Source organism: Phalacrocorax aristotelis, chromosome 2 (genome assembly GCF_949628215.1).
Source record: "Phalacrocorax aristotelis chromosome 2, bGulAri2.1, whole genome shotgun sequence".
In the NCBI taxonomy this organism is placed as follows: domain Eukaryota; kingdom Metazoa; phylum Chordata; class Aves; order Suliformes; family Phalacrocoracidae; genus Phalacrocorax; species Phalacrocorax aristotelis.
In genome coordinates, this window is record NC_134277.1 from 160,724,887 (window position 1) to 160,869,065 (window position 144,179).

The 144,179-nt window shown below is 39.7% G+C and overlaps 1 protein-coding gene and 1 long non-coding RNA gene across 5 annotated transcripts; one reads left to right on the top strand and one right to left on the bottom strand.

Moving 5' to 3' along the window:
* Positions 1–1,452: 1,452 nt before the first annotated feature.
* On the bottom strand, positions 1,453–17,242 carry LOC142053782 (uncharacterized). 2 transcript variants are annotated; one of them, XR_012659319.1, is made up of 5 exons: positions 17,152–17,242; positions 14,373–14,433; positions 10,604–10,694; positions 3,289–8,971; positions 1,453–2,861 (listed from the first exon to the last, which is right to left on the bottom strand). It is a non-coding gene; the product is annotated as an uncharacterized LOC142053782 (long non-coding RNA). The 2 variants fall into 2 exon arrangements; XR_012659320.1 differs by having other exon boundaries at positions 7,777–8,971; positions 17,152–17,223.
* Positions 17,243–17,372: 130 nt separating this feature from the next.
* Positions 17,373–120,015, top strand: KHDRBS3 (KH RNA binding domain containing, signal transduction associated 3). 3 transcript variants are annotated; one of them, XM_075085885.1, is made up of 10 exons: positions 17,373–17,884; positions 50,732–50,850; positions 63,963–64,079; positions 68,988–69,134; positions 74,982–75,121; positions 87,945–88,052; positions 89,443–89,635; positions 100,743–100,825; positions 116,034–116,092; positions 119,407–120,015. In XM_075085885.1, exons 1-10 carry the CDS (start codon positions 17,797–17,799, stop codon positions 119,496–119,498), a joined length of 1,146 nt encoding a protein of 381 aa, XP_074941986.1. In that variant the 5' UTR covers positions 17,373–17,796; the 3' UTR covers positions 119,499–120,015. The 3 variants fall into 3 exon arrangements, with proteins under 3 accessions (XP_074941986.1, XP_074941985.1, XP_074941987.1); XM_075085884.1 differs by having other exon boundaries at positions 17,374–17,884; positions 87,942–88,052; XM_075085886.1 differs by lacking the exon at positions 87,945–88,052 and having other exon boundaries at positions 17,374–17,884.
* Positions 120,016–144,179: the final 24,164 nt, after the last annotated feature.

The window sequence follows — 144,179 nt, forward strand, 5'->3', positions numbered from 1 at the left end:
AATATCCTGTACGATGTTATGACCTGGTATAAGGTCTTTCATATATAATTAATTATACTTCTCATTTTGGATAGATTTTATTTTAGAAATAGGAATGACAGTATTTGTCTGTTTAACTGCTAACATTAGTCTAATCTCATTCATAGTGAATTTTTGTTTCTGATTTCCACAGTGGAAAAAAAAATCAGATGCATGTGCTGGCTTTGGCTGGGATAGAGTTAGTTTTCTTCATAGTAGCTTGAATAGTGCTGTGTTTTGGATCTGTGAAAGAAACAGTGTTGATAACATGGGGATGTTTTTATTATTGCTGAGCAGGGCTTACACAGAGCCAAGGCCTTTTCTGCTCCTCACCCCACCCCACCAGCGAGTGGGCTGGGGGTGCACAAGAAGCTGGGAGGGGGCACAGCCGGGACAGCTGACCCCAACTGACCAAAGGGACGTTCCATACCATATGACGTCATGCTCAGTATATAAAGCTGGGGGAAGAAGAAGGAAGAGGGGGACGTTTGGAGTGATGGCGTTTGTCTTCCCAAGTAACCATTTATGCATGATGGAGCCCTGCTTTCCTGGAGACAGCTGAGCACCTGCCTGCCCATGGGAAGTGGTGAATGAATTCCTTGTTTTGCTTTGCTTGCGTGCACAGCTTTTGCTTTACCTACTAAACTGCCTTTATCTCAACCCATGAGTTTTCTTGTTTCCACTTTTCCAATTCTCTCCCCAACCCACCGGGGGGAGCGAGTGAGTAGCTGTGTGGGGCTGAGTTGCCAGCTGGGGTTACACCACGACAGGCAGAATTTCTGAAAATTACCTTAAAGCTAACTAAACATGTGCATGCTTTTACCGAGGTACAGAAATAAAATTTTTTCCATATAAAAATGAGAAAATATGCACTTACTTACCTTTACTGTCTGGAAGTTATTGTCCATTTCTTCCATGTTGATAATGCAGTAGCTGTAGAGCTAAAAGATAGGCTCGGGGAACATTTCTTTTAAAATTTACTCTTTGGGGCGTTATTGGATTTATATGCTTTTTTAATCAAAAATTTCAAAACAAAATGGTGAAAATTAGAATGCATAACTAGACTGTGTACCTAGTTATGTCCTATAAATCACACAGATGAGCATTTTTAAGTGGGGAAAAGCAACACAAGAACAATGAGGAAATGCAGCTGTTTCTAAACCCTAATGTGATGATATTCTGTTGTTCTAGAGACACTAGAAATGCGCATGTACACAGAGGCTTATAAAGCTTTGCTTACTTCTCAAAGGGAATTGATAAATGGGGGAAGGCATCCCAAGGGGTTCCCTTAGTTTAACAAAAACAAAAGTACTTTTCAGCACATTGCTTTTTCCTTACATCTTCCCTCAAATAAAATGAATTATGCACACAGATTGTTTATTGTCAGTTTGCGTGCTGTGGAATTTCTGTTGTAATAACCAGGGCTCTGCGGACTTGTCTGTAAATGCTTTTCCTGTTTATTTATGTGGTTTTTATCAATACAGATGCTTATCTCAGCCCCAACATTTTAACTCTCCCCCCAAAATAAAAACAAAAAAACAAAAACCAAAAACCAACACATTATTAGTTTGGGCAGAGCAAATGGTATAGGAAAGTTTAAATTCCTGCAGGACAAATGTGCCAAAATGCACTTGTAGCTTCTTTATAGAAACCCAGCTGCAGCAGGATCTATCATGATAGCAGCCCAGTAGTTGCAATATTTACCCAGAAACTGTTGAGAACTAGCTTGTATGCTTTGGGAAGATTCTCCCCTCCCAAGAAGCTGCTCTAGTCAGTTAGCAGTTCACTCTTCCACATCCTTTGTCCCCTTGCCCTATGAATCCTTCCTCCTTTTCAACACAGGGGAATGCTCTGAATGTACCTACAGGCTACCATGTTTTGCATTCTGCAGTCAATGGATTTAAAAAAGAAATAACCTTGAGGGTAAGTCAAGACTCCAGGACTCCATGCTCTTAAGTCAAGGCATTAGGCCCCAGTGTAAAACCGTTTCTGAGTAAGTGTTAAACCCAGTAGGTTATTTTGTACAATGAGGGCATCGCGATGTTTTTAGCATAAGGTTTTTCCATTCATTCAGATTTGGCATCTTCCCTCATGAACCTTTTGACTCTGGACTGAGGAGGCTGTGTAGCATCTCCCTTGCAGAACAGACTGTGGTGCCTGAATTGCAGCGAGGACACAAAAATTGGACTTCTCCCATGCTCAGGCTTTTCCACTGGTAACTGCTGAGGCCCTAGAAATTCCTTAATGAATCTGAGGGACCCTGGATTGTCTCCCCAAGTTCTTCCCACAGCAGTGCAGGGAAAGCACATGGTGGGCTTTGGCTTCTTCCAGTCACCTAAAAAAACAACCATTACAAAAAATCACTGCAGTTCTTTGTCCATCTCTTTAGTGGTGGCGTGACGCAATTTTACTCTAAGTTGCTGGTAGTGGAGGAGTCCTACTTCACTAAAGTATTGCCATCAAAAACAGCTAGGCAGAGAAGCTGTTCTTGGAGGATACCTTTGCTCACTGAAGCAGATTATAGGACTCCACAGGCTTACACAATCTTGAAAAAGTAAGAAGATGCAGAAAGCTTATTTTTGGCTGAGGTTTCTGTGGCTCCCTGTCCCTGTTATAAATGTGCTCGTTAGAGCCCATCATAAGAGGTCTTCATTTATGTTTGAAGTTAGACACCTGCACAACCTTTGGCACAATGGGGTCATAACTATTACCTGTTATACCGGTAGTTGTTTTCACCTGCTGTCATGCTGGTTTGTTTTCTATATTTTAAAGAGGTTACCAAAGCACCGTAATGTCGTTAATTATTGTCAGGACATGAAAAGCTTGGAGAAGAACTTCAATTCCTGCAGGAAAAAAAGAGAAACACTAAGCAAAAACTGTATCAAGCCTTTGTATGAATATCAAAATAATTTAAGAAAAATCAGGATTTTGACAACTACAAAAAAACTTGTCGTAACAGATTTCAACAGATGATTTATTGCCTGTTGCTCACAGACCCTATTACGAAGCAAATAATGAAACCCAAACCAAACTGTCCTACGTTATTCTCATAAAAAGCATCTGGTTTCTTTACTGAAAGAAATCAAAACACAGGCTCTAAAACCACCAGATAACCTAGACCAAAGGTAGCACACAGAAGGTTACGGACCCCTGTTACACCCTAATGTTCCCCTGCCAGGGCCACGTTGTCTTTAACTATAAGATACAGCTTTGTCAAACACTACCAGCTCTTCACCCCCTTTTCCCAGTGTGTTAATAAGGTTTAGTTACCAAAAGAATCGCTTGCAGTAGAACTACATTTCCCAGACTGTGTTGCAAAGCAGTTATCTTTCAATAGCTCTCAAGGCCCATATAGCAGGAAACCTCCTTCTTGAACCTCTGTCAGGGACCGGGTGATAAGACCCAGTTGAATCAGCCACACATCTGGTACTGTAGAGCTGTTCCCAACTCAGGGTTTGCAGGTATTTGTAAACAAAGACAAGAGGTTAATTTTTTATAGGGAGTTTATCTTTTCTCAATTTACTATACTGTCACATCTGAATGCTGTTGTGTGTTATAATGAATTTCCTTATAACAAAATTTGAAGGGGGAACAAAATTTTCTAAGAATTTCCTCACCACAAGAAGTGATAAATTACATGTAGCACAGGAAACAACTAGGACTATACCGAGAGCTTCAATTTTGGAGGCCTTAAAAAACCTTAAAAACCACAAAGGACTTGGTAATATGAGATAATATGCTTTTTCACTTTTTTTAATCCTTGTTAACTTTTGTTTGTTTCAAGTTTTCTAATATTAGAGCCAATCACCTTTTTGGTGAGTTGGTTCTAAAGCTCTGGAGGATCAGAAATGGATTAAAAATTCCAGGGCTGCTTCTCTCTCCATGTGGATTAAGAAACATGTTACAAATATCACTAGCTGTGTGTGAGCCTTTAGGGTTTTGTGGTTTTTAAGGTGGAGGTTGGAGGCTTTTTAAAAATCAGGTTAGAAATTACTCCAGTAAAGACTCCTGCTGTATCAGCAGATCTGGATGAAAGTAATTAGTATAAAATGGCGTATGGGTTTCTTTCATTAAAAAAAAACCAAAAAAGCAAAAACAAAACAAAAAACCCTGAAAGAAAACAAAAGTTGAGAGCTTGGTGTACGTAAGGAAAAACTAGTTGCAATAAAGATTATATAAACATTAAATTAGCTTAGAATCTAGTCTTTTTTCTTCCTGTGTCTCATATGCTTTCGAAATGACATATTCAATATATTTTTATGTCTTTGAAATGAATATGCGGAATAAATTTTCTTATTTTTATTAACAATAACTTATATAGTTGAATATTTTTCTTCTTCTGAAGGACACAAATATTAGTCCTTTCAAGCTCAGGACAGTCACAGCAATGAAATGCCATAATCTGGATCTTTTTAGCTCCTTGACATGGATGAACCATCCTGTAAAATTAGGGCCACAAATAGTCAATAGACTTTGATTTAATTTTTTAAGAAGAAAACAATTTACTTGTTTCTCAAATTACAGTGTTTTTCTCATCTAATATCAAATTCTTTTGTAAGTTTACAATAGAAAAATTAGACAAACACACCTTTGACTTCCTTTCTTTTTTTTTAGCGAATGAAGATCTTTTGTCTTACCACTACTGTAGTAATAACACTATCCATGTCTATTTTGCGAGCCCTTTCGTTTGGAACAATTTTTAGACTGAATATTGTTTTCTGAGCCTCACCCATCCTATAGTGCAGGGCAAAGCAATCTAACAAAAATGACTGAAGCATTAACATATTAATTATAAAGATTTTATTCAGAATTTATTCTTCAAAAGTCCATAACTTTCATGTTAACCTTTCACAAGTGTCTTCCTCTGGCCTTTACATTTAGTGAGACACAGAAGACCATTAGTCTGTAGCAATTTTATTGCAGTAGGTTTTAAATAAAGAAGTCGACTAATCATTAACCTTTTCAGCTAAAAAGGGGTTAATTGGGAGATAGTATTGCTAGCATTATTTTAATAACTGTTGAGGACTGAAACATGCTCGAAGAGCTGTGTGGAAAAAAAGGTGGATGCTTTCACATGCAATTTACTCATTCCACATGTAAATAGACACGGTGGTGTCAATTCAGCCTCTTCTATGAGCCCTGAATTAACTTGAAAAAGAATTCATACTGGGAAATAGCATAGTAGGGGTTAAAGTTAGGTTTTTGTCTTATGTCTATTATAAGAAAGGCTAACTAAGCACTTGTGAAGAGACTTAGATTTTAAAAGCATACCATAATTATTCACATTCTTGAGGGCGGGTGAATATTAACAAACAAGATGCAGGATGTGTAAGAGCAACCTGCAGAACCTGAACAAGTGGGATAAACATTACACACATTGTCTTACAATTTTAGGGCAAAAGCTCAAGTGCTACAGTGAGCTCTGTCCTGGTGCACTTGCATATAACGCTTTATATCAAAGGAGATGTCTGTAGGTATAAGAAAAGGTCCTTATTGGGGGCATTGTATCCAATTTTCTGGCAAGGTAGTTCAGCAGATATTAGTGTCCCCCGGACTCTTTCCTTGGGCAAACTGTTGGATTAGATGACCTTGTGGAGTCTCTTCCACTCTGTTTTTCTTTGGTTCTGTATCATGCAGCTCACTGTAAGACTGCCATTGAGAAAGAAAAATCCATGCTGATTTTTTCCTGCCTGTAGAGGACAACAGCATCTGCCAAAGCAATTGTTTCTAAAGCTACAGCTGACCACTGGCCCGTTGTGTTAAGGAAATGTGAATATTTGTATTTTCTTCCATATAAAGAAACAGCAAGACTTTAACACTGCCATAGCTAAATACCATAAATCTTGAAATGAAAGCATATGTTTCTTTCACACATTCCCACTTTTATGCTTTAATTTGTCCCAGCCTACCTGAAGTGTTTTTACTCAGATTAGATCTGTTACTAGTATAAAATTATAGCTGTTCTATTTATGTGATATAAAAAATGAAATAGAAATGTATCTGGCTATACTTAGGATGGGGTATTTTTAGGATTGCTTCCTAACTGCTGTGGAAATGTAATGCAATACAGAACATAAGAGATGACGTTATTATCCTTATAGATAAAATACAGGCCATTGTGAAGAAAAAAAAAAAAGAATACAATAATGAATATTAAAATCTAATTATTTGTGTCATTTAGAACATTGTATATGTTTTATAATACAACCAAGAATACGGCACATTTGTGTAACATATTCTGTTTATTGAAAAACAAATACCAAATGAGATAATTTTAACTGCATATTGTACCATGTGAACAAAAGATCTGTGGCAAAACACTAGGAAAAAAATAATCACAGTAATGAATGAAAAAATCAGTAGCTGAGAAACTTACAGCTAGGGACCCATTTGTTCTTTGGGATTGTTATGCTAATTTTCAGGACTTGCTGCCACAGCAAAATTGAGATTTAGGATGGATGCATCAATTACCGACTACTAATGCTATAAAAATATCCTCAGCTTCTCAAGGTAATTTAAAAGACCCATTCATATCCAGTTTGTCAAGCATTGCACTTTCGCTTGAACTCCATGAGAGGTAAACTCTTCAAAAGTCAAAAAAACTTCACAGTTTCCTTAATAAAACAGAAGTGGTTTCCTTGGGAAGTGGTAGGATCTAATTCTCCACTAATTAAAAAAAAAAAAAAAAGTCTGCCTGGAGGCCTGTGAATAAGAGCCAGAATTGAGGTTTCAGCCCATTGATGTATTATTCTTATAGAAATGTGTGCTCGGATATATTTTAAGCCTTACTATGCATTTCTTACCCAAGCTTACATTCATGGCTGTTCACTGCCAAAATAAGACAGCGCATCAATAAAATTCAAACCCTTGGTTTTTAGTAAGTTTTTTGACAAAAATATGTTTCTCTGTTTAAGTCACAGAACTGCATTAAGTCGGTATCCCAAATTATTAAGGAAAATGATTGGGTGAGGGAGGGAAACTACATTTCATTAATTTCTTCTAGCAGGAAAGCAAAGGCATATTTTTATCGTAACATTTCACTTCATACACTGTTCTATAATGAAGTGGTCCTGCTTCTTACTTTCCCTCATTTTGCTACAACTTAATACGTGGACAGAAGTGCTGTGATATTTGTGAACATATGGCCAGGACTATTGTTTCCCAATTGAGTTCTAAATTAAAAATCTGAAATCAGGTCATTCTCACCCACAGAATTCTTAGGCATACTTTGTAGAAACAGGTTATTTTTTTCTTCCCAGTGACTTCTCTTTCTCTTTCACAGCCACATTTCCTTTACCACTCCCCAAAGCAACAGCTCTCTCAACTCTTATATTGCTCTATTCTGTGTGTTCTGTCTTGTTTCCAAAACACATTTAGGACTCACAAATCCGGGACAGCCTCTAGAATTACTCTTTAAGTCTCAAAAGCCAATCTCCTAATATGTAACTGCCAGGCAGTATTCCCAGAGCGCTTTCCCCTGGGTTTTATTAGTACCCAGATATTTTTTTAAATGTAACTAGATTTGATACTTTAGATTTTTTTTCTTGCTACACCATAAAAATTCCAACACACTGTTCACAATTATAACCTCTCCTTCTGGAGTTTTTTTGTTGTTAACAGGGCAGGTAAAACTGATTTTCATCTCTTAAGGTGAAATTTTGAAATTACCTACCTTCTTCAAACACTCCTAAAACTGCATGCAGTAACGGCCGCTGTAAGACAACTGACGAGATACCACCTTATAACTGTAAAACTTACATGAGGGGTTGTGACAGCTGTTGTAATAACTCTCTCTCCCCGTATCTCCATGTAATGATACCTGATGCTGTGTCCACTCAGCATTTAAACAACACATGATACAAATATTTTTTTCCTCCTACAGTGAGACAATTAATGGGAAGATGAATCCTGATAAACAATTTGAATTGATACTTCCACCCAGACTACTTTATCTCAAGTAATAAATAAATAGATGGCTGTATATTTAATATAATCACTACAAAATATATAATTATTACCAAGAACTCAAGATTACTATTCTAATGCAGTACCATATTGCAGAGCAGGCACTTTAAATTTCAGATCATGTCTGATATAAAAGATAACCTGAAAATGAAATCAGACTGTTACTGAAGTGGAAATTACCTTGTCTATTTACTGTCTAAAGCAAGAAATGCTAAACTTACAGATAACTCAGATTGCTTATTGCAAAAAATGAGAGAAAGTTAAGTAAGGAAACATTTTATTTCAAAGTATAAGACCAGAACACAATGACTAGAAGGTCCATTAGAAATGAATTTACACTTATGTGACAGATTTAAATGGTGATTTTCTTGTGGAACAAAATTCATAAATGTAGCATCGGGCACAACTGTGCCTTGCCACCACAGGTACTCTCTTTTTCTATTACTAATAATTATTGATATATACACAGCTGAATTTTTTTTTCAAAACAATTGTTTTGCACATATTGGCTACCTGCTTTGTGATATTACAAAATTAAGCAATGAGATACATATGTAACACATCAACATTCAGTGTGGAGCTGGTATTGATCGGTGGTTTGAAAGGTTGGCTTTAGAAAACAGAACCATTTTGTGTTAAAAGTGCAAATGACATTATTTGGAGCTAGACATAAAAACATGCTAGCCTTTACAGCGATTGCTGTAAAGTGGAGCAAATCTCTGATGGCAACTGTTTGATGATTCTGCTTCTGTCCCTTATCTCTCTGCATCACAAAAGAACATAGGATACTGAGACCAGTTTGCACTGCTTGATCCTTCCGTTGTAGGACACTTGCCTGGCAGAGTGAGAGCACTTACAAAATCCACATTTCACATACCGATTTGCCTGTATACTTCGAGCAGGAGCTGAGTCTTGCTGTCTTTCACAGTGAGTTCATCCTCTTTCTTCTGTTACTTGTAAAAGGTGCAGAAGGAGCATGCTCCCATTCCTAAACAGGAAAAGAATGGGTTAGAGTGCTTTATGGTCTTTTTGTTGATGGTCCCCCACCCCACCCCAGTTTCTTTGGGGCTCTCCTACAGCTGCTGCTTTGCTTCGTAATCTCACTTCACATATGCAGACTCTTGAAGGTCACTTAAAAGTGTCATTGTTTTTGTGTGTACTTTGGTCTCATCATAGTCTGCAAAGTTTTCTTGAAGTGTGTTCTGGCTCATTCTTGTAGAAGTAGCTGGTGCAGGTGAGCACCTGGACTAAACCCCCCCATCTTCCAGCATTTTAAGTATTTTTTTTTCCCAAAAGAAAAATGGACATTTTACTGTTGTCCATCGTCCCCCTTAAGAGAAGCTGAAGGACTGCTTTTTATAAGACAGCTTCATGATTCTTCTGAGTTAACTCTGTTTAAAATCAAATGCAATAAACTACTATCACCAAATGGCCTCTATTATATAATAACTTTAGTTTACCCTAGCTTTTTGAGGATCTGAGCAGTCTGAACAATGATATTTGCTGATATATTATGAGAAAAAAAGGAACTATCTACAGTTTTCATGCAGAATAATGAAAGAAATGGACCATGGTTTAGATCAGAAAAGAAGTATTGCAGAAAATAGTGGTATACAGAAGATATTAATGCAGCAGATTTCTTTCAGGGTTGGAGCAGATAATGTTCTTCACCCTGAATAGCTATTTGTTCCACTAGGTAACAAGGAAAAAGGCAGGGGTATTTTCAAAGCTCAGGTATCCAGTAAACTCATACAAGCAGACAGGAAAACACAGATTATCATTCTGAATTGAGTTCTGTTTCTTTTTAAAGAAAACATCACCATACAAAGATAAATGTTGTGAGACACATCAAGGTCTTACTAAGACAACTGATAAGTTATGGCTGATGAGGCCTTGGTAGTTAAGAAAGACAGTCAGTGAAAGACAGGCTTTGAATGGGATTGAATATAAGAGAAAAAAATAGCAACAAACATTTTCGCACAGGAAAAAGCTGTCGTAGGAACAAAAGAGAACATTCATTAGCACACAACACAATGTGCTAAAAGAGGTGCAACCGGGAAGAAGACAGGTATAACAAAGATGAGAGTGCAGTGGATTTGGCATCACCCACGTTCCGAGCAATAAAAGAGGTATGTGGGAGGACCAGATGCATCGAGGTTTGTAATCCATTTGACTGTCCAGCACTAGAGAAGACAGTCACAGAGTGCACAAAGCAATCCACTTTTATAAGCATAGTACACAGGGAAACGGGAAAGTAAAGAGCACACAAATTTGCAAAAGCTCCTAGCAGAGGATTTTAGCAATAGTAGAACAGATTATCAGTACAGGATCAAGAAAGGGGTAGTAAGGAAGTATTTAAATCTAAATATGACACAAGAGAAAAAGAATATACAAAAAAATTTTTTTCACCATGATAATGTTGATATCTTTTGCATCATTAGAAGGACATTGAGTATTAGCAAGTATATACAGGAAAATGTCAAAATCTAGATTTTTAATAAATACATGTGCAAAGCCAATACTGGGCCAGAGAGCTGTAAAATCATTGCACCTTATTTAAAACAAAATTAGAAAAGACTCTTTTAATTCTACAAAATACTTCAGAGAAAATAAAGTTCACCATGATGCCTACAGGCACATCGTATGATCAATGTATATGTGCATGCAGTTCCAGGACTGTGCGTTGTTACAACTGCCATTAGCAATAATGCCTAAAGGAAAGAAAAAAGCCCTTTGGATCACGGCATATATGAATGTAATGAAAAAGGTGGTGAACTCGCTGCAACGAATTGCCTGAATTGCTGCACTAGAAACTGGAGAGGCTGTTCTAATACAGTGTGTTAGCTTTTAAGACCTAAAAAGAACAATAAGGTGGAAGCCAAAATTTACTGCTACGGATGATGCAGGTTTTTTTGCTCTCCAAGCCTCGTACATTCTACGTACTACGTGTTCAACCTGGGTACCAGGAGTTCAGGCCAGGCAGAGTGTAGCAACCCACTTTTCAGCTCTCTGGAAGATGGCAGTTCAAGAAAATGCTTTTTATCATGACTGTTGCATATGAGATTTTTAAGGAAGGTGCAATGATATACTAGAAGGACTGTTTGGAATTAGCCATTATTGATACTATACTGAAACAACAACAACAAAAGATTATGACAAAATCCTCATGTCACAGGCAACAGATACAAGGAGATGCAATCTAAAATTCAATTACAATTGATGGAAAACTGGCATTAATCATTTTGGTTATGTCTAGGAATAGAGACGGATTTAACTCTCCAGAGTTAGTGCTTAAAGCAAATAAAAATATTTTCTTCTTAAGAGAGCTGAAGACCATAATGAAGATGATGACTGAGACTGGCAGAAATCTAGAGCAATTGGGGAGGGAAGGATGAAAACGGTATTGGGCTCACAGTCTGAATGATTTCACAGATGATGTTTTCCGTAACATGAAAGATTAAGTCATTTACTTGTTCTACCGTAGTATCTTAGCTCATTCAAGAAAACACACTGTGGGCCAATACATAACGAGGAGAATTTAAGAGTAGCCCTTCATTAATGTAAAATTACGGTTATCAGAATAGCAGTTACTTGTGGATACTCTACATATTCTTTTTCATCACACTTATGGGTACACAGGAACAGTAGAAACTACAAAAACCAGTTCAGATCCAAGAAAAGGCTTGATAAACTTTTGGCTATTTCAGTACTGACTCTATAACATAATATAAAAAATACAAATGTACAACTTGAATGAGGCATATAATTGTTAAAAAAAAATATTTTTGGCCAATTTTTTGTACAACACAAAATACGGTCCGACCCCGTTTCTCCAGCAGGGCTGCCTAGAGCCAGTTGCCCAGGACTGCATCCAGATGGCTTTTGAACATCTCTGAGGGAGACTCCACAGCCACCCTGGGCAACCTGTGCCAGCGCCTGGTCATCCTCACAGTAAAAAAGTGCTTTCTGATGTTCAGAGGGAACCTCCAGTGTTTCAGTTTGTACCCATTGCCTCTGGTCCTCCCTGGGCACCGCCAAAAAGAGCTTGCCTCCACCCTTTTTGCACCCTCCCTTCAGGTATTTATATACATCAACAAGATCCCCCTGAGCCTTCTCTTCTCCAGGCTGAACAGTCCCAGCTCTCGCAGCCTTTCCTCATTGGAGAGATCACCAGACCCTTCATCATCATCATGGCCCTTCGTTGAACTCTATGCAGTATGTCCATGTCTGTCTTGTATTGGGGAGCCCAGAACTGGATACAGCTCTCCGGATGTGGCCTCACCAATATGAAGCAGGGGATAAGGATCACCTCCCGCAAGCTGAGAGCAACACTTCTACTGCAGCCCAGGACACCATTAGCCCTCTTTGCAGCAAGGGCACATCGCTGGCTCATGTTCAACTTGGTGTCCACCAAGACCACCGGGTCCTTTTCATCCAAGCTGCTTTTCTGCTCAGTGGCCCGCAGCATGTATTGCTGCCTGGGGTTATTCTTACCCAGGTGCAGGACTTTCCACTTCCCCTTACTGAACTTCATGAGGTTCCTGTCAGCCCATTTCTGATCTTTAAGACCATAAAAGAAGGTATTAAAAAAAATGGAAGACTGGCATGAAGAGGTGCATGTTTGCAGGAAGAAAGTATCTTGTGTTGAGTGTTGATCTGCTTAAGGGTAGGAAGGCTCTACAGAAGGATCTGGACAGGCTGGATTGATGGGCCAAGGCCAGTCATAAGAGATTCAACAAGGCCAAGTGCCGGGTCCTGCACTTGGCTCATGACAACCCCATGCAACGCTGCAGGCTTGGGGAAGAGTGGCTGGAGAGCTGCCCAGAGGAAAAGGACTTGGGGATGTTGGTTGACAACTGGCTGAACATGAGCCAGCCGTGTGCCCAGGTGGCCAAGAAGGCCAACAGCATCCTGGCTGGTATCAGGAATAGTGTGGGCAGTAGGAGCAGGGCAGTGATGGTGCCCCTGTGCTCAGCACTGGTGAGGTTGTATGTCAAATACTGTATTTATTTTTGGGTCCCTCAGTACAGGAAGGACATTGATTTGCTGGAGAATGTCCAGAGAAGGGCAACGAAGCTGGTGAAGGGTCTGGAGCACAAGTCTTCTGAGGAGCAGCTGAGGGAGCTCGGGTTGTTTAGCCTGGAGAAGCGGAGGCTGAAGGGAGACCTTATCACTCTTTACAACTACCTGAAAGGAGGTTGTCGTGAGGTGGGTGTTGGTCTCTTCTCCCAAGCAGCTTGTGATAGGACAAGAGGAGATGGCCTCAAGTTGTGCCGGGGGAGGTTTAGGTTGGATATTAGGAAAAATTTATTCACTGAAAGAGTGGTCAGGCACTGGCACAGGCTGCCCAGAGAGGTGGTGGAGTCACCATCCCTGGGGGTGTTCAAAAAATGTGTAGACATGGCACTTCAGAGCACGGTTTAGGATGCCTGGGGGCATTGGGTTCATGGTTGGACTTGAAGATCGTAGAGGTCCTTCCCAACCTTAATGATTCTATGAGCCTATGTTAGTAAAAAAAAGGCTTTCAGGCATGTAAGTTCTGTGCCACCATATTTTCAGTCACTATATGAAAACAATATAACAAGTTTTTGAAAGAAACAACCTTAACATAGTTGACATTGAAATAAATTTCAATACGGATGAAAATAGGCTAACCATTGAACTATGGGGCAAAAGGTATGAAAAGGAAAGCAATGAATTTTTAGCAGAAAGCATCCAGAGCTTTTGAAAATGCTTCATGATGGATGTCTTGACATGACAGTATACTCTTGTCTATTTTTTCGTACTGTAGCCCATATGCAAGTATAACAAAAAAAAAAAGAAATGGCCACAGGAATATTGGAAAAAGGAGTGCAATGGTAATTTCCATGTGCCTAATAGAAATTGGCAAGTGATATATTGGAATACTAAGGAAGCCAGCACCTACTTAGCAACATGCTAATCAGAACTGTGGTGAGTCACATCAAGGACATATTCACTAGATGTGGTATTTGTGACAAACCATTTCCCAAAATAGACCCTGCTTCTATAGGTCTTCAGCTGTGTGCATTTTAATGAGCTGAAGTCTCAAATAAATAATGGTTTCGTAACAGTCTGTTGTGGTCTGAACTTTAAATCAGGAACCCAGAGGTAAATCAGAGGTGAGAACTACATTAGAGCCATGAAAAGTCTACCATAATCAGTGGCAGCTTGATATGATTATTAAATAAATGGAGTAACACTAGTCACACAAAATCAAAATATGAGTGAACAGTAATTTAGGCAAAATTACAAATATTTAGGTGTGCTTACAATATTAGGAACAAAGACTTAAATGATGAAAATATTGCTTATGTTTACCAGCAAATACAGAAAATGTGACTGCAATAATTTCTTCAGAACCTACATACCAGAGAGACGATGCAGCTCACTTTCTGCCTCTTCACACATAGTCCTCAGACGCCCCATCAGCTGCATCAAAAGGTACAAGAAGTAAGAAAGTGAATCTCACCCCTGAGAGTGAAGGTACGAACATGTCCTAATGCTTCTATGACATCTGAATATTAATTTTGGCATCTACAATTTTTGCTTAGAAATAGGCAGGCTCACTGTCCAGTCAGACAACCGGCGCTTTAAGAGAAGTAATGGACACTACTCTGACACTGGCTCTTGACTGATGTACACCCACCAGACTAACTTCCTGAGACTACCACCAGCATATAAGCAGCAGAGCAGGCACGTGTCAAAAACCGTTCAGCTTACTGGTGGAGAGTAGGGATAAGCACATTTAAATCGTGAATCTTAGGAGTTTGGACTAAAGACTTCTAAACATTTGTGAATACTAAAGCTAATACTGACTGGGCAGCTCCTTGATCAAGCTGCTTTTCAGGCTTTGTATAGATTTCAGTAGCAAGAAAGCAATCAATCCTTAAGAAGTTGGTGTTTCCTGCCATTCCTGGAGTGTAAGAATTACGCTCAGCAGGCTTTTCCCAGCTAACCACATCTTAGGCTGCTTTCTGTGGCCTGAGGCTCATAATTTCCCATCCTTTCTGTCCTCCTCGTTTTATTACATCCTAGTGAATTTCATTGGAGAAAACAATATATACTGCACTTGCTAGGTGCAGGTTTGAGTTTGAACAATAGGGTAAAATGTGGGTAATTTTATAATTCCTATATTATTACAGACCTGGTGAGAAACAAGTCTTCAGACATCCATTAAGTCTTTCTGCATTGTAAGCCAGTGGGAATTGGTATAATTTGGGAAGAAATACTGTGGTTTCTTGAAACACCAAATGTTTATTTAATCAGTTACCAGGGCAAATATGACTCTTACCAAGAAAGGTTCACTGTGCTTTACACCATTTGTAATAAAATAGCTGCCTTTCTGTCTGAGGTCCTGTATGCTGTAGAGGGACTTCAAATACATTTTCAGCTCTACTGGCAAAGATAGGGATTATTTTGCTCCAGGTCATTCAATAAAGATTACACTCCTACATATTGTTCTGTGTCAAAGTTGTATGTGTCTGCCTGTTTCACAACAGATGGCTGCATTTCAGTAGTGTTTTATAAAAGATGTATATGGAAGGTTGAAATAAAACATTCATTGTAATCCAACTTCTTCCAGTTGCTTGAATGTTTTAGTCCTATCCGTCAGGCTCGATGTCATGCAGGAAAACTTTTAAATTATTACTTTGTAAATTTGTTCCTGTAGTCCTGGGTCAAGATTTATTTGGAATGGTTTTAGAGAGATTATAAATCAAGTATATTTCATATTGTAACGCGTCAGACATTGTTTTATGAAATATTCCAGTCTGTAAAATGCAACAAGAAATGATACCTTAATATATGGTCCTTCTGTTTTAAGGGTGAAAGAGCACATGTAATTCTGAGAAGGGAGCCTTAACCTCTGCTTCCAAGCTTTGAGTGAGTGATTTCTCATGCTAGCCTGTTTTTCAGAGCTTTTTTTCTCCCTATCTTGCAAGGATATCCCTATCTTTGCAAAGATACATTGCAAACCTTTTTTTTTTTTTTCATGAAATAAAAAGTAAATGCATGATTTTTCCATTCACAGAAATAAGAATATTTTCAGTGGTCTTTTAACTGTTGCTTATCATTTAATTTCCTATCGGCTTTTCCAGTAAACGTTAGTTGAAAATCGACAGAGAGAGAGGAAAACATTACTTTAGCATTAAGATTCTGGCTTCAGTGATTTAGTAACTTTCCTGTTTTGCCCTTGTGCTCTCTGTCTCGCTTCCTTTGGGCTTTTGTCAGCAAAGACTCATTGATGAAACACCTAAGGTCTAATGAGGAGGCTATGTAAAGCCTCAAAGCTAAAGATCAAAGTGAATAATGATCTAATATACCAAGTGTATCCACTGAAAAAACTAGAACAGGCTTGAGCAAGGGTCCTTAAAACTTTGCTTCTCTCTCCTGTAAAACAGGCTGCTGCTGAATCATAAGCCTGCTCACCATGGCCCATCGGTGTAATTCAGCCGAAGTAAGATTTTCTGGCTAGTATTTATGAAGTGCTTTGTATTACTAAAGGCGTAAGTACAAAATGCTGGATAAACACACAGTACCGCTGTTTGAGGGAGGAAAAAGACGTTAAAATAGCGTTTTTACTCCTCCTTTTAAGAACAAATCTTGCCTTTCTTCGTTCCCCCTCCCCTTGGGACGGGAAAGGCAGGGTCAGGACGCTGCCCGGGCTCCCCCGAGCCCCTCTCGCAGCCCCTCTTGCCCGGGGGAGCGGGCGCGGAGGAGCGCGGCCGGCAGGAGGCGGGGCGCGGCGGGGCCCCCCTCCCCTCTCCCAGCTGCCGCTCTCCGTTCGGGCGCTCCCGCAGGCCGGGCGCCCGCACAGCCGCCGGCGCCGCCGGGGCGCGCTCGGGTCCCTGGAGCGAACAGCAGCAGCTCCCCGCTCCGCGGAGTGTCCGCTGTCGTTTCTAACGGAACCCCGCGCTCCCCGGCCGCCACCCCTCAGCGCCGCCCAGCCCCGCTCCGCTCCCCACCGCCCCTCAGCACCGCCCCGCCCTCCCCGCCGTCCCGCAGCGCGGCCCAGCCCCGCTCCGCTCCGCTCCCCGCCACCCCTCAGCGCCGCCCGTCCCCGCTCCGCTCCCCGCGCGGCGCCGCTGACGGGGGCGTTCCCTCAGCGTCCCACCGGCGGGGCGCAGCAGGACAAGGGCAGCCACCAACTCGGAGCTGCGGCCCGTCCCTGACTGACAAGCACACCACCCAATAGAAGTCGTCACTTGAGTAGGCGGGGCGACAATGAAGGGGGCTCTGCTATCCCCGCCCGTTGGGAGGAGCCGGGGAGCGGGGCTGTGGCACGGGGCGGGGCTCGGAGGACAGGGGGCGCGGCTGAGGGACGGTTGGGGGCGGGGCCTCGGCAGGGGTATTTAAACCTGGCGCGGTGGGGCTCGCCCGCTCAGTCGGCGCGGCGCCGCTGGACGTGCGGGCGGGGTGCGGGGTCGCCTCGGCCGCCTCACGTTCTCCCTTTTCTTCTTCCCGCGCGTGTGCCGGGGGCTGCGGCGGCTCCCGGGGCGCCCCCCTTCCCACCGCCCCGCGCGCCTCCTCAGAGGGATTTCTCGCCGCCCCTTGTCCGGTGCGGGGGGGCGCCCCCCGGCCCGCGCCCCTTCCCGCCTCGCTCCCGGCCGGGCGCTCGCGGCGCTTCCCTCTGGATGCGCCCCCGCAGCCCCGGGCGGGAGGCGGCCGGGGGGAAGCGCTGCCTCCGAGGATTTACCGCCGCCTGGGACTCGGACCCGCGCCGCCTCCGCCACCGCCCCCTTCCCCGCGGGGGCACCCGGCGCTCCGCCGCCGCCGCTCCAGGCCGCCGCTGCCATGGACGAGAAGTACCTGCCCGAGCTGATGGCGGAGAAGGACTCGCTGGACCCGTCCTTCACCCACGCCCTGCGGCTGGTCAACCAAGGTGAGGGCGGAGCGGGGCCGCTTCGTCCCGCCGTGGGGACGAGCCGGAGTTCGCGGGGGATGCCGAGCGAGGGGTTTGCTCTTAGCTTCGCACGCTGGGTGGGTGTTTTCGGGTTTTCTTTTTTGTGTTGAGGCTGTCGGTGTTCGCCGGTTCCTGCCTGCTCCCGGAGCCCGCTGCTGGCTCGGCCCGGGTCCGGCGGCGCTGCCCCGCCTCCAGCCCCGCCGCCGGCCGGGCTCCCCGCGCCGCTCTCCCGCGGCTCCGCAGCCGCACCGGGCGCCCGCTGCGCTCCCGGAGCGCTCCGCTTTCGGAGGTGTGGGTTTTTGTTTTGCAATAGCGAATCGCTCACTGCCCGAGTTACAGACTATTCCAAGATGAATTGCGTAGAGCAGCGTGGGTCTTCTGCGCCCTGGGCTCCAGGGCGGTTAAAACCCCCAAAGGTGCTCTTCTCCTACCCTGCTCCGAACAGTAAGTAGCTTATTGTATATATGTGAGCCTTTTCAAATCGGAGCCTACAACCTATGGCCTTTCCTAAGACCTCTCGGATCGGGAACTAAAATATTAAGGAACCAACAATACGTTTTGGTGATTTTCTTAAAAACCCCAAAGCATATTTTATTATATGACTCCAAATAACAAGTGATTCCTACCCTTTCTGCATCTGACATGTTAGATATGGTTTAAAGTGCTGGCTCTTTGCTTCAGTGATACCGTACTCAATAGGGAATTCTATGTGGTTTACAATGTGACTTAATGCAAATTTGGAAGTATTGTATAATTGGCCAGTGATTTTCAAGTACAGCTCTGGAGAGACGAACCCTTGATAGGGTGCTTGGGATGGTCAAGTGAAACAAGTTACAAACTGATCTTCCAATATAACTTAATGACAGTCAAAATGATTTTGGTTTCAGCTGAAGTGATTACAAAGCTGTACTAGTGTACTTTCCTGTAACAGGAATAGGTTGAAATCAGTATTGCTGCTTTTAATGATTTGTTGTCGTTTTTGATGTGTAATGGATTGCGAATGCTCATCTCTAAATCAGGAGGAGAATCAACTATTGTCTGAAATACGCCGGAGTTAGGAGCAGCTGTCACAGTTTCAGCTGTGGAATGCATATGCCATGTGAGTTGTAGCTGCGTGTCCTTGGATGGTTGGTGTTTTGCATGTTTTCCCTAATTTTATAAAAATACCACTGTTGATAGTGGAAGGAGAATTATACTAGTATATATTTGTATTGTTTGCTGTAAATAAACTTGCTAGTTAGCTTGATGGGTGAGAATTTAAGGCTGCAAATTAGTGAAAGAAGATTTTTTGCATATGTAAATTATTTGAGGAAGTTACAGAAGTATGTGACTTACTGTTTTACAGACAGTGCTTATGGAAGTAGATATGACTGAGTGGCTGTTACCAAAATTGTGACTTTTTGGGACTATGATAGGTTTTTGAGGTTCTCTTGAAATGAGAAATTAGAGGACAAACTTCTGCCTGCTTTTATTATGTAACACTTGGTATCTGCATACATACTTTCGGCTCCAAAAATAAAAGATATTGTCAGTGGAAAAAATTAATATAGATGGACGTGGATCTAACTTCCTTATTCTAGCACGTCTCCAGATTTTTTTGCTTGCTTTGAAAGTGATGTCTTACACTAAATCTGAAGTATTTCACGTTAGAGATGGGTAAAAAGATTAAGGAGCGTGACTATCAACTGGTTAACTAGTTTAAAATGCAAATTTGTATAGTATCTATGTAAAATCGATAATTTAGGCAGTTGTACAGACACCAAAGAACCAAATACACAGTCATTTCACCTTAATACAAGTGGGAAATGCAAGAGGAGATGTTTTACAAACCCATCCTGTTGTGGTGCAACTTTATCAGTGACTCTTTTTTCTTGTCAATTTCAACAATTCTGTGCAGTTAAATGAAGGCAAATATGTATGGAAATGTATATGTAATAGTTCTGGCTTGTGCTTCATATGTCAGGTCCACTGGGTTCTTTCTATGCTAGTTCAGTGAACAGGCAAATGAAATGGCTTGTTTAATGTTTTCAAACTGGGTTTGTTTACCTTTTTGATTTAGAATGAAACCTGTTTCTCAGTTTGGGTTCTTCCAGGTATGTGCAAGAAAGTCTCAGCAAAGGGTTTAAGTGCTTAAAATAACCAGCTTAATTATGTAATAGCATTTTGCTGTCTTAATACTATTACATTTACTATCTGTACTGTAGAATAGCCAACTTTCTTCAGAAACTCAGGACTGATTTCTAAGAATTGTGTGGTTGAATTAGTAAATCCCTCTAAAATGCTGAAGGAATTGAAGTGTGTGTACTGTGTAGACAAAGGAGCCAAATCACTAACAAATTTCTAATAGTGTTGAAAATTGGTGTCTAGGGAAAAGTCCTGTGCTGAGACTTCCAAAATCTGTTAATTATAGGTCTGGAATAGAAGTGGACACATTTGCATATTATGCTTATAATTACAGATTATAATTTGGGTATGCACAAATTACATAATTCTAAGTGATACAGGAAAAAAGTGGAGCTTGACATGCTTTCGGAGTTCTAGGGTAGCCTTTTGTCTGAAAAAGAACAATGTGGCAATAACTAGGATGCTGCAAGAATCCTTTCCTGGGCAGTATTATTAATCTGTGTTTCGGAATTGGGAGATGACGGCATCTCCTCTTGCCCTAACAAAACCTTGTTTTAAGCATTTCAAAAACATTGAAATCAAAGATCAATATCCTTCATTGTTCCTGCAAAGTATATGGAAGTGGTGATTTTTCTTGTTGAAAACTCTGCTCAAGTATTTGATGACTTGTCTCTTGGGACACAAATACAAGACCTATTGTTAAATTTTCCTTTAAACAGTCATTGAAACATTCAGCTGCTGCTTAAATTTTAGAACAGTAGGAATCTCTTGCAGGAGACTAGACTATAATGTTTGCTCTAAGATGATATACTGTATGCTTGAACAGTATGTCTTCCTCAAAAAGGGGGTATCGTTACCTGTAAACCTTTAAATTGGAAGTAGAGTTACTTTGCGTGGGTCTAAGGTGACCCTGCTAATAGGATTAATTAGCAGCTGGTACCAGACAGTGGCAACTAGAAGGTTATGTCCAATTATTATTTTATAATTAAGTTCTGTAATTGATGTACCTTGGGAAAGATGAGGTTCTGTGAAGAAGCAAGAGTTTAGGACATGTGTACTTGTATTTTTCCTGTTTAAAACTCCCAGGTGTGTGTCTTTATGCAAAATCTGAAAAGCACTTTTGTATGTGAAAGTGATGCTTGTTCCTTGTGTTTATTGTTGCGAGGCACTGAGTAGCTTTACTTTTTAAGCCTTTTTTGGAGACTTTTTGAAGACTGATTTTGTTTGCATTTGGTGTTGTATGTAAATATTAGTAAATGTCCAGGTGTAATGTTGATTGTCATAACTTAGTTCATGAGCGATGCTATAAAAATATTGAAAGCTCTGCAAGAGAAGAGTTACTTTATCTTTGTCTCACATTTAAGTATAGTATTGATTTATGACAGTATTTTGTGAATGTTGGGTAAAGTATGAAATTGCAGATGGAAGAAGCGAACTGTAAATAAAACATGTTACAAAACAGCTCTGGTATCAACAGGGGAGATATTAAGACGGATGCCTGGCGCTTTTTTGATTTGTGTGATGTTAAATGTGTAGGTGGAGAGGACTCTGATCAGTTAGGGCAGCTGAAATCCTTATGAGTCCTGGTGCCTTTGCTGGAAGACAGCTATTACTTCTCTGTAGATGGTACCTGTGGAATTCTTCCGTACAAGCTCATTTTAGCTACTCTGAGGTCTGAGGTAATGTCTTAAATTGGCGAGGCTTCCTTTAAATTGTCAATGAGATGGTGTACAGCAATAACAAGCTTTCCTATCAGTAGATGGCTGTATGTGCTAGCTGTATATTGAATGATTTTACTGAGTGATGTGACTAGTACTGATCAGTAGAGGCTTGCTGGTCTTGTGTCAAATTTTGTGTAGGAGTTCAATAATTAGACCAATATGTCCCTGAATATCAGGGAGACTGGAGTGTGAGGAAAAGTGTACAGACTTTCTCCATTCGTAAACAACATTAACTGTCTGATTTTTAGCAGGTAAGGGATAATTTTGTAAAAATGTTTGAAGCAGGAACTTGTAAATTGAGGTTACAGAGATATTTATTTTGAACAAATCTGTCTTCCTATGCAAGGGCTTCTAGGTCTTAGCCAGGGTTTCCTTTAATATTTCAAGAATACGATTTTAATTTTCCACAATTCTAAAAGAATTATATGTAAAGAAATGACATGTCATAATATAAATAACCAGTTTGCTGCTGAATCATCCACTTTCCTCTGAAGGCAGACGTTTCATGGCATGGAACAGACGTGTGGTGCTGCTCGTTCCCAGCCCCTAATGGCGTTACATGTACTCTGTTCCTGTATAACCTCAAGCTCTCATTGTAGTCTCAGTTGTACGAGCCACACTTGTTTCAAGTGTCCTGCTCTTGGAGTTTGGCAAAACACTTTGTGAATGTCATAAGCATTTTCTAAAGCAAATATAGATGAAGAAATCTGGGTTTTAGGATTACTCCGAGCATCCCACTAATTTGAATAAGATAGTTTTGTGATTTGCTCTTCAGACAAACATTTTTTTAGACAGCAAGTCCCTAAGTTGTCTGTCTTAGAGGTTAACTAGAAGAAAATCTTCTGTCTCCTGGTAACCAGACTTCAACAATTTATTAAAATGTGCAGGGGGAATTGATTATTTGGCAGGCTCAGTGTGATAAGAAACTTATTGACAGTAACAGGAATGGATGTGGGGTGATGGTAGCACCACAAAGCCAGGGAAGGCTGGTTCTAGTTTTAGTTTCTTAAAAGAGCATGAAAAGTAATAAGGTTTGAAGTAAATAAGAGATTCCAGAGATTGTCCCTCATGTCTCAGCCTGCCTTGTGAAGTTCTGAAGTGTTACTGAGCACTTTTTGTAATGGTTGCCTCTTTGCTTTTACTGCAGTGAAACTGTATTGGGAAAGTCATAGGACTTATTAACAATTAGATTCCAGTCTTGGTCTCAAAGGGCTGGGCATGTGACTTATCAGCTATTCCAGTCATGTTAACAGGGCTGCTGCAAAATGCAGCTGAAGATAACCATACATACCTCACCCTAGGCTCATCATGCTCTGAAGCATGACCCTAGCCTGCAGCCACTCACCGATGATCACATTTAGTCTAAAGCTGACTTCTAATTCACTTGCACACTTACTTTGGCAGTCAATGAGAGAGCTCGAATTTAAAGGGTTCAGATTTAAACTGACATGGTTTGTCACTTTCAATCCTTTTCGACACCAGCCATGCAAATTAAAACTGTAACCTTCTGAGTACTTATTTACTGGAGAAATCCGAAAGAAGGTCACAGCCGTGCATGGCTGCTTTTCTGGCTTGTTTGACTTGACTTGCATGTACTTAATGTGTGTGTCACTTAATGTGACCTTTCTGCCCTCTGAGTTTTTCCACACACCCCCAACTTCAAGTGTAATTAAGAAACAAAATGATTTAGGATGTGCTTTGATTGAAAGAATGGGGTATCAAAGTTCAGAGCTGAGTAGCCTTTCTAAAGTATTCAGTGTGGTACTGTGTGACTTAATCAGTATTTAGTAGTTTCAGTAAAAAGCATGTTTAAATGGATTAACTGGTAACTGACACACCTAATATTTTATGGTGAATTAACTGACTGTTCTTAGCTGAGCTCTGCAGGAATCTTGCAAGCTTAATGTTTACATTATTAATGCTGTTTTTCAAATATAAAATGATAAATGACAGGATGCTTGTACTAGGCCAGTGGAGTATCTTGATCAAGTGGGGTTATCTGTCCTGAGACCTGGGAAGGCAAGTCTCACCTGTGCAATGGGAGCTGCATGGTAGGGGTTGTAGTAGTTCTGGGAATTACTTTAGAGCCACATATTGTTAGCAAACTGACTTCCAAGTACAGCACTAGCTGGAAAATTAATATCTTTATGGCCTTAAGCTAAGGCCATAAGGGCATATGGGCTAGGGAATGTAATTTTCTTGTGACACTCTAGGTACAGAAGTCCATGTGTCTTCATCTTTGAAGTTCATGGGAAGAATACAATGCTTTGCAAGCTTGAAGGTCTGTAGGCCTCTTGCTAGTCTGATTGGTTTGTGAAAATGATGGTTAACCTGTGGTTTGAGTGCCTTACTAACCTCACAGAGGTAAAAAAGGTGCTAAGAGGCCCTTTAAACTGGTGATGAAATGTCTGGCCAAAAAGTGCAAATGAAAAAATAAAGCACAGTGCCTTAGCAATGGATGATTAGCTCCTAAATCAGATGTAAGAACTGGTAGATTTTGCATCTTGACATCTTCAATTAAAAAATGTTTCTGGACACCTGATAAAACTGTTAAGCTTTTCACTGAACTGTCAGTGTCTTGGGATATACAGTAGATGTAGGCTGGCTACTTATGACAAGAGCAAATTAAAAGTAGCAACTGGAGAGGTGGGATGAAGAAACATTGTTAAGCTGAAAAAGCTGTATCTTGCGTGTCTCAACAGCTGAGCAGTGCATGTGTTATTCTTTGTTTATCCTATCTTAATGTTCCTTTGCTTGAACTCAACTTTGTCATATTTATCACTTATTGTTCTTTTGTGTTTTTCATTCTCTTACCTTATTGTCAAGGTAAAATTAATAAGAACCTGTAAAGTTAAATGATTTCCTTCCTTCCTATTCTCCATTTCTAGTTGCTGTTCTGCTGGCTGCCTTCCATATCTTATTTTGATGTGTTTATCAGGCTTTTGGCTTCAGCTAGCAGCTCAACAGGAACCAAGTTGCAAGGCAGCAATCGAATGTCAGTTTAATTCTTGTAGTTGGTAAATCTTTCACTTTTTTGGCCTATATAGGTGTTATTTTGTAGGTCTTCATTTTCTAGGAAGAATTTCTTGACAAAATAATTGGAAACCTAAAAGATTAGAAATCATCTCAGTAAACCTATTCTTGCACTTAATCCAAAAGAAAATTTGTTAAAAATGCTGTGCTGATCTTGGTATAATGCAGTGACAGTGAAAATCTGAAGTTGCAAATCCTTTGAGGATTTACTGATTTTCTTCAGCTTTATTAATCCACTTGGGTTGTACAACAGGAATAGTAGGGGAAGATGCCCACAAAAAGGTAAGACAATCTAGGAAGAAACCAAATTACTGCTGTTGCTCTGACACTGAATACTGCTGCATTTACTGAATGCTTGGAGAGTAAATGTGCCCATAGTATCTTACTGCCTCTGGTTATTCAGTAACAATACTCTGGAAAGCAGATGTGTCTGAAAGCACAATTTTATTTTCCTGCTGCTTTGGGTTAATAAGAATGTTTTTAAAAGATGTAGAAATAGAAGGACTGCTTTTAGTGCAGTCATTCTTCCTTTCATGCACCTCCTTTTCTGTTAACTGATAAGGGGTGAAAATTTTTGTCCCTGGTTCCTTTTGATCTGTCTCCTAATTAACTAGAGAAGGTCAACTAGAAGTGGTGGTGAAGCACCAATCCTGATGTGTCTCTGGTCAGCAGCCTGGTTTCTGCTCCCTGAGCTCCCTAACACTCGGATACTGAGGATCTGATATTTTAATGTTGTCTTTATCCTGCTACCAGGAAGAAATGATAGGCTGCGTACACAGATTTGAGTGATACAGCTCTATGGTGTAAACCAGTGAAGTACAAAAAACCCTTTTCTCTTTTGTTCACCTCCAAAATAATGTAAAATTTCACTTTTGCAAAAAATGAAAAGCACTAAGGTCCATCGTATCTGTTTCATGTTTTATGTTTAACTACACCCTATAAGCCTCCCTGAATTTGAAGGAAAACAGATTGTATATTCTAGACTTGCCTTCACACAGCTTGAGTACAATGTTCTTGATCTATTTGTACAGACATGGAAGTTCAGAAACCTAGAGCGGTTTGTCACTTTATGAATTATCTGTTTCATGACTGTTTCCAGCCTGCCTGTTTTTAGGATCAAGAAGCCCTAATTTCAAGGAAGAAGGGTGTGTTAGTGCTGAGTCTTTGCCTTCCTTACAGGGGTTCCCCAAAACTTTTATAGTTAGTGGGGGAGTTTCTCAAGGTGAAACAGTTTCTTACTAATGATTTGACTGTTTCTCCATTTAAATTCTGGCTGTGTGTGGAGGGGCTAATCTGCTTTACTTTCTGCTTCACAGCAGGTAGGTGCAGTGACACCTCCAGCTCTAGTTAACTCTTGCTGCTTTTCTAGAGATCCTAATGATATCCTAGGCTGAGTAGACAGTCTGCAAGGTGAAATGTGGCACCTTAGCCCTAGATTTTAAGACTGTAAAGGACTACTGTGGTCCAGTTTGTCTTATGAACACAAATTGGTCTTAAATATTCTTTTCACTTATATACCCTTGACCTTTTTGTTACACCATGTATCCATGGTCTGGAAAAACAATTGGGTATTTATTGGTCTACTGTATGAAAGCATACAACAGAAGATTTATGTCTTTAAAGTTTACTGTATGTATTTTTCAGACATTTTTTTCTGCAGACGCTTGAAGTCTTCACAGAAGCCTGTTAATATAATGTGAAGAGACTGTTCTGAATGACAGAAGTACAGCTATATAAAATGCTTGTGGGAATTATGACCTGTTAAGATTTCTTCCAGCCTTATTTTCTTCTGTGAATTTGGCTATCTTGGGCAATCATTAAGTATTAGTATGAGCACATATTGGAAGGAGGAGTGTTCCACAGTGGATTTTCCTGTAGGATACCTATAGAGTATCTTAAATATAGTGATGCTGAAATTTTGATGGTGTAACTTACCCAGGAAGGTTTTTGGATGCTAACTGTGTCAGGAAGCTCCAGTGTATGAGCAGTAGGTCTCTAAGTATTAGAGAAATCACCATGCTGTTTTTAACTGTGGAGCTTTTCCTGAAAGGTGTCTATAGATGGTTTTATGGAATTATTTAAAAGGCAAGGCTCCCTGCATTTCCAGCTGGGCAGCACTGTCCCGGTGCTCAGCTGAGCCAGCCCTGCCGGAGCTCCCTGGGGAAGTGGCATGTTTCTGCTTGGCCATCTCATAGGTATTTGTCTTTACTGCTCATACCTTGATCACAAGCTTAGGCTCACATACCGAGTGAAGGCTGTGGCTGTAATAGAACTACCTTATCTTTGGACACAGGGTTTCCAAATACAATAGAGATATGAATAGCACCTGAAATAATAGCTTTGGCCTGTGCTGTTCTCTTGGTATATGCTCTAACTAGTAAGACTGTTGTCAGTCCAATTTGATAAGTGTTGAATGAAGTTTTAAAGGAAATAGTTTGCCAGACTTTTAAACTTTAAGCTCTTTGAATACCACACTATTATCAGCTGATTAAACAGAGCACAGGGAAACTACCATAATGTTATTTATAAATCATTTGTTCATAGACATATTTACAGAATTTTCAAGTAACTTGAAATAACAGTTCTTGTTTGGAACACTAAGTAATAGTTCACAGTTCAATATAAGGTTAATTAAAAATGCTGATATGTGTTCCATTATCACATAAGTGGCAAGTAGCTGGCTGTGAGATCAGCTCTATGAAGATCTCTAGACAAATTAGCCTTTCTAAATTAATGCTCCTGATAGAATAAAAAGGATGTGATTTGCTTTCTTAACCAGTGGTTTCTTTAGACTTCAGCGGTATGCTGAGCATTATGCTAACATAATGTATTTTCAGCTTCTGAGTAGCTTGAAGGTCCTCAAGGCACTGATCCCTTATTGTCAGCATGCGCAAAGCGATGACCGAAGCTTTCAATGGCTGGTTGTCTAGGCTAGAAGGCTACCTGTTAGGATGGCTTGGCATGAAGGTGATGCTGAGAAGTTAGCTGCTCTGGGCACCAAGTGCTTAGCTTGCTGGATGGCTTCCTGCTTGGTCTTTCTGCTGTGGAAAACAGTGAGATGGATAGGAAAAAATGAATCAAATACTTTTCCCACTTGGATGAGCTAGGATGTAAAACCGTTTCATTCTGTACAGTCCTTTCAGATTCCTTTGCTTAACTTGATGCTGTTGTATTGGAGTAATATCTGGCTAGAGCTCAAGCCTGTAGTTTGTAGTGAGTAAATTTTTAGGGTAACTATTCATTATTTATAAGTTTGCAAATGGTGCTAATCATGTATGTATGTCTTGTTCAGCATTTGTATGAGGTATTTTTGGGCACCTCATTTGGAAGGCTTTTGTGCTGTTATCAAAGGAGGTACTTGAAGCTTTTCTGCAGAGTCATCTGAAAAGAGCTGAGTGCAGAGAATACAGAAAGCAAACAGTCCTTTTATTCAGATTCGGCACCTTAAAGCATGGCTGTGCATACTTGTAAGGGATGCCAAGCTGTGTTGTAATAAAACAAATGTTAAAGAATTATTTGCCCTTCATTTTATTGATGACTAATTATCTAGTTGAGCTGTATCAATTATAGTCAATCAGCTTTTGGTAATAACCCTTCTAACCTTACAGTATTTCATCTTCAAGACAGCTATCCTGACATGGGAGAAATTTTTGCATGTAACTAATTGAAATCCTAACAGAATAGTGAATGCAATTTCAAGCTAAGCCGTGAAATCAAGAAATAAGAGCAGATGGCCCTGTCAGAAGAATAGATTAAAGAGAATAGATGCTCCTGGACAGCTATGTAGTTAATCCCTTGCTTCTTGTCAAGAAGTACTGCCAATAGATAGTTACTATGCAAGGGTAAAATAAAAGCTGTATGAATTTAATGAAAAAGCTTTTTCTCATTCCCAGCTTTTTCTGATAATTTAGTGTTATGTTCGTCTTTTTAAGATACAGCTATAGTAAATTGGAATAGTAACATGCTAAATTAGCTGTGCGTTGCTTCAGAAAGGGATACTAAAAGAAGCAGTCCCGGGAAGGTAGTTTCATTTATATTCAGTGAAGATTCATTCTAGCACTTCTGTTTTTTTTCTTGCTCTGTGAAACACTGAGTCTTTAAACTCTTGTCAAATTCAGTAGACATATTTGTGCCTCTATTTCTCCTGATGGCATGAAGAGGAGTTTAACTTTTCCCTTGTTAAATGTTCTAACTTTACTAGTGGATAGTCAGATCTTTTTCACCTTTATTTCTTGAGTTTATGCGAAGTAGTGTATTCTAGCATTTTAGGTGGTTATTCTGTTTGTAACTAGGTAAGTGGTTCCTGCACTTCCTCTAAAATCAATGAATCAAGAAGGGGAAGTGAGATTTGAAACTTAATATACACATGAACCATTCCTTAGGAAGACTTATTCATGGGACTGTAAGTACCCACTATGACCATTTTGGTCTTCTGTTCTTCCCAAATGCACTTGTATGCTTTGCTTCTCTCTAGTGGCAAGGAGTGATAGAACAATTGACCGTACTAAGTGGTTATTGCTGTCTCAGCTGTCCTTCATCCTTTGGGCACCCAGACCCTGAATTTCTTGGGTAGCTGCATTTTTATAAAGGCATCCCCTTTTTCCTCTGCCACATCTAGAAGGTAACTTGATGCTATACTTTTGAAAACTGGATCATCAAAATTTCCTTTCCCATGTAGAAGAAATTTAAACATCACCAAACCAAGAAGTAATGGTACCTCAGGTTCTTGGCTTTTGCACTTTTCTTACTGTTTCTTGGCAGAAGGAAGTGATGAAAGAGCAGAAACTTGAGAATATGGGATTATGAAGGCAGGTGGGGACAGGCAGGGCATGTCTGTGGTTAGTAGCAGCGTCTGCATTTTCCCAGTGCTACTTGTATCTCAATGTGACCAGTTCAGCTTTGGTGTGTGCACATGAACGCACATGTACTTCCCTGGCTGTGAATTGTTCCACTGCGCTTAGATGTTAGCTGCCTTGCGCATGTGACACTTCCTAGTAGCTGATCATTCTGTGCAAAATTAGTAGGAATGTACTGAAATCAGTTATTTCAACTAGTAAATATAGGAATTACTACCACAAGAAAATTCATAATACACACAATCCTCATTGGGAAAAATTTGTAGTGTTCAGTGAAGGCTGGGATTTTGACATTAGATTGATTAAAACTAAAACAGTAACATTTCTAAAATTCATCATACAACTACATGAGATAATGGGGCTTCTGAAACTGCAGTAAAACTGAGGCATCACCTTTTCCACTTCCCCATAAGCACATAAACCATCTTCAAAACAAATTTGTAAAACAACTGAATCTTCAATATCCTGACTGCTGAGTAGTAGCTCAGAACATCACGCAGGTATTCTGCTTCACAGCTATAACAACTAGGTCTATTGGAAAGAAACTTGACCTTGGGTTTTCAAAAAATTTTTACTGAAGAGGCTTTTCATAGATTTACTAACCTGAAATATGACTTCTTCAGAAGGATCTGTTTAGTTTTACTTAAGATAAACATGAAGCCACTTTCAAGAAAAAACTTTAATTCAGAGCTGTTCCTATGGCAAGTAGAATCATACCATAAATGCTACTAAAACTGTAGTATATTAATTTTCTTCACAAGGTATATTTCACCAAAAGCTTACTGGCATAAGTTGGTAGTTATTTCAGATTTATGTAGGTATAAACTACAAAGGTCTTTCTTGAATCTGGAAAATTGAGTAATATTCTATTAAGTGAATGTTAGAACTACTAGTTTAAGAAAAAAACTGTCAGATGCTGTAAGTTAGAAGATAGCTTTCCTCAGTGAGGGTGCTAGGTGGTTAAGCACATGGTCCTACAGAGAATAGGCTTATTGCAGACTTAGATCTCACTTTCCTGGAGAAACTGGTCTGTTGGCTGAGATGTTAATTCCTTCCCTTGTGATTTGCAGCTGTAATGAGTCCAGGAGCTGGACTTGCAAGTCTTATCACACTTATAGGGAGGTCTGATCTTGGTCTAAAATTCTGTGAAGTGATTCTGCTGATTTTTGAGAATAAGTTTAATAGAATATTTGGAAACAACTGAATGTGGCAGCAGCCTGCTTAATTGTGATATGTATCTTTGTACACAGAAAACATGTTTGGATTCACCTGTTATTGAGCGTGTGGAAGGGATAGTAATTAATGTTATCCTTCTGCCAGTTAATTTTTAACTTGGATGCTAAGTTTTTAAACGTTCAATTTATGTCAAAGTTCATACATAAAATTTCCACATGAATTTTTTTAAGCTGCACTTTCCCATAGGGCAGTAGACATACAAGCTGCCTTTGTTTTTCCTGCCAAGCTATGTTACTGCAGCCAAGGACTGTAATGGATGACAAATAAAAGTACTGCCTACAATAATTGTATCAAAAGCAGTGTTTTGCCTCTTTTTGTCTGCTCGCAGTGGCAGTAGTGGCCTTCTGAAGGATGAGGTGTGTTAAAGTAATCCAGAGTGGCATGCTGGAAATTAGTCCCCTTCTGCATACATCAACTGACCTCCATAGGTTTGTTTCATACATCTGTGGACCAGAATATACAAATGCTTTAGGATCTTTGGGTTGTTACCTCTTTTCCTTAAGTATTCTGAAGGCATTTTTCAAATTCTTGAGCTGTTTGTTTTATGCATTGAAATACAACCCAACCACAATATTAAATTCCTTCACATTCACCTGTGGCTTCATGTTTTCTGTATAAGTTTACCTTTTCACACCTCTTGGATATCAGTAGTTCATGCTTCAATAAAGTTGCAGACATGAAGTCTCAGGAATCTCAGATCAAATTACATCAAATGACCAGGAAACTCGTTAGAATCAACAAGCTGAGAAACTTAATTAGCTGAGTCAACACAGGTCTGTGTGAAGGTTACTCCAGCACATACTGGTTTCAGTAGTTGATGGCTTACAGGCACCTAAGTAGTGGTAGCATTCACTTGACCAGTGCAGTGTCACAGAATTTATAGATGTTCTCAGTTGCTGTAGTAAAAATGAGGTTACACTTGTTGGTGATGGTTATGTTGGATCCAGTGGGTATGAGTTCTCTAAGTACTAAGTGTCTGGTGCTAGCTCTGAGTTCTAGTGAACTCACTGCAAGAATTTAGGGGCATTACAATTACTTGTGATAGCCTCATCTCTGTTCCTTTTCCTAACAATGTGAAATATGAACAAAAGCTTTTATTGGACAGCAATCTATTTTAGACAGCATGTTCTGGAAAGCAGTGGGAAGAGATGTGTAACTTAGAAAGAATGTGTACGCTGCCAGCCATGCAGAGCAGAGTAGTGGTGGTGCTGTGGAGAGGGAGACAATGGAGTGCTGTACACCAGATCTGAATCTGGTACTCTGGTCTGACCACATGTAATCCTATGATGCAATATGAATTTCTAGCATGCTTTCAGGTAATAAGTCATGGCTTCTGGGCTATGGTATTTAATGAGAAATAAATCTTAGGGTGGGGATGGAATTCACTAGAACTGATACTCTTTGAAAACAGCAAAGATAGAACAAATTTTTCCTTTAAAAAATATTTTCAAAACTCTTCTGCAAAACAGCAGAAATAAAACAAGTAGCATGTGAAAACTTGTGCCAGTGTTGAGTAGAGAGGAAGGATCACCACCTTCAAAGTGCTGGCAATCACAGAATGGTAGGGGTTGGAAGGGGCCTCTGGAGATCATCTTGTCCAACCCCCTGCTTGAGCAGGCACACCCAGAGCAGGGGGCACAGGAACGCGTCCAGGTGGGGTTTGAATGTCTCCAGGGAAGGGACTCCACATCCTCCCTGGGCAGCCTGTGCCACTGCTCTGGCACCCGCACAGGGAAGGGGTTTTCCCTCATACGTGGGTAGAACTTTGTGTTCCAACATGTGCCCATTGCCCCTTGGCCTGCTGTTGGGCATTATTGAAAAGAGTCCAGTTCCATCCTCTTGACACCCACCTCCAGATATTTAAGTATTGATAAGATTCCTCCAGGCTGAACAAACCCAGGTCTCTCAGCCTTTCCTCATAAGGGAGATGTTCCAGTCCCCTGATCATCTTGGTAGCTCTCCGCTGGACTTGCTCAATCAGTTCCCTGTTTCTGAACTGGGGGGCCCAAAACTGGACACAGTACTCCAAATGGGGTCTCTCTTTGGCAGAGTAGAGGGAGAGGATAACCTCCCTCGATCTGCTGGCCACACTCCTTTTAATGCACCCCAGGACACCATTGGCCTTCTTGCCCACAAGGGCACATTACTGCCTCAGGGTCACCTCGCTGCCCACCAGCACTCCCAGGTCCTTCTCAGCAGAGCTGCTTTCCAGCAGGTCAGCCCCCAGCCTGTACTGGTGCCTGGGGTTGTTCTCCCCAGGTCCAGGACCTTGCACTTGCTCTTGTTGCATTTCATGAGGTTCCCCTTGGCCCAGTTCTCCAGCCTGTCCAGGTCTCGTTGGATGGCAGCACAGCCATCTGGCATGCTGGCAGTGCTGTCCTAGTGCAGCCTGGGATGATGGTGGCCTTCAAGCATACATTCCTGGCTAGTGTTAAGCTTGTCTGGACTCCCAGGTCCTCTTCTGCAAAGCACTTTCTAGCTGTTTTGTTGCCAGTCTGTTCTGGTGCATGGGGTTAATTCTCCACTGACTTTGCAGTTCCGTTTGAACTAAATGACATTCCCATTTGCCCATTTCTCCAGCTTGTCAATGTACCCTGAGTGTCATTGCAATCCTCTGGTGTTTGAACCGCTTCTCCCAGTTATCTATTACCTGTAAACTTGCTGAAGCTGCACTCTGTCCCATCATCCAGGTCACTGATGAAGATGTTAAATAGTATTGACCCTTGGAGCACAGTACTAGTGTCTGGCCCCCAGCTGGACTGGTTGTGATGCCACTAATCACAACCCTTTGATCCAGTGTTGTGGTTTAACCCCAGCTGGCAACTAAGTACTGCACAGCTGTTTGTTCACTGCCTCCCCTTGCTGCCCTGATGAGATGGGGGAGAGAATTGAGGAAGAGAAGTTAAATGTGGGTTGAGATAAAGACAGTTTAATAGGACAGCAAAGGATGAGAAAAATAAGGATAAAAGAATATACAAAACAAGTGATGTACAATAGAACTGCTCACCACCTGCTGACCGATGCCCAGCCCAAACCTGATTGCTGTCCTCAGTTAAGTCCCCCCAGTTTCTATACTGAGCATGACATCATATGGTATGGAATATCCTTTTGGCCAGTCTGGGTCAGCTCTCCTGGCTGTGCCCCCTCCCAGCTTCTTGTTCCCCTGGCAGAGCATGGGATATTAAAGTGCTTGTCTTAGTTGTTGCTAAGTAGTGCTTATACTAAAATGTCAGTGTCTTGTCAACATTCTCATGCTACATCCAAAACAAGCTACCAGGAAGAAAATTAGCTCTGTCCCAGCTGAAACCAGGATGGTATCCACCCCTTATTCTTTACTGTCTGTCATGCCCAGGTCCTATGCTTTCCAATACATTCTAATTAATCACCACTACTTTCCTGGCTTTTGATATTCTCACACGGATATCATTCCCTTGGTCTATGGGCCATCCCTCTAAAATGTCTCTTGAGTTCCTTCTGCCCATGACTTTGGGTTCCATCTGTCATAAGTCTTTCAGAATGGGGAGATGTGTGGTGTAGGATTGTTGCATGCTAAAGTCAGTTGTAGTTCCATTACTGCTGTACTTTGCTCAGTTTTATCGAAGTTCATTCTTCATTAATCTACATGATTCTTACTGTAGTACCATGATATGGCATAAAACTGTAGCAGTGATGACATATGGTATTATATAGCAATTAACATCATAAAGTTCAAATCATTGGTTATTCTCACCTAAAATCAAATCCTCTTGGTATACATCACAATTCCCCATCCTTTCACATCTACCAAGTGCACCCAGGCCCTTGAGCAAAATAAATCCCACAAATTGGGTTCTTCCTGGCTTGGAGAAAGGAAAACCAGACCGTTTTCCCCAGCATATGTATGTGCACTACAGGGACTTTATCCCCCTCCACAGCACATAACAGTGCTGATTCAGCAGGGCCACCTCGATTGGCAGATTCCCTATTTTTGACTAACCAGGTGGCTTTTGCTAAATGTGTATCCCAGTGTTTAAATGTTCCACCCCGCATTGCTCTCAGTGCAGTCTTTAACAGTCCGTTGTATCGTTCAGTTTCCCAGAGGCTGGTGCGTGATAGGGGATGTGATACACCCACTCAATGCCATGCTCTTTGGCCCAGGTGTCTATAAGGTTGTTTAGGAAATGAGTCCCGTTGTCTGACTCAACTCTCTCTGGGTTCCATGCGTCCATAGGATTTCCTTTTCAAGACCCAGGATAGTGTTCCGGGCAGTGGCATGGGGCACATGGCGCTTGACTTGGCAGGTTTGTGGGAGTGTAATATAGTCAATTTGCCAGGCCTCCCCATATTTATATTTCAACCATCATCCCCCATACCACAGAGGCTTTACCTGCTTTGCTTGCTTGATTGCAGCACACGTTTCACATTCGTGCATAACTTGTGTGATGGCGTCCATGGTCAAGTCCACCCCTTGATCACGAGCCCACCTGTATGTTGCATCTGTCCCTTGATGGCCTGAGGTGTCATGGGCCCACCGAGCTAGAAATAGTTCACCCTTATGTTGCCAGTCCAGATCCACCTCAGCCACTTAAATCTTGGCAGCCTGATCTACCTGCTGGTTGTTTTGATGTTCTTCAGTGGCCCGACTCTTGGGGACATGAGCGTCCACATGATGTACCTTTATAACCAGGTTCTCTACCCGGGCAGCAATATCTTGCCACAATGTGGCAGCCCAGATGGGTTTGTCCCTGCGCTGCCAGTTGCTTTGCTTCCACTGCTGCAGCCAGCCCCACAGGGCATTTGCCGCCAACCAGGAGTCAGTATAAAGATAGAGCACTGGCCACTTTTCCTGTTCAGCGATGTCTAAGGCCAGCTGGATGGCCTTTACGTCTGCAAACTGGCTTGATTCACCTTCTCCTTCAGCAGTTTCTGCTACTTGTTGTGTAGGACTCCATACAGCAGCCTTCCATCTCCGGTGCTTTCCCACAAGGCAACAGGACCCATCAGTGAACAGGGCATATTGCTTCTTATCTTCTGGCAGTTTGTTATACAGTGGGGCTTCTTCAGCACATGTCACCTCCTCCTCTGGTGATATTCCAAACTTTTTGCCTTCTGGCCAGTCCATGATCACTTCCAGGATTCCTGGGCGACTGGGGTTTCCTACTCGAGCCCGCTGGGTGATCAGTGCAACCCGTTTACTCCATGTAGCATCAGTTGCATGGTGTGTAGAGGGGATGTTTCCTTGGAACATCCAGCCCAGCACTGGCAGTCGGGGTGCCAGGAGCAACTGTGCTTCAGTACCAGCCACTTCTGAAGCAACTGGAACTCCTTCATATGCTGCCAATATCCCTTGTTTTCATTTGGTGTGTAGTGGATCTTGGACCCTCTGTATCCCCAACTCCAAAACCCTAGGGGTCGACCCTGGGTCTTCCCATGTGCTTTCTGCCAGAGTCTCCATGTAGGACCATCCTCCCCAGCTGTGGGGTAGAGCACATTTTTTACACCTTTTCCTGCCCGGACTGGCCCAAGGGCCACTGCATGAACTCTCCTGTGTAATCTGTTCAAAGGCTTGTCATTGCTCAGGGCCCCATTTTGAAATCATTCTTCTGTGTCACTTGATAATCTGATTAACTCTCTCTGTAATTTGGCATATGCATTCTCCAAAAAACACAACACCTAAAAAAGCTTCCTTTTTGCTAGTTGGTGGAGACATGGCTGCTATTTTGTTGATCATATCCATTGGGATCTGACGATGTCCATATTGCTATTTCATTCCCCAAAAACCGGATCTCCTTGATGGACCTTTGTTTTATGGCAAAACAAGCTTTCAGAAAATTTGGCTGTTCTTCCCATCTCTTCGCCTGTGTTGCCCCACATGATATCATCAGTGTATTGAAGGTGTTCTGGAGCTCCACCCTGTAACAGTGCAGACTGGATCAGTCCATGACAAATGCTAGGGCTGTGCTTCCACCCCTGGGGCAGTTGATTCCAGGTGTACTGAACACCCCTCCAATTGAAGGCAAACTGTAGCCTGCACTCTGCTGCCACAGGGATTGAGAAAAACACATTAGTGATATCAACTGTGGCATACTGCTTGGCTGCCTTTGACTCTGCCTTTGAGTTCTAGCATGTCTGGCACAGCAGCACTTCGTTCAGGCCACGATAGTCTACTGTTAGCCTCCACTCTCCATTAGATTTCTGCGCTGGCCATATGGGACTGTTAAAGGGTGTGTGGGTCTTACTGATGACTCCTTGGCTCTCCAGTTGGTGAATGAGTTCATGGATGGGAATCAGGGAGTCTCGGTTGGTGTGATATTGCTGCCAGTGCACTGTTGGGTGCCAATTGCCACTACGTTAACCACCAGCAACCCCACAACAGAAGGGTCCTTTGAGAGGCCAGACAAGGTAGACAACTGTTTTATTTCTTCCATCTCCAAGGCAGCTACACCGAAAGCCCACCTGTACCCTTTTGGGTCCTTGAAGTACCCTCTCCTGAGGCAGTCTATGCCAAGGATGCACGGAGCCTCTGGGCCAGGCACGATGGGGTGCTTTTGCCACTCATTCCCAGTTAGGCTCACTTTGGCCTCCAATACAGTTAGCTCTTGGGATCCCCCTGTCACTCCAGCAATGCTGATGGGTTCTGCCCCTATGTAGTTTGATGGCATTAGGGTGCTCTGTGCAGCAGTGTCCACTAGAGCTTTATACCCCTGTGGGTTGGATGTGCTGGACCATTGAATCCATACAGTCCAATAAACCTGTTGTCCTTTTTCTCCACCTGGCTGGAGGCAGGGCCCCTCTAGCCCTGATTGTATTTGCTACTCACTTCTTGTAAGTGTGAATCAAAAGTCCCTGTACTATGATCAGAAGTAAAATCAGTGCTTCTACTCCTCTTTGGACCTGTTCCCTAAAAATTGGGGCAGCAGTTTTCCTGGAAGAGGTCACCTGAATGATTTTTTTTTTTTCCCTGCAGCTTGCATACCTGTGCTTCTAGGGTTGAGGTAGGTTTTCCATCCCACTTCCTCATGCCCTCTCCGTGGTCATGCAGGTAGAACCAGAGAGTGGCCTGTGGTATATATCTTCTCTTGAGCAGGGGAATGCTTGTTTGTAAAAGTTGAAGTGCTGGTCTGTACAGGTGGGAAGAAGGACATATAATCTTTGAATTGCTGGAACTCCTGGGACAGTTTCTTGGCTAGCATGTCTGGCAGTTTCTCCATAGCTGAGATACAGCCCCCTAGAGAGGAAGAGACATTTCCTTCATATTGCTGGAGTTGACCAGCCAATTCATCCACCTTTTTGTCCTTCTCAGTCTTACTGCCAATGAGTTGGCGTATAATGTGCCCTGTACAAACTTCTGCCACATGGATCACATGGTCTTGACTTCATCTGCATCTTTGGATAACTGCTTGTTGTCCAGGTCATCATAAATCACCTGTGTTATGGCTCTCTCCAGGTACTGGACACCTCTCTCCCTGGTGGCCCACTTGCCTGGATGACATATAACATCCTACTTTGAAGGGATACTTTTCTTTCATGCTTGACAGGAGTCACTTCCAGAGGCTGAGGGCACACTGTGCCCCTTTTCCAATCACTTTGTCAGTGCCCCCTTCCCTAGAAAGGGGTCTCAGCTGCTTGGCTTCTCTACCCTCTAATTTCAGGCTACTGTCCCTGTTATCCCAGCATCGGTGCAGCCAGGTGACAATGTGTTTGCCTGGATGATGGCTGAAATCCTTTTGCCTATCTCACAGCTCACTTGGGGATAGAGTTCAGGTGGTTACTGTCTTGGTTATGAGTTCCTCTTCTCTGAGGAAGAGGTGGAACCCTCCTGCCAAGTTCTTCCTTAGGAGGAGGGAGAAGAATTCCCCACTTCCGTTCTCATGATGACCCTACTTTAGAGTAGCCTGCCTCCTTGCTGGTGGGGGCAGTGTGCTTCTTCCTCCTCCCTCTTACAAGAAGAGTCTTCATCCCATACTAAGTGAGCTAACTTTTTCATCCAAGATTTCTTGTGTATGGAGGTGTACTGGCACGGGTTGGTTCTCTGGTTCAGACGCAGTGCCTGTCGCAGGGCTTGGAGGAGTAGCCACAGTATTCTTGTAGTTGTTTAATTCTAAGCAAGACCTGACACGTGTTCAGGAGACATAGCAATAGGAACATGCTGGTTTGAACATCCCAAGGATATTCAAAATTCTGAAAAGCTATCGAAATTAGCCTGGAGGAGAAGGGTAAGATGGAGGGAGGTGACTCCTCGTAGGTTGGCTGTCTGAGGAGAAAAAGTTAAAGTGTAATTATTAATATTTTCCAGTAGATGGCTCCCAAAGTACAGCGGTGATGTCAATGCTGACAGCAAATACCAGATTGATCTCAAAACCAGTAATAAGCCAGTGTTACACAGTACAGCAAAGCGATAACCTTGATCTACCTCTCAAAGGTGATAAACAGCACATAAATACTACTAAACAGTATATATGGCAAGTATTGACATTGTAACCAATGACTACTAAACTAATATAATGAATGCTTATAACAATTTGCTTTAATATGGTCTGGTTAGATCTGTCCTCAACCTTTCCTGCCCCATGTTGGGTGCGAAAAAACTGTTGTGACTTAACCCTAGTTGGCAACTAAGCACCACACAACCCTTGCTCACTATCCTCTAGTGGGATAGGGGAGAGAATCAGAGTTAAAAGGGTAAAAGTGAGAGTCATGGGTTGAGATAAAGACAGTTTACTAGGACAGCAAAGAGAAAATAATAAAAGAATTTATACCACCCACTGCCTGATGCCCAGCCAGGCCCTGAGCAGTGATTGTGGGCCCCCAGTCAACTCCTCCCACTTTATACACTGAGCATGATTTCATATAATATGGAATATCCCTTTGGCCAGTTTGGATCAGCTGTCTTCGCTGTGCCCCCTCCCAGCTTCTTGTTCCCCTGGCAGTGTGGGAAGCTGGAAAGTCCTTGACTTAGTATAAAAGCTGTTTAGTAACAGCTAAAACACTAGTGAGTTATCAACATTATTCTCATGCTAAATCTGAAACACAGGACTGTGCCAGCTACTAGGAAGAAAATTAACTCTATCCCAGCTGAAACCAGGACAGCCAGCCAGGTAGGTCAGTTTTCAGTCCACCTCGCTGTCCACTTCTCTAGCCTTTACCTTATCAGTTTACATGAAGATGGTATGGGAGACAGTCTCAAGAGCCTTGCTACAGATGAGATGGACAACATCAGCTGCTTTTGTCTCATCTGTGGATGTACTCATATTGCCGAAGGCTTAGTTTGGTATGGTGTGACTTCCCTGTCATAGATCCATGCAGACTACTCAATAGGATGTGACACATTACTGAATTAAGGGTTGCCAGAGTGGGAGGCTGTACCCTGACCTTCTGTCAGTTGGGATGGAGAATGCTGGCAAAGCTCTAGAGTTGCTGAAAGATTTTTAGAGAAGTAGGGCAAGATAACACTACTTTATCTTGCTGATGGCTACATAAATCTTGCATAATGGTAGGTAAACAGTTGTACCCTTGTGTAACTATCAATTTCACAAAATATGGGGATGGAAGATACCTATACTACCAAAACACACTTAGTAGGATATCTTCCAGTGTTACATGTGGTTTGTTTGAATCACTTGGCAGATTTTTAGACTGCAGTGTCTCTTCTAGTGCTCTAAAAAGCTTTAAATGTGGTCTTTAATAGTGCAGTGCTCAAGTCTGTCTCCTTTAGGGTTCAATAACTGGATGTGCTATGGCTAGTGCTTCAACTTGGCAGTAGTTTAAAATGTGATACATATGCATGTTAAGAGCTGCAGGTCATATCCATTTTTCAAATGAGATCTGAATTATGCTTTTCCTTCTTGTGAAAGTTGTTAAAGGAATCACAAAGTTTATTGAGCAGTGCTATGTACATACTAAGAAAGGATGGACCTTTCTTGATGACTCACCAAGATGACAAGTAAAAGCTTGTGTAAGGGTTACTTGATCATGTTCATACATATAAATGAAGAAGATGGAACAGCTTTTGTAAGGGCTTCTGATAGAAAATATTACCTTCATTTTTGTCTCAAGCCCTATGCCCCAAGTACTGAAGATGATCTGTACGATGGATCCCCTTCTGAAATAAAAAGTCATGGATTTACATTTGAAATTTGCATCCAGAGTAGCTTTATATCTGTACTGCCAGTTGTCACGTTTGCACATGCTGCTTTTTGTGATAACTACTTAATACTAACTCCTCCATCTTGTTCCTACCATACCATCTAAATAGTTTAGAGAGCTTCCAGAGCTTTGCCTTTGGGTCTTGGGGTCTACTTGTGCTGTCATATGGAAGCACAAAAAAGTCTTTGCAGAAAGAGAATAGTATTATCTATATGCTGTTGCTTTGTAGATACAGTAGGTAAACACAAGACAGCATGGGTCCCTTTTTGGACACCTTCTCCTTACAGGAAGAATCACAGGATGCCTGAGGCTTTAAGAAACCTCTGAAGGTCCAGCCTCCTGCTCAAAGCAGGGCAAAAGCCAATGCCTTTCCCAATATTTAGGTAGCAAAGTTAAGTGTTTCTGAAGGAGGGAGACACAGGGAAGTCAAACGTTTTCATCCCTATAGGATACAGCGTCCAAGTTTGAAGGACATTGGGTACTGTTTTTCTGCATATATATGTATATGTTGCCTTTAGAATTTTTTTATTTTTAAGTTATGGAACAAATGAGTTGACATTTTTGCATTTGTTTGACCATGTTCGTGTACAAGCATTCATGTTTAAAGAACATTGTCAACAGTGGGTAAATCATACAGGAAATTTTAGCACTTCATTATAAGTTCAGAAGCTCTCTTCACAATGAGATGAATAGTAATTTCCAGTGGAGAAGGGTGGGTATATGAGACTGAAGTCTGTGTTTACATCTTGGGGTTTTTTCCTAAGCAAGACCGACTGAACATCTGTTAATACCTTAGATGTTACTTTTGACAGTTTCTACTGTGGTACTTTCTACTTTATTGCTATATTAATCAGTATGAACAGATCTTAGTGTAGTCATTTTTTATGTGAAGGTAATAGGTGTTCAATTAGTTCTGAATTGCTTAAATGAAAAGGCCTATTCAAAATATTTGTCATATTGGTGACTGAAATGTATTTTCAGATCAGTGCAGACAGTAGTACTTAAACTGTAAAAGAGAACTTACAATGCCTGTGTATGCAATTTAAATAAAGATAGGTTTAAGTCCTTCAACAGGGATATTATTATTTGAGTATGCTGAATGTTGTAGACATTCTAGCATGAACTCCTTTTATTGTAAATTCAAATTAGATTGTCAGTTGCTTCTACAAAATTAAGGTGGCATATGAAAGGCAGTTATTCTGAATTCAAGTATTTTAATAACATGCATTTGTTGAAACAAATTCCTTTGTTTCTCATGCACAGTTCATGCTCTTAATGTGTTACTTTTTATGCCAGTTCGGAATTTGGACCTACTGTGGAGGCTAAATTTGTGACTTTTAAAAAGGCTTTTTAAAGTATCAGAATAATGGCTGAGGAAGATAGGTGGAGTTTTCTGAAGTTCATAGAGGAATGGGGGTGGGTGCAGTAATGGAGCAGCTGAAATAACTGAAGATTTTATTGCACTTCTGATCTGAGTCTTTTAGACCCATTCAGGCTGTATCTAGATGTAACCATTCCACATATATTTAACTCCCTTATTTTAAAATTTGGAGGCTTTTTAAATTTTATTTGCTTTATTACTTTAGTTCTCTAATTTGACTTTTTTCATTAAGATATACTAACCAGTATTTGCCTTGGAAAAATCTTGTGGGTGGAAAAAGGGGTATTTGCTTACACCAGAAATTTACTTGTATCAAAATGTTTAGTTGCTGTCTTAATTGTGTGGGTTTTTCTGTGGGATCGGGATGCTACGTACAGTGCAAACTGAGGAATTCTGCATCTCTTGTGAATATGCACACAGAGAAACTGCTTCAAAGCTAATCAGGCTATGCTAGACGTGTTCTGGGATACTCAAAAGCAGGAGGCTAAGTTTACCTCTTTAGTGCAAAAAGTAGGGGGGTGATCTGACTTCAGACTGATCAAGAGACGGGGAGTGAGTAGTAGGTCTCTTAGAGGCTGCCTTCAGGAAATCTGTAGGGTTTATTTCAAACTCTTTTAAAATGTACTAAAGCTGTAGTGTGTTGATTATAATTCAAGTTCCTGTTGCACGGGCCTATTCAGCTGAATGGCAATACTTGTTGGAGAGGTACTGTTTCAGATAACTTTTGCCCCATTAGTGGGGGAGGAAATAAAGGAGTCTAAGACATGTATAATCTGAAGCACAGTTGTGACAGTTTTATTATGACAATGAGATTAAGCTGCCATCAATGTAATCAAAATTAGAACTGTTGGGTTCGTCATCCTGTCTTACTGCACTCTGGATTTAGCAGAACAAGTCATGGAAGGACTGAGCATTAAATCAGCATCAGCATAGCAGGCTTTCTATGACTTGGCTTCACTGCAAAAGTTCTAACTGCCAGTATTTTCAGAATAGGTGTGCTTAAAATGTGCCTTCTGAGGTACAAGTAGGGATTTTGCCACAGTGAAAACTCTCAAATAAGAAACTTCTTAAAGAAATAGTGTAAACGCTGGAGAATTTGACACATGGTATAAAAGTAATGTTTTTAATCCCAAAGACTGTTTCAGAAGTAGTTACTGATACTCTGAAGTGGAAGGACTGTAGAAAATTTTGAGGACACTGAACTGATATTGTCCATGTCTTCCTCCATTAAGGAAAAACTATTTTGTTATGAATTCTGCTGCAGCTGACCTGGAGCCCCCCTCGTCCTCTGCAGTTGTGTCCCCTATCAAAGCTTGGTTATATTCCTTAAAGGTGATCTTCATAAAGTACAAACTAACAAGCTCAAGTTGGTTTTTGTAGTACTATCATTTTGTTTTTTTCTGATGTGAACCGTAAGGAATCGTACTGTCAGACCAGATATCCATCTAGCTCAGTGTTGTACCTCCAGCAACGGTGAAGAGCAGAGAGTCTTTTCAAGAAGCAAAAGGACAGGGAAAGTATATAAGGATACTTCCACAGCCTTCAATTTAACTGAAGAGCTTTCTGAACTGGAGATAGGGGGGAAAAAAAAAAATCACACTAAGTCAGCCATGAAGACTTGAGAATTTACTGAGAAATACTATTATTATTGGGACATGCTTCAGTAGTTGTATAACAGCCTTGTTTGGTTGACTTAGTCTAAATTTTAATGCTGCTTTTTCATATCTACAAGCTAAAAAAATGGAACTGTCCAAATAAAGCAGAATATACTGCTGCTGTTATATAGTGTTAGTAATTTCCCAAACCTCCTCAGTGTATTTCAATCAAAGCATTATTTAGGAGTATTTATAAAGGATAATGTTTCTCTTACAATATTTTCATTTTCAAACTTAATGTGAAAACTATTTCTAGTGAAATGGATGTGCAGTTCCATTAACCCCTGTCTTTTCTGAAGCCACAATCATTTGGATGTCCTAGAACTTGAGCCTGAGATTCTTTGCTTGTTCTTCCATTTGAAGTAGAAAAAATTAGTATGAAATGATTTACATTTAATAGGGTGTGTGATAAGACTTCCTAATCTAAGGAAAAATAGAATGTTTAAGGATTTGCAGACAAATTTACATGGCTCCTGTTTCTCCTGATCTTGTGTTTTGGAAACATTGTATAAGGACAAATGCAGTAAACATTTGCTTACTTTGTGTTTGGCATTTGATCTTACATTGATTGTATTGATTTACTACAGGCAAATACAGAGCATCACTTCGTTCTATATTAAACTCAAGTATTTATATTGGCTTAGCAGAGTGAGCTAGAATCCTGGTTTGTAGTTCTGCTGCAGGAAGATTAATTCTACCTAAAGATTAACGTGGAACAATTCTACTTTGTCATTATCTGATATATCTAGCAACTTGATTCAGTGAATTAAGCGAGGAGTAATCATTGCTTAGATCCCTCTGGTAAGATTAAATGTAAAGAAAAAAAACCCCATGCAGTTATTACTTTATCCAGTTAAGTTCTGGGACTGTTGCATTAGCTGCATCCTTGGTCTCTGAGAACAAGGGATTTTAATCTCTAGAATTATGGGAAGCTTTAATCATGTTTGTTTACTATTTGTGATCTAGGAAATGTCAGTTTCATAGTGAAGCAGTACAGGATGTAATCTAAGGATTAGGAAAAGGCAAATCTTCCTCTCCATTTGACCTTGAAAATCTGATTGGATTTCTTATGTGATCTGGCATGTTTTTTCCCTAATTATCTAAAGCTTGATGTACGTGATACCAAATGAGCTGTGCTGATATGGGTAAAATTCTAATGTTTAACTTTAATTCATATTCATCTTAGATTTGAGTGCAAGGGAATTACAAGAACCAGAAAAATCTGAGAGAAGATGTGGTTTCAGTGTAAGATAAATGTGCAGCACTTCAGTGGCCTTGACATTGTTTGTTCAGAATGAGTCTTATGATAGCAGTGGGTGAATATGCATAAAGTCTTAAGTCCGTTTGATTAACTTGGGACCACAACAGGAGAAAAACTTTCATTTTGTAGTGCTCTGGCAATGGGTTTGGCTGTTCATTACACAAAATAAGTAATTTGACTTTAAAACAAATGGAGAAAGTTGTGATCCATTTTGCTAAGTTAATTGACAGCATCTTATGGGTTTCAGTAGCTTCAAACAAATGGAAAGTTGATTAAACTGTGGAAGTTAGGATAAATAAAGAAATGGCTGTTAAAATGGTTGTAAAAAGTATGTAGCTATTTGGGGTAGGAAAACTGATCTTCAGAGTAATGAATGCATTTCTTTTAATATTTACTTGGGCCATTTCAAGTCGAGTGATTACTAGAGCAAGAATATTCTTTCTATGACCTTAATTTTTAAGTAAATCAAAATACTATAGAATCATGAGTGTATCAAGCATTAATCAAGTTGTTGTAGTCAAGTCCTTCAAATAATAAATTCAAGTAACTTACATAACCTAAAATATTTGGGAAATACAAATAAATGTATTGATTTAGGGTATTCATGCAGCTGACTCATCTGAGGAATGTTACTGAGATATTGGTAGAACTCTGCTCAACTCTTCAGATACTTTATAACCTTGAAGAGTCCATTTGAGACACCTGAATATTCCTGAAACAAAGCTCACCTTTAGGTGTAATATTTCTTGGCAATTTCTAAGAAGGGCCTTAAACCGCTCTTTATGAATCAACTTGTGGTTCTAATTTAAACTTCCTTACTAATTCTAGAAGTGCACTTCTAATGAAACTTAATTTTCAGGTGGACAGGGGGATTGCAGTGTATGTAATACTCTGCAGTTGTGTACAGTAATATGACTCAACGGGAGAAAACAAATTTTTAAATTTACCAGTTTATGAAAACATGGTGGGATTTGATATTACAGGTACTCTTGTAAGTTTAGACCACTTCAGGAAAAAATCCTTTACTGTAACAGTAATTATAGTTACTGAAAACTTCAAGAGATCTTGTATCAGTCGAACTACCAGGAGTCTTTGCACTACCTATTCCAAAATACTACTGCACAGTTGTGTTACTTTAGTTTTTATTCTTGAAAAGAGTTGAACTGTGCTTTTCTGATTTTCTGAATACAATTTAGTACCAACATTTAAAGTCACGATTAAATGAAGTCATATTAAATTTTGTTGTAACTGTATTTGCTTCAGTCACGCCAAAGTGGAGATATTTCTAATAAAATGTTAATATTTGGTGTAAAATATTGTTAAAGAACAGCATGCTTCAGGTCAGTTTTGAGCTTTGAGTACTTATACTGTTGGTAGTGTATACAAACTGCAGCATTAAAAATTAGTGTCATGTCTGTTTTCTACTTGTAAAACATACAAACCTCTAGTCTTGTTTTCCAAGAGAAATCAAAGAGCTTTATCATGACGGCCCTTATGAGGAAGCAAGGGTGTTAAAGTGGCTTATTTACACTCGAGTGCTGTAATAGTACTACACTGTTATCTCTGAATGTGGTATTTAGAAACTTGGACATGTAAATAATAGGTCACCTGCTGAGTGGGAACATGCTGTATAAAATTTCAGTCTTAATTTCATCTGGAAATGAATTTCCATATAACTCTGCATCTATTTGCCTGTGATTACCTAGTCTAGAAAGTAGCATCTACGAAGAACATGGGAATTCCATTTTACCTGGATTCAGCTGCTAAAATATGTTCCTCAGTAGTTGTCATCCTGTAGGCTGAGGGGATTGGAGTTTTTTCCGAGCATGCTGCAACATAAAGGACACTTCAGGGGAAGGTTGCTTTGATAGGGCTCCTACAGAATGTTTGCATTACTAGGATCCATATGAATCAAACTTCATAGACTTGCTGAGATTTGAAAGTGTAGCTGGGGAAGGCTTTTCTTAGAATCATAGAATTGTAAGGTTGGAAAAGACCCTTAAGATCAGAGTCCAACTGCTAACCTCTCACTGCCAAGTCCACCACTAAACCATATCCTCAAGCACCACATCTACCCTTTTAAATACCTCCAGGGATGGAGACTCCACCACCTCCCTGGGCAGCCTGTTCCAATGTCTGACAACCCTTTTGGTGAAGAATTTTTTCCTAATATCCAACCTAAACCTCCCCTGGCACAGCTTGAGGCCATTTCCTCTCATCCTATTGCTTGTTACTAGGGAGAAGAGACCGACCCCTGCCTTGCTACAACCTCCTTTCAGGTAGTTGTAGAGAGCAATAATGTCTCACCTCAGCCTCCTCTTCTCCAGGCTAAATAACCCCAGCTCCCTCAGCCACTCCTCAAGACTTGCTCTTCAGACCCTTCACCAAGTTAGTTGCCCTTCTTTGAACACGCTCCAGCAACTCGATGTCCTTGTAGTGAGGGGCTCAAAACTGAACACAGCATTCGAGGTGTGGCCTCACCAGTGCCGAGTACAGGGGCACAATCACTGCCCTGCTCCTGCTGGCCACACTATTGCTGATACAAGCCAGGATGCTGTTGGCCTTCTTGGCCACCTGGGCACACTGCTGGCTCATGCTCAGCCGGCTGTCAACCAACACCCCCAGGTCCTTTTCCTCCAGGCAGATCTCCAGCCACTCCTCCCCAAGCCTGTAGCGTTGCATGGGGTTGTTGTGACCCAAGTGCAGGACCAGGCACTTGGCCTTGTTGAATCTCATACCATTGGCTCCAGCCCAACGATCCACCCTGTCCAGGTCCCTCTGCAGAGCCTTCCTGCCCTCCACCAGATTGACGCTTCCACCCAGCTTGGTGTCATCTGCATACTTATTGACAGTGCACTCAATCCCCTCATCCAGATCATCAATGAAGATACTAAACAGAACTGGGCCCAACACTGAGCCCTGGGGAACACCACTTGTGACTGGCCATCAGCTGGATTTGACTCCATTCACCACCACTCTCTGGGCTCGGCCGTCCAGCCAGTTTTTAACCCAGTGCAGGGTGCACTTGTCCTAGCCATGAGCAGCCAGCTTCTCCAGGAGAATGCTGTGGGAGACAGCGTCAAAGGCCTTACTGAAGTCCAAGCAGACAATGGCCACAGCCTTCCCCTCATCCACTAAGCAGGTCACCTTGTCATAGATGGAGACCAGGTTAGTGAGGCAGGACCTCCCTTTCATAAAAACATGCTAGCTGAGCCCCATCCCCTGGTTGTCCCCCATGTACCACATAATGGTATTCAAGATGATCTGCTCCATGACCTTTCCCGGCACCAAGGACAGGCTGACAAGCCTTTAGTTCCCCAGATCCTCCTTCTGACCCTTCTTGTAGAGGGGTGTCACATTCGCTACTTTCCAGTCATCTGGGACCTCCCCGGTTGACCAGGACTGCTGGTAAATGATGGACAGTGGCTTGGCGAGCTCCTCTGCCAGCTCCCTCAGTATCCTTGGGTGGATCCGATCCGGCCCCATGGACTTGTGAACATCCAGGTGAAGGAGCAGGTCAGTGACTGCCACCTCTTCAACCACTGGGACTTCATTCTGCTTATTAGCTCCATCTGCCAGCACAGGGGCCTGACAACCCTGAGGATGACCAGTCTGACTATTAAAGGCTGAGGCAAAGAAAGCATTAAGTACCTCAGCCATCTCCTCATCTTTCATGGCAAAGTTACCTTCCACATCCAACAAAGGAGGGAGATTCTCCCTGGCCCTCCTTTTGTCACTGATGCATTTATAAAAACATCTTTTGTTATCTTTAATGGCGGCAGCCAGTTTAAGTTCCAGCTGGGCTTTCACCTTCCTAATCTTTTCCCTGCATAACCTCACAACATCCTTGTAGTCCTCCCGAATCAACTGCCCCTTCTTCCGAAGGCGGTAAGCTCTCCTTTTTTCTTGAGTTCCAGCCAAAGCTCCCTATTCACCAAGCCGGTCTTCTCCCCCTCCTGCTTGAGTTACGGCACATGGGGACGGCCTGCTCCTGTGCCTTTGAGACTTCCTTCTTTAATAACATCCAGCCTTCCTGGACTCCTTTGCCCTTCAGGACTGCCTCCCAGGGGACTCTGTTAGAACCTTTCAGGTAGTTTGGCTTTTAGTTCTTCAGTCACTGAATATTAACTTGAATAAATACAATTGTATTTCCTGTTCTGTGCTAGTGTGGTGAAAACTTGTATGGAAGACTGGAGTTTCAGTTATTGGGAAAGATGTTGGCTTCATTTCTATGGTGGTGAACGGGAATGGACTGGTATTCATTAAACAAAGCTGCTAATGTGTGGGTTTTTTCAGTAGTAAGAAATGTGCTGGCTTACTTTGTTTTTCATCGGAAGTACTTTCAAACTAAATTGTCTTTTAAAGTGTACTTAAAGGATGCTTTCTCTTTCTATACTTTTAATAGATTTCTTTGTATGCAAAAGTTGTTGTTACTGTCTCCTGTTGGTGTAAGACCACGTTCCCACTAAAGAAACTTCAGGGTCTTGATAAAAGTCATTAACTTCTACTGGTCAAGTAGAGTAGAAGGGTGTTTTGTATAGAAAAACCAACAAGATATTTGAAGATTTCAGAGGACAAATGCTAGAAGTCCACAGAAAAACTTTCGTCACACTGCTAGAGTTGGTTGGATTTTGGTATGTTCTGTGCCTAACATGTTTAATGCTGCAACTTACAGTGTGGTGGGCTCCAGTCCAGCAAAGATTTCAGGCAGTACTTAATTTTCAGTCTCCTTTTATGCTTGTGTTTCCTCACCAGTGAAATGAAATCTGCAATTTTTCATTAGCACACTGGAAAGTCAATATTCGGAGAGAATTATAAGTAAGAATCAGTTTTGTATGTGGCTCTGGCATTAGTAGACTCATGCAGCCTGGGTTTGAACTTCTAAATCTCATTCCTAATTCTGTCATTGGTATAACAGTAATCTCAAATTTTTGGGTATGATCGATGTGCCTCAATTACATTCTTGACATTTTGAAAGATTGATTTGACATTTGCTCATAAATGCATGGTAGGCAACCACCATTAAAACTCTATACTTTGTTTATAGTATAGAGGGATAAAATAGTCAAGTATTAAACTATGCTGTAAGTTTTTTAATTTACAATTGAATTAAGGCATCTAAGAATAGCTTCTTCTGCTTCAGCCATACAAAAGGTAAATGTATCCTAAGTATTAAGCTAAAAGTTAGCATTTAAAATGCTTGCAATGCTAATTCAAGGTGCTGATATGAACATGAGTATTAAAAACGCCTGAAACAACAAAACATGTTTTACCCCCTTGACCTATGTAATTATGTGTATTAATTACACATTATGCCATATGTATTGTGCCACGCAGTATTAGTTTTGGTTTTTAATTTATACTGCTTTTGAAGATTCTTGTCTCTTAGACTGTTGTTTTAAACTCAAAGTAACTACCCTTTTTCTTTTAACAGAAATTGAAAAATTCCAGAAAGGGGAAGGAAAGGAAGAAGAAAAGTATATTGATGTAGTCATCAATAAAAATATGAAGTTGGGACAGAAAGTTTTGATTCCAGTAAAACAATTCCCTAAGGTAAGCCCAACTTTCATACTCATAAAAGCTAAGTGCTTATAAGAGATCCCACTAATATCTTAAATTTTTTTAACTGTTAGATTTTAATGCAGTATTAACAGTCTGTACTATTGCTGTTCTGCAGTGTGTTCTATAGAAGTTCTAAGGTAGGGATGGTTCTTGCTGCAATAAATGTGCAGGAAAGTGGTGCTGGTCACACAAAAAAAGTACATTGAGAACAAATGATAAATGAATCGTATTTTCAGAATAGCAGGATCCTCCTCTTCAGAATAGCAAAAAATGAAATATATTTGACTCTGATGCCAGGCTTTGAACCTTTCTTATTGTAGGTAGAAGGGCAGCTTAGTTAAAGGGAGCCATGGTAAACTTTTTCTTATCCTCTTAAGTTTCAGCCATTATTAGTCTTGAATTAGTTAAATGTGCACTACTAAATTATACAGCCTATTCTGGAGGCGTGCGGACTGTTTTGTTAATGTCTTTGACCACCATGAATTCTTAACACTTCTTTAGTGCCAAGTATTATCTTGCACTGAAATATTGCTACCTGGAAGCATTTATTCAACGTTCAAGAGGCTGTTGAGCTTTATTCTTTTGCTTTTTAAATTTTAAGGTTAATGTTATGAAAATCAGATTAGCATTTTTTCCACTTCTTTGAAATGGCTTTTTCTTCCTGCTAGAAATTTCCAGACTGCTTCTATTTCTGCACATGGAGGAAAGGAATGCCTTAATTCCTTCCTCCATTTTTTTAGGAAGACTTTTTCTAATTTGTTTCCCCACACTTTCTTCAGACTATGCTGGGTAACTTGCAGGGGTTGCTTTACTGCAGTTCAAAGTTTCATGAAATACTGCTTCAGTGATTTCAAGATTACATACAGTGTATATGTGAGCACCTCTTTGGAGCTCTGATTTGTCATCTTTATGACTGGCAAGAGCTATATACAAACATACAGAAACATGAAGATGGGAAGGTTAAGGATAGGGGAAGCTTACATGGTCAGTGTAATACGGATGTTTTTCTTCTAGATGTTGAGGTATAGATGCTTGAGTTCAAGGGGAAGAAAGGCAAAATAGATATTAAAAGGGAAACAGTGCCTTTTGAAAGAGGCTTCTACTTTACATAGTCAATTTTCTTTAAAGGACTAAATGCTGAAATTTTTATTTAGGATAGCTAGTAGGAAAGCCCTTGCCATCTTCTGAATCAGCAAGTGTGCTGTGCTGTGTGCTCAGTAGTTCTGGTCCATGGAGAGTCTTTGAGCTGGGATAAAGCCTTGTATGTGGTAAGGAAAGAAACCTGTATTTATATCCAGATAGAGCTTTGATGTTATCCTCTATGTGCCTGTTTGGACCACTAGGAGCCAGAGTACAACTGCTGTGCAGAATAGACATGCCATTTGAGTTCCTGTGTCTCCACTAGGACTTTCTCCACAGAAAGCAGAATCCTGGTACCTCTACTTACACAAGTCTCCCTTCTGCAAGAGCAAATAATATCCTAGGTATTCTCTATTTAAGAATATTTTTAGTCCAATACAGGGGGGCTTAAATATCTATCTATATGTAATAAGATAGAAATTTTGAAGAAAAATTATTTCAAAGCTTACTCATCAAAGATTCTGTACAGTCAAAAGGAATTACAATTTTTCACTGTAGAGTAGTCTGGGAGGTAAGTATGAATTTGGATTTATGACAGGTTCTCTTGAACTACTCTGAAAAGCACCCACCTTAAACAACAAGCAGACACTGCAGTTTAGTATCACTTGTTTACTAGGACCAGGCTTGTGGTTTTGTTTTTGAGATCTAATAAATCTAAATACATTTTAGGAGGTGACATAGGTTCAGTGTGGCAAACAGCCTTATCCTGGCATACTATAGTCTGCAGTGAATGACATGGGTTTTGAGTGCCTGTACACAGAGGAACAAAGTCTTTTTGCATCCTAATGTTTGCTCTAAAGACTAATCCTCTTCCTGTTAAGTGTGTTCAGGGGAGGGCTCAGAAATTAGGGATGCTTTATCAAGTCTTTTGGGATGGATACAAAATTATTCCAGTCATCTTGGTTTTCACTGAGCTGTATTTAGAGTGCGTGCATTGTATAATCAGATTCTGCAGAACTTAAACAGAAGATATTATGTGATTCTTATAAAACCTGAAGTGATGCTTCACATAAATGCTTTATACCTCTACGCTGTTCTATACACGTATGCATTTTTCTAGACCATTTTGCCTACAAGAGGTGTTAGTATTGGTGCAAATGTGTCATTTGTAGAAGGTGCCAAGTGATAGTTCCTTAGAAAAATGGTTTAAAGATTTGGTTCTGACCTATGAAGAATTTTCTTCCTCCTGAGCAGGGTTGGTGATAAATGCTTCATAAGAATGAAACTTAAGGCTTATATGGACGAAATCTGCAAAAATCTCTTCTGCATGTGAATATTGAACTTAGGGCAGTTCTCCTAGCAAGCTGGCATCTGTTTCTGTATGCCTGCAGTCCACAGTAATGCTGTTGTGCAAGATCCTGAAAAAGATACCTCCAGTCTTTCAGGAGGTGTAGGCTTTTTGGTGTTAGAGAACTGAGAATCTGCTCTTTGAAGCTGACCAAGTCACTACAGCGGTTGATAAATCTGAACTAGCATTGGGGTACCAGTTTGGATGGAATCTGGCAAACTTGGGTATCCAGAAAGTGGTGAGGAAAAACTAAGTTTGTTTCAACTTTACAAATAGAATACTGCTTCCCCAAATAAATGATTCTGCTTTTAAACAGAATAAAAAAAATTGAAATATTCAATCCTTAATGGGGTTTAATATCTGAAAATGAAACTAACTAGAAGTATAAGTGAGTTTTCCAGCAGAAACTATTCCTTTGTTTATATTTATCAGTGATGACTCTGGCAAGCAAAGATGCCTCTGCTGTTCAGGTATATTGATAGGAGTAATGAAATATCAATCATAATTTTTGTGGTAAATGAGGTCTCTGGACTAAAACTGCCCCTGTTCAGAGGACTTACTAGATCTAACACAGGGTTAACTAAGTTTCCTTTAAGTATTTCATTGCCCTTTCCCTCTTCAAAATTCTTCTCTAACTATGACTCCTTGAATAAATCATATTGGCCTCAACATGGGTCAGGCAGTCCTAGCTCTGATCTGATCAACCTGGCATTGTAATGCCTGCTCACATTACCTATCCGGTCAGATATATTTTCACGGCCTCATAGCTGGGTCCTGTGCAAATTCAACCTCATTACCTCTGACAGCGCTGGAAGGTGACAGGTTAACTGCAGCAGAAAGCTCTTCAACTGAAGTTCAGAGCAGCTGGGTTCCTGTTGAAAAGAATCTGGTAGACTTCACATTCAAAAGTAGGTATTCCACTTTTTTGGGCATCTTCGCTCTCCCAGAAAAACCTTATGAGTTTCTGGTCTTCTGCTTAGTGCGCAAACAGTTGAGTGTCTGATATCCTTAACTTGCCTCCTACCTAACAGCTCTTCATTGCTTCTGTGGGTCTATATAAATATATACTTCAGCTGGGACCTTTCGTCTTGCTTAAATCTTGGCAATGTTAACAGGCCTAATATGCTAGTTGGCCTAAATGTTTTTTTCATGACTGGACCTTGATGGAAGGTGATAGAATAACCAAGACAGCCTGAATTTGTCTGCTTTATGAAATAATTTGTCAACATAGTCCCAGGAGTTATGTTCAGTTTCTGCTTGAGGGTGGTGTTGTGGTTTTACCCCAGCTGGCAACCAGGTAGCACACAGCTGCTTGCTCACCCTCCCTGCTGCCTCCCCAGTGGGATGGGGAGAGAACTGGAAAAGTAAGGAAACTCATGGGTTGAGATAAGAACAGTTTAATAATTGAAATAAAATAATTGAAATCAAAATGAAAACAGGAGAGGAACAAAACTGAAGAAAAACAAGTGATGTAACTGCTCACCACCTGCTGATTGACACCTGGCCTGTCCCTGAGCAGTGATCACTGCCCCCTGGACAACTCCCCCAGTTCATATGCTGAGCATGATTTCATAGAATATGGAATATCCCTTTGGCCAGTTTGGGTCAGCTGTCCTAGCTGTGCCCCCCTCCCAGCTTCTTGTGCACCTCCTCGCTGACGGAGCATGGGAAGCTGGAAAGTCCTTGACTTAGTTGTTGCTAAACAGTTTTTGTACTAAAACACTAGTGTGTTATCAACATTATTGTCATGCTAAATCTGAAACACAGCAGTGTTGCCAGGCACTAGGAGGGAAGCTAGCTCAATCCCAGCTGAAGCCAGGACAGCTGGTTGTGCATTTGAATTAATTTAATTTCTTCTTTCCCGTACACATTAAAAAGCAACTGAATTAATATGTCTTGATAGGGTGACAGATAGTCTTACTTGGTAAGACAAAACCTTGCAGAAACTCTTCTATAGATCGCAGGTCCAGTAGTCTTGTCAAACTGATTGTATACAACCTTGTTATGAGTTTTTCAGGTTGGTCCAGCAATATAGTCCTCTGAGAAGTCTGAATCACTGATATGGAAGCTAATCTGAGGTTTTTAGGTGAGGCTTGAATATGCTTTGGTAATGCTGTGTAATCCTTGTTTGTAGCACCTAAGATAGTAGAGAGGTTAGGGCTTTTATGCAACCTTGTAGGAAAAGGGCCAACTTTTTGAGGTAGGATTCTGTTCTAAATCAAGTTACCTGTATGTAGGAGTACATGTGGATGCTGGATGTCTAAACTGCAGTTAGTGGGATGAGATCTTGTCATCTTAGGCAGTGGAGTTCAGGGTCATTTAATACACCTTGCTATTTGATTAGCCGAGTAACTCAACTGACTCTAGGTCAAGTGTGAAAAATGTGACCTTTAAACCTGCACACATGCCTGAAAATAATCTTCAGACTTGCACAGACTTAAAGATAAAGGCAGAAGTGAGCTTGCTTGCCATGGAAGGTCACCATGTTGTTTTCTTGGAGAGACTCTCTGGATCTCTCCTAACACTGCTATGAAATGCCAGTGTGTGTAAGGTGTTTCATAGCTTAGGTATGTACAAATGAGGCAGGAGGGAGTTATCCCCCTCCCACGCATTCAATGAATATGCGTCATGGAGTAGTTTAGTCTGAGAAATCTGATTTTTGCTTTGACAGTTCAGTGAACTCAAGTGTTCTGAATTGGGAGGAAAAAATACCTTCCATGGATGGTAAATGTAATGATGATGGCTTTCCATGAGATGGATCAAAACTATGGGAACAATTATTTCTGTTTTGTGACAGGCTACCATTTAAAAAATTGCTCATAGATCTACACTTAAATACTGGGTAAATCTCAAAGTTGGTAAGAAATGGTCTGTGTTGTTCCCTGAAGTGATAGTTTAAATATATATTCTCAGAAGTTACCGACTTGCGGAACTGATATCAGTTTAAGCCTTTTATTTCAACATTTAAAGTGAAAATATCTATTTTAAAATGTCATTGTCATATAAAATATATCTGCAGTTGTTACTTGAAGTCATGGAGAGATTGCTATTTTAGTCACACGACTAGTTAGACAACAACTTTTTGTAATACCTGAGCTCTAAGGATTTCTTAGAGTAGGAATGAGAAGATGTGGCTGTATAACTAAGTAACATGGAAGAACAAGTATCAAATGTAGTAGGGGTAACTTTTGAGCAACTTTATAGTAATTGACCAAGCTTTCTGTTGTGAATAAATGTTTAGAGAGCTATTACTGCATTGTGTGAAGGAGAGAGTAGTTTCATGTGGTATAACATACATGCTTGAAGTATTTACCTTTCTCCAGAAACATTATTTTCAGAAAATGAGTAAGAAAAATCTTGATTTCCTGGTTTCAGGTCATTGTAAGAAAGTGTTCTGAATCTTAATTTAACTATTTTTATTCTAGTGACTTTATCACAGAGGAACCATTGCAGAAAACTAATATGCTAAGAAAGCTTTCTATGGCTTTAATGACAATGGCTTGCTTGAGCTTTACAGCAAAGCATTTGGTCAAGTGCTTATTTCCACTAAGTATTTTAAGCTGGATGAACCATTCTCAGCAGGTTTCTCTTGGTGGGGATAAACAAGGATTACTTTTTCTATTATATCCCTCTTTCTGTAATATATACATTTAAAAATGCTGTAGCACTGGCATTAATTCCTTTTTCACTAAGTTCATATAGTAGGTCAAACGCTTATGAAGAGAGTGCCTCATTTGTATACTCTTTGTAGCTGTGTTCTCTAGAACTGTTTTCAGGGAATAGTTTCAAGCAGAGATCTGGTAAGGAAATAAATCTCTGGATATCTGCTAAGGTCATATCTTGATTTGGGGATTCTGAAGAAATGGGTGTTAGGCAGTGATGTCCATAATCTCCATTGAACTACATCTGCAAAAAATGCTTCTTAAAATGAGGATTTATGAATTACCTAGAGAAGAAATATTTTTGAAGCAAAAACCTGATTATTGATTTTTTCCTCTATTTCTATAATTTTTTACTATTAGTGTGTTTTAAGTTGGAGATCTCGTAGTTATACAGCAGTTTAAGATAATCGGAGAAAGGGAAACAAATACATGCTTTTCAGTATAGATAACCAGTATCTGCTGGCAGCGGTGTCTGTTAGCCCAGGGATGGAATCCCATGTCTGAGGAATTTGAGAAGGGGCTGTTGCACTTCATGGTGTCTCTTTAACCACAAATTAAACCAGAGGTGTAGGTATGGGGGGGATGTGCTTTCAGTAATCAGAGGCCTTAGGAAATAGGACCACTTCAGTCTTGCCTCCTCTTGCTCAAACTAATGTACATCTGATGATACTTTGTAATGGTGTAAGACTACAGAGGGTACCATTTATCACTACTGGAGTGTTACTTGGCTTGACCTGTAGCCGGTGTAACAATTTTTCCCATCTTCAGTTGTCTACTCTCAGGTCTGTTAATCTGAATCATGATACTGTTTTTGCAAAGATGCTTTAAATGTTTTGCTATAACTTTTTTGAGGTGCCATATTTTACATATCCTTCAGAGCTGGTCTAGAACCCGATTCAGGTTGGGCACTTCATCTTCTGTTTTATACACCATCTTACATAAGATCCTGGTTCTTACCCAAGACATTGGAAGCTGCCTTAATGTATAGACAAGCCTTGGTTTAACATAAATGATTCATCCAGTGTAGAGTAACAGTCATGGCTGGCCCCTCAGAGTTCAGCTGTCCTGTAGAACTGTGGATACGGAAAAGCTTCCAAACCAGCTCGCATTGCAAAGTAGTGCAACTACTTTAATACGATGACAAGCTGAAGCTAGTGAACTTGAGGACAATTTTAGGTATTTATGGCAGTTCAGATATGGTCATGCTCTACTAGAAAGAAGAGTGAGTGAAGAGGGGAGTCTGGCATGTCTAATTCCGAGCCAGAACTAGTGAATGTGACTGATCTGACTTTTATAGATGTCTGTTACTATCAAGTGCCTCTAATTCAGAGATAGTGTATATGCTTGAGTTCCATACTAGACCTGAATTTGTTTTTGCTCTTGTACTCTTAGCCAAATAAACTCTAGGAATGTGAGGCAGGGGAAGTGCTCGTGAAACTTGTTTGTGAGCCTTCTTGTGCAAGAGCTAACTAGGATCTGCCAGGCTTACTTCCTTCTGTTTCACCATCAGATAGGCTGGATTTGTTAATTTTGTAAAAAAACTTGTCTGTGTGGTGGTTTTGTATGTTCAGGTTTGAGCCCTTTTTACTCCTTGACTGCTGGGCATAGTGTATAAATAATGATATAATGATAAGCTACTAAACTTAGTGGCTGATATGTTTGAGTGTTTCTACATCTCTATGAAATATTTCAAAGTAAACTTTTGCTGATCAGATGTTTCCATTTTGATGTAAAAGGGAGATAAAGCAATAGTTTGAACAAAATCCAGTACCTGTGCAAAGTAAATAATCTGATTTCTACTGAAAGGATTCATTCAATATAATAAATGGGTTTCACTTATGGAATAATGAACTGAAATGTTCAAAGCTTTTTAGCTTTGCGAGTGGGAGCAAAAAGGCTTTGGGACTGTGCTGTAAGCCATTTTTTTAGTAACCTTCAGTGTTTGTCATGTTTTTAAGCTACATCTAGAGGTACTGTGCTCTCAAATCAGCAGAATTTCAGACTTGCAGCACAGGTTTCTCATGCTTCAGACTTGTCAAATCTAATATTTGGAGCCTTAATGCACAGGGAAGAATGGTTCAGTGGATCTCAGGATACAGCTAATACATTTTCATGTTCATTAAAAATGTTGTCTAGAACGTGTCATCTGTGCAGCTACAGCTTTTTGTATAGCTGCCATAAACTCTCTCTATATATAAATATATATATAAAAATATATCAACAGATTTTTTTGTTTTGAAAAGATGACAACTTTTGGTGATATTAAAATTTTGTAGGTCAAGTTTTAGATATACACAATATATTAAACTATTTGGCTTTAAAATATACAATACAGGTGGACTAAAATGTGCCTTGGAACCCCCAAGTCTCCTCTGAGCACTGAAGCCTTTTAGTTACTTTGATTACACACAAATAGGATTTCACTTTTCTTGCAGGTAGGCAATTCCATTTGTTATGATTTGTAGTTTGTATTTTAATTGTCAGGGAGTTGTTTGTTGCAGTTAGAAAGTGATATTCAGGGCTATGCACTGCATAGTTAAATACATGCTTGTCTATTCATAAATTGCAGTCAAAAATTGAGTAAAATTTCATCTGAATATTTTAACTAAGATTACTGCTAGAAATTTAGACTGTATCAGACGGCAGGTACTCAACATTCTGAAATAATTCAGCATATTTTACTGTAAATGGAAAATATCTCATATTAAATGTATGCAGTGTTTATTTTTGTTCCTAATAACTTACAAGGCTATTTTAAAGTAAACATAAGTAATCTTAAGTAATCCTTGAAAAATTGATGTAGCATTCCATTATATGAAAGCTTTCATTTGAGCTTAACTATGAACTCCCCGTTCATTAATAATGACCCTTTATTTAAGGAAGCTGTTGACAAGGAATTACTTCTAGAAGTTCAGACCTGTTAGGAATTGTTTCAATTTGTTTGCTTTCCTTGCAGTTATACCGCCAGAAATAATAAAATCAGGAGTCTATGTTGGAAGGGACCTCTAGAATATCTGGTCCAACCTTCTGTTGAAATCATGGCTGTAAAGTAGATTACACAGGGCCCAGTCAGTGGCCCTGAGTCCTGAATTTTCTCAGCAAGGGAGATTTCTACCATTTTGTTGGGTAATCTATTTCTGATGAATGCTTTCCTTGACTGTATCTTAGGACCTATAAGAAAATAAATTAAATATACCAAATAAAACTTAAAGAAATTGCCTGAGGATTTCTTGAGATTTGACCTGATAATTTCAGAAAAGACTAGTTCATGCAAGGCCCTAACTCTAATAGCTTCTGTGGTCTATAGTCATCCATAAGCAATTTGCTCAATGTATCTTGGTTCTAACTCAGTTCTACATTGGGAATTGAACTTGCAGGTACTAAGGGGAATAAAATTAACTTTCATATTTAGTAGCTTTTAATGCTTGCATTTCTTTGTCTGAAGCTGAAGTAGGTGAACTGGAGCTGTAGACTTTCTGCATTGTAGGGTGACTGCAGCTGGGCCTTCTTTTATTAGCACTTCCAATGTAGCAAAGGATTTTGAGGTCCTACTACCCCATTGTGAAGTGTTTGCAAATTCCTCCAGAGGAATAGGGAGATCAAAGAAGCCCATCTTGGTCCTTTAGTGACAGTTGTAGAGGAACAGTCAAAGAATTTAAACTGATTTATAAATTTGAGGCCACAAAGTAGTAGTTTAAGCCTGTTTGTTCTTTAGCATCACTATCTTGTGCCTAAAACTTTTTTGTTAATGTAATTGTGTCACTTTAGATTCCAACAGTGAATATCCTGGTTTTAGAGTTTCATTGGAGATCGTAAATATTTCTGAACAGTAGCTTCTTGATAAGCAATCTGTATTGCAGTATTTTGACAGCAATTGTGGTGGGTTGACCTTTTCTGGCTGCCAGGTGCCCACCAAGCTGCTGTATCACTTCCCCTGTGTAGGATGTAGGAAGATGAAAAGCTTGTGGGTCGAGATAAGGACAAGATCACTCACCAATTAGTCACAGGCAAAACAGACTTGGGGAAGATGAATATATTGCCAATTAATTGTAACAGGATAGTGAGAAAGAAAACAAAACTAAACCCACCTTTCCTGCATGTCCCACTTCTTTCCAGGCTGAGCTTCACTCCTGACTCTTCCACCTCCTTCTCCAAGGTGGCACAGGGAGTGGTGGTTGTGGTCAGCTCATAACGCTTCATCCCTGCTCCTTCCTCCTCATGCCCTTCCCATGCATGGGGTTCCACCCACAGGATACAGTTGTTAAAACTCCTCCATTGTGGGTCCTTCCCATGGGCTCAGTTCAATAACTGTTCCAGTGTGGGTCCCTTCCTGAAGGACTGCACCATGTGGAACAGACTGTTCCAGAGTGGGTCCCCCACAGGATCACAGGTCCTGCCAGAACGTCTGTTCCTGCGTGGGCTCCTCTCCACAGGCACAGCTCCTGCCATGAGCCTGTTCCTGTGGGGGCTCTCCACAGGCTGCAGCTTCCTACAGGGCATATCCACCTGCTCTGGTGTGGGGACCTTCATGGGTTTCAGGGTAGATATCTGCTCCACTGTTGTTGTCCCTGGGCTGCAAGGGAACAACTTGCCTCACCATGGTCTTCACCATGGGCTGCAGGAGAATATCTGCTCTGGTGCCTGGAGCACCTCCTCTCCCTCCTTCACTGACTCTGGTGTCTGCAGGGCTGTTTCTCTCACCTTTCACTTGTCTCAACTTCAGTGTTTGTATCCTTTCTTAAATGTTATTACATAGGTGCTGTATCACTGATGGGCTCAGCTTTGGGCAGTGGTGGGTCTACCTTGGAGCTGGCTCTGCCCAACATGGGGGCAGCTTCTTGCAGCTTCTCACAGAAGTCACCCCTGCAGCCTCCTGCTACCAAAACCTTGCCATGTAAATCTAATACAGGAAAAAATTACTTTCAGGAAGTGTTTAGTGCTCCATACCAACTTTGTAAAATATGAATGCATGTGGTTGGAAAGGACCTTTAGAGGTCCCTTCATGCCCCTGCAGTGAGCAGGGACTTCTTCAACTAGGTCAGGTTGCTCAGAGCCCTGTCCAAACTGACCTCAAATGTCTCTAGGGATGGGGCATCTACCACCCCTCTGGGCAACTTGTGCCAGTGTTTTACCACCCTCATAGTAAATTTCTTCCTTATATCCAGTCTAAATCTACCCTTCTTTAGTTTAAAACTGTTACCCCATGTCCTGTTGCAACAGGCTTTGCTAAAGAGACTGTCCCCATCTTTCCTGTCGTCCTCCTTTTTAAATATTGAAAGTCTGCAATAAGGTCTCCCCTCAGCCTTCTCTTCTCCAGGCTGAACAACCCCAACTCTCTCAGCCTGTCCTTGTAGGAGTAATTACTTCATAGGAGAGGTGCTCCAGACCTTGGATCACTGTCCCTCCTCTGGACCCGCTCCAACAGGTCCATGTCCTTCCTGTGCTGAGGACTCCAGAGCTGGACGCAGCCCTGCAGGTGGGGTCTCACCAGAGCGGAGCAGAGGGGCAGAATCCCCTCCCTCGCCCTGCTGGCTGCGCTGCTTTTGGTGCAGCCCAAGATACGGTTGGCCTGGTCTGCAAGTGCACATCGTCAGCTCATGTCCAGCCTTTCATCCACCAGTACCCCCCAGTCCTCTGCAGGGCTGTTCTCAATCCCTTCAGCCCACAGCATGTGTTGATACTGAAGGCTGCCCTGACTAATGTGCAGGACCCTGCACTTGGCCTTGTTGAACCTCATGAGGTTCTCACAGGCCCACCTCACCAGCTTGTCTGGGTCTTTCTGGATGACATCCTGTCCGTCTGGTGTCAGCTGCACTGCTCAGTGTCATCTGCAAACTTGCTGATGGTGCACTCGATCTCACTGTCGATGTCATTGATGAAGATATTAAACAGTACTGGGACCAGTACAGACCCCTGAGGGACACCACTCGTCACCAGTCTCCATCCGGATGTTGAGCCACTGACCACACTTCCAAGTGTAGCTTATGTTTATCAGCTCTTTTTACTGATTTTTTCCTAACTGAAATAGTTGTCTGCATACTTTAAGTGAATCCTCAAGTCTTCTCTGAAACTGTCCTTCAAATTTTAGATACTGTCCGAAATCCAGTGCAGTGCTATATGAAAGTGGACTGCTGAATGTACACAGCTTTTCCCCTGGCACGTGTGGCTGGGAGTATATGCCCTATGGAGCAGTGCTCATGAGAACTTTCACACCTCCTAGCTCTGCTAAGTCCACTTTTGTGTCCTTGAAGTGACAACAGGCACATTCTCCCTTTTTGTTTTCCTTTGTTAAGAATGGAATTTTGATACCTGTTTCCTTCAGCCCACTTTCCCTCTCAAGCACCTTCTGGGCTTGAAAGAGTACTGGTTGTACTGTTTTTTTGTCTTCCTTTATTTTTGTGGCTTACCACTTCTCCCTACTTGTCTTAATGGTGTAACGCCATAGTTGTCAACCCCAACTGGTTTTGGTAAACTTTAGTGATAATGGGGGTTGAGTGGTAGTTGGGAAGATCATGAGTGCCGATTCTGGTTTGGGACTGGATTTCTATGCTTATGTTCTTGGCATTTAATCCTGTCTGTGTTTTAGCGTAGGGTATATTGTATGGGTTGCTGTATTACTTCATAGATCTTCAAGGGAGGGTATGGCGATCAAGATATTTTTTCTTTTGGAGCTCTGGTTCATAGGATTGTATCTGAGATTGCTTCCAGCTTTGTTTTAATGGCTTTATGTACCTGGTGACAATTGTTGAAAACTGAATTGTTGAATGTGGGAAGCGCAGGTTTCTTTATACTATTTGAGTTCTCTGAGGGCAGATATGTCTGTGTTTTTGTTGACACCTGGTGGAGGCACTGACATGCTGTTAATTGTCCTAATGAGTTAATGACTGTGTAGTTTATGATCTGATACTTGTTTGCACCTGGAACAAAAAGTTGTTTCAGCAAAATATTCCATTTTGCTTGTTCAATTATGCTTAAAAATCCGATGAACTTAAAGGGTTTTTATTTTCTTGCAGTTCAACTTTGTGGGAAAACTTTTGGGCCCACGTGGCAATTCTCTAAAGCGCTTACAGGAAGAAACACTGACAAAAATGTCCATTTTGGGAAAAGGTTCTATGAGGGACAAGACAAAGGTAAGACCTGAGTATGCCAGTGGAGTGTTTGATACCTGGATAACTTTTTCCTAAAACCTTTGAGGAGGTGAACAAACCTAATGACAAAAATGGGGAGGCAAATAAAAAGCACATCTATCCCAATAGTGGTTAGAATCAGATGGAGTCTCTTTTCCCTAAGGAGTCTGTTCTCAGTGTGAGTATTTTGAGGCTACCATGAGCTGTAGTTAGCCTCTACCCCCAAACCACGGTCCTTGGGGGGATGTAAGGGGAGCATTACTGGTGACATATTCTAGATTGATCTTGTACAGCTTGTAATGAGAAATGCCCAAGCGAACATGGTAGTGTTTTCACTTTCGGAGGCACCAAACACTTTCACATAAAATAACACTTAATATAACTTAATGTTTCAAGACAAAGAAAAAAAATAGGTGAAAGGAGATAAAATACAGCTGGAAAAAATTTCACAGCTCTCAGGATGACTTATGTAGCTTAAACAATTGGCAAATTGCAATTGTTTCTATGACAAGTATTTGGTTATAGTGGATGTATCCATTACAAGAGCCAAAGCAGACAGCAGAAGAGGGACCTTCAGCTTGATATGTGTTTGTACTAATCAGTTTCACTCTTTACTGAAATAAATCTCTGGCAAAATTTGTAGCAGATAAGTGTCCATCAGTGAGATGTCACCTGTCTGATAAGCTGCATTTTTCAGTTGGAGCATTCCTGATGATACAAATTAAATACTGAACATATTTCTTGCCTGTAACATACTGTGTCTTATAGGCCTCCAGTGAAATCTTTCTGTGGTTATATAACTGTGTGCTTTAAAGACTGATAATGACATATAGGGAGTAGTGACTTAAAGGGCTGATTACGGACTTTCTTAAACTGTACTTTTCAGCACATTTCTCCAACAAAATGTAAATGTTGTGATTTATAGAGTATTTATCAAGAACTTGATCAGAGCCCATAAATGCCTTTTTTGTACAACTCAAAGTGAACTCTTTTAATCTTGAAAATATTTATTATGACTTACATACATGTAAGTTATATTTATAAAAATATAATAAAGGCTATGAATATATGAAATAGCTGTTTTGAATGAGAGCTGTTACATAATACAGAAAATGCAACTTTTAATCTCAAGTGCTAAACCATTAGCTGTGAAAAGCTACAAACTTGGAATATGACAGTTCAACTCAAAAAAGCCCAAGAATATAAACTAAATTTGCCATTAAGCCAGGATGACAGTAAGGCTCCAAATAGTGTTTTAAATGACATTCAGAGAACATTTTCAGTTCTTGTGGAACATGTCAAACTGACATTGTTCTGTTGCTGGATTACATGTTTCTGTATCAAAATATGATGTGTCGGGGGTAGGAAGGCCCCTGAGTTTTTCTAATGGCTCTGCACTATAAAAATTTTATTAAAAGCAGAAGCTCAAGCTGAAAAGTTCAGATTCTAACTTGGATTTCAGAATCCTGGGGAAGAGTCTTAAAGGTTTACATTTGAATAATTTGAACTTCTCATGTTTCCTTTGGTAATGATGTAATTATCACTTACATGCTAGTGTACCTGCTACAAACCAGTTTTCCTGAAGAAAAGTGGCAGTACGCTCCGCAGACTTCCCTGGCTGAGCCAAACTGCTAGATGCTTTAAGAGGACTTCAAAGACTTGTGGAAGAAAGCTGATAGGAAAGGTTGACAAAATAGTGCAAAGAACATAATTACCTTCTGTGAGTTTTCCAGGGAAAGATATAAAATAGGAAACACAGGATTCCGTCTCACTTTAATTTAAATAAGAGACCTGGGTTTAAAAAGAGCACATTCAGGAAAGTGTTTTCACTGTATCTTTAAGAACTCATTGAACTCTGGAACTCACTGACTGTGAGTTCTAGAATCAATCTAGCATTTCTATTTCCATTTCTTTTGTCAACATCTGGAGAACTATTTCATGCTTTTACTTGTTATATGCAATATCTAAATTCAGTAATTCTCTTCCATTGGCATGGTTTTTTTTTCAAGCTGTGCTGTCACTTCATCACTGGCTTTTCATGAGTCATTGCTCGGTGCAGAGACCTTCTGCTAGGCTATTCAGGCTTTCATATGTCTATGGGAGAGTGAAAAAGTAAAAGGACTCATTTCAGAATTTCCTTATTACGTGACAAAATTGCTTTTATATTGCAAACCTGAAGAAATGTGTTCCATGCCAACAAGTTATTCTCCTGTTATCAACAGTTTGAGACTAATACAGGCCTTTTAACTAGAATATTCTGAATGGTATATAAAATCTGACAGACGCCGAATTTCATTTAAGGTAACATTAAAAAGAGGTATTGGGTGGTACCTAAAAAAACATTACAACCTAAATCAAAGATGGTGTAGTAAAAATGAAGATGGACTGTACTGTGGCCGTATATTTTGATAAATACTGCTACTCAACTACTGATTTAAACCATAGAGTTCTAGGGCTGGTGGCTGGTTCTTGATATCTTGGTAAATAGGGTGGAAAGCAACAGGGTCTATAGGAACAACAGAATACAGGGCAAAATACATTAACTCTCTTTAGGTGTATTGCCAGATGCCTTGTGCGTCATAATGCATCATAATCTGTGCTATACTCTGCTTTGTTCAGGACCACGAAGGGATGAAATACAAGAGCACAAGGTACAAGGCAAATAGTGAGCTTTCTCATAAGGTTCCCAGGGTGCGGTACTGCAGGGATGTCTGTACTGAGAACAAGCTAGATCAGCTTGTCCAAGCCATGAACCATTTGGTTTGATAGTTTTTGTGTGAGTAGATGGTGATTTGAAGGATACTTTTTTACAAAAACTATAGGAAGTGGCCACCTTTCTGTCTTAGCTCCCTTGTTCCATATCTGCTTTACTTTCATCCTTTCATCAGCGCTCAAATCTCCATTGCAGTCAACAAAAATTCATTGATTTGGCCAACTGTGCAGCATCCACATGGACCAGGCAAGCCTAGCCAATGCATGTACTGTCAAGTAATGGAAGGCAGAGGGTTTTGTAGGAGCTAAAAATGCTGTCAGTGAAGGATATTGGTATGGGAGCAAGCTGTGCCTTTTGTGTTGGTCATCATGGGGAACAGAAAAAGCCTGAAACACTTAATGTGTGCCCAGTGTTGGGATATGTAGGCCCCAGTGGATGAGCTCTTTCCCATTCATGTGCTGCTAGAAGAGCTGTGGAAAATAGTGTTGTGTGTGGTGCCAGAATTAGAAAAAAATATTTTAATCAAAATGAACTTTGCAAGTGAAGCAAGAAAGTATAAAATAAAACCTTCCTTATGGGAGTGATTTTTAGAACAACCTGCATTGAAATATCTTGTATGTTTTGTTAAAATTGCTGGTTGGAATCCATTTTCACCAGGCACTGCACATGAAATTGTCACGTTTCTATTGCTGCTATTACCAGGCACACTGATAACCACAGAAATTAATTTTGTTAACTCTCTGCATATCTAACTGCACAGTGATTTTTTTTCCCTTTAAAAAAGGGGACATGGAATGCTTGATAGCATGTGTGTACTAAAAAACCAAAGTATATGGGGAGCTCCACTGATGGAAACATCTAGCTTCTGGTGCTAGATGATGGCTCCTATGTCTTGAATAACTGTGCTTAAATACTCAAGTGAGAAACAGTTGCTATTGAAACAAAATGTTTCAGCTGTTTAATGTTTACATTAGTTGACTTCCTATTCCTAAAATGTGTTGTTTGTGTCAGCAAGATAATGGTTTTGCTGATGCTCTAATCCTGCTGACTCTGGCCTCTTAATATTCTTGCTGTGGGTGCTTCAACAGTTAACTAGATTCTGTTGATTTTTTTAAACATCCCCATAGTCAAACATGAAGTCTGACAGGAATGTTGTTTGAGAAGCAGAAGCAGGTTGTCATTTATAAACCTCAGCCCATAATTAAGGGGTGTGCATGAGGGGAGCTTTCAGCTATCATCAAAACTATATAATTTTAGTAATCTAAAGGATGAAGTACTTACCTGGTGCTCACTACAGTAAGTAGCGGGGAGGATTCTTAGGGCTTTATTTTTTAGATAGCAGAACCGCTAAGAATTTGATAAAATGTTATCTGATAATACAATGACATTATTTTTAATGGTGGCTTAGACTCTTGGGAAGTACCAGCCAAACACACATGGCGGGGAAGAGTCGAAGACTTAAATGTCCTTTAGGTCTACACATTTTGCATGTGATTGCGAGTATTCCAGAGAATTGAACTGTTCCACTACACTGAAATCATAGTTTTTCAGTCACGTTGAAGTGGGTTAGGTGAAGCAGAATAAAAGACAAACTGTGCTGAAATAGCTAGTGAACTCTCTTTCTCTAATGTCCTCCTCCTTTGTCTCATATGCTGAACTGTTGGTTTCATGTCCAAGTAGCACAGTTTTGTGAAGGATGTACTCACGGGGTAGAAATCTCAGTGAGAACAGAAAATAAGTAGTATCTGAGCTGTGCAATAACACTAAGAAGAGATTGGAATAATATTGGTTAAAAGAATCTTGCTTTTCTAGAATATTAGATCAAACCTGTTTCTAAAGACTATTTTTGAGAAAAGAGGCTCCAAGTTCACTTACATTTCTCAGTGTCTGTGTGAAACTGCACTTGGGAGAACTGCTGGGAATATTCTCTTGTGCTACAGTTTCTGTATGTGAGCAGAAGCTGATGGGTCCTGTTTTGTCTATTACTAGTCACTTATCAGTTTGCTTATCAACGCTCTGATATATAGCAACATGATTGGTTTGAAGTGTATGAGAAGTGTGTAATTTTATACTTTTAGTTGTTGATATATGAACATAAATAGTATGTACAAATGCCTCAAGCAACTTTAACACTTGCATTATAAGATGTTGAAAAGTGGAAAAGCCCCAACTTAACGCACAACTTTCTTGTGTCCTAGGAGGAAGAGTTGAGAAAAAGTGGAGAGGCAAAGTATTTCCACCTAAATGATGACCTGCATGTCTTAATTGAAGTATTTGCTCCACCAGCAGAAGCATATGCCAGAATGGGACATGCATTGGAAGAAATAAAGAAGTTCCTAATCCCTGTTAGTATTTCAATTTTTTTCATAAGAATTCTGGTAGTCTTGAGTGAGAAATTTTCTCTAGAACTAACCGATATTGGTCAGGTTGTGTTGCTTCATTCCCTTCACTTGTTAGAAGTGATGTTTACAAATACTTGTCATTCTGATATAGGCAGTTACAGGGTGAATGCCCAACTGTCCACATACACTCTCACCTCATGATATGACCTATAGTGAAAAGGCAACTTATTCTTGCTTAGCTGGTAATATGCAAAGTATTTACATTTACAAATAATTGTAAAAATCTGTAAAATATGGGAAAATATCTTTAAGGTAGGGCTTTGTGTTCTTGGTATACCTGAAGCATCGGTATCGGGTTCTATTTCACTAAGAATAAATACATTTGAAGTTGTAGTATTGCTCTGACACATAATCCTGGTTTAGTGTTCAGTGCTGAGAATCAATAGTTTTATCTTGTAGCTTTATTTTTTCTTACAAATGTAGTGATACATGGGTTATACCTGTCTTCTGGTGTATTCTTCAACTTGTGATGTATGGATATATCAAATGAGATGCAATTTGCAGTATAAGTTTGTACTCCAGGCTTGGGATATGTGTAGACATTGATCTTGCGGGGTTTCCAATGTCTTTTTACAGAAGACTGCTTCTCATGTAAGGTTCAACCTCGACTGTTTTGCAATATTAAACTGCTTGGAACAGTCCAAGCTCTTTTAAGAAGCTGGGGCATGTGAGATGGTCTTATGGTGTGTGAGGTTCCTAGTGGTCTTAGCTCTTCAGTGAATGTTCTATTTGGTTATCAAATGACTGAATATCGAAAGCAAAGCACCTTCAAGGTGCATTGATTTCTGTTTGTTTTTACTTCTAAAAACATTAGCCAAGTGTTGCTCTGGATTAGTGTCAGATCTTGGACATGTGGAAGACCTAACTAGGGAAACTTCACTAAGGTGTGTGTGAGTGACAGCAGCACATAAAAGTCTGAGAGTATAGTGAGTGTAGCTGTGGTCAGGACCAGTTGGAGATGCCCATTGTATGGCCCCTACAGCCTGTTGGGAGTAGAAATGGCAGCTGTACTTCAGGGTGAAGCCGCTGATGACCTGACAATACTAGTGTATGCAGCTGGGGTTTGTACTTTGTGCTAACTCTAGTCTAGGTCCATAAAACTAAGTCCCCAGCTGCCGGAGTGCATTGTGTGTTCCTTGAGTTTCTTCTGGCTTGGTTTTGTCTGAATAAAAACTAGTTCATATGCCCCAACACTACTCCATGACATGAACCAAGGCATGGTAAGTAATGATCAGCAGGAGGCATTCTGCTGTGAAATGTGCAAATGTGGATGCACCTTAAGACAATTAACTCCCTGCCCCCCTCCCCCCAAATGTCCTGGGCATGATGTTCTGTTATAAAGCAAGCACCACATTGTAACTGTCTGCAGGTGCCAAACGGCTTTTGCTTTGATGTATATGAAGAGGTAAATAAAATTATTTATGTTCGAACATCCTAACTGATTAGGTAGGGTATACTCAACAGAACATTTGTAGGAACGCTGGGCTGTCATAATGTCAAAGGTTACTGTATTTACATGATTCATGATTTGATCATGTGAAGAGATAAGGGAGAAGTAAGGTCTTGGCTGTTCTAGTGAACAAACAGCTGTTTTCTTAGATAAAATATGCTTAATTTGATAAGTGCTTTTTGCGTGCACTAGATGTAAGGATATATCTGATTCCTCTGTCCCCTTCGTCAGATCTTATTTTTCTTCATTGAGCTTGATTCACCTAATGTCATAATAAATGAAGTAAGTTTATCAAAACCTAGTCATTACTCTGCCACTGTTAAGCCAGTGAAATTATAGGCTGATAATGAGCAATTCCATTCCTTGGTTGTAAATTTTTGTCTCAGTTTTTGTTCATTGCATCTTTATTGTACTGAGCTGAACTGGTGCTGCATAATCTTTTCTGAACTATGGGATCAAGCCAACACCACCTTAATTTCCCTTTGGCTTTTCAAATGTAATCTTATCAGAATAGCTCTAAATGCCTTAATCATTTCCGACCCCCTGCCCCCCACCTTGCAGCAGCCACTCCAGGAAGGAATAAGGAGCAGCTTTGTCCTCTGCAATACAACCATTTGGTTAACTGCTGCCAAATGCAACTTGGTTTTTCATATTCTGTAAAGTCTGTTTTGGCTTTCTTAGCAAATTATCAATTTTATCTCAAGTAAGAAGTCCTGGTATCAGGATATATGATTGTGATGTTAATTTGTGTTCTCACAGAGTAAGCTAACTGTACCTTCCAACAACTTTAGATGCTGATCCTAACTTACGTATATGGTTATTGTTCAGTTTTCAGATCAGACCTGAATATACAATCACAATTGGTGCTAGAATGTAGAGTATAAAATACCTTTTAGTAGCTGACCATAGCAAAAATGCCTTAGTTTCTCTTTTCAGATCTTTTTAGATCTGTGAGCAAGCACCTTTGCATTGAAGTTCAGCCTCAAACAGCTGCAGTGGCGTACTCTCCTTTAAATTATTGATATAAGTCAAACCAAGACACAAAACCTTCTGACTCAAATATTTTTTTGGGCCCTGCTTGTCATGTTGCCTTTGACCCTCCCAGCCTTCTGCAGGTAGAACCATGGCTTCTGACTTCAAGTATATTCTTTTGTCCTCCTTTAAATTAGCCAGTCCCTTTGTTCTGGCCAGACCCTCTGGTCAGCAGTCTGTTCGACTGTTAGATCGGTGGGTGTTTTGCTTGATATTTGTCCCAGAACTACTTCTGTCATTTGAGACACAAAGCCAGGTACTTCTACCCTCACCTCCCCCTGGGTCCTGTGTTACACCATCATCACTCCAGTTTTGCCCAATAGGATTTTTCTTAGTCTATCTTGCTTAATTTTTGAGTAGTAGCAGTCATTCTTCTTTTAATAGCTACGGCATTAATTATGCTTTGCTGTAACCTGAGTTACTTGTTTTCCTTGTCTTTAAAGCAAAGTATAGAAATATCTTTGAGAGAACAACCTGTAGCCGTCAATTTACAATGTGAGCAGAATTTGCAAGCTCTTCCTATAGTCTCCCTTGCCTCCTGCATGTTCAGTTTGTAACATGTGGGGATGAAATAGCATTTAATAGTATTTGGAAGAGCCATTAGGCCTTGGAAACTCACACGCTTCTCTTCAAGCAAGCTGGCAAATAACTCTAAGGTGTATGTGCAAAGGTAGCTGGAAACCTGATAACTCTTGCTCACTGCCAGGATAAAGAACTGCTTTGGTGTTTTGCAAAAATTAACAGGGTTTTGCAGGGATCTGTCCTAACACTAAATAAAAAAAAATTTTTTAACTAATAGTTTGAATGATAAATTGGAAGAAGTTCTTAAGTTGCAGCAGCTCTCCTTGGAGTCATCTGTCAGTGTGTTGATCAGGGCTGGGTGAAAATTGCAGATCACATCTAAGAGAATGTTGCTTAGTTGGGTCATGTAAGTAAATCTATGTAGGGATAAAATTTCTTGTCTATCTTGATGCAGTCATTCCTACAGATGAAAACATCCTCCATGTTCAGAGAAGACTGTACTCGGAGTCAGGATGGGCAGTACTCATAAAATGAGAGTATATCTGTACACGTGAAATTAATCAGCCGGATTTGACTGAAATTCGAGTGTTGCCACTGACTAAACTGTGCAGGGGAGGAGTGCAGTCTAAAGGGTTTCTGTGTCCATCTTGTGTTCTAGGTGAGGAAGAGATTGTTGTCTCCTCAATTTCACTTGAAGTGTGCTGGTTACCAGCAGCAGGTATTCATAAATTGACTTTCTGTTACTTTTAATTGAAGAATCCATTTCAGAGTGCTTCCTTGTACTGCCCCTTCTTTGTTTTTCCTCCTGCCTCTGGCATATGTGATAAGGCTCATATTTTCTGTCCTGCGCCTTTGTGCAGTAGAGGCCTTGTCTATGATTTGGGCTGCTGGTATGTCTAGTAGTATGCCGCAGGAAAATGAGAAATCATTAAGGATGTAGCATGTGCAGTGGCAACCTAAGCATGTCTAAGAAATTAAATTATACTAATATCAAATGATGATCAAAAGTGTTTTTCTAGGAGCACAATTCTGAGGCTGTCATCTTGTGGAGAAGTTATGTCAGAGATGCCCTTTATATGCTATGTCTGAACTTCTAAGACCAAAGTATTTTTTGTGGTACAGTTCTAACAATTCATTAGCATTTTGTTTCAGGACTGAACTTGTTTGTTCCTTACATGCCTTGCATAGAATTTTCCTGTTGTAGCCAATTCTGGTCCAGCAACAAAGCACAAATATGAAGTGGGTTTCTGTACAATAGTTGGCCAGAACAGTATGCAACTGTCTGTTTTCTATTCTACTCCCTGCGATGGTTTGGCTGTGTATTGGGTCCAAGCTGTTCTTAATGAAATCTGTATCTCGAAAGCTCCAATTATGCGGTTTGAAACAGTTGAATCAGTCTTCCGGACTTTTCTCTTAATCTTGTTTGCTGGTTGATTTCTGCTGCTCAGTAGAGGATGATCTCAGATGAGCCGTTGTGAGTTAAATTTCAGAGCCTATTCAAGACAAATTGGACAAAATGCCTTTATAGCGTGACTTTTTTTAAATGCTAACTATCTTAAGAAATGGCATGTGAAGGAAAACTTTCTTATTTCTGCTTGTGGAAGCCTAGGGGAGAAGCAGAATGTTTCAAGGATAATTGGGTTCTTTGAATTCATAGAAGTGTTAACCTCCTTTCAGTGCAGAGTTATGTTTCAGAGTTGTCTGCTGCAAGGCTACTTGACAGTCTTTTGGTACCTGCCTAGTGCATAAATGCAATAAACTCAGGTTTCCAATAAGATGTACATCCTTTGTTTTGTAATTGAACTGTAAAATGGTCAGTATTTGAACAAACCTCCTTTCTTTGAAATGGGAGGATTTGCAGATAAGAGCTATTATAAAAGAAGTATTACCTTAGAGCACCTATGTATTTTGACACTTAGTTTGTATGTATACACATTGAGTAAAATTTATTTTTCTGATTCACCTTTACAGATGCATTTTTTGGCTTACTTTAAGTGGAGGAAAAATGACAGAAAAATATGTGGAGCTCAAGAGTTCTTGGCTGTACAGATTTTATTCCTGTGTGATGTGCTAGTTTTGGAGGTTGGCTACAGGCCCCTGAACACTCTTGTGTATTTTAGAAGTACCATATTTATTCCATATAAGTAACTTCAGCTTTCTTTTGGCAAACCTTGGGAGAGGATTTGTGCACAATAAGGAACATCCCACGTGTCTTCAGCTTGTTTACCATTGCATATTCTAGAACTGAAATATTTGAAGCTCTTTTTGAGATAATAGTACATCTGTATTGAGTGAATTTCCTTATATATTTTCTTTAAATCCTAATTCTAAAAGTGTAGATGTCTAATCTATTTCTTCATCAGGGGCTGTTCTCAACAGTGTGTTCATTCTTTACTGCTTTGCGACACCAGGCAATGGGATTTCATGTGCTTTTAACACGCTATCATTCTACAGCTGGAGCTACAAACCAGATCTCGGCTCAGAATGTGGGACCTTGATTTTGTTGTTGTTTTTCCCTCTACAGCATTCTAACATTGGCATTTTAAGTGGTAATGCTGCATGGAGATAATATCCAATGGGAAAGAAAATTCCTGAGCAAAAATTAATATGTAGAACTCCTTTAGAAATTTTCAACTGAATAATATGCCTATAGTATTCTGCATAGTAAACTTTTTCAGTGGGCTGTTCCACTTTTTAAGAGGAAACTTCCAGGATCAGTGTTTGCTGGTACTAACTTGGTGGTTGAAGAGTTTGGTTTTTCTTCTCACTCTGCCCCCCTGTTTTAGGACTACAACGATGAAATCAGACAGGCACAGCTTCAAGAATTGACATATCTAAATGGTGGTTCAGAAAATGCAGAAGTTCCAGTAGTTCGTGGAAAACCATCTATTCGAGCAAGAGGAGTACCAGTTCCTGCTTTGGCCAGGTAAGTATCTCAGCTGCAGCGGAATTTCATTTGAATGTACATATATTAAGCTTCTCCTTTCAAACACCTCCCCCCACCCCAGAATACAACAGTAAAGCTGATGAAGGACTCCCAAAATATGAGCAAAAGAAACAATCTTGATTTGTTAAAGACGGTTTAATTAGTTTAGACTGAATTAACAATAGTACCGAAATTTGTGTTATGAAACTTGAATGATACCTATGTTAAACAATGTACATCATAGAAGATGCTCGATCTTACTGTGTGAGCACCTGCTTGACTTCTAACTTTCATTTGCTCCTTAGGTGCATGTAGGGTCTGTGTATCGGCCCTGTAGAGCTTGTGGCTTTGAAAAACCGGTACATCTGTCTTGCCTTGATGGACATATGAATTCCAGAGTGATTTCTCTAACTTATGGAATACACCTATTCCCTTTTTACAGAATTACAAAGTTTTTGTAGTCATGATAAGATGTTATAGCAGTGCTTTGGAGGTAGAATTTGGATTCAGTCTCATCTGACTCAATCTGATGTCTGATTACTTCAATAAAAAGTGGCTTTTGTTTGATTCAGGAGTAGGCAAGTCTACTGCTGCTTTTGCTTTATTTTTCTTTGACACAGGAAATGTTTTATATTAGCTCTAGCGTCCCCTATCCTCCTTGCAGTACTGAGATGACAGCTTCAACTCCTTTGAATCCTGAAGTGTGAAAACAAAATAAAGTGCATAACTGTTTCTATTACAGCATGGAGACATCGCGGCTGCAGCAGCTAAGTGTAATTTTCTACAGTGAACTATTTTCCTTCGCTTGTGGCTATGGTGCTTATTAATGCAAGCTGGAAACTTATATTTCAGCTTTTAAAAATATTTTCAGAACAATATTCTGAAGTGTTTTAACTCAGATGAAGTATGTTAGAAGAAAAAGCACTGAGGAACATACATTCTGTAATAATGATGATTGCAAACACAATGCAGAATGAATCTTAATTTAGAATTTACAATTACTGTTGGTTGTGTCCTGTAAGAATATAATTAATTTCTCTAAATCAACAATTTTTTGTTCTTATATTGTGTAATATATCTAGTCTGCTTCTTTTCTTGATTTTAATGTTGTTCAGAGTAGTGGTAATTACATAGCAAGGTTCACATGCTTCAGTACTATAATCAGCCCTACAAAAGTGCCTGCAAATTAGAGATCTCATTTGTTTTTGGAGATTGGTTTTCTGTTAATCCTTTCCCATAGGTGGCTGTAACAGCTCTGCTACAGATGCTCAGTACAGAGACGCTCACAGTTCTATTTCATGTTCACTTCATGTTTACTTCATATGTCCTTAAGCTACAGTTTGCGATACAGAAGTTATTGTTTGGTCTGATCTTATCAAGTTTGATACCTAATTTCCACTACTAGTTTCTAGAACATGCATGCATAATTAACTTTTCATAGTCCTGAATTTCTAACATTACTAGTTCCATCCTCTGGATTTTTGTGAATTATTTTTCAAACCTGCATTTTATACAGACATACACGCTGTTCAGTAGCTCAGTCCTTTGTAGTTCATCCTGTTGGCCTACAACTATTGAAGTGTCTTCAGGGTAGATGTAAATGCTATTAGCATTTTATTTGGAGATGACAGCTGAAAATTGTACTTGTCGTCACCTTTTTTATATATGTTCTAAAGAGAACTGAAAGGTGGTTTGCTTGTTTGACTTGTCCTTACTTTAAAGCTTGTCTTAAACTCCAAGATTTTTTCCCTTCAAATTGAAGTGCTCTGTTAGCATAAGACTTCTTGAGAGAAATTTAATGCCATTGCTACTGAGATACCATTGAGTCAAAGATCTCAACTTCAGTTGCAATGCTCTGATTCTTTTCTAGCACAAAGTGGTTTCAGTGAGTAATACTTACACTGAAGTAAAGCTTTGTTAAAGGCTTTGTCTCAGTGTTAAAGTTTGAATAGCAAGTGTCCCTGAGGTCCAGGAGAGGTTGAAACAAGCCTTCTCAGGCTTTGCAAAATGAAGTCTAAAACCTCAATCCCAGTCTCTGTAGTCTATAGCATATTTTTAAGATGCCAGCCTTGACACATGAAACATCCTGTGAGGATGCAGTAATTGTGTGTTTAAGTTCGCAATTTTTTTAAGCCTTTATTCCTGAATAGTTTCACTTAAACCCCAAACCCTAATTTATGCTTTTTTTACTCCTTATCAGACATGTTGAAATTGGAGATAATGCATCTTGTCAAGTACCTTCTTTTAAGACTTGCTATGTGTATGTTTAGCTCCATACCAAAATTTTTCTTTGTAGAAAACAATACATTTGTTGTGCTGGCACACAAAATTCTACCTTGTGCACAGCTGTTCCTGTATATGGTAAGTAATTTCCTAATGGTTGTGGTTTAAGTTTTTTATCTGCTTTTTCTGGCTTGTTCTGGACTTTCTTGACTGAATTTTTTGACTGTAGAGCCAAGTATGATTTTTGGGAGTGAGTGGATGGAATTTGCTGTAGAAGGGTTGTATGTGTTTTGAGCTTTACTTTTAGGAATGTGCTTTTCTTATCATTGCAGCATATAGCTGCTTCCTTCTGCCCTCCTTCCACTGCATTTTTTTTCCTTCATCTTAATACTGTTACAGATGACCTTCAGATGTAATTACAGCACTTCTATTTTCTGTGATGTTTATGCTGAGCATTTAACGTCTTTAGTACCTGCCTCTTGTGCAACAACAGAAGGGACATGAGAATCTTTCCCTGTGAAAGTCTGGGTTTCATTCCTTTGTTTTTATTGTAAACTGATATTGTCCTTAAATGTGTTTTTGAGGTGACTGCATAAAATTGTGTTAGCAAGCTTAGAGAATCCATGATGTTTAATGTGATGCTGTTATAGTGAGTAGCTAGATGATGTACCTCTTTTGGAATCAGTGTTTCTTTAATACAGTTGAATTCCCATCCTGAATCAGTGCAATATAATTGATAATACTCCTGAAATGTGAATTAAAAGACTGCAAATAAACATGTGCTAACATACATATTAACGTACACCTCTAAGGACATTTTGCAAATATAAAACTAGCATTTCCTCTCTAAAACTTCATATTTATATTAACAATAAATAACAAGGTTTAAGGATCACTCAATTCTGACTCAAACTAACATATATTGGAAAAATCAAATTCTAGGGGACGATAATGGTCTAAGAATATGTATAGATCTTCCTTGCTACATTGGGATGTGGAAACAATTCATGTCACATAGCTAGAAATCACTGTTAGAATCAGAGAATGGTGTGGGTTGGAAGGGATCTTTAAAGATCATCCACTCAATGCCCATGCCATGGGGAGAAACTTATTCCCCTAGATGAGGCTGCTCAAAGCTCCATCCAACCTGACCTTGAACACTTCCAAAGATGGAAGTCCAGTTCTGGGCTCCTCAGTTCAAGAAAGGCAGGGAGCTACTGGAGAGACTCCAGCAGAGCTACAAAGATGATCAGGGGACCGGAGCACCTCTCTTTTATATGGAAAGGCTGAGAGGCCTGGGTTTGTTCAGCCTGGAGAAGGGAAGACTGAGGGGGGATCTCATCAATGCTTATAAATATCTGAAGGGTGGGTGACAGGAGGACAGGACAAGGGTCAATGGGCACAAGTTGGAACACAGGAAATCGCACCTGAATATGAGGAAAAACCTCTTTCCTGTGTGGGTGCCAGAGCAGTGTCACAGGCTGCCCAGGGAGGCTGTGGAGTCCCTTCCCTGGAGACATTCAAACCTACCTGGACATGTTCCTGTGTCCCTGTTCAAGCAGGGGGTTGGACGAGATGATCTCCAGAGGTCCCTTCCAACCCCTACCATTCTGTCATTCTATGGGGCATCCACAGCTTCTCTGGGCAACCTGTTCCAGTATCTCACCACCCTCATCGTAAAGAATTTCTTCCTTATGTACAACCTAAATCTCTACCCTTGATTTCACTTAAAAACCATTTCCCCTTGTCCTGTGACTACAAGCCCTGGTAAAATGTCTCTTCGTCTTTCTTGTCAGCAACCCCCCTTAAGTATTGAAAGGCCAGGGAGAGCTGGGGTTCCCTCATAAGACTGAGAGGAATTGTGTTTGAAAACAGATATTTTGGTTAAACTGAGGGATGAAAAATTAATTTCCCCAAAAGCCAACATGTAGGAATAGTCCTATTAAAGAAATAGCAAAATTCTGGTTTATGCTTGCAGGGGATTGTGGGTTTTTTACTTTCTCTATTAATTATTTTTATTCATATATGAGTGTGTGCATGGCTGGGATCCTAATGGATGAATGACTGGCACTCTTTCCAGGGACAAATAAAACTGTTCAGAAGTTGTAGGTGAGTCTTATGTGTCATAAGTAATATAAGGTGATGTGGATCACTGCTGTAATGTGTTCGCAACTTCGCATTGTTCTTTGTTAGTCACCAGATCAAACTTAAGTCATTCCTGTCGTGTCTGGAATCAACTTGGGGTTTTTTTAAAGAATAAATTTTTTGTTGTGAACATGTAGGTAAGGCATTACAAAAGATTCTGTAGCACAAAAATATTTGGCAAATCATAGAATGTCCTCAGTTGAAGGGACCCACAAGGATCATCAAGTCCAACTCCTGTCCCTGCACAGGACAGCCCCAAATTCACACCATGTCTCTGAGGGCCGTGTCCAAGTGCTTCCTGAATATCGCCAGGCTGGTGCCGTGATGCCTCCCTGGGGAGCCTGTTCCAGGGCTCCACCACCCTCTGGGGGAAGAACCTTTTCCAATACCCAACCTCACCGTCCCCTGGCACATCTCCCTGCCATTCCCTCAGGTCCTGTCATTGGTCACCAGAGAGAAGAGATCAGTGCCTGTCCCTCCTCCTCCCCTTGGGAGGAAGCTGCAGACCACGATGAGGTCTGCCCTCAGCCTCCTTTTCTCCAGGCTGAACAAACCAAGTGCCTTTAGCCGCTCCTCCTATGGCTTCCCCTCTAAACCCTTCACCAAGTTCATGGCCCTCCCCTGGACACTCTCTGGTAGCTTTGTACCCTTAACGTCCTGTGGCGCCCAAACCTGCCCACAGCACTCGAGGTGAGGCCGCCCCAGCGCGGAGCAGAGCGGGACAATCCCCTCCCTCGCCCGGCTGCAGCGCAGGGCTCGATGCCCCCCAGGGCACGGCCGGCCCTCTTGGCTGTCAGGGCGCACTGGTGGCTCATGTTCAACTTCCATTGACCAGAACCCCCAGGTCCCTCTGCAGAGCTGCTCTCCAGCCTCTCGTTCCCCCGCCTGTCTGTACAGCCAGGGCTGACGTGCCCCAGGTGCAAAATCTGGCACTTGCCCTGGTTAAACTCCATACGGCTGGTGATGGCCCAGCTCTCCAGTCTGTCCAGAATCAAAACCTGAAACTGGCAAAAAAAAGCCTGAACTAGCAAAGCCAGTTCATGATCCAGGACAAAAGCAGGTATTTTGTTCAGGGCGTTCTGTTTCTTTAGTCTTGGGGTAAATCTCCCATTTTTCACAATAAAGCATGATTGTACATATTACTGTTTTCAAATAAAAATGTAAACCAAAACTTGCTTAAGAGTAACTTCACTGGTGACTCATTAAAAAAAATGAAAAGGCAGGAATCCTAGCTCTGAGGGCTATCTGAGTTATTGAACATCCCTGCAGATATATGGAACTATGAATGTTAAAACTAAATAATTCCAGATATTTTCTCACTGAATAATATAGTGTTAGGGAAGTGGTCCTAAATTTCAAAAGTGATTTATTTTAAAATATTCTTATATTTACTTCCCTTCTGGAGGGGGGATTTTGAAAAGGAGCGTCGCGTCACAAAAACTCCTTTAGTTTTTGTTCTTTCACTAAAAGTGAAAGCAAGCTGTGAACTGACCCTAGCTGTGATTTCATAATCGTCATTTACTGAGTCAGTCATCCAGTGAAAGGAGAAACTTGAAATAAAAATCAGTATAATACTAGAGAGAAGGAAGCGGTAAATGAAAATATAAGAAATTAGACCTACTCTTTAGGGAAGCCAGAAGGGAGTATCGGCCAGACACTATGCCTTCTATGGTTAAGGGCAGTACTTTAGTTTGCTGCAAGCAAATCCTAGAAACCCTCTGGGACTCTACTATAAAGTAGATATAGCAAAAATTATTGCTAATAAAGGCCAAAAAGGGGAAGCTTTTAAGTAGTTTTCTATGGATGTATTTAAGTTGTATAAACTGGTAAAATACTGTTTTAGTGGCAAAGACGAGATAGTACCTGTGAAATGTTTTGAGTCCAGCTTAGTGTAATGCGGTTCTGAGTGTTACTAGATTCTTTAGAATGTTTTCTGCACATTAAACTCTCTATTCAGACAGCGGGTGATTAATCAGTTACCCAGTGCAGTGCTTAAGTAATGTTTGACATGTACAGTGTAAAGGTACACTTTTCAGGATTTTATACATCAAAATTATCTTCTATAATTACTATACTGCATTTACAAGTCACACCAGCACGTTCTAACACTTTTGTGAAAGGCCTGTTCTCCCATTCTTTAAAGTATTTATGATAACTTTATAGAAATTAAGTGATTCACTTTTTTTTTTTTCCTCATACTACATTGCAAGCATAGATAATGAAACTCTTGTGGGGGGAAGATTGTTTCCAGCAAAAATAGTTTTCATGACACTATTTTCAAAGGATGCTGTGACATGAGTTAAATTAGATTATTTCTTCCCACTATTCTGGTGTACTGTTCAGTGTGTAGTGAAAACAGAAGATTTTGAATGAGTTACTGGGATTGGCTTTATTTAATCTCTAGTCCATGGTACCCAGATTGAAAAACACCTTTTTTCACTGCAGAACCTACAAGTTAATTAATTCTACACCCATAGGTACGTATTCTTAATTTAACTACCTAAATTACCTGTGCTTTTAGTGGGGATGGGTTAACTTCGTTCACTGGATTCATTGCTCCCAGATTAATAAAATCAGGAAAAAACAAAGCCAAATTTATGACAAAGGTGAAATGGAGAAGTATTCCAAATTTTCTCACATGTCAATAGTAATCTGTTTCAGGGCAGGAAAATGTTTCTTTGAGAGCAGGACTCAGTGGTCTCAAGTACATATAGATGAGCACTTTGATTTTAAAACACGTCTGGAGGTGAAGATAGTAGCACCTGGCTGGAAGATAGGATTTACTGAGTATGTTTAAGTACTGTCTATTTAACTACCACAGTCTGTTTAATATAAAATACAGTTAATAGGTACTTAAGGAGCAGGGTTTTCCTCATCTGAGGAACTCTGAGATACTGATGTAAGAGTAGAGTTTTTTTTACAAATGTTGGAAAAAGAAAACCAGACACCACTGTATCCTGCAATGGTTCAGTACTCATGTATTCGCAGTATCATAAAGGAGCTTTTTATTTCAGGTGTCCTGAAAATAATACACATTAACTCTGTTTCAAAGTACTTACACAATCAAAGTATACAAAAAGTTTGAAGACAGATATATGGGGGGGTTCAGTGCCCATTTGTGTGCACCATTAGCCTGGATATGTTGGCAGTCTCAGTACTTGTGGGCCCTGGACTAAGGAAATGCCAGCACGGTAGTGAGGAGGGAAAATAAAGGCAAAAAGGCCCTTCTTGTATTTCAGAATATAAGCAGGTTGTCAAGGCTGACAAATGAGTTTTGATAACACAACGTTCAAGGTTTGGGGATAATGCTTTGTGGCCTGTAGAAGTAGAAAAAAAGATCTTCTGTAATGAAGAAATAGAGGAAGGATTAAGAGGGCTATCAGGCAAGGAAATACATTAGGAGACTGATCAAATTTCAGATTCAGAAGTATTCTGATTGAGGATTAATATAGCACAGTTTTCTTTATCAAAAGGAAAAGTTATTTCCAGTAGTTATGCTGCTTGTAGTGAAACCATGAATTATGTACTTGAACCAAAGTTGTGGATCAAGACTGTTTCACAGTTATTTGAACAAATGTGCCATAATTCTAATTAAATGGGTATTTGGTATCTATTCATTGAAGCTTCAAAATCTACTTTTCTAAACCCTCAATTAAACATGAAAGAATATCTGATTTTGGGAGAGGAGCCCTTCATTGTCTTAAAGTTTTGATGACACCTGAAACTTCCATGCTAAATAATTTTTCATGTAGTTAGAAAAGAAAGGCTATTTTAGGTGTTTTTATAAAGGAAAAAAAGAATAGTCTGTAGGCTGTGTGCAAAGACAAGAGTTGGTGCTGGCAGCTGAAATCTGGCCTGCAGAATTAAATTATGTCCTTGGTCAAAGAAGCAAGCAGTGAAAAGCTAGGAAGGACTAGGAGCCATGATGAATTTTATTTGATAGTAAGGTATCTCTGTGAATGTGATAGAACAGAGCTGACATATCTCGATTTGGATGCAATAAGCAGAAAAATAATCAATGTTAGCAGGTGCACCAAGGTTTTTTGAATTTATAGGTGAGAGTTCTAGAAGGAAAAGGGTAGAGAAATGACCCTCTGCAGTTTCTTCAGAGAGCTGAGCAGCAGACGTATACCCCTCAAAAGTGGTGGAGTAGGAGAAGGAAAGCCCAGGAAAGTGAAAGAACAAGATTCCAGAAGGAAAAATGTCATTGGATCAGAAATGGTAAATACAACATGGAATAGGTGGAGAAACGCTGTAGGAGATCTAGCTGCAACACAAGAGCAGGCAAGATGGATTAGAACTGAGACCTGTGGCAGGACTAGCTAAATCATGGAGGATGAGAATTTTAAGAGCTGTGTGGGGACTAAACTGCCCTAGGGCCATCAGTTCTGCCCCTAATGGATAGACACATCTGCTGCATAGACATAAGTAGAGATGACTTGCAGGAGTCATCAGCAATGTGTTGAGGGATGTCAAAGTCAACACAAAGTGCTTTTATGAATACTCAAGTAGGAATAGGGAGGTTAGGGAAAATGTGGGCCTAGTGCTGAATGGAGCAAGGGCCCTGGTGACACAGGGAATGGAAGACTGAGGTACCTACTATCTTCTTGAACTCAATCTTTACTAGTAAGAGTGGCCTTCTTAAATCCAAGGACGTAAAGATGAGGGGGAAAGCATACCCTTGGTGGAAGAGGATCTGGTTAGAGAATAGCTAAGCAAACTTGGTGTACATAAGTCTGTGGGCTCTGATGGAATGTACCCACAAGTGCTGAGGGAGCTGGCGGATGTCATGGTGAAGCCACTCCCAATCTTTGAACAATTGTGGAGATTAGGAGAGGTGCCTGAGGACAGGATGTCACTGTAAATGTCAGTCCTACTTTCAAAAATGACAAGGAGCACCTTGTGAACTATAGACTGGTCAGTCTCACCTCCATCCCTGTGCAGGTGATGGAGCAACTAATCCTAGAAACCATTTACAGGCACATAAACTACAAGGTCATCAGAAGTAGTAAACATGGATTCACAAAGTCATGCTTGATCAAAATGATAGTATTCTATGATGAAGTGACTGACCTGGTATGTGAGGGGAGAGCAGTGGATATTGTCTGCTGTGACTTCAGCAACGCTGTCTTCCATAAGGTCCTTATAGAGAAACTGTTATGTATGGGTTGGATGAGGAGGCAGGTGGATTGAAATTTGGCTGAATGGCTAGGCCCAGAGGGTGGTGATCTGTGGTACAAAGTCTAGCTGGAGGCCAGTAACAAGCGGTGTAGCCCAGGGCCTGATACTGCCTCTGGTCCTGTTTAACTTCATTCATGATCTGGATGATGGGGCAGAGTCTAACCTCAGCAAGTTTGCAGGTGACACTGAGCTGGGAGTAGCGGGTGGTATGCCAGAAGGTTGTGCTGCCAACCAGAGGGACCTCAAAAGGCTGGAGAAATGGCCTGACAGAAACCCCATGAAGCTCAACAAGGGGAAATGCAAAGTCCTGCAGCTGGGAAAGAACAACCCCATGAAGCTCAACAAGGGGAAATGCAAAGTCCTGCAGCTGGGAAAGAACAACCCCGTGCACCAATATATGCTGGAGGCTATCCAGCTGGAAAACAGCTTGGCAGAAGAGGACCTGGCTGGACACCAAGTTGAACATGAGCCAGCGATGTGCACTTGTTGCAAAGAAGGCTAATGATATCCTGGGCTGCATTAGTGTTGCTCGCAGGGTGAGGCGGGTGATACTTCCCCAGTGCTCATCACTGGTAAGATCACACCTGGAGTGCTGTATCTATTTCTGGGCTCCCCAGTGCAACTGGGACATGGGTGTATACTGCAGAGCGTTCAGCAGAGGGCCACAAAGATGATGAAGCATATGGAGCGTCTCTCCTGTGAGGAAAGCCTGAGAGCTGGGACTGTTCAGCCTAGAGAGGAGAAGGCTCTTTGCAGTGGTGCCTAGTGATGTGACTCTGGCACACATTGCCCAGAGAGGTTTTGGAGTCTCCATTCTTGGGGATATTCAAAAAACACCTGGACATGGTCCCGGGTAAGTGGTTCTATGTGGCACTGCTTGAACAGGAGCTTGGATCAGGTGACTTCTAGCAGTCCCTTCAAACCTCAACTATTCTGTCATTCAGTGATGGCATTTCATTGGAGCAGTCATAGTGGCTCAGGCCTTAGGCAATCTAGTTTAATAGTCTATTCCTACATGTTGATATCCCCTGATTCTTACATTGGAAATGCCTGCTGAATAATTCCTTATGGGTCTAAAGTACATAAGGCTCATCAAGTCCAACTCCCTGCTCCTTGCAGGACTACCTAAATCTAAACCATGTGACTAAGAGCATCATTAAGATACTCCTTGAACTCTGACAGGCTCGGTGCCTGACCACTTCATTGGAGAGCCCATTCTAGTGACCAGCCACACTCTCAGTGAAGAACCTTTTCCTAATGTCCAGTCTGATCTTCCCCTGATGCAGCTTCATTCCATTTCCTCGTGTCCTGTTGCTGGTCACAAGAGAGAGATCAGCATCTCTCCCTCTGCTGCTCCCTATGAGGAAGTTGTAGACTGTGATGAGGTCGCCCCTCAGCCTTCTCCATTCCTTTGATGTTCCTATTGGTTTCTATCATATAAGCCTCAGTTGTCATTTGTAGTATGAAGTGTCTTAATCTACTTAATTGTTCCTTACAAGTAAGCTGTTCTATACTGTTCATCGTCTTTGACATAGTTTCTGATGCAATTCCAGTTCTTTCGTGTTCTTTCCAAATTGGGAAACAGGACTGTGAACACACACAGTTGGGTAACAACGTTTTCTGTGTTTCTTTCTTATATTTTCTAAAATTGTATTTGTTTTCTGCTGTCCTGACCACTGGGCCACTTTTAATTCTAGATGTTCTGCGGGTAGTGAAAGCACAGAACATATTATTCTGTATAATGTTAGGATATATAAATTTATATGTGTGTGTATGTATTAACTCCCAAGTGTACCCTCCTAAAGCTTGCTGCTTGGAATTATTTTTGCTGTTTTCCTTTCCTTACCATTCAGGTTAGGATTCAGCTACAGACTAAAGAGCTAGGCATCTGAAGTCCCGTCGTAGTTTATCAAAAGATAGTGCAATTACTTTTATTTGCTCTTTTTGATCTGTAATTTGTCTCTAAGACAGTTGGTGGCACCATCCAATGCATTGCTCATAAGGAAAGGCTCTACCATGAGAACCTTGTCTGGTCTTTCTTCATTGTGTATCAAAAAACTTAATGTATACATATGCACATACCTTACTGTTTTTCACTGGTGATTGAGCCTCGCTCTGGCCGGTTTCCCAATTCCAGAATGTTTGAAAGACTGGGTTTTTTTTTTTCTTAGCCTTTCTACAAATCCTTTGTTATCTCTGACCTGCTTTTCTGAGTATTTTACATTTGTTTTATGAACATTTGCTCTTTGATGTTAGAGATGGGTTCAGTTTTTCGAGTGATACTGCTTTTAATACCTCTCCTTACGCTGCTGTTGCAGCCTTACTGAGCTCCTCTTGCGCTTTCTCAAGCTTTTTCTTATTTGAGAATTGTTGTAGATCTGCTGTGACGTCCCATGGGATTTCCCTAAATGTCTTCCCATATTGTGTATACACATTTTACTTGTTTAAATCTTTTTAAACATAATTTGTATAGCTGCCCTTTTTCAAAGTAAGCAATACCAGAACTAATCGGTTGTTTTTGCAAAGGTATGCATAGGTTCCTATTCAAGTGTTTCCTCAATATTTTGAGTCAGTTTCTGTTCATTGTTCATGTCAATCAAACTTCTTTAGTTCCCTGATAACATCTTAATGAAATAATTTACAGTTTCTAAAAACTTGTTCTTAGCATCATACCCTGGTGTGACTCAAATCTGTGTGGTGGTAATTGAACTCTCCTGTTACTGGGTTTCCTACCTCTGCACCTTTCTAGTCTCCTCTGGCCTCGTGCAGTAAGCATTTGAGTGGTGTAATACAAAACTATACATCTCAGATTGTTTATTCTTCCTGTAGTAACTCTTGAAAAAAAAAAAATAAAAAAGGATGTAAATGGTCTCCTAATATAGGAGAAATATGATTTCCCACCCTTCGCTGCTCCGGTCCCATTAACTGGTTTTGAAATGCAGAAAAGGCCTCATCATGTGGATCTGGTGTTCTAATTACTCTTCAAGAATAAATCTGTGCTGGCTCTAAAAACTGTACATTCTTTTTTTACTCCCTGAAATGTTTTCCCATTTTTTTCAGCATGTCCCACTTCCTGCTGCTTTCACTGGCACCCTGTCTGAAGGATGCCATGAAGGTTATGGCTACTGATTCTTGAGTCTTTTTACTGACTTTTTTTTTTTTTTTTTTTTTTTACTTGGTATTGACTATTGTCTATGCCAATAGGTTCATTTCCCTTTCTTTGGCTTCACTTGGAAAGTGTCACATTTGCTATTTCTTTATATTACTTCAGCAGGCTGTGTCTGGGAACTTCACTGCTCACCCCTGCCCCCACTACAATGAAGTCAAATAAGCAGCTGGTACCCTGTCCTGAGGAGGCATTCTACAGATTAGCCAAAACCAAGTAATAAGCACAGTTTTAAATCACTTACTCTCTAGGCTTGTTTAAAATACTTTGTTGACTGTGTTTTGATCAGTAATGAGAATTACTAAAATCTCTCCTGATTGTATCAAGTATTTATGTTTTTGCATTCTTCATTTAGTGATGCAGTTTTTCAAATACTAATTATTTGTGATAAAATTATTATTTGTTTTTCTGATAAGTTTACCGATGAGAAATTAAATGACTTATTTGAAATGGGATAGGAAATCTTAGGGCCAATCTGGACCTTACTTTATAATATGGTTTAAGTAGGAAATTTCTACTGAAATCAGGACAGAGCATTTTTAGTTACTAATCTTGAGATTAATTAGATGATGGCTTGATAGGTAGAAAGGTGGTGTAGAACTTGTGCTTGTTTGTTTTCTTCTACGCATCTGTTACAGTATACAATAAGGGTGTGACTTCCTCGGAACAAGTCTATATGCCTACAGAGCGGTCATTTAAACTCAATTATAGCCCGTGAGGTGAAATTACCTCCTTTAAAAAGGAGATGTCTGTTAGCAATGTTCTGGGCATCCTGTTTAAAAGAGGATTAATGATGCAAATTTCTCACAGATTGTACCTCTAAGTCTCTCCCTTTACTATAGGGAGGCAGGGGGGAATGCCACCTCTAAATGGACCAAATATTTTTGGAAATTGTTCTGGTTTAGGTCTTGGATTTTTCATCCATATATGTTAAGTGTCCAAAGTAATGGAATGCAAGTTAATGCTTATCGTTCTTTCAGAACTTTAAAAACAAATATACTGTTATTTCTTGTTTTTAAGTACATATAGAAAATCAGGTTATATCCTATAACCACCCTGCACATTTATTACATATCTGAATATTCCCTGCAACAGCTGGAAACCTCTTCTCTAGAACCAGAAGAAAATGTAATTTTGCTGACCCGCTCAGTCCCTTACAGGCAGTGATCTTTGGGTTGCATTTAGAAGCTTACACAGGATCAGAAGGGAGTTGCAACCGATTCCTCTCTGCAGGGTTTGAGTACGATATAGCCTGACAGCTTCAAATTAACCTGTTATTCTATGACTGTGATTTCGCATACTCTAAGTCAAATTCTAGTGAAGTTCACTGACTCCAGCAAATTGCTTTGGGTGTCTATGCGTATGTGAGAATGGCTCAAGCTAGTGAGGAGTTCATCACTGAATAACACGTTTAGTTTGTATCTTTCTGTATTTGTTGCATAATGTGTGTAATTAGATTAAAGCGTACAGAAAAATGACAAACTATAAACCTTTTAGACCTTTTCTGGCCATAGCAAAGCAAAGCTGTCATGATGTTGGGGAGGGAGCTGTTGAAAGGGAGGTCAAGGGTGTAGTATTTAATGGTAAGCGATCCATATATTCACAGGGGCCGTGGAGGAGTGCCTCCACCACCGGCGGGAGTACCGAGAGGGGCACCAGCTCCCAGAGGAGTGCCGCCCAGTAGAGGACCAGTCAGTCGTAGCCGTGGACTTCTAGCACCCAGAGCAAGAGGAGTACCTCCACCTGCAGGCTACCGGCCCCTTCCACCGCCTCCAGCACAGGAGACGTACGGTGAATATGTAAGTCAAGCTATTGACACACTCTTCATAAAGCCCCATTTTGGAGGGGTGATCCTAACTATCACTTTAGAACTCAGCAGAATCCCTTTAAATACTGCCTGATTAGTCTTGTACCCAGAATCTATGATAATGTGGTCATCTCTCGTCACCTTTTCAGACTTGAACTGTTTCATATTACTAAATGTTCAGGTTATACGTACTACCATAAAGACATTTACAGTGCATTTGGCAAGATAGTTGTGTACCTCTTAAACGTATTATATTAGGTTTCTGCTTTACAAAAATCTGAAAAATCACATTGTCAGTAGATTTTTAATTCTCAACTAAAACTGAGAATAATATTGTACTCGTCCTCCTAAACCTATCTTTGTGGTCGTATAAATGTTCAACGATCAGACAATTAAAATATTTTTATGAAAGCTTCAGAAATGATCCTAAAATTTTAACAATGTACAGTGTATCTCAGTAAGCCATACATACTTATCTTGGTTTTATTGTATTAAAAATTAAAAAACTTATCAAAATACTTTATATTGTACATGACTGAAAATTATAGACAGTTATGAATTGTTAGGGTAAATTCAGTTTAAATTGAACTTACAGAGCAGTGAGATAAATAAAAAAACTTGGTAAATCAAAAAAATAGTCATAAAAATGGCTTTAGTCTCACAGAAAAATAACATTTTCAAGGACAATGCTTTTAATGTTTTACATATCTTAAAGCTTTTAGCATGCCCTCTTTACAGCCCAGTCTGTCTGGACTTCGTCTCTGTTGTTCAGACTGGTAAAAAAAGAATGCCTGAGGTCCCAAAAATGGTTTTTCTATGTAGATATTTTTTGCTTTTCTCTCAACCTTTCTTCCACCTACCTTCTCCCTCTCTTCTTTCACTCCCCCACCCCAAACCCTCTAAATCCAATCTCAGCTATTGTCCTTTTGATCAGAAACATGATTTTCTATATAACACAGCTTTATGCAGAAAGAAGTTTTATGTCATTAGTACAAACATTTATACGCATACCTAAACAATTCAGAAGAAATTAACATAGTTTATTAATGTTATGAGATCTAGTACTTGAAAAACGTATCTAAATATCCCCTGGCTATACTCCCTTGGCTAGTCAAGGCAGGCACTGCAAATAAGTGGTTATTTCACAATACTTTCAAAGGAATTAGTCCTCATTAAACAGCCTGTTTCCAGGGCATACACTAGAATGCATGGTGATGTGGTAGAAAATAAACCTCTTTGAGTAACCTCATATTTATATATATATCTCTGCTGTTTATAGCTTGTGTATATAGAAGTGGCATGGAAATAACAGCTGTTTGAATCAGTATCCTGATGTATGCTTTACTTCTGAGAGAATAATTAGAAAGTAGCACTATAAAGAAAAATAGTGCTGTGCTAAATAACTTCTAAAAAGAATGTTCTCTAGAACTGGATCACTCATCTTCCAAACAAGATGTCTTAACTGGGATAGATATATTTAAAGCTGTAATTGATATAGCAATGCTAGCTGGTCCATTTTAAAATTACCATATTTTTCTGTGTCTCCTTGGTTAAAATGGAGATTCATTAGAATAAAGTTTTGCTAAGACATGACCCACTACCGTATTATATGTTAAATGTTAAGTTTAACACATGGTATTTTTTTTGCCCGCCCATTTGTACATAATCAAAGTGCCTTAACTGTCTCTTTTACAGGTTAAGGAAACATGGTAGGAGCCATTACTAGCATTTCTGTCCTTCCCTTACTAATTGCTGTTTAGCCATATCTAGTATTAAGTGCTGGTTTGCTAAGCTGAATATCTGAGCAGCGTAAGGTGTCACGGTTTGCTGAGAAGTGTGTAGAATGAGAACGTCAGTGAGACTGCGGGTATCATAAGAAGTTTTTTTAAGCAGCATAGAGTTTCAGAGCCTCGGAGACTGGGATATCCAAAGAGGTTATAGAGCAGCCTTTAGAACTTTTCCATTGAGTATTAGAAAGTCTGCAAGGATTCATAAAGCTTTTCACTCCCTCAGGCTTACAAGCCTCTGCTTTGTACTCATTAAAATAATGCGAAACTGTGCAGGTTCAGAAAGAAGCAAGCTATATTCTGGATGAAATCCTTCAACCACTTGCCTTCTGTAACTCTGTAAATATCTCAAAGATGATGCAGGGCTTTCAGTGCATCACGTGCTTGCCCCTTTGCTCTGTGGTGTACTATTAAGTACACCTTGTGACAGAGACTGAGGCCATCCTTGAGTCACAAAGAGCATCCATTTTCCTTGCTTGCTTTGGTAACTTCTTTTTCTGTAGTCCTTGAGACAAATGAATTTCTAATGGGTATGAGCAACTTGCTCAGTTCTGCCTCCTGCCTATCTTAATCTCTCTCCTTCTTCTTGATTAAGTTGTTTTTTTTGTAAAAGCTAATATCAAAATGGGAAGTTGAATACCTACTTAATTCTGAAAAATTGGAAGGCTTAATTCTGGAGGCAGTATCTCACATAGGGAAAATCATGCTGCAGGCAAAAAATAATTCACTTGGATTTAAGTGCATTTTAACATGGGCTCAAGATCAATAAAACTAGGTGATCCTTGCTGTTCCGCGTTTGGAGCCCATAGGGAAGTTGTCCAGAGCTTACCTATTAGAGAAAGCTCTACACAGAGGTAGACTACCTCTGTTGTCTGGCAGCTTTCTGGGATGTTTATAACACTGACTCTGTATTCTTGATGTGCCCTTCTCTGCTGAAGGCACGCAACGTATCGGATGAGCAGCACTATCTGCGCATTTTCCAGTTCAATATAACTAGTCTTCCCACTCCACTTATGTATTTTTCTCAGCCCCAGGACCCATTCCTCCTGGGACCTCACTATATTGTTAGTACCATGATGAAGGTTTTGAAGCCATTAAATGACAGTTCCTTATCATTTTCTGTGAACATTGTCTTTTTAATAGCTGTAGCATCAGCTTAGACGATAGCAAAAATTCAGGCCTCTACAGCCAGCCAGCTTCACAATCGCTCTTCTAACCTCACTGCTCTGTTCGGTGTGATAAACTTTCTCTAAAGGCTAACATGCCTCCCATTTTTATGTCCTCAGCCGCTCAGGTCAGGAGACAGCCTAGTATGACGTGTGAAGCAAGACCAGGGTTATTTTTATAATGCTTGCATAAGAGAAATCGTACTAGATGGTTGCTAGATTTATTGAACAACAGATAATTTCAGGGACATAATTCTATTAATTATATAAGAATTTTTCTCTACTCTTTGAACCAAATTGTGTAATAGATAAAAATATGTTCATGTATTTTTAAGCCGACAATTTATTCCATTAAGATAAGAAATGGAAATTCTATTTAACCACTAGCTGGAGTTTTTAAGCTTTTTCATAATTTTTAATAAGCAGGAAATCAGTAACGATAAGCTAGCAATTCACTACTCTCTTTAATAGTGTCAGTTCCTGAGCCAATGTTCAGTCAAACATAGGGAAGACCATACCTGTTCAGTCTCACTGTCTAGTAACAGTTGCTGCTCTCTGCCTTTTCCTGTTGTCCTCTTCTTACCAGCTTCAAACTTTGAGGCCTTTTCCAAGATAGTAACACAGCATTGTGTCTGAAGCTTTTGTAAGATTAGATTTTTATTTGATGCTATTTTCATTTTCAAAGATAAGTATTTCAGTTCTGTACTTTGTATGAGTATATTTGGGATCGTGCCATGTCAAGTCCCATTTTGGCTGCCTAAACGCATTAAATGCAAAGTGAGATTTATCTGAGTTGATAAACAGATATTTTTTTTTTTAGGCATTAAAAATTGGACTTTAAACATGGATTTAAACCCTGTTGCTGTGGCAGGGTGGAATGTCTGCACTGAAAAAATAAAACTCTGCAATCTAGCGAGTTATGGCCAAGTCTTGCTTCAATGCTACTTTGGAAAGCAATCAGATCTAAATGTTCCTCCCTAGTGTGTGGGGGGAAGGTTGTGGCAGAGCTTCAGATCTGTTTCTGGCAATTTTATTGATGTTTTCTTGTGTTCAGAGGAGGGTTACCTCAGCGGCAGATTTTTCTAATGCAGTGACCACATGTATAATTTCTAGCAGTTAATGCTTCAATTAGAATGCCTCAATGAGATTGCTTTCTGTAATAAGAAATTGAATTAAGATGGAATGTCTACCAGTAAGAGACCTAGGGAGCCTTTCTAATGTTAAAAGTAAATTGTAACTTGAAAAAGAACATTATGAGCTATTTCCAATTACATGCATATGTTTGGGGTTTTGTTTTTGGTTTTTGTTGTGTTTTTTTTTTTTTTTTAACTTAAAGTTACAGAACACTTAAAGGGGTGCCCAGAACACTTGGATACAAAAAGGATGCTGATAACAGACTTCAAAATCCGATCTTTAAAATCTATGTTTAGTTATCGCCTGATTCTGGAAGATCCTAAAGCTTAGAGATCGCTAAGTTTTAAAAGTTTATAGTTCCTGAACCATACGTTTCTGGATATTTCCAAAAATATGTTGCTTTTACTGATGGACAAAGCAGTGCTTCAGACTTAAGCTTGTAATTCTCCTACTAAGTCTGCACTGTGAGACTATACCCAAACTATGTGTACTGGAAAATATATATTATAGATACTGCAACAGTATGAGACTATACTCATACTGTTTCCCGTGAGAAATGGGGAAGATGCAAAAGACATTACATAACATGCTGGCTAACAAGATCCCACCCAAATGATAAGCCGAAGATGTAACGCTATATGTCTCTTAAATTAAAGCTCAGTATTTGCCCAATAGTGGAAGGCCCTTGGTTCAAATGCCTGTCACAGGTATTGGCATCCCCGTGGCTCTGTCTGGAGATGGTGCGCTGACCACCCGGCTGTCCTGGCATGCAGGGTCAGCAGCAGTGGTTTCTGTCCTTTCGATTTTGCAAGAAATCCTTACAAATTCGTGGGAAGATTTAAGTAAGGGAAGCTCATTCTCAGGTGACACTTGGCTGGATGGCTAAGAACAGAAATCCAGTTCATGATCCAGTGGTTATTATAAAATATGCGTAGATGTGTCCATTAGTAAAAGAAATGAACACAGAGTCTTACTGTTTGCAGGTGGGAGACCCATTCAGCTGAGTGACCTACAGCCTGTTATTTAGTGCCCCTTCCTAGAAAGCTGGTGGAAATTGTCTTTTGATGTCCAGCATTAAGCCTGACTTCTGTATCTCCTCATTGAAATCATACTTACTTTAAATTTGAAAAACTGGAAATTGGGATTAAAAAAGCATACTGTGGAAGCAATTGCTTAGATCTATTAATACAATGTTGATTTTGCAGGGTAAGCTGTTTTTAAAGTAGACTTTTTCTCATTAATGTTCCTTTGCTCACTGTGGTTGAAAAAGGAAAGATCTGTAGGAAAAAGAGGAAGAACTTTGTATATAATATGAAAAACCTCATGCTTATTATTTACAAATAAATGCTTCTTGGAGTTGAGGTGGCAAAGTAGGGCTAATCCAGACGACGTAAGATTTTGAAAAGAATTTAAATTCTTCCAGATTAGAGTTCAGGTGTAACTTCAGTGTCACTTTGCAAGAGTCACACTATGTTTTAATTTAGTGTGGCCTTCCGAATATCAATAGCTTCCTAATCTGCAACATTTTAACAAAACTAATTTCAAATGTTTATGTTTGCGTGGTTGTTTTGAGTGTAAAAAAGAGTTTTAAAGTTAAGTCCCTCAATTGTTTTGTTTCATTTTTAATCTTTTACATTTACCTTCTGGGTTTTTCAGGCCGGGGTAGAGAAAATGGAAAATCTTTTCATTTTCTCAGGAGCTCAGAGCAACTTTGGCTGTGGAAACAGTGGAGTGGCTTTGGGGAAAGGCTGAAAAGCTTTTCCAGCTGCCTGTCTCAGAGCTGAAAGTTCACCTCTAATGCACATACGAAATACTCCCTTCTCAAATTATTTGAAGAGTTTAAGCTGCTGATCTAAGTTCACTATTTTCTGAGTTGATATTATTGAATGAGCATGAGTGTTCCTCCTGGTGCTGACACTGCTCCCTGCTGTTGTATATAGAAAAACAGAATTGGTTTGGCCTAATAGTAACTTGGTTTAAATGTTACTGCTTATAGTCATTAGCAGCTCTTCAGTTTGGGTTGGTTTTTTACTTTTGTTTGTTTGTTTGTTTGTTGTTTTTTGATTTTTTTTGTTTTGTTTGGTTTGGTTTTTTTTTTTTTTTTTTTGAGGTGCATGAAAGTCAATCCACTAGTACATCTCCCTTTCCAGGAATACCTTGTTTGGTCTGGCTGCATATTCACTGGGTTCCTTCTAGATGAAAACAGATGAAAAACTACAAAATAAGCGCTTACAGTCTGTGCATGTTTGCTGCTAATGTCCTTAATGTTATTGCTCAGACTTCAGACGGTAGTAGCTACCCATATCTGTTTTGATTGCCTCATATTCCCTGTTGATTAAATGATGGGAAGATGTTATTTCCACGTAACAACATGGCTGTTTCTTCCCTTTACAATACTAATTTGCCAAAAAAATTCTTTATTGCACTACCCTGATGTTGTCTCATGTTCTTTCTTCTTCAAGTTAATCTCTGCACAAACAATTTTTTTGAATGTTATAGTTTTTATCTAAAAGGAAGACATTCTTCCTGTATTCTGTGGTAAAGTACTGGTATAAGTATTAATTTCAGAGGATGATGAGGAAAAGAAACAACAACCTTTTAGTTGTGGTGATAACAGCCTTAATTTTTTCCCTTGGATGGATTTACTTAGTTGGGGAGAGCTAGAAAATTGATTTCTTATTGATTTCATGATTTTTTTTTTCAGCGCTGCAAATGGCCTTTTTGTTAAAATGAACTTTTTACCCTCCTCTTTCTTCCTGTTTCTCTGTCTTGTTCTCTCTGAAACATCGTTAATTCTCCCTAAAGAGGGCCCAAACACGTCTGTCATTGTCACTGCCAGCAGATTATAATTTAAAACTACCATTTCCTTTTCCCCATGATCAAGGGTATGTTTAGAGTACTTAATTATTAGAAAGAAACACTGATGAGCAAGGCTTAGCATGATTTGTAATGTTCTGGGTAGTGCAGAGGTTTTGGCAAAGATTGCTGTCACTGTTTTTATCATCTTTTAACCTGCAATAGTAACTTACTATTTAATATATTTGAAGGGTGCATATTTACACATTGCCTTTGGTTCTGTTAATGAAAAATTTCTGCACTTTGCAGAGAGCAATTACTGTTACCAGTGCTGCTCTTTGGATTTATATCAACTGTGGGCACTGTCGCTGAGACAACTGCAGGCAGAAGCTCTCTTTAAGAGGAACTGTAATGTGATTCTGGCTTGTAGGCTGGCTTAGTAGTGGAGTTATTAATCAGGTTTGAGATTTTACAGGATAATTTCATATTCTTTTCAGATCTGTCTTGTAATTCTATCTGTTCTGTTACTTTCTGGGAAGATTCTTATGACTGGAATTAACAGAAGGCAGGACAATCGCTCTTGATACCTTCCTGGTTGGTATTTCAAGTGTGTGGAAAATACCTGTAGTTTAAAAGAACTTTAGCGTTTTTGTCTAATTTTTCTTCTACGTTTTTGTTGTAGGCACACGCGGTACAGTACCCTTGCTGCCTTTTGATCAGACTAAATGTGATGAGAGTTAGTTTTGTAGGTTATCCTGAAAAGTAGAATAATGAAAAACAGAAACAAAACGCTCCCGTTCATGGGATAAAAATATGCTCTTGTTTGGGCTTTTGTTTTTTGGAATGGGAGAGGTTATACAGCTTCACCAGTAAACTTTCTGATTACCGAGTACCTTTAGGAAGAGCTATTTATAGACTGAGGTAATTGGAGTAGAGGGGAAGTCCATTGTACTGCATTTGGTAAGTAGTAGGAATGCAAATGCCGTCATCCATGTGAAGAAGAATAATGGCTTTAACTACAGAAAAGAATACTTTTATAAATACCTGAACCGTGCTGAAAAATCAGCAGGAAAAATGCAATTAAAATACCCTTATGAAGGTGTAATTCTTCCTGTATTACACTGCAGAAAATCTGTAGAGCAGTGCTTGTCAGTGAATCTGTGAAGTACTTCAGTACAGGATATCTCTGCATATTTAAGTTCTGTCCTGTCCGTTTTCATTACATAGGTGTAAAAATGATAGATATTTTCATTCGAGTTAGCATGGCATTTTATAGTACTGAAACATGCCAGATGGCCAAGGATATTTCACCTAGATACTAAATAAAGTTAAAGAAAACATTTATTGAAGCCACAAGAGGTCTGTGCTTCAGAAGAAAAATATTCCAGTAGTGTGGATTTAATCTAAAATTCTGCCTTGGCCAACCTTATATGTAACCTTCTGAAAGAGAAAGTTCTCAAATACTGTATGACTAAGAGAAAACGCTGTCAGCCCTAATTCAGGGAAAGGTCGGAAACATACTTCAGCTGCCTGTGCCTACTGGCTGCTTCAAGGGAATAGTGCACAGTAACCAAACGTTTTGGAATTTGACTCTCTTATCTCTTAACAAGCATTTGAGAGCAGCTCTCTAAACCTATTCTATTTTTGCAGCATGTTTCACATGAAGTTTATCTTGGGTTTAATGTAAATTTTTGGTTTTATAAATGTAAATACAGCAATAAAAAGGAAGAATTGATCTATTTAAGCAGATTATAGTAATTGCAACAGCAAAGGTTGGTCTTTTTAATGCTAGGTGACAGAAGTTCCACATATAAACTACAAACCAGGCGTCTTTCCATTCAAAGCTTAAAAGCCACCTTCCAAAATATAATAACGCAGGATTTAATTTCTGCAGTAGCTAATTTATTAACATACAAAATGGTGTACAGTAATAAATTCTGGGAAAAAAAAATCCTTTGGAAGAGAAATTCTAATACTAGAAACACTTAAGTCTGATACTAGACAGCATGGACTTCCCCCAAATTTTCCTTTTGTTCTGCTGGTCGTCTTGTTAACAAAAGGCTTTTCCTATTTCAAATTTACTGTGTTCTTTGTCTGCAAGAAGTCACAGATACACCATAACTTCAGAGTAGTCGTTTTCCCCTTCTCTTTCATGATCAAGTTTTAGTAAAACAATTAACATAAATGTGGAGAATAAGACTGATTGCTTAAGAACTCTTGAATGATTCCTTAGTGGCAAAGCTTTCCTAACGTGAAAAGGTTAGTTTCCTCTGCTTTCATTTGTTGTCACTGCTGGGTGTGCATGGTTTGAAGTTTGGGAGCCTCTCTTAGGGATGGCTGGTTCACAGTTGGGAGATCCTTTGAGAGGAGACCAAATGTCATGTAAATGTTCTGGAACAGAGCAAATAAGTCGGCAAATAAGACAGCTTCTGCTGTTGATCAATGTCTGTATTGTTAACAGATGTCTCTGCATTGCATCAATAAGTAATAAAGTGCTTATTCATAATAACTGCCAGGAGGCAATGGTTTTGTGGGTTTAGTGTGTGGCTTATCAAGAAAAATCCATATCCATATCAATGGGCAAAGGAAATGCTAAGGCTCTAATGTTTAGTTTCAGGACAGTGAATTACTGAAAGAGAAAACAATGTGTTTCCTCCTCAAGTGGGACTATTTATCCATGGATCTCATCGCAATAGACAGTTGGAAGAATCCTCGCTTCTTCATCCAGACCTAGGAAATAGGCTGTAACTCATTTGTGCCTGCAATTATTTATAGACACCCTTGTACTAATCACTGCTGGGAAACAATCACGTTCACTGGTCTAGCGGTGGTGAAGCAGTATTGATGGGCAGATTGCCTAGTTTTCCATATAAGCCATTTAAAATGACTGGAAAGATGCTAAAAACTCTCTTAGCAAATTTACAGTTTCCTATCAGTTGTTTTGAGGATGTCATTGGCGTCTGCTATAGCAAGCTTTCCTTACAATGTCTAGAAAGCTGTCAGATTCCAATCATTGCAGGTTTTTTCTGCTAGACTTGGAAAATCCATCATTTGTCATCCCCACCTAATTGATACTGCTAGTTGGTTTTGTTTTCTGTCATCACTGAGAGGTTCTTAAAGGTTCATTTTCCTGGTAAAGAGCTTGTTCTTTCATGAGATTTTATCATTACGTTGCCAGGGTTTGGCACACTCTTATTCAGAAAAAAACACATATAAGATGTCGCCTGATTTTCATTTCTCTGGGTCCCTGTATCTTCAAAGTGTCTTCTCATTAGGTCACTCTCATCTAGCAAAACTGGTCAAGATATCCCTAAATATCCATTGAGGTCTTTGGCATATTTGGATAGGATTCGGATATTAGGATTTTCTAGGAATCAGTACAAAGGAAGTCCCATTTCTACTTTTCATGCATTTAGCTCAGATTTATTATTGGATGAAACAATAAACTGGTGACAGTTCTTTGGATTTCTACAGTTCGTCCTTCTCTGGGAAAACACAGGATCATTTTCACTTGTTTTAAGATTAAACTTCTGTATGGCTTGTAGCTGGAGTTAGTGGTTCGTTCAACTTGCTATTTAAATCCAGTGCTATTTTGGGAAGAGTGTTTCTACAACGTATACGTAGATAGTCTGGGTAACATGTGAGGCGTAAGAAATCCTTATTTTTAGTTTCTTAATGGGTGCTTAACTTCCACAAGTTGAAGAGTGTAGAGAGGACGTTCAAAGAAGTAAAACTGTCATTCTTACTCGTCTTATCTCTAGGGAATTTCTTTCCCGTCTGTAGTCTACGCAGAATATTGTTCAGAAATAAGTCAACTACCTAAGTCAGTTGCAGAGTATTTATTCAGATGTTTTGATTCCTGAGATGCTTCCCAGAGCTTTCCTGAAGATCAGTAACTCACTCATCTTAAATTCAAGTACATGGAGACACGAAGCATTTGTACTGTCTCCGCACAAGCCAGTGTTAACTAAGAAAATCTTTTCAAAGCACATTGCCAGGAGTTCAGCGTGCGTTTAAAGTAATTACAGTCTTAGGTGTGTGTGGCCCCCTAAGTAGAAATAGTCTCTAATATCATTACGATTTTGCTGTTCCATGGTGTACATGTCATATCCACATTTTGTAAGAGTATCCTCTTTACTATTTAGAACTAGGTTAATACTTTGTTTCTGAAGTGTGCTTACAGTTAATATGACCTTTCCTTTATATATCATTTCAGGAGTATGATGATGGTTATGGAACTGCTTATGATGAACAAAGCTATGATTCCTATGATAACAGCTATAGCACTCCAGCACAAAGGTAAGACTCCAGATCTGCTGTAACTACATTTGAAATATTTTATAGTTGGAAAGTTAGTTTTTCAATTTCATCTTAGAGAGCAAAAATGTTATAAGAGGCTTATTAGAAATAAGAAACCCTCAGTGATATTTGTCTCTAGTATCACAAAAGTGTAAAAGTGAAGTTACTGAGTGGTTGAAAAGAAGCAGAAATGAGAACTTGAAACAGAGTTTTTGTGATGACAAATCATAAATCAGAAAAATTTCAGAATTTCATGAAACTGAAGAAAATTTAATTCAGATTCATTTTTTGGGGGTTGGTAGGGAGGAGGAGAGGAGAAAAAAAATTATAAACGGTATTAAATCATCTGAAACACAGAGCTGATTGCATTTTCTTAAACATGGTTATATTCCAGTATTTTACCTTTCTTTGGATGTAAAAAAAGTACACCCTTCAGTTTGTTTTACTCCTCTATGGAGTTGTCTTAGTGACAGATTTGGATCTCTTGCCGTTTGTGTTCCTTCCCCCACTTCATTCCCAACAGTATTTTTAAGCACTTCTGATTAATTTTCTTAAAATTTTGCTTTCTTCAAAGGAGTCGCTTTTGAAAACTCTATGAATTACAAGGAATACCAATGTGTCCAAATGATGGCAGAAATGCTATGAAGTACAAACTGTTTTAATTAGGTGGTAGTTTTAATGTAATGGCAAATATCACATGATGCATTATTTAGCAGCTTGGCCCATCGTCCCACCTATTAGGGACTTCTAATGTGCACACCTGGGAGGGGACCTTCTGCGCACCTTTTACTGAGTCGTAGTTTATTCTCACTCTTCTGCTCATAGACCAGGCATTCATAGATTGATCAGCATTAGTTTGTAATGTAATTGAGAATTTCTTGAAACTTTTATGCCAATAAACTTAAAATGGTTGAAATCAAGCTGTTGAGAAAACGGTAAAATAAAGGAAATCAAATGCTCTAGTTCTGCATTACTGCTTTGGTTATTTGGGGTGATTAGAGCTTCAAACCTTGCCCTCTGGAAGAAGAAAACAGTAAGAAAGTGAGATATTGGTGGATATTGTGATGTCCGTAAATAGATACTGATTAGACTGGTTTACCTTCTGCTAAATATTTAAGACTCTCTTTATGGTGTAGCCTTACCTGAAGTAGTATGGAACTGTCCACAGCAGAGTTGAGAACAAAGCTGTTCACACCTGACAACACTACAGCAAAGCAGATGACACAACCAACTTAAATTTTGTTGTATAAATTAATATTTCCCTGTGCCCAACAACTTAAGTCGACGTGAAAAAGCTTAGTGGAAAGTTCAAGTGTCATTATTGTTGAGAAATAACGGAATGAAAATACCTTTGTGTCTGATACTTGGCTCATATAGAGTCTTGTAAGCTACTGAAAATTGATAAAAATAATATGACTTAAGAAACCAGCAGTGTAGGACCTTCAAAATATGAGGCTCTGTAGGATGTTGCATTAGAGAACAGCTGCTGGTAATGGATTTTTTTCCAAAAAGAAAATTACCAAAATAGTCCTCAAGTTTTATGTTGGCAATTCTGTTCTGTTTTACTGCTTCTAGTGTTGGTAAATGGGTTTATTGCGCACAAACATTTGGACTTCATTACAAAGTCATTTGCCTGAGCCAAAACTAAACATTACTTGGATTTTTTTTCCATGTTAAGAATGTTTTCGCTAAGATTTTTTTTTCCTTTGAACTAAAACTAGCAAAAAGCAAATCTCCCAAGAAATGAAATTGCACTTGTAAAGGACTGATACATAAGAATATATATAATGTTCTTAGATACAATATGCGCCCACGCTTAGCCCAGTCTGGAAGGAGATACTTCATGATTGCTCTGCTTTGTGTTTTACCTCTAGTTTCACAATACATATACTGGTAGATTTTGCTGAATTCATTATCCTGTGAACGATTGCTTCATTCCCCACCCCTTCTCCCCCCTAATTTTATTAAGTGCTGCATGGTGAAAGAAAACAAGAAATTATTCGCTTGTACATTTCTCACTGTACATCGGCTCTAATTTTCTGGCATGGCAAAGAGGTTTTTAGGATTGTATTGGCAGGCAAAAAGCCAGCCATCTGAGCTACCTAGAACAGCATTCCCGTCCTTAATCTGAATACCAAATAGTCGCCCATATTGCAAAATGTCATTTTGTAACCACTAAGAGATACTTATCGTATTTAGGTGCATTACAATATCCTTGCTGTGAAGGAAATTAGGGAACAGTGTATTGTTTTCATAGTTTAGCCTTGTATCATTCTTGATATTTTGCCCTCATAAAACATGGAAAGAAAACACATTTGCACACAGAGGGCAGTCACGTGTTTAAAATGCATCATTTAGTGACTGGCATGTGTAAATAACTTCTCCTCTTCCCTTTAATAAGTTGAAAGGAGTAATCTTAGTAGAATAGTATTTCTGGTATGTCTAGTGATACTAATTTCTCTAAAAGATTGTGATATGGATGATATTGTGTATTAAAGAGGTAACTTGAGAAATAGTAAACTGAAAATTATAGGTTTGCTCATTTAAACTATTTGCAGTAGTTTTTCAGTATATGAACCCTCTTCCTGCACCTCATCGAACTCGGTTGATGTTCTCAAGTGTACTTTGCCTGTACAATGTACATGTGTGATACAGTAGAGACAGCCGAAGCGCTCATTTTGGTTGTAAGGTTTTTGCTCATTTTAATGATTCCTGACCATTCAGTACAACACAGCATGACTCTCCTTTATTGTTTTAATTTTGATGTTTCTAGTGTATTTCCCAGAAATGGCCAGATCTGAGACAGACTAAGATGTTCAGATACGAAGAATAGCGTATTTCTGTGTGCCTTAAGGTAGCTGAGACTTTGCGTGCCTCTGCAAACAGTTCTTCCTTTCTATAACCTAGCAGCTTGCTGCCACCCAGTCGTGTGCGTTTAAAAGTTTAATGGCTTTTTATTTGACATTATGAGGAACTGTATCCTTCCTAGCGCTTGGCAATCTGAAGCTTTAGTTAAAACCTGTCACAGCACTAATGGGGAGAGAAACATCAGAGCCTCCTTCAAGTTCTCATCTATTTTAATGCCCTGTAATCCTATAAAAATAGTTTTCCTTTAAAATATCTTCTTATCCACAGTTGTTTGTTCATGCAACAAAACCCCAAATAGTACTCCAGGGTGTCTTTTAACAGAATTATTTTTTTTATGGTGAAAAAGACTTAAGAAATATCCCTTGGAGCTGTACTGAGCTTGACTAGGTATCTTAACTGATTTTTAGAAGAGATGTGACTAAATTATCCGTATAGTTTCTTGCAGAGGATTATTAGATGATATTTTTACCTATAAACTGGGATGGTTAATCAGCTGGACTGTCCAGTATTGGTATTAAAACCCAAAGCAGTCTAAAATTAATATAACAAAATATTTCTCAATTTCTGAAGATCAAAGGCTAGCAAATACTTAAAAGAAGCCAAGACAGTGTTACCTTAACAGGGCATAATGAACACTGTCAGAAGCTATGATTGCTTATGGTCGATACTCAATGCCTAGCTAAGGAGAGCAGCAAGACTAGGCTGAATGTTATTCTGTCATGCAGGGCAGGCATCATGTTATGCAGTCGTCATAAAATGTCTTCTGTATATGTATGTAGTAATTTAACAAGTACAGTTGTGTGCCAAAAACCCTTTTGGGGTCTTATGGTAGAACATGATGAACCACCATGCTCATGGGGCTGCTGGTCCTGATATTTCCTTGCATCCGATGCCTGCAGATTTGTCAGCTCCCCTCACCAGCAGCGATGCGTGCTTGCTTACACGACTTAGCTGACTCTTGAAGAACTTCATCCAATCTGTCTAGAACGGTAATCCTTTCCTTGGATTTATTGCAGAAGGTAGTTGGGGGTGTGTTTTAATGGCCTGATGTTAATGCTAGACCAATTTTAATATGAAAACTCAGAGAAGAACATTGTGGAGGTAGCAGGAGCATTTAGTTGGGTCTTCATTTAAATTTGTAGATCAGTTTAAATATTATCAGCATGAAGAAAAAAATCTATTTATTTTAAATCTCTGAAATATGTTTCAAATCGAGCAAAAGTGCTTTTGTCCCCCAGTGGCTCCATACGTGATCTGCACAAGTGTTTGTGAAGACAATAACAGGGCAAAGGGAAATGCATGCTAATAAATCAATTGGCACTGTCAGTTCACTGTTTAAGTTCTCTAGAATACATAAGATTTATCACTGAAGAATTGTAGAATAATGGTGGTGTATGGAAACAAAGTCCACCAGGGAGATGTACTACATCATTCAGATTTAGCGCTGCCATCTGCTTAATAGCATTGAGATGACTACAGAGGTACTTATGATCAACCATTCATAGCAGTGACAGATGCTGCAGAGAGTTAACATGCCAGAGAATGAGGTTTGTTACTAAAATTCAGATTATGTGACAAGGTTGCCGAGAAAGGGGGCTGGGTTTGTTACCTCTCCAACAGCATTAAAGGTTTACTGTATGCTTTTAAGTTCACTATCAGAGAGAATGGCTAACGCAGTTACTGTAGTACAGAAAAACGTGGAGAACCCCATCTGTTTGCTTCATGGCACTCAGAAGTTTCAAATAACTTCTTTAGACTTGTTTGCTAGTATTTAAAACTGGATACTTCTTTTCGGGGGGGGGGAAGACAACAAACCTGCTTTTATCTAGCTTTTGTTTTACCTACAACAGATCAGCAGTCTCAGCTACAAAAGGAATAGTTTGTATAACTGCCTGTGTCTGTTTAGGGGAAAAAATAATAAGGCATTTATGTAGTAAAGTAGTCATTTTATGTTTAATTAGAATTTATAATTTAAAAGCTGGCTTAGGTCTTCAGTCCTGGTGATCTGAGGGGAGACGTTATCGCTCTCTACAACTACCTGAAAGGAGGTTCTAGTGAGGTGGGTGTTGGTCTCTTCTCCCAGGTCACTAGTGATAGAACAAGAGGAAACAGCTTCAAGCTGCATCAGGGGAGGTTTAGATTGGATATTAGGAAAAATTTCTTCACTGAAAGAGTGGTCAGGCATTGGCACAGGCTGCCCAGAGAGGTGGTGGAGATGCCATCCCTAGAGGTATTTAAGACGTGTAGATGTGGCACTTCTGTACATGGTTTAGGAGGCCTGGGGGTGTTGGGCTGATGGTTGGACTTGATCCTAGATTCCTTAATGATCCTATGATTCTATATAATTCTATATAATTGCTACCATGTCAAATGATACCAAAATGTGATACATTCAAATGTAAGTTGCTTGTAAACCTTAGAGGCATCCAGTCAGGCTAATCTGAATTGAAGGAATTGGCAAATTCTCTAGTATGCCTGTGCTTGTTCAGTGCCTCTAGATCACTCTGTTTTTATTCGTTAATGCATTGGGAAGGGAGAAGTACATGCTGCAACTTTATTTTAAATTATTTATTTAAAAGCATAGAAAGACAACTGCCCACGTGGTGATTCCTAATTATGTTAAAAATCCAGTGTGTGAAAGCCACGCGGTGAGGCCTTATTCTTTACCATTCATCTCAACAGTGACTGATTCAAGACACAAAATTCCTTGAAGGTAGGGAAGACTATGCAAAAAGACCACGTGGTTTAAAAGGATTGTGGGTATTTGTGTTTCATAGCTTGTGGTAGTTACTTAAGAACTAAATGTCTGGATATTAGGTTGAAAAGAGGACTAAAAAAAAACCCACCTTAAAATCCGGCAGTGGCCATTGTTCAACTGATGCCTAAATAATACAACTAAACGGGTTTGCTAAAATCCTTCAAACCTCTAAATATCTGATTTTGTGCCACTCCAGAGGCACCTTAGTTTTGAGAGAAGCTGATTCCTAGTACGTAGTTCTAATCAAGACCTTCCCCATCTTCAACTAGGAACTCAAATTTTCAGGTATATTCTGAAACTGTGCGTAGAAGTCATACAAAAGATGACGACATTGCTGTTTATTAGGGGAGGATTTTATAAAGAGCTGAGTGTATGGATTTGAAATTGGCTTATGGAGGTGTTGCTATTGGTATTTGAAAGTTAATTGCTAACATTTTGTTTGTGTTGCTCAGTGTTTTAAATTTACATTGTTAAGTTTGTCAGCAATCATGCATTTCCAGGGTGTATAAATATGCATTATATGCAAAACAGTGTCTGTTACCGTAGCTTTTCAAATTGTAATTCTCTGGATTTCAATGCTAGTAGCTGTTTGTATTTCATGACGACTCGTAAATCAAATCAATCCACAGCAGTTTGATTTCTGGGGATAGTGCAAATAGCTTGTATTTTGCAATTGTTCTTGCTTACGAACACCTGGTATGTCCGAGCATATTGGAGGTTATAATTCCGCACAAATGAAGTCTCAAAAGCATTAGCATAAACAAGCTAATGTATCTTTTAACTGAAAATCCTGCCATGTGGTTTCCTGCTTAATTTTTACTCTCATATTATTGGAAGAGATTGTTTTCTGCACTTTTTCAGATCTTGTTCTTCAGGTTTAGGGGTTTTTTCATTACCTGTTAAAATGTGACAAGGTAAAATACCCAGGAGTGCATCAATAGCACAGATAGTTTTATTTGCGAGTCTAGCATACATCCTTGATTATTTTTTTTTTTAATTGGTTTACAGAAATCTGTCTGAAATCATGAATAAGACTAAGGCAATTCAAGTGTAATGATGGAAAAAGCTTATCTTTAAAGGAAAAATTAATCTTAACACAAGTATATCACATGCTGCGCTCATAAAACTGGAAAAGGTTTTCACAATCCTCATCATGTTGACATTAGTAGATTACTTCCCTATTTAAGAAATATTAGCATTACTTTTAATTTTTTACTAATTATACTTAGTAAAATGTTTTTTAGATACAAAAAATAATTTTCGTTTTCTTCATGGCTTTGCGATTTAACTTATCTATGACTATGCCTCAGTATTCAGAACACAAGTAAAAATGCATTTAAAAATAAATTTAGAGACCTGTTGGAGAAAACTTAGAGGTGTTATAGTAGTGCAAAATGTAGTAACATGAAATTTTTAATATCTGGGGAATCCAAAAGAGGAATTATTTAATAAAATAAGTTTATTCATTTTGCATGATTGGTTTAATTTCACTTAGGTGACTGTACAGCATCTTAAACTGGGTGCTTGAATGACCATAATATATTTATACAAGGATGAGTATTTGGTAGGATTTAGGATTTTTTCCTTGACTGATTACAGAGGTGAAAATGTGAGAAATGGATAGGTCAAATAAGATCTTTTATGAAGTCCTTAATAGAAAGAAGAACTCATGAACGTTGAATATTTTTAAAATATTAAATGCTATATTGTAGTTATTAATGGTAACTTGCACAATTAGTCATGGTTTAAAAATATCTTGGTTATATGAGGGCTTCAATTTAATTACAGTTTGATTTTGTTTTGGTTTGTTTTTTTTTTTTAAAAAAAAGGTACTTTAAGCTTGGGTGATGGAGGTAATAAAGGAAGGAGAGTATCCAGTTGCTAGGCCTCAGCAGGACGCTACAGCGGTGCTGCTAGGTATATTGTCTTTGGAGACAGAACTTGGATAATCAGGCTTCCAAATCTTACAAATTTAAGTTATTATTCATTTAGAAATAACTTTTCAAATGTCTTAGATAATAAACTTTCTACCAGTTTCATTAAGAGGCACCACGATAAGCGAGAAGAGACCACGTAGTCTCTCTGTGAATAAAGGACATCATAAATTCACACTTGCAGCAGACAGTGAAGAATATATATATAAGCAAGATTTCATTTCCCCAGTATGGGTCGGAGAAGGAACTTCACTGGCAACTCACACTTTCTTGGAAGCCACTGTCTATTGGTTGAAGGAGAGAGGCATGAGGTACCAGGCTTCATCAGTATAGAACAGATTTTTGTCACAGAACACATTTTTGTAGATGAAGTTTTGACACTATTTTGCTAGTTGACAGTCAACATACTATGTCTGCTTACTAGCAGTAATTAAAAATTGCAGTTCTTTCTCTTAGACTATCCTGTAGTATTTGGTTTGCTTTCAAGAAAAACCTTGCTGCTTTCTATTGGTGAAGAAATATCTGTTTAGCTGGGCAACTTTATAAAGGGGAGATGGTTGCAAGAAAACTTAAATTGGTCTTATTTGTTTCTCCTGCTTGTATTTTATTTTAGAGGAAATACTGGGAGTGTAAATTGTACTTTTAAGCACAATTTTTGTATCATTCGGTTGACAGATGATGAAAAATACCTTTTAGTAACCATCAGAATTTGAGGTTTATTGTGGTGTAAATGTCAGGTGCAATGTGCTTGGAACATACATGCTGGTAAAAGCAGTAGAGCCCACATAAGCCCAGCAAACAAGTCTCAGCAGTTAAGTGGACTGAATTTTCTTTAACACAAGAGGAAGAAGTCTGCCTTGTACTTGGAGAGGCAAGGCTTGAACCCTGCCTGTGTAAGGGGCGTTAGAGAAGCACTGGAAAGATCTCAAACATGAATATATTGCTTTTAAGATCTGTCAGATTCTTATAATTATGCATCTCTGAAAACAACTAAATATAATCTCTTTAACCAAATACATTCATTGATGGTATTATTATTATTTTTATTATTTTTGAATTCTAAACATACAGAACTGCGATGGAATGATACTTTTTCTCTCAAATGCTCTTCAATTTCAACTGATGAGTAAGGGTAGCAAATTTATAGGAAACTGATGTAAGTTGTGCTACTCCTTCAATAAATTAGGAAGACAAGACAGTATGATGTATATCTTACTGAGCAGTATTACTAGTGACAGGATGGTGACACACCGTCTGTACAGTTTTTGTGGATGATGATGGATTAGAGGCCATAGTCTTGTACTCCAATCTGTGACAAATAACAAAGTCTTGGGTCTCTAACATCTTATGCAGCACTTAAGAGGGATAACCAAGAATTGGATAGAATAATACCCACAACTCCTTGCAGTATTATAATGGATAGTGTAAAGATTCTGACTGATACCTGTCAGATCTTCATAATTCTCTGCTGTTTCCACTGTCCTGAGTAGTCTTGACTGTTCAGAGGGAAAAAGACGCATCTTTTTCCAATGTTAATGTTCACGTTGGTTCACATGTCTGTTCTCCATTTAGCAGCTGGAACACATTTGTTACATACCTGGATAGTTTAAGGCTTCCAGTTTAGTTTCCTCTGGCACCAGTCTAGTTCGCTAACCCCAATCCACTTTGCAAACCACACAAATGTGATGTGAGGATGGGATGGTTCTAATTCACAGGCCAAACCAAAATACTGATATTTACGCAGCCTGAATTTTTAGCTTTTCTGCTGGTGCATTCTTGTTTGATGTAGCAAATTTTTGACATTTCATTTAGCGTTTCTCATGTTTAAGAATTGATTGTTGCTGTATTCTATTTGTAGTTTCAAGGTAAAGCTGTCGGTCCCTGCTGCTGCTGTTCCTGAAAGGAAGCCTTATGTGTACTGTGTGCTTCAGTCACCTCTGCTACGTGCCATTTACCTTTCCTGTTTTGAGAGATGGGACATGAGTGGAGTGGGGGGAAAACGTCTGTTTCCACAGACAGCAATAACTGGACATTTCAGATGGTAAAACTGTTAGCTTTAGGGACCTGTGTAGAGTTCTGCCAGAAATATATAGACAGGCACAGTTCTGTGCCTGGTAGGTAGCACCAGAATGCAGATGCCTCTGAGGGCATTTCATTGTTCTGCAGAAGTGAAATTTATTACAATTTCTGCCATCCAAAAGTAATTTTTAAATAGTGATAGCTAAGGGAATCCTTGAGGGGGCACTCTGGTCATCTTTTAGGATTATAGGAAATAGATTTGCTATTTGTATTATCCATATGAGAGTACAATAGGATATAATTTAAGGAAGATTGCATCATTTTTCTATATTTTATAAAGCTTTCACTTACAGGTCTCAGTTGCTTTCCGAGATCATTATCTGCTTTCTAGACATAAACTGAGATGCAGGGATGAGAGTATGTACCAAAGAAACTTCTGCTAAGAAGTGGCAGAACTGGGCATTAAATAAAAATCCATCTGCAAGATGCAAGAAAAGATGTGGATCTCCTCTTGATATCCTGGTTTTATGCTACGCTGCTGTAAGCTGGGTTGCAGAATGTGGTGTTCTAGTGATCCACAGAAGCATTAAGGACAGATACTCCTCTCAATGTTCCAGCTGATTATGGAGATACAAGAAGCTTCACTACAGTGATTGTTGTCTTGACAATAACATTTGGGACACTCTTCTTCCTGTTTACTGTTGACAGATGCTTTTTGGTATAAGAAGCAGCTGAGTGTGAAGATCTGGTAGGAATCTGTGGAAAAGTTCTGTTTCAATGTGATCCTGTCAGTCAGGAACTATCATATAAGAAAGACGTCTTGCTAGAGAGACCCTTGTTTGTTCTTTCTAGCTTGCTGTTCCGTATGACCTCTGTGTGGAAGGACAAAGGTGACACACGTGGAGCTACTTTTAGCAGAAAAGGAACCCTTTGTGTTTCAGAGGTTTTTCTGGTCACTTTCTGAAACTGCCCTGGCTTCTGTCTGAAGGGATCAGTCCCAAAGTTACTTGTGATACCAATGTGCAAAGGAAAAAGTAGAATTTTTTTTTTCCATTTTTCCCTAGTAAGCATTATGAGAAGCCAAACTGGTTGCAAAAACTGTTTTTCATCACTGAAGAGGAAGAAAGTTTCAGTTTACTCAGTGCTTAAAACCTGGTAGCCAGCCTTGTCAGTGCTTAAGTGTGGGCTTTTCCAGTAAATGAGAAGCTTCTAATCAGAGGCCTTCTACTCTCCCCATAGCAATCAGGCTCCCTGCCATACTGCTTTTGTTTCAAACATAGAAATGGCATAATGCTGATTCTGAAATATACCTGTATCAAATCTAAGAAGCTGTGGCAATCACATTCATTAATCACAATGTATTTTGACTACCTTCATGCATTTTTTTGGAAATACAACCACTGTGTGGTTGACATGCCTGTCCTAGGCAGTGTCCCAGAAGTAGCATAATGACCCATTCTGATATCCTCGTGGGTGTTAGACTGCAGCTCTACCATTCTGTTGATACCTGTCCCAAGAGGATATTCTAACAACTCTAGACAGAATAAGCTAGTAGTTAATATAGTATAGAAGGTAAGAATTCCTTAAGACTTAATCATTATGTCAAGAGCAGTTACTGCTATATGTTTTTTTATAAAGATTTGTTCTTCTATTAAGGTTCATCAAGATATTTTCAGAAACAATCAGCTTAGCAGAAAAGCCTGAGAAATTCAGGTCATATTTCACAAGACCTTTGAAGACTCACATTGAATACCTCCAAATTAAAGTATTTTAAGACACTACTCGCAGCATTGTGGTTCTAGAAAAATGGAAGGAAGCTTACTAGTCCTCTTTTTTTACTAGATAAAAAAAGCTCCTCTAAGGCTTTACTTCATCAGTGATGCAGTGCTAAAATCTGAGGCTGCTCTTCTCTGTCTCAGGCTGTTTCTTGAACAGAGGAAACAGGCATTTCCCCCTGGCCTTATTTAAACTACTTAAGTCTCACTTCACACTTCCTCTAAGCATTGTAGGATTAATGCCCAGCCCTCAGCAATCAGAAGTGGCATACTTCTTAAGTATAATTGTTGTTTTCTGATCCTTCCATACCATTAGGTGATTCCAAGTTTTTATGCTGAAATGGAAAATAATTGGGGTGGTTTTTTTGCCATCTGTCTTCTCTCTTGTCAACCTAAAGACATTGTGCGGGAATGGGAATACAAAAGAAGTTAAATATAGAATCATAGAATCATTAAGGTTGGAAAAGACCTCTAGGATCATCAAGTCCAACCATCTACCCAACGCTACCATGTCTCCTAAACCATGCCCTGAAGTGCCACGTCTACACGTTTTTGAACACCCCCAGGGATGGTGACTCCCCACCTCTCTGGGCAGCCTGTGCCAATGCCTGACCACTCTGTCAATGAAGAAATTTTTCCTAATACCCAATCTAAACCTCCCCTGATGCAGCTTGAAGCTGTTTCCTGTCATCCTATTGCTAGTGACCTGGGAGAAGAGACCAACACCCACCTCACTACAACTTCCTTTCAGGTAGTTGTAGAGAGCAATAAGGTCTCCCCTCAGCCTCCTCTTCTCTTTTCTATGAGTAGATATATATATGTGTCATATATAAATATGAGGAGATGTATATAGGTTTCTATATGTAGAAAAGATCTGATTCACAGCTGATACTCCAGTGTTGATTGCACTACTTCTGTTTACTTGATGGTAGGAAAATGCTTGAAAACTCGCCTGACTACACCGTGTAAGGCCGTTACCCATCTACAAAGTAGACACCACAGAATTTTCAGGTACTGCCCCCATCTGCTGCTAGGGAGAAACTACTTGCAGACAACTGGAGAAGAAAGGAAAAATTCAGAAAATTGAAGAAAATGGCCTCAAGAAGACATTTCACATCTTAAAACATAAGTACTCAAAGCAGATTTAAGGTTTAGTCTTGCAGGGTTAAGAAGGAAGGAATCCATTGTACGTTTTTTTTTTTAACCTTGTGCTGAAAGGAGGGAGGCACATGAGGTAAAAAGCAAAATTAACCTGTTTTATGTTTCTGTTCTTTCTACAGGAGGAAATGAAAGGAATAGGAAGATAAGGGTTTCCCTTCCAGAATAAATCCATTAAAGGGAAATGCAGAGTTTGAGTAGCCTTCAGTCAGAATGCTAAGTTGCCAGAGAACATATATAAAAAAGTACAAAAGTCAAGGATGCTTTTTAAACAAAAATTGACATTGTACCTTCTGTCCAGAGGAAGAATTATTTAATATAGCTACTAAATTCCTCACAACAGAATGGACCTCCACTATCTCAGTTAATGAGTTCAGATATACCATTTACAAAGAAGTTTGATATTGCAGGTTCCTTTTACGAGGTTTCCTGTTAGCAGGTGATTGCCTCGAAGAAAATACAGTTCTGTAAGCGGTAACTTCATATACAGTACTAGATTTTTCTGTAATTCTTTCCCAAAAACCCTTAGGTATCTTGGTTTTGGCTGTGAACTCCATGGGCTATTCAGACTGATACAGGTGAAACAAAAATAATCTTTTTAATGTTTTCTTTTTTACCCAGAACTCTTTACAGCTGCCTGAATGTACCCTTTTCTTTGGGTTAGTCTTTAAGTTGTCGTATCTGAAGTTTTGCATTTGTTTAGCATGCAGTTGAACTGAGAGCGCGTTGTATTCTATTGTTCATAGAGTACAAGTGAAGGTGCTCGGAGTAGAGAGAATTGAATTGCACTAGGCAGCATTCCTTCACATTATAAATTGTACTTTTTGGAAAGGTTATTAATTTTGATGGGTCATGATATACTTTCAGTATAAGTAGAAGATTTTTCCTTTCTGATGTTTATTCATTTTGCAGTTTATATGCTGTAAAATGAGACTCTTTTTTTTTTTGTTTCATAGATATTTTAGGTCTATGAAATGAAACCCTCTAAAAGTCATTCTGACAGGATTGACAGATATGGGGATAGGGCTCAGCTGCTATAGGCTTCTAAACTTGATGACAGCCTTAAAATAAATAATCAAGTAGCGTGTGGAAGGGTAGTTGAATGTCAGTTTTAAGTTGGTTGTCAGAATAAAGACTGTGTTATCACTGGCTGCTGCAGGGCAAAATGATGTTATTTCTTATGCTTCAAACTTTGCCCTTGTTATTCTGGGGTGCTCATCACATGGACTGGCAAATGATAGGTAACATTTAGGTTGACAGATACTTTTTTGTGGGTCTTCATAGTGCATTCTGGTTAAGTTTTTGTTTAGTAAGCGTTACACTAGCAATAACAGATACTCATCCACACTTTTTAGTGGGAATTTGCACACCCCAGAACTGTATTACTTCTGGCCTGGATTATTTTGTGGTATTTAAAACTTTTTAGTTAAAAACACACACACACCAAGGAAGAAAAAAAAAAAACACCACCACTAAAACACAAACAACCCAAACACAGCAAATGATCTTTGTCTTGCATCAGTTTAGAAGTGATTGTGATGTATTATTTGTTTTATATAAATGCTTTACCTGCTAATGCATGTTAAGGCTATAAATTGCCTTTTCTCTCTGGTTTTTATTTTGTTAGTGGTCAATCTAATGTTAGAAACATTTTGTCAATATCAGTAATTACTTGCTAGCGATCATATATTACCGTGATTTCTTTCTCACTCAGGAGGTAATGACTTGGTAACATCAGTTCCTAGAGGGTTTTCCAGATATCGCCAGCCCTGGGTCTGGCTGTTGTTAGAAAGAAAAGGCATGAAACAATTAAGAGACTTGGTTTTGACGTCCTACAAACATGTCTAATAGACTTGTGCACAATTATAGCACAAGACAATTATGTTAGAGACTATACATAGCTATACTTAAATGAGATATGAAAGCATGATGGAAAAGTAGTATGTGCTAAGGCTTGTCCTTCAGTTTCCATTCAGAGGTCTTAATACAAGTAGAAATGCCATTATGAAGTGGAAGACTGGTTCAGGTCATGGTTCTGGTATTAATACATACTTTTGAATCCTAATGACTGTGGATTTCTGCTTTTAACTTTGAAGTTCCTGTTGTTTCTTGTCTGCCTATGAAGATGATAGCATCTGCATATGTGTACATTTATCTTGTTTTGAGGACACTGGAACCTGTACACGTACAGAAACTGTTTAACTCTCTGATCAGCAAGTTGCTTGTCCTTCATCGCATTTTTATCAGTGAATTTAATGATGCAAAGACAAAATACTGGGCAACAATAGGTAATGAAAATAAATTTATAAGACAAAGAATTGGGTTCAGTACCTACACCACCTACTCTTCTTTCATTGGAACTGAGGATTTTCAACCTTCCCATCTATAAGTATAATTATAAATATAAAATTCCCACATCTACATTTAACGCTGTGGAGAAGATGCTCAGTGATGAAAAAAAAATCCTAAATAGAAGTAAATAAGGTTTATTTTCTCTACTTCTTAATGAACAAACAAGACCAAAGCTGTCTTTGTGTCACATGAATGCTTACCTCTCTTACCTTAGGGCATGTCTACATCCTTCAAGCTTTCTTCTTTTCAAAGATAGACTGTGTAAAGATAATAATTGCTTCTTAAAACATAACTGCTTTGTTTCTTCTTCTCTTTCTTGTTCCTACTTCCCTCCTCCTGTACAGTGGGGCGGATTATTATGACTATGGCCACGGACTGAGTGAAGAAACGTATGACTCTTACGGTGAGTAGCTTTATGAGCTGAATGACTACAGCAGTAGACTTTTGAAAAAACATAATCAAAAAAGAATTTCCGTAAGGCAAGCTTCAGTTCTACAGTGGATAACAGCTGTTCAGGGATTCCTGCACTGTCACAGAGCTCCTCATGTGGTTATTGAGAAAAATACCGAAGGAGGCTTCTGTGGTCTGTTAGCTGACATAGTCATGTGAAAAAGAAAATCTAAATCACATTGCAGCTAGCATTTTCACATCACATTCAAAGAGATTTAAGAAAAAAAAATGGGGGGTTAGGACCTTTTCCAGGAGCTGTTAGCAGCTGAAAGCAAATCCCTCTAGTGTGGCACAGCTGGCATTGAAACTTGGTACAAGGTAAGAATATGCTGAAGTTCTCAGCTGAATCAGGGCCTAACTGAATGCATTTTAGATGTGTATGATCTTTTTGTATTAGCTCATTTTCACGCATCTGTCTTGTGAAATCAAGCAGGGAGTCATTATGTAAAGTTTATTAAAGTACTTTAGGTAGCTAATAGATGTGAGGGTGGTGGGTTGCTCATATGGAGACAAAACAATGTGTAATGAAGCAAACATGCTAGTGGTAAAGATCACTTTTTTTAAGCTAGAAGCGTGGTAGTGACAGATTTAGTTAAATCTGTTATGGATTAGAAGCATAAAGCATGTTAAAAGGCATCTTTGCTTAAGGGATAAATGCTAAATCTCTGGCTAGAGATCAGAGAAATATAATCTAGATCACTCAAATCTCAAACATTTGAGGATTGTTAGTAACTAGTGTAAAAGAGTTCTGATTCTGGGTAGTGGATGCTTCAGTGATTTTAGTGTTCTACTTAAAATTTTCCGTGGTGTATTTCTTGAACTCCGTTTGGAAGTGCTTTCTGCTGAGAACTAAAATGATCTCAACTAAGTTGTTGTGATAAATGCACCTAATACAGAAGTTTGCTCAATGTCATCTGCTTAAACTAATTATTTTGCTTAAGGGGAAAGTCAGTTCATCTAAAGAAGTCACTTGAAATTCCTCTGTCCCCCAGCACTTTCAATTCGTCTTGATAGATATATAGCTTAAATCTTTATTTCAGCATTGAAATAAGCTGTTTGCCATTATAAGCCTGATATTTCTAAAACTATTTTATGAATGCAAATGACGGGGGCAAAAAATGTATGAAACTTCTTAATGTAGATAGAGTTGACTGATTGGGGAAAAATGTGGATTGCAATATTTAAGGTACAAAATATGGATTTTTTCATTGCTTTTGCATTTAAAATTGGTTTTCTATTTATCAAAGCACAGCCACTCAGAATATTAAGTGATGTATTTACTCAAGTTGAGAGGAAAACTATAAATACCTTGAAGAATGATTATGGGTTACAGCCGCTGAAGTTCTTGCGCATACAAATAGTTATACACTTTATTTCTTAACTAGCTGATCCTCAAGTCCATCCTTAAATGCAGAGTTAGATACTAATAATCATCCTTACAGCATGTAAAGAACATTAGGTGCCTTGGACTAAAATTCATAAGACTGCATAGTGAGGAGGTAGTTGCCTAGTGCTGGCCAGGAGGAAACACAGTTTTCCGGGAGGTACCTGGACTTTTCCTCTTCGGAGAAGCTCAGGTGCCAATCCAGAGGATGTAGGAAGAATATCAGTATTTTTAGGGTTCAGAGCCATGAATGGCACCAAAATGAAAACTGATAAAAAGCAAGCTGACTCTTTACCCTACTCATTTGACCAGTTGCTTGAAAAGAAGCAAGTATTACCCTTAAACTGTAATGAAGACTGCTTTTTCCCTTTGAAACAATTCCTTGCAGTGGTTCTTAAAAGCTAGGATATTTTTAATTCTTGTTCCTCAGCCAAGTGCCTTTACTGTTAGGCTAGGGTTCTTTTCCTTGCTTAATATAAGCCTTGCTTTCTGTGTGATGAAGCAGCACTTCTTATGTATGTTATTCTGTTATTAGATTCCTGTGGAACTTGCCTGAGGTACAAATTTAATTCTTTTAGCCTTAAACCAAACCTGAACTTGTTCCTTCTACCTCCCAGGCAAATGTTCTGACCACCTAGGTGTGATATATAACCTTGGCTCTGCAGGCCACCACCTACGTTTTTAAGAATAAAGTAGCTAAAATGAGACTTCACTGAAGAGACTGTGAAATTGGACCCTTGACTTACGGGATTCTTGTCACCTAGTTTCAGATATCTACTGTCTGAGGAAGTTACCTTACCATTTACAGTAGTACAGGGGTTCTTTGACTGTTGACTGTTTTTTTTTTTTTTTCAATTTACTATAAAGACAGATAAAGTGATGCCTACATTCTAGGTTACCATAACTAGTCATTTGGATTCTACCCTTAGTTTCCGGATTGTGTTGGGTTTACTTGGACACCTGTCTGCTTAGGGCAGGGCAGTTCTCCAAAAGTAGATGTAGAAGCACAAACGCTATTTTCAGGTGTGTTTGCCTTTTGTGTGTTTTCGTTTTTCCCCTCAGGGGCACTACTCGTATTCGTTTCCTTGATTAAAGTGTAGCTAAGTACTGTTTCACTGTACCCTGCATTTGGTCCTGTGTCTTCTGTTATATATGCATGGCACAGTAGGTCTGAATCTCATTTAAGACAATACTTTGCTAATTTTTGTTAATATTTATTACTGCTAAAATGTGGTCAGGTTATGAAGCATTAAATATAACACAAGCTTTTCACAAACTTTTGTTGTCAAAATTCAAACAAGCAATCTTCCTTGCCCTTCCAATTTTGTTATAATCTGCCTTCCTATTTCTTGCACTTTTTGGAAGTGTATGTTTACACTGAAGTCAAATATTGCCCCTAGATTATTAGAAGCCACAGGTGTTTGCAGTGATACTTGAGACTTTTCACTATTGGACTGCATATTTGAATTACGCCTAAATTAGTACTGACGCAAAGAAACTTATTTCTGAGGGTAGCTTATTTGCTTATACATAATTCATATCCTCCATTCATTTCATCCTAGCATAATTATTTGTAGGTCTGCCGCTATAGCTGGCATTTCTGTGTATCTGCAACAAGCAGGTCCAGCCGAATGCCAGAGCCCTAAGTACAGGCCATTAGCCTGTCACATTCCCTGCTGTTATGCACTGAAGAAGCATTGTGGCGTAGCTCATGTAGATGTGTTCTACCCAGTTTTTTTGGTTCAAGTGTTAGACCTCACTTTATATACCTTGGTTTCAGTAAATAAAATGTCACTATCTAATTCACAGTTAAATAGGAAAAAAAATTACTACAGCATCCGAGAACATTGGAAGGAGTCTAACTATATTTTCCCTTCTTGTAGGGCAAGAAGAATGGACCAACTCAAGACACAAGGCACCTTCTGCAAGGACAACAAAAGGAGTCTACAGAGACCAGCCATATGCCAGATACTGATTGTACTGTCTGATGTTGTGAAATATCCAATCTCCACCAGTCCTGTATACTGTTCAAAGTAATTTTTTCTATGAACAATCCCTTTTTATTAAATCAAAGCGCTTAAAAATCTGAATGGATGGACTGAACTTAAAATATTTTGTTGAAAGAACAACCTGGACATAAAGATATGTAAAACAAGGAACTTTGTTTTTTCCAAACTGTATTTGAAAAAATAGGTGATCAAAAAAAATAACCTTTGATTAACTAGTGTTAAACAGAAAATAGGTTTACTAAATATGTTAGTCCATTCTTTTAACGTAAGCGTAACCTTTTATTTTAAAGGTTTTCAAGGATTTAGTTTTTAGTTTTTATTTTCAGCCATTTGCTAGTTTTTCTCTTTGCAAACATGCGTAAAAAGGGAAGCAAATTACAAATGCAAATAATGTGGTATTTTGTAACTCAAGTCTTGAAATGTTCTGTAGTGTTAAGCAAAGTTTTACCCTTGCTTGATACTAAATAAACTTTTGAAAGAAAATCAGTGTGTGTGAGATTAATTTTATGCTTTATCTTATAATAAAACTTCATAAATAGTAGTAAACAGGGAGAAATACGTTTAACAGTGATCAGCATAAAAGGCTCATATTAAACATTGCGCAACTTCTTTAAAAAATGGTATAAACCTAAATGTATATATATATTCACAGTAGATATAAATGCTGTTTAAAGTATCCAAATGGTATGGATCTGCTTGAGTGCCACATTAAATCAAAATATTTTTGTTAAAAATGGTTTAAAATAGCTAATGAATTTTCTGAAAAAGATGTGACTAGTTTTCATCTTGTTGAGCATTTTTTCACTAGTGCAACTTTGGAATTTTTATGAGAATTTTGGTACGTTAATGACCACCTCGCTCCGTGCTGGAAGCAATAAACACAAAGCTTTTAAAGACTTTCTGACTTGACTAATTGAGGTCGCTTTCGTCAGAGGCAGAGGATGTGTAACCCTTAAAACGGTCTTCATTTGCAAAGGTAAATAAATCAAATAAGATTTTAATCTCAATTTATCTTAATATAACCAATAAAACAGGGAGGCTACAACTTAGAAAGTTTCATTTTAGAATGTAGGAAAGACTTTAAGGACACCTAAATTCTCATTTTAAAACGTTTAATTTGTGTTAGTAATCTAAAAAGCCTTAGCTTAGCTAGTTAAATTTGGACAAACTATGCCCTATTAAACAACGGTAAAACCTCATAACCAATAGTTTGTAATATATTATTTTTCCATAAATTCTAGTAACTTAAACATTACAAATGTTATCTAAAGCTTTTTGTTAATCATTAAGTTTCTATTAATTATAGTTTGCTTTACATTGTTTTCTATAGTTTTTATTTGAAAATCTTTGAAATTTAGTAAAAATATCTTTTTTTTTTTTTCTCTTGTCAGGAAACCCACCTCCTTGGACAGCCAAGAGAACAAAAACCTTAATCTTCTGATGCTTTGGTAGGTATCTCTTACTCATTTGTGAAATTATTAGAGGCATATGGAGCTTTCGATCAGGTCCTTTATTCTTTATATACACAAGGTTTTAATTTATGTAATGATTGCAGGTACTGAGCTGGAGGCCAGCAAAAATCATTGGCTATATTCAGTTCTGGTGGGGAAAAGTCATAGTTTTAAACTATCATTAAACAGGACATTAACCTGTCCCAGTGTGTGGACACTGTCCTCTGGCTCTTTGTTTATTGAAAAGTAAATGTAGCTTTGACAACATTTAAACCGATTACGTATTTTGTTGGACAGAGGAAGGTGAAAGAAAATGAATGTAATTTTAGGCTAGTAGTGTTCAAATGGGAACTTAACACTCTAATCTGGTCAGCAAACATGTCTAAAATGGATTTCCAAAGCTGAAGAAAGCGTTTTGTGGAATGATTTTCGAAGTCAAGCATTTCTGCACAAGGAGCAGACTGATTTTTGGCACAAATGAGAGAGAACAAATCCATTGAGAAACATTAGCTGAAGAATAGCTAGCTCTACTGTTTCTGGTGAATTCAATATATATAGTAAGAAATAACTGTATTTGTGCTCAGACTGTGTATATTTCTTTATATATTCTTTATTTCCTACTTGGAACGGTAGTTCTTCCTACTAACCTCATAATCTCGGTGGCTTTAGTTGACATCACTTAGATAAATGGAGCTCTGTACTTTGAAATGTTGCATACGTTGCACTGCCTCTCCCTGTCAAAGGCTAGAGGAACTTCTTGTACATACAAAATGGCTTTAGAACAATTTTGAGAGTATTTTAAAGATTTAAAGCAAAGGACTCTTTTAAGATTAGGAGACTCTCTTTCTGCCCTCTGGGGATCAAAGGGCAAAGATTTTATACCAGCTGCTAGGACGGCTGTTGGAAAACTGGGTATATAAATATTTTTTAAAATATTTGTAATGGAATTGGCCAAATCTCTATTTCTGTTCACATCTTAAATCACATAATATGATGAGCTACATAAGTCATAACAGGTTTTCAGTTGCAAATATGAAGTTTTATATTAACCGTATACAATGAAACCTGATGGGTTGAAAGTAAAGTATCTACCAGCGGGGATGGCTAGTAGACGAATAAGTGAATCGGAAGTGACTTCAACCTTCTGTAATATTTATCCAACTCTTTTTTTTAATGACATCTTTCCTTAGTGCTGCCTGTATGGAGGCAGAATGCATTAGCACGCATTTATGCCACTCTCCTGCTACTCTGCCCTATAAAGTCCTATAAATCCTTAAATTGTGCCAGGTTCCCTTTTGGAGGAGGGCGGGACAGTGTGTCCCTGTCAAATCATTCAGAGGCTGTTTGGGTGGACCGTGTGTGACAGGATGTCATGTGACTGGATGTCACAGGTGACAGGAGTAAATTAAAAGGCAGTTCCCCTCGTGACTAGGAGCACACCCATCCTATGGTCAGAAGTGATTGTCATGTGGCAGATGTGCTTCTGAGAGAAGGTGGAGTAGTCTGTGGCCCTCTGGTGCCCCAGTTAAGTAGCTGTGGCCCACCTTGACAGAAAGGTTAAGCATTTTAGTCCAATTTTATTTGTTCTTTTAATGAGTTGCAAGATCTAAATTTGATACATCTAAAAAAAAAAAAAGTCTGCATATATTGAGCATGATTGTGGAATGAATTTTAAATCCATTAAGTCTTCCTTTTTCCAGTGCTCCACATTGATACACCTTATTTCTCCTAAGAAAATGTGTTTTCATATCTCTTAAAAAAAAAGTTATTTAAATTCTTATGTCCTACACGTGTGTACAATGAGCTACACCAGTTCAAACAGCTGGTATGAGATATTCTTAGAAACTACATATTTGCAGTACAAAACTCCTCTTGACAGTTCCTGAAATAACATGCACTAGCATTGTGTTCTGCTATTGCATATCTGGGTCTCTTTTTTCCTCTGGAGTAATCTATGCAAAGAAATCCATTAGGTTTTGAAGAGAGGGAAAAATAATCTAAAAAGATCCCTGAATTTAAAAAAAAAAAAATCAATGAGGAAGGCAGCCTTTCTTTCATTGTGACAAATGAACCTAGGAGTGTTTATCCATTCTAGTAGGATTTTGTGTTCTGACGCTGGTCAATTTCTGGGTCTTACTGGTCAAACAAGAAATGTTAATGATTATAATTAACCATATCATTAATTTGCCTTTATTGAACCTTTTTATCACATTTGCACTGAATTTCAGTGATAGCAGTTTCTGAAATGGTTTCCATAAATCTACATTTGTTTATTATATGCATAATTGCCTGATCTCACTGCTTATAATCTGGCAGCCTTCAAAGAATTCATAGTTGATAGTCTCGGGATATATACAAATAAATTATATTTTGCTCTTTTTCAGGAACTTCTGCCATGTTAATTATGGACTGCTTAGAGCATTGTACTTACCCGCGTGCCTAGACAACAATCAGACAGGCTACGGAGTATGAAAACCCTGCTCTGTATTTCTTGTATTAAAGCCTTAAAGTGTATAATATTATACACTTTTAAAAATAATTGTATATTTAAACTCTTAATTGTTTAGTGATGCAACAATGTTTTATTTGGAGCTCAATAAAGAATTTTCATCTAAGTTCCTGTTACAAAGCAATAATGCAGCTTCATGTTCCATTTAGTGATTCTTTTTAGCCTTATGCAGCAAGTTTAAGAGAGTGTGTGACGTCTCATGACCAGAATTTAAATGCTTTTGGAAATCGCTTGTCTAATGTATGAACAACATGGATAAGTTAAAATGAAGATCGGTGATTTATGCTGAAGCTTTTCTTATTAGCTAATTGTAAACAGATCTCAGAATAAGACTTGGGTAGAAATGATACTCCAACTTCTATTTCCTTCAGAAACTTGTATAACATGAAGGCATTTTAGTCCCTGTCAATTATACTATGCTGCTTATTCTCTTTCACTTGGTGTTTGATGCGTAGAAATGTTTTCTCTAATATACAGTCACAGGTTTTCTAGTAGTAGTCTTGGATGAGGCTTTTACACCTTGGTAAATCTTGTATCGAACAGTCAAGTTTCCTCAGTGCTTTTTCTGTTTTATATTAATTGTGATTGTGATAATTTGTAACAGAAATAAAATTCTGATAATTTAATTTCTTGTGGTTTTTCCTAAACACTGCTTGCGAAGTATGAGTGTCCCATTCCTCAGTTATGTTTCCATCAGATGCATTTTCCCTCACTAATCTCAAATTCATCCAAAGAAAAGCATAGTTTGGGTCTGTCTCATTTATTTTGTTTTGAAAATAAGCAGGATCACTTAATAGCGTCACACAAAATGCCTCTTCTCCAACATATATTCATAACTTCTAATACATATACTGACTGTTGAAGAACGGCTTTGAAATTTATGGGGATATAGAAAAAAACTAAGATTTCCTATTAACCCTGGCACTGGTCAAAGTGCCTTGAGTAAGATATCGCTTTTAATAGATGAAAAAGCTTTTACAGTGTAAAAAAAAGTCTCTATTTTTAACCTTCAGGTATTTAAGGTGACTTTATCAGTTAATCTCACAATCTGGAAAGATTTTCCCTGCCATCACCTTCCACTGTACTACAACTGCATGTCTGTAATGTCTTCCACAGCAAGCAGTAGTGATTATTTAAAGAAGCAAAATCCAAAGAACTTTGAATCAGCGCACGAGATGTATCGTAATGGATTCCCTTCAGACTGACAGGCAGGAACCTCTGATGTGGAACAGCACCTAACATTTTATATGCTAGCCAGGTATAAAGGTTGTATATAGATACTGTGAGGGGAATTTAGATGAGAACGCAATTTCACTTGCTGTAATTTGGATTCGACATCAGGATTGCCAACACAATCTCATTTGAGGAGTGTTATGAACTATTTAATGAGTGAAGTATCAAGCCTTCCACTCCAGAGTCATGAACAAGAGAACTTCTTGATGTCAATGCTAAAATATTTTGCTAGTGTGACTTATTTTAATATGTGGCCATCAAAGCTATCTAGCAAATTAGGTAATTTTTCTGAGATCTTGTCTGATTACTGAGTGGCCTAACACACGGACTGTTAGGGTCCAGTTAAAGTGGGTTCACTGCAGACCACCCAGCTGTTAGTCTTGCAAATACTTTGCTTGATTTCACTAAACTTGAGGACTGGCTGTTTCTGTGTTTTGAAGGCTGGGCTTCCTTTCTGCTGGTTTTTATTGTCACTATGTAGACACTTACATATCTCTTGTGATTATGTTTTGAGTGAGGTCTGGATATCATTGGAATAAGTTTTGTCATTCATTTCAAGAGGCCACGTATATATGTGCATCCTGCCTGTGCTGGCATTGATGGCTTCAGCCTACGCTGTGAGACAGCCCTGATGATCTGTTCTGTGACACCAGTTCTACCTGACATTGCCTTACTTAAAGGTTTTGAGCAAGGACATGAGCCCACTGCTTCAAATGAGTTGTCCAGTCTACATCACAGACTTTAAGGTAGTGTTTGCCTTGATGTGGGGTTGTCCCCACATTTAGGTACATAATAAATGCATGAAGTAATATTCAATGACTGTATGTATTAGAATTATCCTTGAGGTCACATCTTTCTAAATGATGCTGGAGGGCGTACTTTTCAAGTTGGAACTTCTCATCCTTCTGGGCAAAGGAACTGAATATAATTTAAAGTTCAAAATGTGAAGTTAAAATATATATATAATGATTGCTCATAAATAGGACCAAATCTGCCCGTGAGTGGTTTTGCTTCCAGTTCTCCACAAAGGACTTTGCAGTCTTTTTTACTAATTTAGCATTATAGTTGGGTCTTTGTGTGCTGAAAGGCCCAACTTACAGTATAATTTCCAGGTTTCCGGTGTCCAAGAACCTCAGTACTGTTGCAGCTGAGTAAATGCACACCAAGAATCGGAATATCTTTTAAGTTTATGAAAAGATTAATTGGATGAAAGGGCTAAGAATTATTTTCGCAAGCTCAGCAATTTTGTCGAAGACAGCTGCATTTGTTTAATGGGGAGAAAAACCCCTTTGGTAATGGAAATTATTGAAGGTATTTAGTGTTAAAGCACATATTGCTAAGATGATAAATGTTTGTGCAGCCTCAGATACTTCAATGAGTTTGCAGTGCATTGACCCTAGTCTTCAGGCAGGCTTTCTCTACGATTGCAAGTCAAGAGAACATCTCTGGCAAACTTGGATTTTAAAAAATGCTTAGAAACTGTAGCCGAGGGCAGAAGTAAAGCTGCTTTGCTGTGTTGTTCTTTTTTAGGTTCCTCTCTGGGAAAGTATTAAGAAAGTATGAAATGTCAACATTCCTAAAAATAGCAAATTAGGGAATAGGCTTAATGGAAACTTCCACTTTTCAGTCAAAGGTGTACTTGAAAATTGTGAAATTAAAATAATCTAGATTTAATAAAGGTATATCACAAAAAAATCTCAGGATTCCTTATACCCAGTAATCAAAATGACTCATGCTCTTTCAAGATACAAAGCTACTGAGCTAGAATTCCTGACTAAACAAGGTTCCGCTCATATTACCCTCAGAGAAATCGAATGTAAATCAGTCCTTGGAGCTGAGTTTCTGCCTTTGCAAAGCTAAACACTTATCCAGTTCTTTATGCCTAGAACCATTTGGTATAGCGTACCTTAAATGATCTTTTCTTTATAGTCTTAATGAAACTTAGAATCTGGAAAGAAACTTTTCACCTGAAGTGAAATGCTGGCTCCTTTGTGAAGATAAAGGGAAGTTGGTTTTTTTACTGACCCCCATAGACTGTTGGTTTTTTCTCCCTGTTATACAAAACACAGTGAACTACTCCAAGCGCTTACTCAAGCAGCAACCTACGAACTCAATAGCTCATTGTCTTCTATGTCAAAAAAGTAAGGGGTAACGTGCTATTGCTGTTGATCTGTTTGAGAGACGCCCTACACATCTCACGAATATGAAACACTTTTTATTCATTTGATAAATTGCCTTGTTTCTTTATCCTTCTACTAAGAGTTGGGGGTTCTTAATGTGGAGGTGGCTGTTTCTTGTGTGTTTCTTAGAGAAAATATGCATATTCAACCTCACATAATTCACTACTTTTATTAAGGATATATTAAAAAAAGAAGGAAAATACATTTGTCTCTGAATTCATTGTTCCGATAAAGCAATTATCGGCTCAAAACTCCATGGATGAAGATGCTCTTGCAAATAGTAACAGACTGCTACAGGATTACATTGCTAAACATACATGCACAGACTGGGCTTTTACTGAATCATTTTGCAATGTTTGTATCACAATATAAATATTTACTGCTTTAAAAATTCAGTAGACCCTTCAGGATAGTTAATTACAGGCTTGAAAGCAAATGAGAAGACCAAGTGTAAACTATGGTGAATGCTGCCTATATGCATATTGGAAGTCATCTGACTAATGATGATAATCAGAATTATCCACATGTGAAAATGAACCTTATTCTATTTAGCATAAGTTTCACTTTTTTTACAGCACTTGAGGCTTTAACTTGAAATGGTTTGAACAGAAAATTCTCTTAGAAATTTAAAATATTCCAGTGATGATTTTCTCATACAGCGCATTAATAACAAAAGTGTGTGTGTTTTTTTCATTATTTGCTTGAAGACTATGTTATTGTTACATCAGAAACAGAGTCCCTCTAAGACTGACAGAATTAAGGAAGCAGAGGTGATCCTCTGGCAGTTACTCCTCTTGAAAGATCTGCGGGATAAATGCAGAAGGAATTGTGGTAAAGTTTTTGGTATGTTTTTCAGTGGCGATATTGAGTCACATTTACTTTTTCATTACACTCTACAGATTTGAGAAAATGAAAAAAATGAGCATATGACACAAAAGGAAACTGGATGGGGAGGGGGGGCAGGAATGATAGGTTGTTAAAAAGCAATCTAAATACCAAAATCCATTTTGGATTTAAAATTCTGGAATGGAGGGGGAAAGCCTCCATATTCCAGAGCATATCTTCCCTGAGCTAGCTTGGGAAGCCAGGCAACAGCTGCTACTCTTTAAAATGTCATTTTTTAGCGTAGTCTATTCCAACAATTAGTCCCTGGAGTTCACTCTTAGACACATTTGATGTTAGGAAGGTGAAGTGATGCATCTTAGGTCAGAACGATAAGAGAAACATAGGTCATAGGCGTGGTCTATGATAACTGCCATTTTCTTTCTACCCATATCTAGCTGGTCTGGCACTGGAATCCATCACATAGTAGCAATAACTTCATTAATTTTTGGTGATATCCTTCAAACGCATAAGCAGATAATTTTTGTGAATACTGCAATCAGTACCCCTTTGAAAGGTCACTTTCTGTACTTGTGAATAATATTTATATGCATGTGTACACAATCTAACGTATTTGGTAAGGGCTCTTCAGAAGAATAATGCAAAGGACAGAAGATGTTATCTTACTGTGAGAGACTAAAAGCTTGGTTGTGGTTTATAATTGCTTGCACAGGGAGAAAATAACAAGTACTAAATTACTCTAATCTACTAGTGAAAAAAGTGAGAACTAATGCTGAGTGTAAAAGCCCTGCAGTTTTAAATGAGAAATTAGGCTCAAATGAGAGTGATTAACTACAGCAGCAAGCTACATTCAGAAGAATGGGCTTCTGTTGGTTTTCCTACATAGCAGACTAGACTGAATGATCTAATAACTGTGTCTGAATTTGAAAATTGTGGATCCAGGATTGTTGCATAACTCTAACCATCACAAGAAAAGCGCTTTTTTCTGATTTGCAGGCTAGTAGGGTAATCTGTGAGGACTAAGATGATCAAAATACCTCTTATTAACAAGGATTAATTCTCCATTTCTCTACATGTGTTATTTATATGTTATGCATGTCTTACTGCCTTTACAAACAGTGAAAGCGATCTAAGTCAATATTTACTGATACTAACATACCAACGCAACTCTTGTTCCTCATGCAAGCAACATTTAGAAATCTTGTCTATTGCTGCGGTTATCTTGCAAATTATGCTTTGTGAAAAACAGCGTCTACATATTAAGTTAACAGAAGTCTCTAAAATTTGCTAAAGAAAAGAAACAGGTTAGACTTTTCAGTTCTGGTTTATGTACGTACAACTCAGATGACAAATTTTTTCACTGGTTGCCCAGGCTCCCCTTATAGTCAACCAAGAGAAACAAGCTCAAAGGGTATCTCATCTTTTTGAGACACAAGAACAGTGAGATCAGGTGACTCACCCTCTGAAAGCGCCTGGCTCTTCCCCCTTGACTCATGGGGCTGATTAAAATTATTTGCATGTTTAAACCTTAGATGCCTGAAGTGAAGCGTGTTAAATCCCAGTCATATTTCTGTTCCAAATCCAGCTTTGTTGATACTTTGAAAAAAAGCAGCATTTGATGGGGTCTGAGAAAATCAGGTGCTTGGAGGAAATCACTGAAGACAGCTCTCATATTAACGTGAGCAGATGTGGTTTGCTATTCCAAATAGGCAGGAGTAGGTAAGAGGATGTGTATGTAATCGTGCTTGTTACTTGCTATCTGTCTGTCCTTCTTTCCATCCTTCCTTCAGCAAAAGTTTTATGTTCTGCTAGTTGTAAGCAGAAAAGAAGGGTGGACTGTCTTTTGGTTGCTTCTGCTCCAAATATTTCTGTGACATAGATGTCTTAGTATATATATCTATCAGTATGTTTTCCATACTCAGTGTTTGTTTCCAGAGCCAGTGTTTGTTAAACATGGCTACAGGTTTTTGTTTGTTTGCAAGCATCTTAAATCTAAAGATTAACTAGAATGTTGGCCGAGAGGACTTGTACAAGAGGGAATATATAGTCATGTTACAAATGTTAGTCACTGCTTAAAGGAAAGGTTTAAATGGAATGGGCTGAAGGAAAATCTAGAGACTGGAGAATTAATTTGAATTTCTATGCATAAAATCTGAGAACAATAGGAAGTAAAAGATTTCCCATTTCAGCCCAGTGTCTGAAAGATTAGTATCCAGCCCACACTAATAACCATTAGATGGTACACAGAGCAAAAATGAAAACCTCCAGTGTACTTATCCAGTATCCAGAGCTGTTTAAATAAGATTACCTCTCCTTTGGAGTATCTGCAGGAAATCTTTTAACTAGGAAACAGAAAATAAGCAGCTCTTCCGCTAATGGGAATCTAAGACTCCATACTTCTGTGGTTCTAAACATTTAAGGAGTTCACTAACTTTCAAACAATGTTGTATTAAGGAAGAGGTGAAGCATGTGATCATTTTGCGTTATACAGAAGAAGAGTCAAAACAAGCCTGGATTTTATCGAGTGCAGTATTCCTCAGGAACTAAAATTTTCCCAGAAAAATATTGGTTTGCAGGAAAACATATACTGGGAACCTGGTTTAATTTTAAAATAAATTATTTCAAAATTTTTTAAAAAAATATTTGTATTTTTAAAGCATGACTTTCTCTCAGGCCATGCCTAGTGTTGCTAGGCCACTTAAGACATGAGAAAATCAATTTGGGAGGGAAAACAACAAAAAAAGTAGAAACAAATAGCAGGACGCTGACACAGAACACTGAAACTGTAGTCCTCTGTATTAATGTAGTCCTGGGCAGCCTGCCCTAGGTGTCCCTGCTTGAGCAGGGGGGTCTGGATAAGATGACCTCAGGAGCTCCCTTCCAACCTCCACCATTCTGTGATTCTGTAACACAGTAATGCCACTGTGATGGAGGCCTACCCGAATATAAGCCCTGTCCTGCAATGTATTAACTGTGTCTCCATCCCCCTTCTTCCTCCCTGCCCCCCCCAAACTGGTCTTTACAAGTGTACATATGGTGCACTCCATCCAGTTGTCCAGTACTGGCTCCAGTGTAGATCCCTGAGGCACACTGCAAGAAACTGGCTGCCACCAAAACTTCAAACCAGTGACCATTACCCTTGGAGTCCAGCTGTCCAGCTATTTTTTCAATACAGCCTAGTTTTCTGGTCACCTTGGAGTCCATCCAACCACCCTTTGCATCACCAGATTGACTGCAAGTTTTTCACTCTTGTAAAAGTACATCACGTTGACTGCTCTCTCCAAGTCTACCATGCCAGTCACCACAGAAGGCAACCAGGTTAGTCAGGCATAATCTGCCATTGGTAAATTCATGCTGGCTGCTCCTAGTTACATTCCTGTCCTTCACAGGCATGGAAATGTGCTTCTGGGTGGAATTGCTCCATAACCTTCTCAGAAACCAAGATCAGGCCAACCAGCCTGTAGTTTCTCAGCTCCTCATTCTTGACGATGGACATGACACCCAGGTATCAAGAACGTCATTCTTTTGCTTTATATTTGATTTTATATATGTCGGGAGAAAAAAAAAAAAAGCAGGATCAATCTTCCCCAAATTTTTTCTGTATTCTTCATTACCTAGTTATTTGGCTTTTACCCAGCTGAAGGTAGTTGAGAGGAACCTAAAACAGGGGAGGTCCTTCCTCCTTTCCCTTCTGTAAAAATGCATGATGAGGTTACAAATGTACTATATGCTTTCTTGTTGTTACTTTTTCTTCTCAAGTCCGTCATGGTATCATGGTAAAGGAGATATTTACATGTCTTTTTTTTTTTTCCCCTCAGACAACAGGCTTGGGACCATTACACCAGTTTTCTTCAATGCAGTTTTGAAGGATACTGTATGAATCTGTGAGCTTTTTCAAAGGCGTTTACACTGTCAGGGAGTGCAAATCCCTCCACTTTATAGCAAAGCTTATGTGCTTTAGATATTTTGGACCCACATCATGTGATGTGAATTCTGTACTGTGGTGGTTCTGGGTTTCTTTATAGACAGCTGTGACAGAAAGCTATGGAAGAAAGGGAGAGACAGGTGTGCCAGGTATGATTTGGCTAGCCCGAGGAACATGAGAGCAGTCTTTTCCTATGCTAGAAGCCTCATTTGGTTGTCTGAGGTTAGCTGACACCTCCTTACTGACCCACATGACCGTTTTTTGAAATAACTGCCATTGTTAATATAGTAATAGAATTAATTCAGTAATGAATAAACACACTAAATATTAAGTACGTGCTCTCTCCTCTGACTTCTCTCTTATGCAGAGACCGTAAGTGAGCACATTATAAATAAGTTCCCAATGATCAGCATATGTTAGTAGGAGTTGACTTCCCTGTGCTACCCCACCACCAGACCCATTGTTGACATTCACTGACGATACCCCGTTCTGCTAATTCAGGTGGAGGATTGGGTAAATGGGAATGCTGTTAATCAGATAGTACTTGAGAAACAGTGCTACTTATTAATCATCCCTGCAGATCTTTTGTTCTACTACACGTACATCTAGACAGCAAGCAACATCTTCAATTATAAGCAGGCACTTATTTTTCAAAGAGTTTCTTAGTATTAAAAAAAAAAAAACCCCACCACAAAAATCTAGTGAACTGTAATTTATTATTTACTTTCTTTTGAGCACCTGCAGCATTTCACATCTGGTGGGCAGAACGTAACACTGCATTAGCTCTGTGAGTGTATTGTTCCTATTAGCTCTGTGTAGCAGGCTTTAAAATTTAGAAAGCCTCAGATATATTTTAGGACAGGCCTTCTGATCCATCTGTATCTTTCAAAAGAACGACAGTCAGAATTTTAAGTACCTGGTCATAATATATTATGATTAGGATGGAGTTTGATTAGGACAGAGCAAGCCTTAAAAGATATACGGCTTTGATTTAGACAGCTACTTGCCCCAGTACAAGTCACCAGTCTTGAAGCAAACAGAGTTCAAAGTTTTGCCATTAGGGTCATATTTGCAAATCAGGGCTGCTATATTTATCCACAAAAAGCAGATCTCTTAAGCTCATGGGTCAAGATAAACACAGGGAGATCACTGTGATGGGTTGACCTTGGCTGGACACCAGGTACCCACCAAGCACTCTATCACTCCCCTCTTCAGCTGGGCAGGGGAGAGAAAATATAACAAGAGACTTCTGGACAGGGAGATAGATCAGCAATTATAATCACAGGTAAAATGGACTCGACTTGGGGAAATTAATTTAATTATTGCCAGTCAAAATCATGAGTAGAATCATGAGAAACAAGAACAAATCTTTGAACACCTTCCCCCTACCCCTCCCTTCTTCCCGGACTCAACTTCACTCCCGATTTCTCTATCACCTCCCCGAGTGGCACAGGAGGACACAGGGAATGAAGGTTGCGGTCAGCTCATCACACCTTTGCTGCTCCTTCCTCCTCACACTCTTTCCCTGCTCTGGCGTGGGGTCCCTCCCACAGGAGACAGCCCTTCTCCGAAGGAAACAGTGACCCTGTGAACATCCACCTGCTCTGACATAGGGTCCTCCATGGGCTGCAGGTGGGTATCTGCTCTACCTTAACCTCCATGGGCTGCAGGGGGCCAGCCTGCCTCACCCTGGTCTTCACCATGGGCTGCAGGGGAATCTCTGCTCCAGCACCTAGAGCACCTCCTTCCCTCCTTCTTCACTGACCTTGGTGTCTGCAGGGCTGTTTCTCTCTTTCTCTCCCTCTTCCCTCCCATCTACTGCGCAGCAGTTTTTCCCCTTGTTATATATGTTATCCCATAGGTGCTACCTCCATTGCCAATGGGCTCAGTCTTGGCCAGCAACAGGTCTGTCTTGCAGCCGGATGCCATTGGATCTATCGGACATGAAGGAAGCTTCTGGCAGCTTCTCACAGAAACCACCCCTGCAGCCGTCCCTCCACTACCAAAACCTTGCCACATAAACACAATAAAATCACTCATCAATTATCATCACAGGCAGAACAGACTTGACTAGAGGAAAATTAATTTAATTTATAGCCAATTAAAATAGATCCACAAGTGAGAAGAAAGGCAAATGAAAACACCAGCTCCCCTCCACCCTCTTTTCCCCATGCCCACCTTCACCCCTTCACTCCCGACTCCTCTCCCCACCCCGAGGGGCGCAGGGGTGGGCTCGGGGGCTGCGGTCAGCCCATCCCAGCCCCTCTCGGCCGCCCCTCCCTCCTCACACCCCTCCCTGCTCCCGCGCGGGCCCTTCCCCGGGCTGCAGCCCTTCAGGGACCCCCTGCTCCCGCCTGGGCTCTCCACGGCCGCAGCCCCCGCAGGAAATATCCCCCGGCTGCGGCGTGGGGCCCTCCCCGGGCTGCAGGCGGGGTCTCTGCTCCGGCGGGGCCTCTGCAGGGCTGCGGGGGGTCCTTGCTCCGGGCCTGCACCACCTCCTGCCCTCCTCCGCCTCCTCCTCTGGCCTGGGGGTGCCTCTGCTGCTGCTCCCTCCTCGGCTTCCTCCTCCTGTGCCGTGTTTTGCCTTTGGCCCTTTCTGAAGCCCGTTTCCCCCCGGCGCCCCCAGCTCGGCTGAGGGGCTCGGCTGTGCCCTGCCGTGGGGCCGCTGGAGCTGGCCGGGACCGGCTGTGCCCGGCGCGGGGCAGCCCCGGCCTCTCCTCACGGGGACCACCCCTGAAGAAGCCCACTCCCAGAGCCTGGGCATGGACACCCCATCTTAGAGAAATTTATAGTAGTCCCAATCTTTTGTTATCACTTTTTTCAGTGACTTTTGTTTTGTAACTTACAGTAGATATGATCTGTCCATTTCCAACATAGGAGAAAGAGTCAGGACCAGGAGTCCCACAGCCCTCGGGGTAACTGTCTCCTGCTGGCCCTATCAGTGCCCTGTCTCAGGGACCATCTGTTATTTCTCAGTCATCTGCAATAACTCTCTGAAATGATTTCTGGTCACGAGTTCTTTTTACTTACTGGCATGCTGTGCTCCAGGATCAATAGTGTATTGTTACGGTACTGCTGTGGTCATGCATAATGCTGTGCTGCAATAACATCCTGGGGATTAAATAAACTGAAAAAAAAATGTAATGGGTATTGACCTCTAGCTGAGGTTTGTCTGGGGAAATCCCTTGCTCCTATCTCATGTACCAATGCCTGATTAAGATATCTAAGCCTTACTCACCACACAAAGCTTGAGATGGGTAGTTTAATTGCCTAAGTACTTAGGGCTACTGTACAGCAGATGAGAGAAGCAAGTCTGACTTCTGCATTGTGGCAGGTGGTGTTTGATATAGATCAGGCCTCCAGTGGGATGCAAAAGCGCAGTTTGACTGTGTCTAAATCCTTCACATAAGCCTAAATTTTGCACGTGAAAGCTACCTCTACCTCTCCTGAAGAGGCCCATATGTTAGTGACAGGGTGACATACTCCCATCATCCAAGGAAGTCACGCAAAGGCTAGCTGTGCAAAACAGGCATCTCTTTGAGGACTTAAAACCTAAGGAAGGTAGTAACAGATCACCAACCTCCTGTTTATAGCAGCAATTTGTGAGTCTCGGAAGAACTGCTTCCTTCTGTGGATGCCCTTTACATTTACCAATTCTTTAATTAGGTGTAGCAAAATTCCTTTATGGGCAAACCCATCATCACCTCCAAGGCCTCTGGTGAAGCTGGTTATTTGTCACTTATATTTCTATCAACTGCATTAATTTTTCACCCTGCACTCCCCACTTTGAGAGGCAAGTGTACCATATTGCTAAGCCTTCTCATGTTTATCCAGAGCCTGGTATTTATTATCTTAATTCAGGTCCCCATTGACTCCATGGGTTGCACAGATTTTGATTCATATTCAGATTGCTGGCTTTTCCTGATTTCTTTTTTTTGTTGTTGTTTTTTTTACCCTTTTGGAAGCAACCCAAGTTATTAGTACATCAAACTCAGTCTCTAACCACATGTTGCTCCTCTATGAAAATGTATCTGCTGTTCTGACACTAGAACAGCACTCACACCAGCAGTATCAGAGCAAAGGGCCCTCTGAGTTGGTGGTTGCCAGGCTTCAAATAAGATATCAAACTTCAAGCTTTGCCACACAGCGGTGTTTAAAGGCCCTGTGGTACAGGAAGGCTAACTCCCATCTCTGTCCCATTAATCTATGTTCCTGATGCGACTGTGCTTTCACACGTGATTTTTCCTTTCCTGTCAAGTTCCTGTGTGGCATCGCTATGTGGTGTTACACAGCAGCTTCTCTCTACCCCAGAGATAGCTGCATTTCAGCAGAAAAGAAAGCAATTGCTGTTCTCCAAGCCTGTGAAATACCCTGAGAGTAAAGATCTCCTAATCTTCTGCTTTACTTGACATTAAAATCTTTTTCAGATATCTGCAGATTTAAAAGCCATGGTTTGGATGTTGGTAGGGATGCATCCTTAAATTATTATATCCCTGCAGAGGACTAGTTCTTTTCACCTCCCCCCACCCAGAAAAATAATTTAGTGATCTCTTCTAGAAGACACAGACTTTCAGGCTTACTAAATCAGACTAAATGTTTGCAATTAAATTTCAGTGTACTGGAGGTCATTTGTATTTGAAATTGAAAAAGAACAGCCTTAAGATTCTACCAGATGTGCTCCTCTTGCCTATTCTTGGATGAGTTATATTTAATTTGAGTTTGCGCTTATTTCTACTGTAGTTTTTTAGCTGACTTCCACAGTTTATACAAGAAGATCTGACCCAAATATTTTGGTAAAATTGGATAATAAGCAAGCAATCTATGATGCAAACATGTTAAAAAAGATTTCAAAACACAACCAAATACCAAATAGCTATTTTCTCAAGAAGGAAGATGCACCCTCTTGGCAATGTCACATAACACAGAATGAGGAGAATGAAGAAGCGACCTCGATGCAGATAACTCATTCCAGATTAGCCATGTGTGGTAGGCAAGGCTGCTCCTTCCTGTTGCAGGGAAAAATCCAGTCATGATCCGGTTCTTTTTTTCAGTATTAGCTGAAATTAGAAAATCATCCGCCAAAATACAAGGATGCTAATTTCCTAGGCCCTTGGGATCAGTTTTTGTGTACATGCAGCTCACCGGAAAAAGCTCTTCACACAAAGGCTTTCCATGCATATGAAAGCCTCTTTCCTGCTCTGTAATCTCCATAGCCCACTTCATCTTGGCAGCCTTACTTTCTTAGAATAAGGACTGCTGCAAGCAGGGGTTGGAAGTATCTCCACAATGTGGAATAGGTATCTGACATGAGAGGAGCGTTGTGTCTCACGAACAGGACAAGACATGGTCATCACTGACTTGGAGTGAGGTGGAGTGCTTGCCTAAAATGCGGACTTCAAATAATGAATCCAAATGAATCACAGGTATTTAAATAGGTTAATTTAAATGGATTAATTAAAAGTAATTAAATTTCATATGAGATTCACTGATTCAAAGTTGAACAGGCCATAAGAAGTAGTGAAAGGAGTCATCAGTTTCTCATGTGCAGGTGTCTAACAAAGTTTCTTTTGGTTCTGATTTGCAATGGTTGCTCCACAAACCTAAGTTTCATCTCTGGAAACTGGCTAGTAAAACTCAATATGCTGCATGGTGCCTGGTTTAGACTCTGAGCTGGACTCGGGGTGAGAGTATTTTAAACAGGAATATTTAACAGATCTTCCAGTGACAACCAAGCCAATTGCTTTTAACCCTTGACTTACTTCTATCCCACCTATCATACTAAGTATGTTGCTATGGGGCTTGCTTTTTAATGCATATTTCTGCAGTGTATTTACTTATGTGTAGAGAGGCGTGTCCTGAATTTATTTTCTTTGTTCTGAAAAGTTTAAACGGTCATTCTAACTCTCATTTGAACAACCTCTAATTGCAGTTTGCTCATTACTAACTGTAAAAGCAGACACTGGAGGCAAGGGTCACACCAAGCAGCGTGGTTCTGTGGACACAACTAGTAGAGCACAGTAGATCTACTTCTGATGCTTTTTTTCTTCATTTTTTATGTATGTCGTTGAAAAAAAAGAATCCTTCTGAACTTTATAGGTGATAATCTGATATGTTAAGTTCTACTGCAAGAGTGCACCCTCAGTAAGTTTGCAGATGACACCAGGCTGGGCAGGAGTATTGATCTACTTGAGGAAAGGAAAGCTCTGCAGAAGGATCTGGATAGGCTGCATAGATGGGCTGAGGCCAGTTGTATGAGGTTTAACAAGGCCAAGTGCCAGGTCCTGCACTTGGGTCACAACAACCCCATGCAATGCTCCAGGCCTGGGGAAGAGTGGTTGGAAAGCTGCCCAGAGGAAAAGGACCTGGGGATGTTGACTGACAGCCGGCTGAACATGAGCCAGCCGTGTGCCCAGGTGGCCAAGAAGGCCAACAGCATCCTGGCTGGTATCAGGAATAGTCTGGCCAGCAGGAGCAGGGCAGTGATTGTGCCCCTGTACTCGGCACTGGTGAAGCCACACCTCGAATACTGCGTTCAGTTTTGGGTCCCTCAGGACAAGAAGGATATCGAGTTGCTGGAGTGTGTCCGGAGAAGGGCAAAGAAGCTGGTGGATGGTCTGGAGAGCAGGTCTTCTGAGGAGCAGCTGAGGGAACTGGGGTTGTTTAGCCTGGAGAAGCGGAGGCTGAAGGGAGACCTTATCGCTCTCTACAACTACCTGAAAGGAGGTTGTTGTGAGGTGGGTGTTGGTCTCTTCTCCCAAGTAACAAGCAATAGGATGACAGGAAGTGGCCTCAAGCTGCGTCAGGGGAAGTTTAGATTGGATATTAGGAAAAATGTCTTTTCTGAGAGTGGTCAGGCATTGGAACAGGCTGCCCAGAGAAGTGGTAGAGTCATCATCCCTGGAGGTATTTAAAAGATGTGTAGATGTGGTGCTTAGGGATGTAGTTTAGTGGTGGACTTGGCAGTGTTGGGTGGACAGTTGGACTTGATGATCTTAAAGGTCTTTTCCAACCTAAACGATTTGATGATTCTATTATTCTATGATTATTAACCATTAGCTGAACTACTGTGTTAGGAATGCTTTGAGGGCAGCACAATAAATCTCATTGCTGCTACTAGTGCCCATAGCCATTCAGCAGAGGAGACTCATGTGTCCTTTCCCCCTCAGAAATGCAAAGCCAACAATTCTTTCCAAAGCTGGATAAAGGGATCTCAAACCTTGTTTAAAAAGTGGCAGGAGGCAGTGCCTTCCCTCCCTTTCCTTGTGTAAGCCTTGTGTCAGCTTTTAGCAGTACTATTTCTAGGAAATCATCATTGATTTTAAGGTTGAATTTTGCAGTCTCCAACTTTCAGCTCTTGTGATGCCCTTGTTAACAATGTCAAAACAAAGTTTAGGGTGTTTCCATGCAAGCCTATTTAAATGAATTAGCCCAGATCTGTTACCAAGTGTTTTCATTTTGCACTAGAAAAGCATAGGTGATGAGAATATTGCATTCTGTTTCACTAGTAAATGCAAATCTAGATGGTGGCACAGTGATATCTTTCCTAAAATTGTATAACATGTCACTTCACAAGTGCCAGAACTGACACAGCAGAGAAAGCTTTTCAAACAGAGCGAGGCTAGCAGAATCTGGCCCTAACAGCATAAATGCTACAGGGAGAATAGCTATTAGGAGAATAAACTGTAGTGATAATACATATGAAGGCTTTAGGGGGAAAAAAGCAAACAAAGGCCCCAAAAAGCTATCAAAAACCAAATGGCAATTCAGTTAAAAAGGTGTCCTGGTATTTAAAATTCCCTGCATTGATCCTTAGCTAGCATGTTCACAGAGCTGTCTGTGTGGAGGGATGGATATACTGTGCTCCATCACAGAGAACAGCACAGGGGAAGAGTGAGCAGCTTCACGAGTCTAGTGGGACTGAGAGCTGTGCTTAGCAAAGCCAGCTCTTTTGGTCCTTTTAATAAAATGACAGTAATTTGACAGTAATAAACATTAGGCTGTCACTGTAATGTAGCAGTTTGCAAATAATGTTGACATTATCTTATGCTTCATGTCAGAATGTGGGTCCGCTTTATCAGCTGATTAATGGGGAAATTGGATGAAATTCTTTAAATCTGACAAAAAGGAGCTTGAATTGCACTGGGAATGAGTTGTCTTTTGTTTTCCTCTGCTCCTTTTAAGCCCTGGTAGTGCTTTTTCATCTCCTTTTTGGTGTTGTTTTTTTTTTTTTCTCATTTTGAGCATTTATGCAAAGCTATGACAAGTTGAACATAAACAGTAATGTTGTCTGAACTACTGGAAGTGCCATTAAAGAAGTCCCAGAGTTTTTTTTTTTTCCTAGAAATACACATTTCTGAAATAGTGAAGGTTTGGTTTTTGGTGTGGGTTTTTATTTTTTGGGGTGGGTGGGTGGTGGGGGTGTTGCTTGGGTTTTTTTGTTTGTTTTGTTTGTTTGTTTATTTGAGTTTGGGTTTTTTTTGTTTTTTAAGTGCCTTCATCATTAACTTCTATCTACCTGCTGTCACAGACTGTGGCCATTCCTACATACTAGTAATCTAATACAAAGGATGATTAACCTTCCAGAATTCATTTTAGGGTTGAGGGAATTATGAACACAGAGATTTGCCAATGCCATGCAAGGAATTTCCTCTGCCATTGCAGCCCATCGCTGCGATCCAGGCACTCTGTTGCACCAGAGCCCTCTCAACCGCATCCTTCCAAATCTTACGGTTTTCTTTCTTTCGGGTTTTCCTAGAAATGCATCTGACTTTAACTAACAGGCACTGGGAAGATTTGGACTTTGTATATATTTTGTAACTGTATATGATCCAAATGCATTTCATGCCATTGAAGATGACAACCAGAAGTGGGCTTGTTGTGGTTCAGCCCCAGTCAGCAACTCAGCCCACACTGGCACTTGCTCACTCCCCCCCGGTGGGATGGGAGAGAGAATCAGAAGAGTAAAAGTAAGAAAACTCATGGGTTACATAAAGACATTATAATAGGTAAAGCAAAAGCCGCACACACAAGCAAAGCAAAACAAAGAATTAATTCACTACTTCCGATGGGCAGGCAGGTGTTCAGCTGTCTCCAGGAAAGCAGGGCTCCACCACACATAACAGTTACTTGGGAAGAAAAACACTATCACTCTGAATGCCCCCCCTTCCTTCTTCTTCCCCCAGCTTTATATACTGGGCATGACGTCATATGGTATGGAATATCCCTTTGGCGAGTTTGGTTGCGCCCCCTCCCGACTTCTTGTGCACATGGCAGAGCACGGGAAGCTGAAGAAGTCCTTGACTAGTATAGTCACTACTTAGCAACAACTAAAACTTCTCCACAATATCAACACTGTTTCTAGCACAAACCAGAACATAGACCCATACTAGCTACTTAAAAGAAAATTATCAGCTGCCTTCTTTTCAGAAAGGAAAGTATCACCATCTAGTATCCCCGTTCAGAGGTGGTTGAGGAAGCCACTGTCCATACATCTGACTCATGATGATTTCTGTGTGTGCTGGGTGTGGAGAATGACAGATCTTTCCATCTGTACATTCTCCTAGACGGGTCCCATGAAGGGAGTATCCGGTACCACCGTACCCAGTTCATAGGATCATCAGATATTCAGGTCAAATATGACACCAGGAGATTTCTATTCCAACCTCCTCCTCAAAACTGGGTCAGTTATGGGATCCCTTGATATTGCTCAGAGCTTTATCCATCTGGGTCTTGAAAACTTCCGAGAATGAAGAAGGCACAATGTACCTGGACAACCTGCCTGGCTGTGCTCATAGGGAAAAGTAGTTTCTCCTCATATCCAGTCTGAGACCTTCTGAGCTTTTTGTCTCATCCTCCCACCATGCTCTACAGTGAAAAGCCTGTCTCCATCTTCTTGGTGACCTTCCCGTGAGTACTGGGGACTGCTGTAAGGTCCCCCAAAAGCCACCTCTTCTCCAGGCTGAACTACGCTCATCCCTCAGCCTCTCCTCAGGGCATTCCAGCCCTGATAGTCTCAGTGGCCTCCACTGAACTTGTTCTAGTTTATCAATGTGTTTTCTGTATTGAGGTATTTAACTCAAATTTAAGTTGGTTGAAATATGATAAGAGCTAACCACTTAAAAACCTGTGGACTTGGCACCTAGTGCTCAAACCAGTTCTGTGAATGACAATAACATGTCCTTTCCATCTTTGAATCCCATGGGCAAGAGGATGGGATTGTCTTGCTTTCTAGATGAGATACAAATGTATTACCCAGCTTGGACAGAGGTGGTATAGTCATTCAGTGGCAGAGTCATGCTTATTACCTGAATTCTTAGCCCTTTTCCAACCTTGCTGGACTGGACCTCAACAATCCACCTGATTTTGTTGGCACGGGGGTGGCAATTATGACTCAATTGGGAATGAGCGTCAATAAGTACTCCCCAGAGGCACTTGACACCCTCTACAGGAAAACCAGCAGCCAATATTAAAAATCAATTAGCATTTCCACAGCACAACCTTTGCCATACAATGTACAACGACCTTTACAGGCCAGAGAAGAGTCAGTTTAATGTACTATATAATGCCAGATGGTAATGCCTTTCCTCACTTAGGTGGCTTGTGATTAAACTCAATTTTCTCAGCCACCAATTGACCTTTATCCACCTCCTGTAATTTACTGAATGGAAGTGGGTAAAAGCTAACAGTGTATATACATCATGTTGTGACAACTTCTCCTTATAACAAGATACAAGTGGGCAGTGAGGCACATCTGAGATGCAGTGATTTCAAGGAAATTTTGTATTTATCCAGATAAAGGAGAACTTTTTGAGATGCAACCAAGTTTTTTGTGTCCATTATGTCCTAGCTGTACATCTTCCATTCAGTAAGAAAGGGGTTACAGCTATTCCTCTTTTCACTGTCAGGCTGTGTTGGAGGTGTTCAGTAGATATATATTTTCCATTTAACAGGAGAAGGCTGAGACATTTGCCATACCCCAGCTGGTGTCCCAGTAAACATGGAGAGAATTTACCCTCCGCCTCCACTTTTGGAGGTCAGTCTGTATCCAAAGGACACCCAGCAGTTGATACAGTGCAGAGCCATAGTGCAAGAAATGGCCTTTGTACTAGTTCTTTACCTCCTTGCTGATGCAGTGGCTTCCCATGATCCAGACATTTTCTGGCCATAGAGGTCTGGCAGATATGGGTCCAAGGTCAGTAGCAAAATGAAGTGTCACAGTACAGTCTTTTCCTTCTCCCATGATCCAGTGCATGTGCCACCCCAAACAGTAGTGACAAGTAGATTATTTCAGCTTGTTTAACCCATTAGTAAATCCATGTCAGGGGAAGGACTAGCTGATATTTCTTTCTAAAACATATATATTTATATTTTTTCAACATCTTCAGTTCAGCCTGAGGAGGGATTTACCAAAAACAATTGCCATTTCACTGGGAAGGTTTTAATTTTACAAGACCCCAGCATGGATGTGGCATACTTGCCTTTCCTGGTGAGACTTCCTAATAAAGTGTTTCTATTTCTTATAAATGTTCCTCACAATTACTGTGTCCAGGACACAGTCTCAAGACAGCAGATCTTGAAATTTGTTTTAAATGATGAATGATGATTTGAACTCTCCCTGTGACACAGGCTGTGGCTAACTCTGTAGTCCAGTAATGTAAACACAGCATCCAAAGGTTATTTCTGAAATGAAACAGCACATCTTTGTAAGTAAGTATTTTACTTTTTCAGCTTTTCACCATATTTCCCTTCTATTGAAACAGTCTGAAATGAAGTAAGGGAAGTGCTGTTTTATCATGCCCCATTCCTATGGGCTCATCTTTTCTTCCCTTGCTCATCTTGACTGTTTGCAGTGTCATGAGTGATGCCTGAAATTTCTTCCCTACTGCAATTGTCTTTTAGAGCTTTCCTTTGGCAAACCTTTCCTTAAGATGGGTTTATTTTCTCTTGAGACCCCGAAGATGCCAGCATATGGCAATGAAACACCACCACTGAATTACTGTCTCCTTTCATGGTAATTAGTTTAGACTTTTGGACTATGTCTATCCTAGCTAATTGAATGGCGCCAGGGAAAGTTCCCAGGCATGGGAACTTGATCGTCTGTCCTGTTAAATGGTTCCTGTTATGATTTTGGCCCCAGCCAGCTGGCGCTCTTCCAAATGCAACCTGGACACAGTTTGGGAATCAGCACAGACCAGGGACCATTCCCAGTTAGCCTTTTGGATGTGCCCACCCTGTTTCACAGGCTGGGAGAGTTTAACACTACAGATATTGGGAAATCTGTGCCAAAAAATTTTCCCAGACACATAGAGCAAAACTGTCTAACCATATTGTAACAGAAACCAGTCTCTCCCTTTCCCTCTTTACCTAAAAAGGACCCTGATTACTGTTAGTTCTTAAAAAAAATTATGTGTTTTTTAACATGTATAACACACAGTTCAGGAATCACTAGAACTGCCGTTTTCTTTGACAGCTGAATTGGTCCTCTTCATAAATATGTATTGCCTGCC

Excerpts from the sequence above, each read along its gene's own strand:
- KHDRBS3 (XM_075085884.1), top strand. The coding sequence starts at position 17,797 with ATGGACGAGAAGTACCTGCCCGAGCTGATGGCGGAGAAGGACTCGCTG. Across the intron at positions 50,851-63,962 it reads CAGTAAAACAATTCCCTAAG|TTCAACTTTGTGGGAAAACT; the intron begins GTAAGCCCAACT and ends ATTTTCTTGCAG. Across the intron at positions 89,636-100,742 it reads AGGAGACGTACGGTGAATAT|GAGTATGATGATGGTTATGG; the intron begins GTAAGTCAAGCT and ends ATATCATTTCAG.